Here is a 107,511-nt window from a genome sequence, read left to right as displayed (position 1 = left end):
TACCTAAGTGCTGCCAATGATGCTCGTATATTCTGTTTTTCTAATTCCATCTCAAGTGTTCTTACACTTGGATCATAATATGTGATTGCAAGTTTACGGTGAAATAATTACATTTCTTTAAGATCTTCTCAACTTTGTGAGATTTATCAAAAAAGTTATCTTTTCTGATCTAGTAATCTTGAAACCAAGAATTACTTCAATTTTTTTTTTTTTTTGTTTAGGTCTTTCTTATCAATGTTGTTGATAAACAATGATTTCACATAATTCATAACATGAATCTTTAAATCAAATATGAGCAAGTCGTCTTCATAGAGACATATGATCGTGCAAATATTATTTGTCACTTTCATTCACTTTATACTCATTCGATAACATTAGAATGTCAAATTTTTCATGCCATTCCTTAGGAGTTTATTTTAGACCATTCAAATAATTATCTAACTTACAGACCTTGTTTTCTTGTCCATGAATTGCAAAAATTTTCAGGTTGTTCCATATAGACTTGTTCTTCTAGTTCACCATAAAAAGGCAACTTTCACATCCATTTGGAGTACTATCGAGTTATAATTGGCGGCTAAAGGGACTAGTACTCTTATGGATATGATTTTCGTGACTGGTGAATGAATGTCGAAGAAGTCTATATTTTTCTCTTTGTCTAAAACCTTTGACTACAAGGAAAGCCTTGTATTCATCAACCGTACCATCAGGTTTTAGTTCCTTTTTTTCAAAAATCCAAATACAACCGATTGGTTTTGCAACTATGAGACAAGTCAACTAAGTTTCATGTTTTGTTAGACTCTAGAAAATCCATTTCATCGTTTATTGTTTCTTGCCATAATTCAGCATCCATTAAGGATATAGCTTTTTAAGGCTTAATGGATCTTCTTCCATTGTATAAACCAAGTTCATACTCTTTAGCAATTTTAGCTTTCTTACCTCCTTGAGGTTCTATAACATCTCGTACGATGTTTTCATAACTGTTTCATAACTATTTCTGATAACATGAATGTGATCAGATTTAGTGCCCCCACTAGTTCTTAATTTTTAAAAAGGGAAATTTAATTTGCCCCCACTAATGTCGTGCTCCCATTAGAGCCCCCACTAGTGCCCCCACTATTCTTTAGTTAAAGGGGTATATATTTACATAGAATTCGACATCTTTTAAATTCTATGATCACTTTAACATTTAGGTCATAAAACCTATATGTTTCGTTATTTATCGCATACCCGATGAATACATATTCATAGGCTCTACTAGTGAGTTCAACTCTCTTGGGGTCCAGGATCTAAATATAGTCCAGACAATCCCAAGTTCAAAAAATAAGACAAGTTGGATTGTCTTTTCTTCAAAAATTTCTTAATTAGAATTTTTGTTCTTAGACTTGGGTACTCTATAAATTTCAATTTTCGTTATAAAAATTGAACATTCAAGCTCATCAATTTTATTTTCCAAAATTCACAGTCATCAATAAATATGATAAAAATATCTTTTTATCATTTCTAATTTATGTGTCATCAAATTAACACATATCATTATGTTTAGAGATTCATATCCTCTAAATTCTAATTTATATGAACTTTTGATTCATATATCTTGACTGCAATAAATAAAATTGTCTAATTATATAACGTTGGAATTAAGTCCAAGTTACTCAAAAATTAAACTCTTGTTCATGATCAATTTTGATATGTCAAATATTAAAATCACACAACTAATAACATAGAAGGAGAATTTAATTTTTAACATACCATCAAAGTGCAATCTTTTTCCACAAGAGTGCATGGTACACAAGTCTCTCTTTAAGTCTGAGTCAACTCAGTCTTATTCAATAGAAATCTGAAATTCAGATTCTTTCTAATATTTAGAGCATCCAACATGTCTAGATATCCAGTATGCCATTAAATTTATGGCAATTCTTGTTATTGTTTTAAAATAACACGTAAGGGACATTAAGTTTTATATAAAAATAAAACTTTATCATTTTCCATTCTTTGTTACTATTTTTGTAACAAATGGAACTAAATTATTTTTTTCTTGTTTTTGTAACAAAAAATACGCGACGCTCGTATTATGAGCTCCAAACGTTTTTTTTCTCATGTTTTGTAACAATCAAAACTTGTTTGGTTCTGTAACTAATAATTTGTTTTGTAACAAATTATTGTTTTCATCAAATAAAATTTTAGTGTTGTTGATTGAAAACAACAATCACTTCATCGTTTCAGTCGAAAGATGTAAATCTATAGCTTGATTTATCCTTAATGTATTTAGGGACAACTTAACCTCAATATGTAACTTCTTCGGTAGACATAGCATATAGAAACGTCTTAAAATTGTTGTTTTTGGATTTCCAAACTGTTAAATTTGAATTTCCAAATTCTATCATCTACCGAAGTTGTTACTAGGTTGAGTCACGACCAGGTCGCTCTCTTTAAGACGTTTCGTGGCACTACCCAAAGTTGTGCAAGGTAGACTATCAACCACGCCGCCTCCAGGATAAAACAAGCCCAGCTACAACTGTTCGATTAACTACTGCACTGTAGAAAAATCGTTCGAGAATTACACCCTCAAAATATGGCTCAATCGTTTGATCGAAGCCACTCGATACGGTACGTAACCGCTCTATTCGAAACCGTTCAAATTAATATGGTATTATTACCATTCTATTATGGTGCTGAGACCACTCAAATATGGTGTTACCACCATTCTAACTTCTCCAAAACATGAATATGGCACTACGACCACTCATATATACTGTTAAGATCATTCTTTAATATGATCTTAATAGTACTCTATATCCCGAAGAATCATATATTATCGAAGGGACTATGAACTTAAGACCAAGGGACTATGGTCTTAAGAACACTCTTAATACCGAAGGGACAGAAAGGAGTAGAAGCAGAAGAAACTTGTTAAAAACAAGTCGGAGGGAGAAGAGAGGAAAAAACACAGGAAGCATCGACTGTGAATTTTCGGTGTAAAGAATCAAATGGGGCGAGCTCTCCTTTTATAGGGAGAGTTTGTAACAAAAAACGAGTGACTTGGGGATTAAGTCTGCTTAATCCTTAAGCAAACGCGTTTTGTTTCTTAATTGGATATATCCGAAAGTTTCTGGATATGCTTTTGGATCGGGTCAGATCGTAACAAATTTATTTGTTACGCGTAGCGCTTACGGATAATGATTAAATTAATTAATTAATTAATTTAACATTTTCAAGTGACAAAAAAATATATGTCAATTTTTTTTTAAGCGTTCACCCGTTCACAAAATTGGGTACCCCAAGGGCACACCCTTGGAGGTCACTTTTCCCATATATAAACACTTACTAGTTGGGGTGACCCTTCAATGTGGGACATTTTTAAGTCACACCCACACACTAGTTTTTTCATAGTGTTTTTCTTTCCAATTTTCTTCACTAGAATTAACTAGTGTTCCAACATTGAATAAGAATGAAATTAGATTAGAATAGGAACTCTAATAAAATAGAGTCTAGACTTGGGATTGTTTAGGGGTCCATCATTAGATAATTCCCAAAATCCAAAGAGTAGAGAAGTCTACTCACACATGACCATAGTAGACGAGGGAGTAAAAGGCGAAGACAATAAAAGTAAATGATATAATATTAAATGACGAAATGAAAACAAAGTGATAGAGAACCGAAATGTAAAGTACTGGAAATGTAAAGTACTGGAAATACAAAAGTACTACCTCCGTCCCGGTATAATTGACCTACTTTGGTTTTTCACACAGATTAAGAAAAGTGTATAAATAAAGGGGAAAGTGGAATATATTGTATTGGGAATGATAAAAGTAGTATTATTTAGTGTTATATTGTATTGGGAATGATGAAAGTTGTATTGAAAATTGAAATGGGTCAGTTATTTTGGGACACTTTTTTTTAGAAAATGGGTCAGTTATTCCGGGACGGAGGGAGTATGTAACAACTTTAGGAATTCAACTTTAGGAGCACGGGCCATGCGCTTCAGGAGCACGGATCGTGCTACTAGACTTTAGGAATTCTGGCATAATGCTGGGCACACAAACTGTGCTTATGGATGCACGGATCGTGCCAAAGTTACTAGAATTTTGGTTCCTTTTTTTTCTTTGTTTTTGCTCCTTTAGCCTTGCATTTTTTATCCTTTTGCTTAATTCATCCAAATTCTTATTTTTCTTCTTTATTTGATCCTGAAAATAAAAACTAACACTTTATAGTAAAATAACTCCAAAGTAAAATTAAAATTCCATAAATTTTATTTAATTCAAAAGCTAAAAACACACTAAATTAAGACTTATCAATTCTTGAACCCCATTAATATACCATAAAAAAAAATTCTCTCATATTGTTGGTGTGATGCGTAGAGGATTTGATTGATTATTTTGTCATCCACAATAATACTAAAGCACCTTATTTCTCAACTGAAGCACCACTACTATTTTTTTTAGAAGTAAAGCACCACAACACATGTTACTCTTTTAAAAACAAAATGATATCTCAATGAAGCCCTTTTTTTTTTTTTTTTTTTAAGTTCTCCTTACATGAGGCAATGACATCCTAGTTATCGTGAAATTTTTCTTCTCTCTTCAATAATGGGTGCAACTCAATATATGTGTTGGGGTTAAGAGATAAAAGTCTCTATTAGTGACCAAATATTTATATTGTGGGTAATAGGATCCATAAAATAATCATTAGTAGAGAGTTTATCATTAGAAATGGTGTAAATGTTTAGAATTTCCATGATAGCTCTACAGGCTCTACTAGTATGTGATAGCTTATTTATTTTTTTTAGACTAGTGATAAGCTATCATAATGAAAAAGGAGTAATTTGAAATGTTTATGTTTGTATACTCCTTGCAATATACTCCTTTCTATTAAAAGAAGTATATTGTAAGTCGAATTTAATGTCTTGTCTATGGTTTTAGGTTATAAATTGACCTTATTTTTTAGACAAAACGATAATCCTTTAGACTTGTAATATCACTCCAAAGTTGAATTCAAGTTTTTGCAATTTTCTTAAGCTTTTGTTCTTTATTTGCATTCATTTACTTACTTGTCTTTATTCTCTGTTCTTTGCATTTCCAATACTTTACTTTTCAGTTTTCTATCACTTTGTTTTCATTTCGTCATTTAATATTATATCATTTACTTTTATGGTCTTCGCCTTGTACTCACTCGTCTACTATGATCATGTGTGATCTAGACTCTATTTTATTAAAGTTCCTATTCTAATCTAATTTCATTCTTATTTAATCATGTTTCAAATATCAAACAAAGTACCGAGAGGTGGAGTTTGATATTGGACCAAACGAGGTTATACAAGTCAATCAAAATATGAGAATATTTTTGAGATTCTTGGAACAATAAGATTGTACTCAAAGGGTCTATACGATGATCGGCCATGAGAATAGGCTTGATCATTGTTTCGAGACACATTCATGTGTTCCGAGAGAAAATATGAATTACCAAATAAATATCTTGTCTTATGAACGAACTTAGTATAAAATAGAGGAAAGATAGGGGAACGAGAAGGATTTATCGTTATGATTAAAACAACAATCCTAAGACAATTTATTATTTCTGAATTTTAATCAAAAAAGCATTCCTTTTTACCAAATTATTCTCTTTCAGATAATAAAAAATTGAAAATTAGATTGGAGATCACTAAAGATCTTTGTGGGATTGATATTATTTATTACCCACTATAATCATATGCACTTGCGAGCCTATCAAGTTTTTGCCACTGTCGTTAGGGAGTTACTGATATTGATCGGCTTTTTGGTACCGGTTGGACTGAAAAAAATTTATTTTCTTTTGTTGCTTTTTGGATTCTCTTACTCTTTGAATGCGAAGAGTCTGAAGTTTCCGAGAATTTGTTCAACTAAATTTTGAGATTGAAAGATATTTTCATATAAGAAGAAGAGAATTGCGCAAGAACCAAATGATTGCAAATCGTACCCTCAAAGAGTATGTTACGCCTTATATGGTAGAGCCCCATGGTGTTATTGTGCATCGAAACATTGAATCTAATAATTTTAAAGTCAAACCATCTTTACATTCTATAGTCCAACAAAATCAATTTTCTGGATCAACCATTGATGATCCAAATCTTCATCTCTCAATTTTTCTTCAATACTGTGGCAATTTAAAATTGAATCGAGTAACACCTTAGGCCATAAGGCTAAAACTTTTTCCTTTCTCATTAAGGGATATAAGGCTTAGTTTCACTCACTACCTAATGAGTCTGTCTTAACTTGGGATCAACTAAGGCAAGCATTTCGTGCTCGATTCTTTCTCCCAAGCAAATCAGCTCAATTGAGGAATCAAATCACACGATTCACTTAATGATGTGAGGTCTCTTTATGAGGCATGTGAGTGTTTCAAGGAAATGCTAATTCTTTTCTCCCATCATGTACTAAAAATATGGTTAACCATCCACACTTTTTACAATGGTCTGTTATATACCACAAAAATGATTGTTGATGCAGTTGCAAGTGGAGCTCTAATGAATAAAAATATTGAAGAAGATTATGCTTTTATTTAAGATATGGCTCATAATCACTGCCAATGGACAAGTGAGAGAGCCACCACTACTCCACCCCAATCAAAGAAAGAGTCGAGTAAGTGCAAAGTTTCTGCTCTTGATCATTAAGCTTCTAAGGTGTATGCATTGTTCCAAAATTTGAAAAACTAAAAGTAAATGTCGTTTAACCTTCCTCTTCTCCTTATGTTCCACCTTGTGAAATTTGTGGTGTTGTAGGCCACACTGGTGTTTAATGCCAACTAGGGATGTATGTGAATGGTTCTAAGTAAGCTAGCTATTCTCAAAAAGGGGATCCTTTTTCAAACACTTATAATTCTGGATGGAGGAATCATCCAAATTTTTATTATAAAAATCCTCCATCCAATCCCTTTTTACAACCAACAGCAATAACACCAACCGATTTTCAAAATAATCAAAGAGCTCTTCAAAAATCCAATTTGGAAAATTTTGTGATAACTCAAACAAAGCAAAATGAATAGTTTAAAAAACAAATTGGATTTTTGAAAGACACACACTCATAAAGTTGACATAAAAAATGGACTCTATTTCTACTCACAACAGAATGTTGGAAATTCAAATTTCTCAAGTTACTTCTTCTTTTAGATCATCCAAAATATTTCTTGGGCAACCTAAACCAAATCCTTAAGCCAAAATGAATGTTGTAACCCTTATGAGTGGAAACCAACTAGAGGAACTAGAGGGAACTAATGAGAACAATGTGAGTGAGAAAGAGAAAAAAGAACCACAAAACGATAGGTTTGAGGTTGAGATAGAAAAGAAAAAGAAATGTCGTATCCACCACCACCATACAAACCTAAAATATTGTTCCCACAAAGGTTTTCCAAATCAAAGATGGATGAGCTTTTTAAAAAAGTTGTTGATTTGTTGAAAAATCTTTGGCTAAAATGCACTTTTGGTCCCCCAAGTTTTACAAACTTGCGATTTTGGCCCCCCAAATTTGAAAATAACACTTTTGCCCCCTTAAGTTTCACCCATTTGCAAAACCATGGTCTCCCTTAATTTTGACTCAGTCAAAACTGATGTGGATGGCATGTCACATGCTGACTAACTTTTTAATTTTAAAATAAAATAAAAGCCATATAATTAGAAATGAAATAAAATAATTGGAAAATGAAAAGAAAACCCAGAAATCATCATATTAGACTCATAAACACATATTCAAACTAGAAATACCAATTGCAAAACAAAATCCAAGCAACTTCAAATCTAAACCCATAAAAACAAATGTAAAATCTAATCCCTAATTAAATTCACACATCACACAAATTATTCTTGTTCCTCTTCCCTTTAGCTTTCATTTTTGATAAATTAGCAAAATCTAAACCCGGAAAAGAATATGAAAATTAACATCAGTACCAACAAGCTAAACCTAGAATTGGTTCATCTTCCCTTCCCTTTCCATTGTTCTGCATGCTCATCAAACATCAACACGATAAAGAAACTTTCAAATCTCTTTGCGTGAACAATAACTTCGATCTGCTTCTTTGCAACATTGCCGAAAATTAAGATTGTTGTTCACTTGTTGTTGTTGTTGTGTTTGACGGGAAAACCAAAAGCAACAATAATAATTGGATTGAGTTTGGATGAGTTATAAAGATTGAGTTTGATTTGGTTTGTTTAAATGATTTTGATTTTGAGAATGAAGATTAGGGTTGAAGATGAAGAAAAATTTTCCAATGTTTATTATTAGTTTTAATTTCATTTTTCTATTTTTTTTTTCTAATTTCTAATTTTAATTAATTTTCATGTGTGCACACAGTTGTCAATATTTTATATAAAAAAATATCCACATCAGTTTTGATTAAGTCAAAATCAAGGGGCGCAATGGTTTTGCAAAGGGGGTGAAACTTAAGAGGACAAAAGTGCTATTTTCAAACTTGGGGGGCCAAAATCGCAAGTTTGTGAAATTTGAGGGGTCAAAAGTGCATTTTAGCCTAAATCTTTATATTAACATTCCTTTCACAGATGCTCTGTCTCAAATGTTATCAGATGCAAAAAAAATTGAAGGAGAATTTATCAACAAAATAAAAGATAGAGGACAATGAGACAGTAGCTCTAAGTGAAGAATGTAGTGCCATAATTCAAAATAAGTTGCCTCCAAATCTTAAAGATCCTGACAGTTGTTTCATCCTTTGTATGACTGGAAGTGAGATTATTGAGGAGGTCGTGTGTGATTTAGGGGCTAGTGTAAGCTTAATGTCATTATCCCTTTGCGTGTGGTTAGGCGTAGGATAGTTGAAACCTGCCAATATGACTCTGCAGTTTGTTGACCACTCCACTAAACATCCGACTGGAACTCTTGAGGATATTCCTATCAAAATAGGAGAAATTTTTATCCCGACGGATTTTTTTTGTGATGAAGATGGAGGAGGACTCCTAAGTTCCAATTCTTTTAGGGAGACCCTTCCTCGTCACTTAACGTGCCATAATTGATATCACACATAGTAAGTGGGCATTCAATGTGGGTGAAGAAAAGATTGAGATTGAGTTTGCTAATCTCATAAAAGAGTCCTTCCATTCAGAACTCTTAATGTATGATTGATATTGTTGACCATTGTGTGAAAGAGTGTTATTTATCATCATCTTATGTGATGATTTGGAAGTATATTTAGTAAACAATGCAGGTACAAAATTAAGTAAAGATGCTCAAGTCTATGCACAATTATTGGATGAAAATTCTTCGATGAAAGACTTGGTTACTGAAGACTTGGTTGAGGAAAATTTTGATCCTCTTCCAAAGGGAACACCAAAAGTGGGATTGAAGCCTCTCCTGCACATCTCTAAGGTATGAATTTCTAGGCTTAGACTCTACTTTTCCTGTTATTGTCAATGCAAACTTAAATGAGGTGGAAACAAAAAAAATACTTAATATTCTCAAGAAATGTCCTAAAGTTATAGGTTATACTGTTGAGGATATTAAGGGAATAAATCCATCATTATGTATGCATAAGATATTACTTTAAGAGGATTATAAACCATCCATTGAGCATGTTATTCTGGCACGTTAGACTTACGATGTTCCAAACGATGTTCCAACACAGGACACAGATACACAGATGTTGTATATGATGTTTAGAACATTAAGCTAACAAATACAAACATAATAAAGCAAATAATGGACAAGAAAGAAAAGAGACATAGAGAATTGTTAACCCAGTTCGGTGCAACGTCACCTACATCTGGGGGCTACCAAGCCAGGAAGGAAATCCACTAGTGCAGTCTGTATTCAAAAGCTCTCAGCAAACCACGTTTGCACTTAAGACCTAGGACCTACCCCAACTAGACTTCAACCTAGGAACTCTTAGATTTGAGATCCCATCTCACTCCCTTACAACAGATCACAATCCCCTGTGATTTCCAAATTACAGACTCAATTCAAATGAGGTTACCCTCGAAAAAACAACAACTTGCAACCTTGCTTAAAAGCTTAGATGCAATCCACAATCTACCTAGCTCCTTGCTTAAAAGCTTCGGAGTAGTGCACAGTATTACAACTCAAAGCACAGTCCTAAACATGCATCAAGATGATACACGAAAGGCTCACAATATGTATGACTCAAAACCTAAACAAAAACTCTATTTGTTGCACAATGTCTTGAATGAATATCTTCAGGTCTTGCAGCCTTTTATATACTGAAGCAAGGCGTGTCATTCCTTCAATCATGCTTCAGATCGGATCAGTGACTTCTTCATTAAGCAATGGACGGATATAGAAACTCCTAAAAAATAGGCTTTATTAAAAGTCACATAAAAATACTTTCCTAAGTCATTTCATCAATTCCTTAAGAAATCACATATGTTCTGATCTCTTCATAATTGCACACGGTTCATACCAACACATGCTGGTGTGGATTCCTTCAATCAAGCAAGCGCGTGCGTAAACATAGATCAGGCCCAGAACGTACAGAACAACTCTTGATGTTGGAACATTGTGTTCCGCATCTGAAGTGAATATTTGTTTTAGGCAAAAGTGAAGCCAACATACAAATATCCAACAATCTCCCCCTTTGGCAAATTTTTGGCTAAAACAAATTCAGCCCACACCTGTTAAAAACAGAGAGATAGCACACGCAACCTTTCCTCCAATCTTCACAAATAAAATCTTCCTTGAAGAAAGGTTCACATTCTCAGACTTCCAAGAGATACCAAAATATAGTTCTTCAGTCTTCACACATATCTTCAGGACTAGAAGAATTATATTACATGTCTCAGATTCTGCTTCCACTATTTTCACACAACAATTAACATATGGAATTTTGCAGACAAGAGAAACTAAAAGGTATCAGAGAGAAGATCAGAGTTATGCAGCAAAGGACGTATAAGGAAAAATAAATTCCTGTACATCCTAAACAGACAGTCAACTGTCACAACACGCTACTTAGAGAAATAGGAATATAGTACTCAGTAGCTCAAACCATCAGGATGTTTTAACATCCACAGGAACATTCAGGGACACAGAAGCTTACTCCCCCTCAAGGAGTACAAACAGATATTCTTTACTCCCCCTGAATACATGCACACACACACACACACATATATATATATATATATATATATATATATATATATATATATATATTTAAAACCAACACAAATACAATTAAAATAACCAGAAGGCCAGAATCGGATGTCTCAACATCCTCGAGCACATAGTCAGGTAACATACAGCAAGGATATACCTACTGCCCCTTGTTAGCCATAAAATATGCCAAATTGAGATATGACAAAAGCATAAATTACAGCTAAAAGTACCTGACATTTTGGACAGTGGTTGCTATTCCTCATGGAGGCAAACACCCAGCTTGCTTCGTAGTTTCTCAAATTGCTTGATATCTAAGGCTTTTGTGAAGATGTCAGCCAGTTGTTCTTCAGTTGTTACATGCTCCAGAGTTACAATTTTGTCTTCAACAAGATCCCTAATGAAGTGATGCCGGATGTCAATGTGCTTTGTTCTACTATGTTGTATTGGAAATATTGATAGCACTTAGATTGTCACAGTACAATGTTAGAACATTTTGTTGAACATCATACTCTTCCAGCATTTGCTTCATCCAGACTAACTGAGAGCAGCTACTACCTGCAGCAATATATTCTGCCTCTGCGGACACTGAATTTTGTTTCTTGCTTAACCAAGACACCAAATTGTTTCCAAGGAAGAAACAGCCTCCAGAAGTACTTTTTATGTCATCTGCACTACCTGCCCAATCTGCATCACAATAGCCAATCAACCTGCAACTTCCACCGTGAGAATAGAGAATCCCATAGTCTGTGGTGCCATTTATGTACTTCAGAATCCTTTTAACTTGAACAAGATGACTCATTTTAGGATCTGCTTGATATCTAGCACAATCCCATACAGCAAAATTTATGTCAGGTCTGCTTGCTGTAAGATATAGGAGACTTCCAATCATGCTTCTGTACAGGTTTTGATCAACAGCTACACCATTTTCATCTTTGGATAGCTTTACATGAGTGGCTGCTGGTGTTCTTTTATGACTGGCATTATCTAGCCCGAACTTCTTCACAATATTCTTGGCATACTTGCTCTGAGAGATGAAGGTTGTGTCTTCCATCTGTCTGACTTGCAGACCAAGAAAATAAGTCAGTTCTCCCACAAGACTTATTTCAAATTCAGACTGCATCTGATGAACGAAATGTTGAACCATTTGATTCGACATTCCTCCAAACACAATATTATCAGGGTAAGTAAGGATAATCAGGAATCTTTCATGTTCTTTTTTTACAGACTTGTCTGCATCACTTTTCTTGAACTCTTGAATGTTACAGGACTCTGAGAATCTTTTGAGCCAAAGTCTGGAAGCTTGCTCGAGGTACGGACACGCTTTCTTGTACACAAGGACAGAAGGACATGAGTCATAAACTCTGTGTTCTTCTACACATACATCTTTTTGAAGATACCCATCATTATCCTTTCGAATAAAAGTTTCACATACCAGAAGACAAATGCATTTAAACTCAACTAAAGAGTCAAGGATTTCAACAATTTTGAACTTTTCTTCTAGAGCAGGACCTTGTATTGCTAGATTGGCCTTGTTCCCTGTCACATTATCAGAACTGATATTGGAAATAGTATTTTTAGTATCTGGCATAGACACCAAATCTCCTCCCATACTTCCTCCACCTTCAGTATTTTCAACTTGAGTAGTGGCAGACACCTTATGATGTTCAATCATTACTCGCAACATCTCAATGTGTTCCTCATACTCTGAGTCCCATTTGTAACAGTTGTCTCTAGATCTGACCCCTTTCATTATGGTTTCTCCTTCTTTGTTCACAACTCTGCATCCAATCTTCCTGAAGGTAATTTCCAGATCTTGATCACATAACTGGCTTATGCTAATCAGGTTTGAGTGGAGTCCTTCGACCAGAAACACATTAGTCAACTTAGGTAACTTGCTCTTCTTAAGGCTTCCTATTCCTATAACTCTGGCTTTAAAGTTATCAGCAAAGGTAACAGGGCCAACATCAACCTGTCTCAAGTCTTCAAAGTAATTGTATTCACCAGTCATATGTCTAGAACAACCACTATCAAAGAACCAACCCTTCTCATCAGATGTTGCTGGGGATGTATGAATCATCAGACCCACACATTTAGGTTTCCTTTCTTTATATGTTTCACTCTCTACAGATCTGGATTGATACAGTTCAGGTGTTTTGTACAGATTGAAACATAATAGATTTTTATGTCCTTGTAAGTTGTTAGGAGGACATTTCCAAGTGGAAGACTCTTTTTCAGGCTTAGTTAGGAGAGGTTTTGAAGGATGTTCTAACATTTTGCCAGGGTTATCCACTGTGCTGGAAGAAGTTACAAAATTTAACTTTTCAACTGAGTTCACACTTTTATCTATCTCATGCTGATCTAGAGACTGGACATAGTTACTAATCTTATGTTCATTTATCAAAGGTTCATGAGTATGTTCTATGTCATTAGGTTCTTCTATTGTTTGACCATCTAACGACTCAGTAAAAACATCAGTTCCAGCACTCATCATCATAACTTGTTGTGAGGCATTGTTAAGATGAGATTTGACAGATATTACCTTATGATTAAGATCAGCAACTTTGCTCGAATGATTAGATCTTTTATACTGGAGCTGGTTGATAATCTCATCATGCTCTGCTAGAAGCTTAGACATGTCTGTATCATCATAGTCAGGTACCACAATTTCCCTACCAGCAAGGTCTTTATCAGAAGAATTACACAGGGGTATCACTCTTCGAGTCAAAGCAGTGACAATTTTGGCAGCATCTCCTTCACCATCTCCATCTTCATCATCAGACCAAGAAACCAACATCCCTTTCTTTTGTTTCTTGAGCAAGGTTGCACATTGATAGACGTTTGGCAAGTGTACCAATAACTATCGAAGTAGTAAAAATATCGATCCCACGAGGACTGTTTTTAACTTCAATAATTCAATTACGTTATATAATTAGGATGTATAAAAGTTATTTTTGGTTTGCCACTAGGCAGTAGATATGGTTTGATTTTATGAAATCAAATAAAGGAAATAAAGTTGATTAAGAAAATATGGAGAGAGAGATGAGATCAGGTCTGTCGAATCCTCTATGTTTCCCCTAATTGGTTACTGCACCTATTATTACTAATGATTCTCTAGTTACACGATAGTTAACAAATTAGCCCTAATCAATCCCTTGAGTTAGGACCCTCTTTTTAAACTACAGCCCCTAATTCCTTAGGTGGTCTAGTAATCATCAAAGGTTTAAGCACGTTAACCTAATATCACTAACAAACGATTATCCATTCCTAGACTAACCATGTTTATTAGAACAATTCAATTAGGTCTAAGTCGAAAGCTATGGTCAGTAGTCATTCGTTCTCACAAAATCATGTTTATATTTGATCAGGATATAAAAAGCATTAAGAACAATTGAATTGAATGAAAACTAGAATATCATTAATAAGTAATAGAGTTTCACAGCAACATGTATCAATTAGGGTTACATAGATTCATCTCTGACCTAATCTCTGAGAGATTTAGCTACTCATAATCGAGTTTACAAATAGCATAATCAATGAAATAATTAAAACATACATGAATTGGTAAAAGGATGAAGAAATCGCCCTTCTAGCCGTCTCTGATGTCTCAAAATCGCACTTTGCTCTCCAAAATCGTAACCCTTGTTCTTCAGATTGAGTGCAGTATTTATAGAAGTCATGGGCCTGACCCATCAAAATCGCGCCGCGCCTTGTATAATGGCGTGCCGCGATTTCCTCTTTACAGGAAGTGTGTAATTTTGCTTCAAAAATCGCAGCACGGCTTGAAATTGGCGTGGCGCGATTTCCTTCGAACAGACTTCAAATTTTAAGCTTTTTGCACTCCAGAACAGTATAAATTGCATGAGAACTCTATCAAAATGTCACAATAAGTCCCTAATATTACGTAATGACAGGATGTCATCACAACCCCAAACTTAAACCATTCCTTGTCCTCAAGGAATTTGCTTGCAACAGTGACAAATGACAGTAAAATAACAGTTACTTGACAAAACGATAGTACCCAAAAGTTCATTCTCCTTCTAGCTAAAGATGAGCTAGTTTGACTTGTTCGCATCCACCAATTCACAACTCCTCGCATCAAATTGAAACAGGGTTCTACCAGTCGACATGCAGGTCTACATATTACCATACGCTTGAAAAGTTTCTAAATATCAATCAAAGTCAATATCCTTACACACTTTTGAGGTCTTCAGGGTTATAACGGGGCTTAGGTGAAAGGTGGGATATATTTGGATAAGTAGGCTACACAAAATTTGAGTTAGGCATTCCTACGGAAGTTAAGCACAAAATTCAATCCATCATTCATTCACCTTATGGAACAACAATTGTAAAGGTACTAGAGAATACTTGTAACTATTGGGACAATCGAGTTTGAAGTTACTCGGATTTTCAATGTTTTGTCCCTTTTTCATCATTCATTTTCATTTTTTTTTTCATACACCATTTTTGTGTATATTTTGCATGACAATTTTTCTTTTACTTTCATTTTTTGTTCTCTAATTCTCTAGTACCCCCACCCCAAACTTAGTTGGTTGCAAATTCCAATAGCAACCCCAAACTTAATCTTTAGCAACATACTACAATGCCTTAACTCAGAAAATACATTAAGGGACAAGTCCTAAAAGTCTCTAAGCTTGTAATGTAGTTTGTCACCGAACAAAAAGTTCTAATCCTACCGGCTCAAAATTGGTTAAGAAAGGATAAATTTAACAATTTAAAACAGGGTAGGCTTCAAAAAGGCTCACAGGACCAAGCACTTTTGCCTCAGTGTATAATTGACAAAGACCAATCAATAATAGAGAAACAATGCAAGTTCTAGAAATGTAGTTGCATGGAAAGCTAATCTAAATATAAGTAAATTGAAAAACAAATTTGGCAATGAACCTTATGGCTGAGATTTCTGGGAGTATGTGACTACCTAGCAACGCCGTACACTTCGCCTTTGAATCAAGTCACCCCTCCTTTAGAACTTTTGGAATACCGTTTCATCAAACAACTGTTACTAAACTGGAATAGGTCACATGAAACAAAACAAATTCATTAATAATAAACAAGTGCAGGAGCAATTACAATAGGGAAATAAGTTCAATGGACTTCGACATTAAAAAGAAAATAAAGAAAATACATCAAAAGAAAAATAACTGAAAATAAAATACAAAGCAGAAAATGCTAATCCATCAGTAGATCAGCCCATGTTCACGTCATCATCCGAGTGTCCAGCCCCCGGTGTCCTCAATCCTTCAAAGATGCCATCCCCTTGATCTTGCTCGGTGGTATTGAAATCATCAGTGATTTCCCTCCTCATGCGCAGCCCATACTCTTCTTGATGTGTAAAATATTGCTCCATGCGCTCACGGGAGCCTCCAAACCTCTCATAAGACCCACTAATCGGACCCATATGCAATTGAGCCTCCGCAGCAAACGCAGCTGAGAACCTAGGACGGTTCACCCATAGCTGGTCCGAAGTCTCATTCATCCAATTAGCTTGCACCTGCATGAATTCCTCAAGCTTTGGGTGAAGAGGAGCATAACCCCCTTGGCTACTACTCCCTCCTTGCTCCATTTGTTGTTGCCTTGCTGCCTCCCTCTCTCTCTCCTTCATATAGCCCTCATATTTCTTCACAAATCCATCCATTACCAAGTCGGTGATTGGCTTCATATTGCTTGTGTTGAGATCACTATCATAAGCCGGCACCAACTATTGCTCACACAACCAATTAATTAGACTCCCATGCCCCAATTGTGTGGTGTTTCCGGTTGCTAGATCATGAAGACTATTGGCCAAGAGGCGGCCAATATCTATAGGGCGCTCCTTGATGATGGCGTAGGCAGCAAGCACCCTCTTGAGAGGAATTTCAGAAGTGCAAGATGCACTCTCAAGAGTCTGAACCACATAAGACACCCATGCCTTGGGTACCGGCAGCATCTCCGCATAAGTAAGCATCCGGGACTTTTTCCAAGTCGACCCAGGCCTACACATGGTGGTGATGATCTCATCAAAGGTATCCTCCGTAATAGCAAATCTCTCCCTCCTCAATTTTTCAACCCAACACTCCTCCGGTGCTTGAACATTCAGCCATGCATTGAGAGCATCCGGGCTGAAATCAATGTATTTGCCTCGCACAAAAGATTGAAAGGGTGTATCGGACACCCTTGCATTTGCAAAGAATTCGACGATCACCGTTTTGTTGTTTGCTTCGTCGATCATCTCATTCAACCTCGTCCACCCCCTCCTTCGTAATTCAGACTCAAAGAAAGGATATTTCACAAGCTTTGTGAAATCAAACTTCCTCTCCCCTATGACTTCGAAACTCTTCATAGATTGATGAAACTCTTGGGCTTGGTCATTGATGAAATGGATGGCGTTTTCGGGTGGTTCGGATGCGGCACGAGGGCGTTTGGATTTGCTTGTGGATGGTTTGGGGTTGGTAGTTTTCTTTGAGCGGGTGTTTCTTTGGTTTGAGGCCATTTGTGGTTTAGGAAGATGGTGAAAGGGAAGTTTTGTGAAGTTTGGGAAAGTTGGGAATGATAGTGGTTTGATGGTGGTTTGGATTGATGAATTGATGATAGGATTGTGGGTAGATGATGTTTAGGAAGTGAAAAAGGAGATGAAGATGATAAAAATTCGTGAGTGGAAGTTGAGGGAAGTTTTGGTAGGAAGAGGTAGGAAGAATGGAATGAAAATGATGATGAACAGTGAAGGTTTTATAGTGCTGTTTGGGCAAAATCGCGGCACGCCAATATACAAGGCGCGGCGCGATTTTGCATTGTAACGGGCAATAACGGGCAAATTTGTAACGGCTAGTAACGGCTATAAGTCCAACGGCTATTTTTTTTTTTCATATAACAGCCAAAATCGCGCCGCGGTAATGACCAGGCGTGCCGCGATTTTGGTACAACAGGGAGTCATGCTTGGCTTTTGGAAAATCGCGCTGCGGCCATATATAGGCGCGGCGCGATTTTGAACAAACAGGGAGTTTTCTTTGCTTCCTCAGGCCAAAAATTTTGTTTTCTTGAAAAATTGCCTGAGTTCATTGAATCTTTGAAAAACTTTTGAGGAGAGAATCATGCAAGACGTCAGTACCTTGCATGATTTTCTTGGCAAGAGGTATCCTTGAACAAAATTTTTAAAACTTTCCTGCCTTGTATTAAAAGAAAAGAAAAATATTTTTGTGTTTTTGTTTTTGAAAGCAATAAAATCATACCTGAAAAATAAATAGTGGGTTGCCTCCCACTCAGCGCTTCTTTACCGTCACTAGCTTGACTGATGACCATCCCTAAGGATCAGTTGATGTCTCTCCCTCTTCATTGTTTGGGAGTCCTCCTTTACGGTACCGTTTCAGCTTTTGCTCCTTACCCTTGAAAGTTCCTTGTGCACAAGACTTCCTTAGATCCACAGCTTCATTAACAGGCTTGTCAAAGTACCTCCTAACTCTTTCTATTGTATCAGAGAAGATAGAAAGCATACACCATTGAAAAGTAGCCGGCCCATTATGCATTCCAAAGGGGATCTTCTTATAAGCAAACACACTACAAGGGTTAGTGAAAGTAGTCTTAGGCATGTTGTTCCAACTTCCAAATCCCCCATACTTATTGTCAAGGATGTCTCCTGATGATTGTTGTTGCATAAGTTCTGTGCTTACTTCAAGTTGCTTGACACACTCTGTCACCCCAACATCTTCAACCACTTCCTTACTTTCAATAGACTTAACAATTTCTCCTTCCATAGGTTGAATAGTTTGAGAGTCAAGGGAGTTTTCTTCGACTGTTTCTTCACTAACGTCAATCCGGTAACACTTGTGGTTATCATCTTGGTTCTTTATTGCCTCAAAGATATTGAAAACTACATGCTCCTTATGGAACCTCAACATTAACTCTCCACGTTCAACATCAATTAAAGCACGACCAGTTGCAAGGAAAGGTCTTCCTAGAATGAGTGGCATATCCTCATCTTCAGCCATATCTAGGACCACAAAATCTGCTGGGAACACCAAGTCATTAACCTTGACTAGTACATCTTCAAGTATACCGAAAGGATAAGAGATTGACCGATCAGCTAAAGTAATGGTCATTCTTGTTGGTTTTGGTTCCCCACACTTAAGCTTCTTCATCATTGAAAGAGGCATCAGGTTTATACTTGCTCCCAAGTCACATAAAGTTCTTCCAATGTCTACCGGTCCAATTGAACAAGGGATAGTAAAAGCACCAGGATCCTTCAGCTTAGGTGGCAGCTTCTTTTGAAGAATAGCACTACAATTTTCAGAAAGTGCAATATTCTCATCATCCTTAGGCTTCCTTCGTTTAGTCAACAAGTCTTTCATGAACTTAGCATATAACGGCATTTGATCAAGAGCTTCGCCGAAAGGAATATTCACCTGAAGTTGTGAGAAAAGTTGCATGAACTTCTTGAATTGGCCTTCATCCTTTTCTTTCTTCTTTGAAAGGTGAGGGTATGGAAGCTTCACATATGATGGAACACTCTGTGGTTTGTCTCCATCTTTCAAAATTTGACTCTTTGACTTCCTCAAGATTGAATCTTCATCAATTAACTTCTCACTTTTTTCTCCCTCTATTTTTTTCTTCCTTTCGTTTTCAACTACTCCATGATCATTTTCTTTTTCAACTACACCCTCATCATTTTTTTCAACTACATCATCCTCCTCCACCTCAATTACATCATCAACCTTCTTTGGAGCTTTTGGAACTAAAGGTGTCAAAACCTTTTTGCTCCTCAATTCAATAGCATTACAAGACTCATTCTTAGGGTTGTCTTTAGTGTTACCTGAGAATCCGCCTTTACTTTGTTCAGCCAATTGCTTAGCTAATTGCCCCAGTTGAGTTTCAAGCATCTTCCTAGAAGCTTCATTGTTCTTTCTTTCAGCTTCTTGACTTTTCTTCATCTCTTCAAAGTTGCCTTGAGTCATCTTCATGAAGTTCATCATAGTTTCCTCAAGAGCTGATGGCTTCCTTTGTTGTTGTTGAGGAGGAGTGAGCATCTGAGAGTTCAAAGCATTGTTATTTGAGTAGCTTAGATTTGGATGCTTATTAATGCCTGAATTGTAGTATTGATTCTGCCTTTGATAACCTCCCATGAAGTTAGCTTCTTCACTTGATCCTTCCAGAACACATTCACCGTTGGGATGTTCTTCACCACATAAGTCACATTTGATTGCAGCCACTTGTTGTTGCTTATGAGCCAAAGTGAAGCCTTGAAACTCCTTAGTTAGAGCTTTGATTTGTTTGTTCATAGCTGCTTGGTTAGCAAGGATAGCAGTTTGCTCACTTACCCCAAACACTCCTCTTTCTTTCTTCTTAGCTTGATCACGATACTCATTGCCAGCCATGTTTTCAATTAGAGCTTGAACTTCATGATCAGTTTTGCTCTTGAGACTACCTCCCGCGGAAGCATCTAAGAACATTCTAGTGTTTGGTGTTACCCCCTCAGTGAAGATTTGGAGGTATTGTTTCTCGGTGAACTCATGATTAGGGCACCTCTTAAGAAGCAAATTGAATCGCTCCCAAGCATCATACAATGATTCACCTTCTCCTTGCTTGAAGTTAGAGATCTCCATCTTCTTTTCCCAATATTTAGACATATGAAAATATTTCTCCAAGAACTTCAGCTCTAACTCTTCCCATGTTTGGACAGTCCCGTTTGGTATTGTTAGCAACCAATCTTTTGCTCTTCCCGTCAAAGTGAAAGGAAACAGCCTTAGCTTCTTTTGTGCTTCAGTCACGGTGGCTGGTTGCACACAAAACTCGTAGGTTTCAACAAAGCGGCTCAAGTGTTCATGAGGACTCATAGCTTCAGTCCCATCGAATTGCTTGTCCCTCAAACCGTTGAGGATAGTTGTCTTGATGTCGAAAGCTACGGGGTTAGCTGGTTGAAAAGTGTGGGTCAGTTGACCGCGATGAGTGGCTAACCCGTAGTCTCCTAGCTTAGGTCTCGGTGGAACAACTCCTTCTCCTTCCATAGTTGCAGATTTAGGAGAAGAGATTGTTTCAGATTCAGTTGAGAGTGGCTCCGGTATTTGTTCTCGAACACCCGGTGGAACGGACTGAGCTAACCTTTGCGATCGGACAGCTTTCCGAAGTTCTCTAGCAGTCCTTTCAATTTCCGGATCGTACTCTAAGTCGTCTGAGCTCTGTTTACCTCGCATAAACAGCAAAATACCTTAGTAGCACTGCACAACGCAAAGTAATCAAGTGAATATGAAAACAGAAAAATAAAAATTAAAAACAGAAAATTAAATTGCAAAAACCCTAAATTATAACGTAATTGCCTTGTTGAAATAATTCAACAGTCCCCGGCAACGGCGCCAAAAACTTGATAGACGTTTGGCAAGTGTACCAATAACTATCGAAGTAGTAAAAATATCGATCCCACGAGGACTGTTTTTAACTTCAATAATTCAATTACGTTATATAATTAGGATGTATAAAAGTTATTTTTGGTTTGCCACTAGGCAGTAGATATGGTTTGATTTTATGAAATCAAATAAAAGAAATAAAGTTGATTAAGAAAATATGGAGAGAGAGATGAGATCAGGTCTGTCGAATCCTCTATGTTTCCCCTAATTGGTTACTGCACCTATTATTACTAATGATTCTCTAGTTACACGATAGTTAACAAATTAGCCCTAATCAATCCCTTGAGTTAGGACCATCTTTTTAAACTACAGCCCCTAATTCCTTAGGTGGTCTAGTAATCATCAAAGGTTTAAGCACGTTAACCTAATATCACTAACAAACGATTATCCATTCCTAGACTAACCATGTTTATTAGAACAATTCAATTAGGTCTAAGTCGAAAGCTATGGTCAGTAGTCATTCGTTCTCACAAAATCATGTTTATATTTGATCAGGATATAAAAAGCATTAAGAACAATTGAATTGAATGAAAACTAGAATATCATTAATAAGTAATAGAGTTTCACAGCAACATGTATCAATTAGGGTTACATAGATTCATCTCTGACCTAATCTCTGAGAGATTTAGCTACTCATAATCGAGTTTACAAATAGCATAATCAATGAAATAATTAAAACATACATGAATTGGTAAAAGGATGAAGAAATCGCCCTTCTAGCCGTCTCTGATGTCTCAAAATCGCACTTTGCTCTCCAAAATCGTAACCCTTGTTCTTCAGATTGAGTGCAGTATTTATAGAAGTCATGGGCCTGACCCATCAAAATCGCGCCGCGCCTTGTATAATGGCGTGCCGCGATTTCCTCTTTACAGGAAGTGTGTAATTTTGCTTCAAAAATCGCAGCACGGCTTGAAATTGGCGTGGCGCGATTTCCTTCGAACAGACTTCAAATTTTAAGCTTTTTGCACTCCAGAACAGTATAAATTGCATGAGAACTCTATCAAAATGTCACAATAAGTCCCTAATATTACGTAATGACAGGATGTCATCACACATTCAGTTCTAATGTGACCATAACCTCCACATTCAAAGCATTGCACTCCTTTGTATTGAACATTTTTGTCATTATTTCTGTTATACCTTGGATTGCTTTGTTGCTTGTCAATGTTGAATCGGATGTTTTGCCCACTGCCTCTGATTCTGCTATTGACTTGTTTCAAAAGTCTGTTGAACTGTCTACCCAGCATAGCCATATCATCTGCGATTTTGTCATCTTCTGCATCTTCATACCATTCATCATTATCAGCTGCATTTGTTGTAAGAGCAATACCTTTTCCTTTCTTTTCACTTTTGTTGTCAACAACAAGCTCATAGTTCTGTAAAGAACCTATGAGTTCTTCCACTTGCATACTGGAGACATCCTGAGATTCTTCAATAGCTATCACCTTCATATCGAATTTCTTTGGAAGGGATCTGAGAATCTTTCTCACCAATTTCTCATCTGACAACTTTTCACCAAGAGAATCAAATGAATTTGCAATGTCTAAGACATTCATGTAGTAGTCTTGGATGGTCTCATCCTCCTGCATTTTCAGATTCTCAAATTTGGTTGTTAAGAGCTGAACTCTTGAGCTCTTTACTTTTGAGGTTCCTTCATGTGCTGTCTTGAGGATGTCCCAAGCATCTTTGGCAACATCACACTTTTTGATGAGTCTGAACATATTTTTGTCTACCCCATTGAAGAGAGCATTTAACGCCTTTGAATTTGCTAGTGACAATTCATCTTCAGGAGCAGTCCACTCCTCTTCCGGTTTCAGAATAGTTGTTTTGTTTCCATCTTTATCAAGGACAACTGGATGTTCCCAACCTCTTAACACTGCTTTCCAGGTTTTGATATCTATGGACTTTAGGTATGCACACATACGTGACTTCCAGTAGTCATAATTGGTTCCATCTAACAGAGGTGGTCTGTTAACGAATCCTCCTTCTTTCTCCATATTGCCAGAATAGATCTCCTCTGGATCTCACCCAATAACAGGCAGGGTGCCTGCTCTGATACCAATTGTTATTCTGGCACGTTAGACTTACGATGTTCCAACACAGGACACAGATACACAGATGTTGTATATGATGTTTAGAACATTAAGCTAACAAATACAAACATAATAAAGCAAATAATGGACAAGAAAGAAAAGAGACACAGAGAATTGTTAACCCAGTTCGGTGCAACGTCACCTACATCTGGGGGCTACCAAGCCAGGAAGGAAATCCACTAGTGCAGTCCGTATTCAAAAGCTCTCAGCAAACCACGTTTGCACTTAAGACCTAGGACCTACCCCAACTAGACTTCAACCTAGGAACTCCTAGATTTGAGATCCCATCTCACTCCCTTACAACAGATCACAATCCCCTGTGATTCCCAAATTACAGACTCAATTCAAATGAGGTTACCCTCGAAAAAACAACAACTTGCAACCTTGCTTAAAAGCTTAGATGCAGTCCACAATCTACCTAGCTCCTTGCTTAAAAGCTTCGGAGTAGTGCACAGTATTACAACTCAAAGCACAGTCCTAAACATGCATCAAGATGATACACGAAAGGCTCACAATATGTATGACTCAAAACCTAAACAAAAACTCTATTTGTTGCACAATGTCTTGAATGAATATCTTCAGGTCTTGCAGCCTTTTATATACTGAAGCAAGGCGTGTCATTCCTTCAATCATGCTTCAGATCGGATCAGTGACTTCTTCATTAAGCAATGGACGGATATAGAAACTCCTATAAAATAGGCTTTATTAAAAGTCACATAAAAATACTTTCCTAAGTCATTTCATCAATTCCTTAAGAAATCACATATGTTCTGATCTCTTCATAATTGCACACGGTTCATACCAACACATGCTGGTGTGGATTCCTTCAATCAAGCAAGCGCGTGCGTAAACATAGGTCAGGCCCAGAACGTACAGAACAACTCTTGATGTTGGAACATTGTGTTCCGCATCTGAAGTGAATATTTGTTTTAGGCAAAAGTGAAGCCAACATACAAATATCCAACAGAGCATCAAAGGAGATTAAATCCTAACATGAAGGAAGTTGTGAAAAAAAAAGTACTTAAACTCCTTGATGTTGGGATTATATATCCAATTTCAAATAGTAAATGGGTTAGTCTTATTCAAGTGGTAACTTAAAATGGAGGTCATACAATTATAAAAAAAATGAGAAAAATGAATCCAATGCTACAAGAATTGTAAAGGGATGGATAATGTGCACGATTATAGGAAACTTAACAAATCAATCTGTTAAGATCACTTTCCCCTCCCTTTTATTGATCAGATGCTAGAAAGGTTAGCAAAGCATTCACACTTTTGATATTCGGATGGGTATTCTAGATTCTTTCAAATCCCTATTCATCCTAGCGACCAAGAAAAAACTTTTACTTGTCCTTATGACACTTATGCCTATAGAAGGATGTTTTTTGGTCTATGTAATGCTCCTGCTACTATTCAAAGTTGTATGATGTAATTTTTTTCGGATATTATGGAAATTTTTATGGATAATTTCTCGAGACATGGATCAAGTTTTGATAACTGTTTGACTAACCTAGAAAAAAATTCTTGAAAGGTGTGAGAAAGTGAATCTTGTTTAGAATTGGGGAAAGTGTCACTTTATGGTCAGGGAGAGTATTGTACTTGGACACTTGGTTTCTGAGCGGGGTATTGAGGTTGACAAGGCTAAAATTGAAATTATTGAAAAAAAATTCACCTCATGCCTCGGTCAAAGAGGTAAAAAGTTTCTTGGGTCATGCAGGTTTCTACCGTCGATTTATAAATGATTTTTCCAAGATTACTAAGCCACTGAAAAGCTTACTCCATGATGATGAAACTTTTGGTTTTGATGATTTGTGTCATGAAACATTTTGCAGGTTAAAAGAAACTTTGATCACTGCCTCAATCATGCAACAATCAAATTTGAATCTTCCATTCGAGATAATGTGTAATGCAAGTGACTTTGCAGTTATGGCAATTCTGTGTCAAAAGAAGGATAAAAGGATACATGTTATCTACTATGCTAGTAGAACCTTCGATGAAGCCTAAGTGAATTATGCCACAACAGAAAAATAGTCATTGGTAGTAATCTTTGCCGATGATAAATTCAGGCAATACCTGGTGGGATCAAAAATCATCATCTACATTGATCACTCGGAAATAAAATATTTGTTGAACAAAAAAGATGAAAAGTCGATGTTGATTGGATTGAAGCTAGGATAGAAGCATTTGATCCATCCGTGAAAAGTAGGATTAAGAGCGCCATTAATACGATCCATCACGGTGAGAAAACAAGGAGGTATAACCGGTGCAACAAGAAAATCGTTGAGGTTATGAGCATTGATATCAGGTTCAACTTGTTGATGCCAAACCAGAACATTTTTATCATTCAATTTCTTAGAAATCTTCAGTGCGAATGATTCGAGTGTTCGTATTCAAGAAAAGAGTTGAGGGAAATTGAATTGATCGAAATCCCTTTGGTGATGCCCAGAGAAGGCATAGAACACCAGTCTCTAGCAGAGGAGGCAGCAGAGTGGGCTAAGATACCATGGATCAAGAGGCTAATCTGATACCATGTAAAATTTTAGAGAATTCATAGAATATTTTATAACTAACTTCAGATCTAAATTTCTGTTTTCATTGATTAATTAGAAATAGTAATAATCAGCTTTATATATAAAGTTGAAGGTTACCTGCTATAGCAAGTTAACTTGAATCAAACTGACATGTGTCAGTCACTTAATAGTTGTACATTGTTGTCAAGTTCCAATTGTTCATAATTATTGATAATCGACAAAAATGTCGGTTGTTACCTTGCATTTATCTCTCATTATGTGTGATCCTCAAGTGCAAACAAAGCATAGTTATCAATTATTTAGATTAATTAGCTTTTTTATTGTTTTAAGAACCTTTAATTTAGTTGTTTTATGATTATTTGAGTTTTATGAACCTTGTTGTCTAGTAATGGTTTGAATGACAGGTCATGTGAAGAATTTCAAAGATATAGCGTTGCGAAGCATACCATTGATGCCATTGAAGATGTAGTGCTGGAAAGGAGTCTGGAGCTATAACGTTGAAAATATCTCATCACGGGTCGTACAAGTGTACGAACTTGGGTCTCTTATTTGCATGTCTTAAGGACTAAGTTTACATGAACTTGCTCCAATAAGTGTAGTATGAGTAAGAAGGAATATGTTGATTCCCAAAGATAAGGCTGAAAGCTCAGAGGAGAAAGTACCAAATGACACATCCTGGCGATGTAGGAAGCTACAACATCGCGACGTATTAGACTTGGTTTATTGGATATGCACTAAAAGTGAGCCCAGAGCATATTGTGCTTGGAGAGGAAGATAAGGGAGTCTCACATAGTACACCAAAGGGGTAAGGTATATTCCTTTGTTTAATGGTTAAGAAAAATACCATCATGTGGGAAAAGACCAAAGGTATATTCCTTCGCTTAATGGTTAAACATCATAGCTATGTCTTATAGTTTTAGAGTCATTAGACTTAATTGCTAAATGAGTCGAAAGACTTGAAAGGCCACCAGGTTGCCAGAAAGTTTTGCAAAGCTATGGCTTTCTACATTTTTCCTCTGGAAGTTGTACGAAGCTATAACTTCCATATTATAGTTGTAGCTTTCTAAATCTTGCAAACCTATATCTTTACCAAGTTAATTTCTTAACCACACTTTTCACTTGAATCTTTAAATATTTTTTATATGCTTTATTGACTTCTGCATTTTACTTTAAAACTTAAAAATCTCATCTTTATTGTTTTTCATTTTCGATCTTAAATAAATAAACTTAGCATTTGGAAATACTTAAAACTTATCCACTCTAATCCTTATGAGATCGAAACTTTGCTTACTCTTTATTACTTGTTGCGACATTATATACATCCACTTTGCATCTATTGGAGAATAGACAACTATTTTTCAAGCATCAACGATAATACACTAATCTACTATTACAAAGGTATACTAACTACTTCTCTTTTATCCATCAACCTTGCCCTCCTTTCTTGACCAACACCAATTTCGTTGTTTTTAAAGTATCTTAGTTCTTTAGCTTCATCAATTCATACAAAAGAATCACAATTATATTCATCATCCTGCACAAAGGAAAATCAATTAAGACAAAAAAAGAATCATAACATTAAACAAGACAAACCCATTTCTTAACAAACAAGACATACCATTTTCACAAACCTTTGGTAAAGGGCATGTGTAAAGTGTGCTTGTGGGCTCTTCAGTGCATTGGCCTTTCTTATAACACATCTTCTAGGACAACAATCAAGCATTTTGACCTCACCAATAAACATGGAGGTTGAAGATGAAACTCGACTTTAAGAGCTGTTTTTAAACCTGCGAGCACCACTCATCATTTCGATATTAGTTTGAACAAGTTTTATGTAATAAATTTAGGGGATTTCATATTAAGGGGACATTGAAAAGTTAGGGTTTGGAATTTATAGAATTAGGAAAGAGATGTGCTAAACAGGCAAGTATAAAAGGAGTTCAAGTACAAATTGCGGGACGTATCGACGAAAAAGAAATTGCATGTGTTGAATGGATTAGAGAAGGTAGGGGTTTCTCTACAAACCATTCGAGCTCAAACTGATTATTGTTCCTATACAGTTCGAACTATTTATGGGGTATTAGGAATTAAAGTTTGAATATTTCTTAATAACGACTAATTTACTTATGCAAAGGTCATGAATAGTGGAAAAGATTCACTTTCGACCAATTTCGTTCTATGAGAAAGCTAACTTAAAACTCCACATCACAGGTTAACTTCGCATGTGAGGACCGTTAACGACTCAACTTGACAATAAATCAACTAAATTGATTAAATATTATAACATTTAGTGATGTTTTAACTATTTCAATTTGTCGGTCAAAATTCGAGGAGGAATAAGCCTATTCACTTGTTACCATAAGATAATGAGGAGTGTTATTTGAACAATCAATTTGGTTAACAACTTATGTGACAACCATAATTTACAAAGAAAAAGTAAGTATTTGCACGGAAACCAAAACAATAGAGAGATAAAGTAAAATATGTGAGTAGGAGAGAGAAAGTTGTCACAAAAGTTATCATTTCTATGAGATAAGAGAATTATGATGAATGTGAAGGGTCTACACCCTCCTGTCACTAATATAAGCAAAAATCTACCTTTTAGGTTCATTCATTTAATACACTAAAAATCAATATTTTTGGGTCTATAAAACAACACCCAAAAAACTCAACAACTGCAAAACATTTCACTGCTTGTGTGTTACAGTCTTCGTACAGACCGTGAACTGCCTCGTGTCTGAGCGAATCTAGTGAGAAAGAAATGGCGTCATGGTGTGCAGCAAGGACCTTCCACATTCCACCAATCAACACCGCCGTTCTCCACCGGCGCGCTTCATGGGCCGCCGGAATCGGCGGAGTCTCCGTTGCCGGCACTGCCATGTTGCGCTCATCTTCTTCTAAGCGCTCTATGCCCTTCCTTTGCTTAAGCCTTTCCACTGATACCCGTAAGTTCCCATCATTTCACTTTCTTCTCTCTCCACTTTCTCAGAATTTCATGTAAAAAAAAGTTTTATTTTTTATTTTATCCACTGATTAATATACCATTTGGTCTGTGAAAATGTTACTTGAACTAATCTAATTTTAGTGCATGTTTGGTTTCAATTTTGGACGATCCAAAATTGATTCCGTAGAATTGTTTTGACATGTTCAATTGCTTCGGAGTAGAATTGATTTTGACTTCAGAATTGATTTTAATTTGAAACTAGAAGTTAGAATTTTTTATTCTTGAATTGATTGATACACTCAAGTTTATAGTTGAATTCACTATTACATGATGTATCCAGACATAAATCACTTCACTTTATCTTCAACTCACTTTTAGTCACAATCAATCCACTTATAAGCATTTTTTTATCACTGTGTTTAAATTGACTGGATGTGCTATATGCTATGAAGCACGGACACTCCTCGGATTAGGCGTGTCCCGCGTGTCCGACACCGACACGACACCGACACTTGTAATTACACCAAGTTATGTGACTTTTTCCAATTATTAGCTGTGTCGGCGTGTCAGTGTCCGTGTCGTGTCCGGTGTCCGTGTCCGTATCCGTGCTTCATAGGATATGTGTTTAATGCTAATTTTTATATGAATTAGCTTTGGAAGTTTTTAACTAGGTTACATGATTATGCTGTTGAAGTTCTCAATTCTCCAACAAGTTCATACTTGAACAAAAAATTTGGGGAACAAATAAAAAAACACAAGCAGCATTTTTTGTAATGGAATTGTGTATTTTCTCATTGATGTACAATGCAGGGTTTTATGGACCTTTTTTGTTTGAAGGATTCTTTATTCCTATCTAGTTTTGCACTAGGAAATTTTGGTCAAAGTTTATATTTGTATGAAGTGGACCTTTAACTGCAGTGAAAATGTTGCTAATGTATAATGGTTATTGCGGACCTTCACAATTGTGATTTGTTTTGTCAATTTAGTATAGGATCAATAATTTAAGTGTGTAAACTCACCCTATGTTGCACCGATCAACACTTTAGGTTGAAAGCATGTCTGGTGTCTGACATTGATATGACGCTGACACACGTGGTAACATTCAACTATACCATTTTTTCAAATTATTACTGGCGTCGACGTATCATTGTCGTGTCTTTGGCTATGTCAATGCTCCATAGGACTCACCTTTTGCAGGTGTTCATGTGCACATTTTCAAAATATCGTAAACAATACTTTTTCAAATTGGTATAGAGCTACAAAGGAAGAGAGACATTGGTGTTTGCATTGCAAATTTTTTTTTCTTTCTCTTGTTTTTTATTTTCTATCAAAAATCTTGTGCTGTCAATCACTTTCTGATTGATTTTAGGGATCAACAAGGAAGCTGTTCAGACAGAAAAGGCCCCAGCAGCATTAGGACCGTATTCTCAAGCAATCAAAGCCAACAACCTTCTATTTGTCTCAGGTGTCCTTGGTCTTGTTCCCGAGGTTTGATAATTTAGTGTTCCAATCTATCAGCATATTTATATACATGTGCAATTGTGCATTTATGCTGGCTGCATGATGTTGTCCTAGTAATTAGTGTTTTGTTCTCTAATGCAGACAGGGAAGTTTGTCTCGGAAGATGTTGAAGATCAGACTGAGCAGGTAGAAGACTAAATATGAACTATAGCCTTTCATGTTGTATTTGGGAATTTTCTTAGCATCTGTACCTTGTCATCTTTCACTTTGGCTTTGTTCATACGAGCTTTGATTGTCCAAAATTATGGGCTTGAGATACTGTTTCATTGGATGACATGACTCCTAAATCTTTGAATGATTGTTATCATATTAAGTTTAATTTATCTTGCAGTGTGAAATTCTTGCTATACACTTATAAAAAAGTTGATATGATTTATAATGGCTGCTAAGAATGAAAACACTTAATAGTTAATAGTTTCATGTTTGTGAAAACTCTCAATAGAATGCCTGGTAACCGTCTTGGTGTTGTATTTCCATAATGGTGCACTTAATGATTTTTCACATGACATTTTAAACAATTACATATTGCAGGTTCTCAAAAACATGGGGGAGATCCTGAAATCTGGGGGTGCGAGCTATGCATCAGTTGTTAAGACAACAATTTTGTATGAATTATTTGTTCTTTCCTTAGTTTGGCTTTGTATTTGAGTGGTGACAAGTTGACTGTGTTAACATCGTTCATTTCTTTCAGGTTGGCTGACTTGAAGGACTTCAAGAAAGTTAATGAGATCTATGCTAAATGTAAGTTTTGTGGTAGTGAGTATGATGTTTCCTTGAAATTGTTTACATTCTTTCTTAAAGAATCCAATAGATTGTTTGAGTGTGTTAATGATAAGTGTGTATTACTGCTCTGAACTTTCACCCTTTATTGTTATTTATTTCAATCAAAATAATTGGCCATCCTTGTAAAATTACAGAATATGAAAAAACTATGTGCACAAAGTGCTAAATATGCAACATACCAATGAATTTCTTATATAGTTATATACATTATATTGCGCTGTAAAAGTTAATCCGGCTAAATTTGTAGGCATATATTATGTGCTGATTTCTTGTACTATAGCTGACTAGCCTTTAGATTGGAAATATTTTACTTTATATTGTGATTGAAGATTAATCTTTGAAGGCTATGTTCTCATATTATACTTTATTTATGTAAAATGATGAAACTTGATTCATGCAAGTTTTGTAAGAAAGACAAAAATTGATTCAAGAGACTTCACTAGTCACCAGCTTTCTGAATGTGCTTAGTACTAGTGTCAAGATTTTCATCTATTTATGTGGGTTTTATTTACTAATCATTTACTTGTGGTTTGAATGGTTTCAGACTTTCCTTCACCTGCCCCAGCTCGTGCGACGTATCAAGTAGCTGCCTTGCCATTGGATGCCAAGATTGAAATTGAGTGCATAGCCGCACTGTGAGCTTCACTTTTGGTTGAATTCATGGATAGTTCTTCTGTAAAATCAGGTCAAATAATCCAGTAAGGACATTAGTACACATCCAACTATTGGTGTTTACTTTGGTCTTTCCTTCTTGAATCATGATCCTCTTCTCAGATTCTCTCACACAAGAACAAGATGTTGTGCACATTGAAAATGAGAGAAATTGAAAGAGTTCTAGTTTTGTTGTGACATGAACAAGTGTTTGATGTTAACTGTCGTTATGTCAAATAATAAAGCGATTTGTCCCACAGATTTTTGTTGCAATTGCTCTTGTTTGTGTATTGCACAAGTAGTTTCTTTCCACAACTACAGTTTTTTGCACTCATTTTTACCAAGCTCTCTCACAACAATCATCAACCACCTTCCTCGAAAAAAAAAAATATCATCAACCACCTAGAATTTTCATATGAAAACACGGGCTAAGGAATTGTTGAATTGAAAAATATAACATTTTAATTACTTCTAATTTCATAAGTGACAATTTCAGATTAAAAACTTCTTAATGCCCATCTGGAGTTATTTTCTTGTGGATGGATTCACTTTTAAAAAAAATAAAAAAAAACTAAATCGTACTCATTTATTTATTTGATAATTGTCAAATTTAAATAAACTAAATTTAATTTACATAAACCGACGACAATATATTTGAATTGAACATGATTTGTTATATATCAATCACTTTAAATCTTGTAAAATTTGATATAAATTAATCAAAACCCAATTTTATCTCTAAATCTACTAAGTTATTCTGCAAGCAAAACTATTGTTTCACCCTCCAAATTTGATTGTTATTGATACTTGAGAGCACATATATTTTCAACCTCCAAATAATAATCTAAATCGTTTTATATTATTTTGGTAGCTTACTACATAAAAAAAGCCAACTTACATTTCGTGAAATTATGTTTTCCACCCCACAATAAAAGCAAATCCTCTTTCCTGAATTTAATCTTTATATATAGAGTTGTGCTAGCAAGACTCTCTTTTGAACACTCTCTCTAATACCCACTCTTCAAAAGTGAGTGTTGCTAGCATTCCTCTTATACCAATATTTTTACGAAAGATCTTCACATTCAAAGTGAGGTTGATCGTATAAATTCTCCTAGAGTTATTTTTCAAAGTTTGGCGTGATTTTTGAAGATTTGTATGTCCATTCTATCCGTTAGTCAAAATTCTAATGTCGGTTTAGCCAACACAAGTGAACCAAGTTGCTCACCAATTGGCGAGATCAACTCAATTCACATCTAGTCCAATATTTTATCATCATATTCAATACTGTATTGCTTCCTTTTATTTGAAATGTCTCAAGCTTTTTCCCATAAAAAACGTCTCAAGCTTTTTCCCATAAAAAAACCTTTATGTACCAATACACTTTCAACATACCAAAAAATGGGTTTATAATAAGCACTTAGGGTGCGTTTGATGGTCAGGATAGAGGGGCAAGATATGATTAATATTTCATATCCTGTTTTAATCTTCCGTTTGATGCACCAAAGAGATAGGATAAATTATTCCTTTTACTTATCCTATCATATCCTATCACTCCTTTGTAATTTCTATCCTAAGTTTAGGCTGGGTTAAAATTAACCTATCCGAATTGGTAAAGAAAATCTCTAGTTTGCCCTCACTCTTTTGTCCCTTGTATCCTCTCATCTTCTTCCTCTCGCTTACTAGTGTCATCATGTATGCTATTCAAAAAAAAAAATCGATTCCTCTTTTTTTTTCGATTCCAATTATCTTTTTTTATTGTTGATATGTATAACATGAAAACCTGATAAAATGAATTTGATTATAAGGATAATTTTGTCATTTAATCAGATAAAATAATGTTATCTTGATAATTATCATGTGCGTATCAAACACATGATAGAATGAGTGTTTATCCTATTCATATCATATCTTATCTCTATCCTGCTTTATATCTTATCATGTCTTTATCCTATCCTGACCATCAAACGGGCCCTTAGTTTCTTAGTAAACATTTTTCCCATTGAATTAAGGTAGATATCTCTACATCTAGAGGGGACAAACGAGCTGACTCTAATTTCTTTCCATCAAGCACATTTGCGACAATGACCAACAGATTTTGGCAAGCATGATATTCCTCCATATCTTGTGTACCAGTGAGCTCCAGTGAATGATCCTTCCTTGGCCGGTAAAATGACCTAAACAAAGTATAAATGTCAAATAAGATCCGTTTTAAATTACAGATATATACAAATGTCTAGTCCGATTTTATTTTTGTGGTAGCATAAAAATATACATTTTCTAGGTCATTCACTTTCTGATGTATAAATAAAGTATAAATGAATCAAGTTCACCAAACAGTAAGAAGGTACTGCTAACTTTATGCCAGTTAACTTTTTATGAAATAAATGTTGCTAATTTCACATGCTGATGATCAAAACTAAAATCCAATGGTTGATATTATGAGTAGAAATTCCACATTATAGGGATACTGTAAAAGAAGACAGTTTGAAAATTGAAAAACCGGCTAAATTTTAACCTGAGAAATTTGGTGTCACCCCATAGTATAGAAAAAATCAGACGTCACCCAAGAAATAGAAAAACTTAAGTGAATAATTACTTTTTCCTTATTTAACATTATGATTACAGACTACAGAGACAAGAAAGGTTGAGATATTTACCATCTCCAAGCCGGATTAGCTTCGGGAGGGCATCGTACCCTTGAAGAGTTTGATGATATGAAAGTATTGTAGTCTTGCAATAAATCAGTTCTTCCCACTACAGAATGAAGTAAAAAAACATAAATATATGGACAAAATACAAATATCTAATTGAATAGTCAACTCTGACCTATTATCACCACAACTGCACTTAGGAAACCATATTGAATGTATAGATATAAAGTAGGGTACCTGATAAATTAGAGGCACCAAAAGTAAGGAAACAGAGAGCAGATACAACTGATGGTAGCAGTTCCTGATTTATACCAGGAAGCAGTTGAAGATAGAAAATTGTAGAGGCAAGCAACTCCTCACAATCAATATTAATATCATGTCTTTGTCCCGACGTATTTTCTACATGCACCAATAAAGAATGCAGGGATTCTAGTGTATGTGTCTCAGAAAACACTGAATATATATCATTGGATTTCTGGTGAAGCTTCCCAATGATTACTGATGCTGTTAACCAACGCAAAAATTTTGACACTAATGAGTCATCATGAGACTCTTCCCCTAATTCTGTTTTAACAACTAAGCGAGACTCATTAGACCTCAGCCTTTGTGAAGACTCTGACGCTAAAGCAGTTGTAATTGCCCAGGTGATAAAATTCTGAAGCCTTTCCTCATCCTGTATACATACAAGAGTGGTTATTCATACGCAAGAACCACCAGAGACCACTGGTAGAAAACAAATATGTAGGGGAAAAAACAAAGAAAAAAAGAAATACATGCAAAATTGCACAAGCAGGCGTATCTTGTTGTGTCTTAGAATTGTGGGTGGGCCTATCACCACCTCACAAAAACGGCTTGTGAAGTGAGGATTGCCCCCACTTATAAACACATGTTCCGGCCATCTCTTATCCGGTGTGAGACTCTTTAACTCTAGCAATTAAACAGATATCTTGGTTTAATTGAAATTAAAGCTGTAAGCTGATATATATGATTTCACCAAGGAAACACATTACATATTCTAGCATGGGAAAAACCACCATAAACAAGTCAAATATAAGAACAACTACGAATGCTGGAAGCAATTACAAAAAATTGACTCTTTCACAATAGTATGATCTAAAATATTTATTATATATAGTGCAAGGTACTTAAAGTTTATAGCATATGCTCAACTTTATATGTTTTTATATGTTTCAGTGAATTTCATTTATTATTTTCATCTTCAGGTATCATTTTCATCATTGACACCAATAACATTTCTGCACAGCTAAAATCTAATAAAATATCAAATACTATCCAAAATTGATTGCTTCTATACCTTTGACAACCATATTTATAAATTATAGCACAATTTTGTACCAGAAATGAATAAAGAAAGGGGATGAATGAAAGTACCATTAAGAAAATGGAAGTAGGAGGTGCACTCATAAGTATGGCTTCAAGAGATAAATCCGGATTAATTCCCTTCGTAACCTGATTACACACACTGCCAGCCTGGTATATCTGATATAAACCCTGAATTGATAAGGTGAAATGTGGCTGACATATTTCCCTTTTTTGAGAGAACTTCAACACCGACACTATCATTTGTAGAAAAGGATTAACTAATCCCAGAGTTTCATCTGTCATTGGTACATCATGGAGTACAACACTGAATAGATTAGATGAAAGCTCCATGAGCTGCTCAAAGCCATGATTTTGCAACCACTTGGACATGCTTCCTGATGAAATAACATCATTGACAACCTAAATAATAAAAGCTATGAGCATTCTGTGTAAAAGAAGAAAAATGAAATAAAAATACATAGTAATAAATAAAAATAAAAAAAAGGTCACATAAATAAAAGCTACGACGACAATTTTAGGCGTGGCGATAATTTTTGTGACAGCAAAGGTACTTCAATACCATGCTTACAGAACAACAGCTAAACCTTCAGATAAGAGTTAAATGATTTGGACCACCATGGAAATCAAGATGAAGTTGCATGATCAGTCTTAGGTGTCTAATTTAGTTCAACGAGGCACAAGAGCAAAAGACAGGTAAACTTGCTTGAACTTCCTATTTGGAAAAAATTGGATTTAAAGAATCAAACTGCAAGTCTTACCCTAATCAGCATCTAGCTCAATGTACAAAACCAACAACAATGCCATTTTCTACTAGGTCGAAGTGTGTAGTGTAGAACTTCGCTACACCACCACTCGAAAATAATAAATTTTCAAGTAAGAGTAAACAAACCCCCCAACAATTTGAAAATGAAAATCAGGAAAACATTTACAAATAAAACCAGAAAAACAAATGGTGCAAGTCAGGAAATCAGAATGAGCACCTTGTTCCCTCCAACAGGAACTGTAAACTGATTAAAAAATTAAGCACTTACCTTCAATACTACCAATGCATGCTTCAAGAAAAATTTATTTTCATCTGCATTAAGCCCAACCCTTCTCGCAACTGAGATCAGAGATGATAACCATGGAAATAAAGAACAGCGTTTGACTAGATGACGAGCAATCTTTTGCACTTTAATAGATTTCTTTATCACCTACACAGGAAATAAGAAAGCCATACATTATATTGGTAGAAGATACTCAAAGGAGAACACAGCCAAAATAATAATCTCAGGTAAAATGCAGATTTCATCATACAGGATAGCATCCCAAACAATTTAAATTTGATGGAGTCCAACCAACAAGTTCATATGAACCATATGGCCCTTTAACTGCTCTTTCGAGTAGGCAAGTCACACTCGGACACATTGATCAAGTTAGAACAAAAACACATTGACACCATGGATGCCAGCATTTCTTAAAGGAGAAGGATGTTATCCTTGACACTAAGGAACACTCTGCTAATAGATACTAAAAATAATATTCCTTGTGCTTTGCCTAACTGGTGGTTTTAAAGTATAAAGATCAGGTTCAGCAACAGCAGAAACACATTATTTGGTTCTAGAAAGCAGCCAACCTCTTTGAAATAAGCAAACATTTAATAAGATCGCCACAATAACTTTGCAGAACCCTAATTCCCTAAATGAATACATTTAGGGTGTTGACATGTAAATTAGTGTGCTCCACTTTTGACCAGCTGTTCCACAAAATTTATCAAGTCCTTAAGCAATCTCATTATTACGCATCATACATAGGCATGTGATAGGGACTTGGTTTTTAAGTAATGACCGAAGTACCGCATCGAGTAGTATGGGAGGTTCAGTGGAGTATTTAAGTGGCTTGGTTCTTTCGAGTAGTATGGGAGGTTCAGTGGAGTATTTAAGTGGCTTGGTTCTTCCCCCTTGATAACTAGCTTTAAGGGAGGGCTCCCCAAGAGCTTAGATACTTACCAATATGCTCATTCTCAGCCAGAAAAAGTTTGGTAATAACTGCTGGCTGACTCAAAGTCAAACTATTTTTGGCAGGGTTGAATGGACCGCAAGAAGGGAAAAGGAATATTATATAGACTTTAGAGAGAAGCCAAAAGATTAGGAAAAACAAGAGGGATAGAATAAGATATCCTCCTAGGGAAAGATTGAAAGTAGTAACATAACATCATAAGGATTTCTATTCCCTTCAGTGTGCAACACATTCTGTTACTTGGTGCTGATAATTGGAAAAGGTTGCCAAACTCATCAAAATATTTTCTTATGATGCTGCTGTTTAGAAACTGCTATGGGATGAAGACAATACTTCTTTTATAAGATTAAAAAATTTACTGGATAACTTATTGTGTTTAGACCTGTTAATATTTAGTTTTACTTGTGAATCATAAAATCTGTAATTTGATTCAACAGTTTAAAAACATGGCACTCTGATTAACAATTCAATCCAAAATTTGACAATTAAGCTATATGATAAATTCATGAAGTTCGGTTTGGGCGGAAACACAGTTCTGACATTTTCTGCAACGCCAACCAGAACGTGACAACAATGCATGTTATATAATGCAATATAAAAATGGGAAAATTTAGGAATATGTATTTACTTCAATGATCAGGTCCTTTGACACAACATCCGAGAGAGGAGAGAGATAAAAGCTCATTAGATTTTCAAGAATAGAATTCCTGATATATATCATAGCATCATCATCTGAGTTCAGCCCTGCATATACTAGCCGAAGTATCCAAGATCTCTCTGCTTTGAAATTGACGGATGAACTCCAAATGAAGTTATCAAACAGAGGTACAACCTACAGATGGAAGCAAATGAAACTTACAAAATAATTATTCCTTACAAAGCATAAGTTTTATGTAAGTGAAAAGGAAAAAAAGCTTCATGAAAGAAAATTTCAAGACCACGGATATTTACCTTCATATTGAACTTAGAAGACTGTATCAAAAATGTACTTATAGCTGCATAATGATCATGTGATGAATCTAACAATACACATGATGCCTCTGCAGCAAACAGAGCAATAACCGATGGGATTCTTTGCCATGGCGCTTCTATACTGTTTTGAACAGAATTCATTAGAAGCCGAAGTCCCTTTACATCCTTCCTCTTTTGGCACTTCTGTAAAACATTTTGATTGTTGATCAATCATAATTTGTCAAAAATGAATAAATGTGTGACAAACACATGCATAAAATGATGAATCTGATGTAAGGATTGAATATCATTGAAGCCAATCAAATGTTTTTGCATGCTCTAATTGGCCTTTGCTTTGTACGAGTTTGGGCTTCTAGGCATCTTAAGATGCTTCCACTTGCTCCTAGCATACAATGTTCTAATTGAACTTTTTCGATAAGCTTATGTTCGGAAGAATAAATTTTGTTAAACAGACAAGATAAAGAAATATTTGGTGTTTTTATTTTTTTATCTTCACTGAAAATTATAAAAGGTAAACCTTGATTATACAGGAAATGCTGAAAATAGCATCTGTTGTTTTTAACATTTTTTATACAATTTTTTAAAAAAGAAAATCAAGTGAAACAAGGTGATCATTTGTAATTAGTGGTGAAACAGAAACAGGTCCTAAGATAGCTTTCTAATAGAAGTCGGTAAACCATGACCAATTTCTTTTTACGAATAAGAATTTATTTTCCTAAAACAACATGAGCAAACAGCCAAAGAGAAGTTATAAGCATGCATGATCCAATAGCAAAACAGATGAAATGGAAAAATAACCAATTAACCAAGTGCAGATATACTTCAAAAAACCCAAAAATATGCACTAGCGAAAAAATATTTGGCATTCATGTTCTTCCCAAAACATTTGAAATGCACCATTAGAAACTGCTCCTGGGAGTCAACACCAACTCAAACCAGATTAGTCCCTAAGAAAGTAGCTTTTCACACACATGGGTTAAAAAAAATTAATCAAATACAAATAAATAAATTACTAATTCAATATCAAAACATTTGAAAAAATAAATTGACATTCCCCAAAAAAAAAATTATAGGATGATAAGAAAACAATAAACATAAACTGATAACTTCATTACCAACCTCTAATGCATTCTTAAATTTATCAAGTGTCGCATAAGCTAATCTTCGTATTCCATGATCTGGAGATGACATGCTAACAAATGCAATTGCAAGCAACCCTGATCCAGCAAACTCTACAGGCTCTATGAATGCTTTAGACAGGCCATGAATTGAGAATTGCAAGATAAATACGGGATCATAACGCTCTCTAACTTCAACATGAGAAAAATGTATCTGCGTAGGATGTTGAGTAGTTAGTTAGAGTGATGGAACAAAACGAGAATAAGCACAAAAACTACAAGGAGGAAACACCGCTTCAAGTAGAAAACTTAAAACATATGTCACAACCTTTTTCCTGACATTGTCAGTTTCAATCTTGTTCACAGATGGCACTTCATCAGAAATACTTCTGTCATAAGGAAAATACAGCACTGTTGACACACATATGTCCGGGTCAATTGGAAAGTTGTCCCTTTGCCGACTTCTAGTCCATTCCTCAATTGCTTCGGAATTTACCTCTACATTCTGAGAGCATGATCCAGTCACAGACTCAATTTGTTTCATCACATTGTATATAGCCAAATCAATCTCACTGAGTGTTGCACCATAAGAATGATGCAGTAGTGCATGCAGTTCTTTTAAATTTATGCCAATATCATTTTGAGAATCTAAACCAGTTTGACGGGCCTTTGTCCATAAGAGTATCCAAAGCAATTTAACAATTTCGAGTGGTCCTTTAGAGAGCTTGGTTGTTGGCTCGTTGTGATTCTTATTATTTTCAGAGTGGTCAAGAGAAGGAATGGCAATACATTTCAGAATGCTAGATACAGGCTTCAAAAAGGAACCAGGTGGTCTGCGCACTGAATGGAGAGTGGGAGCAAACTGAGAGTGAGCAAGTAATAATTGAAGATATAAATCATAAGATAGCATCCCCTCATTAAGCCGAGTTACTAGAACCTGGAGGGTTTTCATTGTCAAAGGATCACTGAACCTATAGAGAAGAGCAGATCTGATTAATTGCTCAAGGAAGGGAATGGATTGTGATTGAATAAGATCATTTTGCATCACTACAGCCAACTCAAGAATGTTTGTTAATACAAAAACTTCCAAGTGATTATGTAGCAATGAAATGTTTATGATTTTCCCAGTTCCAAATTGATCAGATGTTAAAGAAAATTTCTGAACAATAAGCTGCCAAATGTCCACCAACACATTTATGAAATGCATCCTAGATGCTTCCAATTTTTTTTGCATTTCTACACCAACCTTTTTCGAATCCCCACCCACTTCTTCATGAAACAGTAACATTTTACAAAGTGATATCTTTGCAACAACATGATTAATTATGTTGAAAGACTGGCGAAGAGAATAACTATCAATAAGTTGAATATCACAATCCATCAGCTCATCATGTGAGGAAAATTTAGGGCAAATGGATTTGAAAAGCTTTAGTCGCTTCTTCAGTTTCAGCAAATCTCCATTAAGAGCAAAGTGATACTGCAACATATGAATTGATTTTCCAAGGAGACTACAATCAATAAGACAGAGAAGTTCTTGAACAGATGATGGGATGGATTCTCCATACTCTTCCTCAAATAGGTCTTTTGACAAAAAGCTCTTCCACTGACTAAAACCTTTTAAAAGGATTTTCGAATAGAAGTTAGGTATCTGTTTAAAATCTCCGTGATTCAGATCCCCAAATCTCTTAAAAATCAACTTCAAATATGATAAGGAGGTTGGAAGAAGCAGTATAAATTGATCTTCAGAAAGACTAACATCAATGGCTCCTGTAACCCCAACATCATGATGTAAACTTCTATTCACTATACCCAAAAATAATTGCCCAAATACTGATGAATGCAGAGAGCTGAGTTCAGTGAGAATATGTAAGAATTTAACTTTCTTTGCATTCATTTTGTACAGGCAAAGAGAAAGCATTTTCACAGGAGTACTCATTATAATTTTTCGCACAGCCAACAGCATAGGATGAAAAGTTTCTTGTTGCATATTTTTCTGCTTATACAAAGCATTGACAGCTTCATGCAAACATCTGTCCGCACAATCTATTTCATATTTTACAGAAAAGTCAATCACCTTGCTGTAGATATGCTCAAAAATATCAGCTTTCACATTGTTTTCACCCATTTCCCAAAACAACTCATACGGTACCCTGTTTCCACTGGACTGCTGAAAATAAAAGGACAAAGCGCTGAAAGCATCAGCAGCTAAGGAACATCCAACAGATGAAAATGACGACATAGTTGGCAAATCATCCATCTCAACTCTTTTGAACATCCAATCTACTAATTCAAGGAGCTGAAAAGGGGATAAAAACTTATGCAAAGTGTGTAAGGCATAGAGTGTTGGAAGAAGATGCGTTGTATCTTTAGTACCAATGCACAGCTCAAATCTTTCCTTGACATCCAGAAACAGCTTCAGTTGAAGGCTTTTAAAGATTTTGACAAAATTAATAGCAACATCTTGAGTTTTTGATCCATGAAAGTGGGAACCTAATAACGACCACATGTTGTTTAGCGTCATTGTCAATATGTTCAAAATTGGATTACCAAATTTTGTAAACCCCTCACTGGATAGTACATTTAGGATATCAAAGCCGGTTCCTGTATTTCCGTTTGAAATGTTTTGGCAATTTTCCAAAGAAAAGGATGATGACATCAGAACAGAAGGATGACAGAAAATGGTTTTAATCACTTTTTGAATGTAATGACTTGATGAAGAGAAAGACAAGTTTTTTACAGACAAGTCAGAACCACTTTCTGGAACAAATAATTGCGCTAATAAATTCTGTACAAGAATAACACAGAGATTCAAAAGTTGTTCTATTTCAGCTAATGGGATAACTTCATGACTTAACTGAATCTGATGAGTCCAGAACAGCACAAGCTGCAGATTGGGAAGGACTGAGCAGCCAGTAATGCATTCACATGATTTATGTAGCAGAAGCTCTTGCATGTTTTTTTTGAAATGAAGCTCTTGCATCTCAGAAAGCTTTGATGAGTAATGACCATTCATACACATCATTGCCGGAAATATCACATGGAAAGGTGTCTGTTTTAGAAGCATACTAAATGCATCAGCATCAGCATCAGCATCAGAAGCATCCAACAGTTGGCTACATGTTAGAGAGTCTGGACAAGATGTAAGATCAGATGTCTCAATAGGAGCAGCACTTCGACTATCACTACCCAGATCAGATATGGCCATATCCAAGCCAGCATAAAACATCACAGGCCACATCTTAGAAGCATGGACAAGAACACTATAATCCAGAAAAAATATTGATGATAAGATAGGGAAAGGAACACCAAGTAAATCACTTAGAATGACCACGCCCGACGGTAGATTTGTGGATGTTTTATCAGTATTTTCACATACAATGGTGGATATGAAAGCTAAAGCTGTTTCAGCCAACTGATGACCATCTCCGCCACCTAATATTCTATTTACATCACAAAGTGCACTTCCCAAAGAACCATCAGGAAGGACATATTCCTTTTTTCCAGAGAAAAGGCAACAATTTCGTTGGTGTGATATGCTCTCCACAAAGTTCAACAAGTTCTTTAGAGGCTTCCACTCAGGAAAGACTTCGTCGTATTCATAACTGCTGCCAAAGTTCTCAGTCAAGTCTGCACTAACTACAGAAGATAACAATTCAGCATTGACCTATCAAAAAAAAAAATTATAATATTAGACATGCACAAACTGCAAGAAGACTAAATAACTAAAAAAATTCAGTTATACCTGGGTTTGCAAGAGATATTTCACTGTATTGCAAGTGTATATTAATACCATCGATTTTTTTGGCAACGAGCAGGATCCTGACTTAGATCGGATCACCTTTAGAAACTTCTCCAGTACACATATGATAAAAGGACTAAAATCAGGTTGTAAATCTGCAATGAAATTGAAAACCACTAGTTCAGCATAGCGATAATGAGCCAAGTTTCTCCAAAATTTTGCCTACATATGTTAGCATTTTCCAAGAAATGCCAAAATACAAGACCATTACTGGGTACTGTGACTATGAAAAATGAGCTTATGAGTTATAATCCAACGGGGACACACTGATCAAATGAATTAAACAGGACGGATAAAAAATACAATAGAACCAATATTAGTGTTTTAGTGTCAATTACCTTTATCACCTTCAAAAGAATGTATATAATTCATAAGGATATTCCAATATTTTACTAAGTTATTCCCAAGTGTAGAAACAGCATCACATAAGAATGTTATGACAAACGAAGTCAAACTCTGTAAAACATCCACCTTCAAGATATTAACCGGGGATTGCTCCCTTTGATAACCTGGTATAAACAAAAACCATGCATGTATCTCATGAAGGTTCCCGTCAAAAGCACCGGTACTGAACATAGCTGCCACAGCCAACCTGTATGCTAAATTCCTTGTCTTGGTTATTGGTGAAAACATAAACAATTTAATGAATGGCTGTAGATATTTGTACAACATGGCTGGAGTTCTTATGGGAATTTCATTCTCTGGACACCATTGAATGTATTCTACAAGCAAAGACAGCAGTGAGACTTGCAGATGACTTGTTAACTCTAATGGGTTTTTAAGCAGACCTTTGAAAGAATCAAACGATTGATCCACAGTGGAAGGCAAAGTCCGCTGCACAAGAAAAACAAACCAAATATAAGATAGCTTCATACATATTTGCATTAGTTGCAAAAATAATGAGTTTCGATATATAAATAATAACTATGACACCAGACATTGTTTCCTTCACTAGTTAAGGAGACATTCTTAGGAAAGGAGCAAGTGCAACAACTGCATAAAAAGTAAAAACAACAACACAGATTTCACTTTAAATTTTATCGGATAGTCCACGGTTAATATTTAAAAGAATGCCCTCAGTGCTTATTAGAATTTACACTTTAAAGGCATACAGAGGCAATGAGGTAATTCTTTATTGCCATTTTGTAGTAAACAAAGAAAAAAACTAAATTTCAACTCATGTCTGGTTTAAATAGAAGGTTTACAGCATTGCAAAGTGCTACATAGGTGTATTAGCTTTAAGTGTCAATTAGAGAGTAAATTTAAACAAATGAAACATGCAGCAAGGCTAATTTACAAGGGGCAAATCACTAGAGTATAAAAAGGCATTTATGAGCACAAACCATGGTGGGATATTAAATAATTTTTAGTTTTAGATTATATTATTTAAAATAAAAAAAAAGGAAAACTATATGGCACACCAACTACCCATGGCATGTAGTAATGGTTTATTATGTTTTGAGAGAAATACCACTTAAACAAGTTAAATCAGAATCAGCACAAATAGATAAGTGAATGAGTATGTAAGGTAGTAGCCAAGACACTATAATTTTTAACAAAAGAAATGAGAGTACAGATATATAATATAATCTCTTTAAAGATCACAAGCTCCAATAGATAAAATCTTAGAGGTAAATTGAGGTCTACAAAATCAACAACTCGAAAGTGGCAGATTAATCAGCACTATAGTTTCTTTTGGGTAACATAAGGAGAAAAGAAAAAGAAACAAACAAACAGAAGACTCCTCTCTAGTAAAAGCTATTCTATGCCACATGGTCAACAATATATTGTTAAAGAAGAACCTAATAAATGTCAAGAACCAGTACAGTCTAAAAGCTTAAAGTAATAGGTGACTCGAAAGATAGGCGAAGGACAAAAAACTAGTCTCTAAAATCATTGAATGTGATAGATCACAAGCATTTAAGAAACTAAGTCATAGAGGTATATTTTTACAATTCTCTTTAAATAGACAGCACTCTTCTCCAATCACCACCTAAATACAGAAACCTAGCCTCCATCAAAACCTCAAATAATATAAGGTGACTTAGAAAAATACCCTTTATTTAGTACACACAACTACCTAATTTTACAGATACGAACCTATACTATACAAACAGAAAACAACCTAAAGGAAGAGATGTATATCATCGAAACAATCAAATAATTCATTTGCATTGTAGACTATTCCTATTACATTGTAGACTAACAGTGTTTTATCACAAGGTATATTCCTATTCCTATTACATTGTAGACTAACAGTGTTAGTGCTTCCAAAAGCTCAAATAAACAAACATGAAGAAAAAAATTGAACATACATGATAATATCTGAGAGCATCAAGCAGTTTAGACAGTAAGTATGATTCTGCATCCTTCAGGGTGCTAATATCCATGGAATGAAGGTCCAAACCCCACATTTCCCCAATGCTATTCATAAGATCCTCTACATCATCCAGTGCATCTTCTTTAAGTGCACTGTTAACTGTTCCACTGTTGCCAATCAAATCAATATTTGGAGCAGAATTTATCCCACCAACAACTATATCTATGTCAGTCTCAGAAGTATCCATTTTCAACTTCTTTCTACTATTCCCATCATGTTCATGATAGCATGCATTTCTCTTCAAACTTGAGTTATGGAATTCATAACAGCCATCTAAAGAGGAGAGTAAATTTAATAAAACCTGCAAATCAGGAAGATATGGTTGAACGTAATTCTGAATTTCTTGCTTGACAGACACCATATGTTGCATCAATGTATTGTCTGATGAACTAGAATTATGGTTCAAACCACCAAAAAGAGAGTCCAGCAGTTTCAATAACTCCAGAAGAAGCCTTAGAGTACCATGTTTCACAAAAGTGTCAGCATGAGGCAATCCCTTGTTAAACATTGACCTGCTGAATGGACGAGGAAACAAACATTTCACAACGTCAAGTAAATCCATGTTGTCAATCGAGGGAGGACCATTTGATCGGGAACTATCAAATTCCTTGGAAATGCCACTGCTGATTGAAGAAACCAAATCAGCTGCAACAGATATCGCAGCAATCCTGCAAACACATAAGTCACAATCAAACAAAGCCTAAGGAATGGAAACATATGCATGCAAGAGAAAATGCTAGCAAAACCAAAACCATGATAATTAGATAAAAAAATATCTTGTAGTTAGTCCCACTGATAGAGAATGAACCCTAGCTGTTTAGTGGGTTTAAACTATATGTTGCTAACATTAATCATACATATAGGGTCTGTTTGGATAAACAGCTTAATATTAATCCTACATATAGGGTCGGTTTGGATAAACAGCGTAATTAAGTGCTTACATGATAATATATTACCTATCTGTACACTCAAAAAAGAAAATATAGTCAAACTATTTAAAAGTAAGCTATAAGCCCGTTTTCATAAGCTATCCTAGAGAACTTGTCAAAATTAGCCGAAAACAGCACATGAACATCTCATAAACTGTTTCCATTAGCTCTCTCAAACACCATATCAAGTGCCTATGTCAGCAGATAAGTTTCATAAGCGAATCCAAATGCAGTCATACAATATAAAAATAAAAATAGATACAAGGACATATAAAAATGCATATAAGCAATACTAACCATGAAGAAGATTTATAGTTTTCAACATTGTAAGGAAACTCTTTCAAATACAACAAACCAAAAGTGGGTCTAGCATTAACAATAGCCAAAAGTAAATCCCTATGATACTGAACCTCGGTAGGCCACATCTTCTTCAACAAATCCATCATCCTCTTCAAATTACCCTTCAACGGATGCGGCCTCCTCTTCGAATCAGGCATCAACCCATTACTCGGATCCGTACAAACCAAAACAAGAACATCAAAAGCAATCTTAGCAGCATCACCACCACCTTCCCTCCCACAAATACCAACCAATTGCTCCAATGTCACACTCCCAAACAAAACACTCCTCAACCCCGGCGGCACCAAGGATTCCTCCACAAGTACACAATCCCTCAACGTCTCCAAAACAAAAATAACCGTCTCGTCATCATCATCCTCCAATCCACGCAACACACCGGAATACATCTCCCTCTGCTGCAAAATCCAACGCAACAACCCCGGTTTCCCTACCTCCAAAAACGACATTGCAAATCCAACAAACGATTTCCTCAATAAAAACTCCCCCTTCCCATCCCTCTCCGTTTTCCTCCTCTTCGCCAATGCCGCAAATCCCGAAACCTTAAAATCAAAACTCTTCGCAACCTCGTTAGCTAAACTATTCCCACGCCTCACAATCGAAGCTAAAAGCAACAAAACCGCTTTCTGCCTCTTTAATTCCTTACAATTCAACTCCTTATACAAATCATTCAAATAATCCGTAACAATTAACCGCGCAAATTTATCCAAATCCCTAACAACATCGTTTAAACCTGTTTTACCGTCGCGGTGACTGAATAATGTTGAAATTAACTCCAAAACGTAATGCAAACCTTGTTTACCTTGTCGTAACTTCCACGCTTCGATTAACTCGGAACATTTCGGCGAAGCGGTAACGTAACCGCGAAGAAGTATAGAACCGTTTTCGGTTTTTAAGAGGCTTTTGAACTCTTTTGTGGCGGATGAACAGAGTTTAATTTCAGGTGAAGTGATTCTGTGAAGAAGTTCTTTTAGTTTTGCTTCGTAACTGATTTTTGATTCGAAGTTTAGAGTAGCGCCGCCGTAACTGTAACTGATTTTTGATTCGAAGTTTAGAGTAGCGCTGACGTAACTAGCGGCGGAAGCTTCTTCCATTGTTGATTCGCGGCGGAAGGTTTGAACGGAGGGTTTTGGGGTTTTCGTAGAGAGGCGCGTTGGTGAAGGGGTTTTTGCAAAATTTATTAGGGTTTTGTTTCTAACCTGGAAGAATATGAGTCATTTGCCACGTAGGATGCCAACACAATTAAAAATGTTTCTTTTTTGAAGAAGAAAGTTAAAAATGTTTCTTCTTTTCTTTCTTTCCAATTATATTTCATTTTTCTTTTATCAAATGAATTTCAAGCAATCAATAAAATAGTGTGTTAAAGTTAGGGTCTAGTTAATTGGTGTCCTAAAATACTTTTTAAGGATTTTAAAAAAATAAATCATTTTATAAAATAGTTAAATATTTTAATTTTTTAATATATTAATTACACATGTTTTCATAAAAAATTATTATTTAGTGGTCTTAAAGAATTCTCAAGAGATACACATTAACATTTCCTTTGAAGTTATTATAATTATTGCAAAGCCCTACCATGGTTCTCAAAATTTTCATTGTTTTATGTATACACGATCATCGCTCATTATCAATGACGGTTATTAATATCATTAACCTTTTATGTATCAATCACCCAATCACCATCATTCATGACAGTTCTCAATATCCACGGCATTTTATGTTTCAACCACCACTACCACCAACCAACATCAATATAGCCAATATAGGCATTCGTTGGATACCAATGACATTGTGGAGTCTGATAACGTTGAACTAGAATCATCATTTGGGTCCATTCCTGATCCTCAATTCTCAAGTGCTATGGGTCTTTCACTCAATATGGTCTAAAAAATATTACTTTCATAAAGGAATAGCATTCTCCTTATACTCAGTTTTAATTTTTGTGTACATAAACATATTTTGTTTCTTTAGTCCCTATAAATAATTTACTTCTCCTTACACTTTCACAAAAGGGGGAGCATTCTCCTCCCACTCAATGTAGTTTACTTGATGATTGTATATGATATAGGGCTAAATAACGAATTTCGTTTTTAGTCTGCATAAAAAAAGTGACAGGATTTGATCTCTATAAAAAAAAAAATAGGATGTAGTTTTAGTCTCTCTTATATTAATATTTGTTTAGTTATGCTTAAACTTTTAAATTTTGAAATGATTTTTTAAAGACATCTTTTTTTTTTTTTTGAAGAGGTTTTTTACGGACATCTTGAGAACATCATAAGAAACCCTTTTATAAAAAATTAAATTTTTTTAACATGTAATAAATTAAATATGAATTTCTTTAAACACCAGAATTTTAAGATAAAACTAATACAAATTTAGAGCTAAAAATCAATTTTTGAGATAATTTTGGGGTGGAACTTTTTATGATGTTTTAAACAAGTATGTCAAAAACCATTCAAAAATTTAAAACTTTAATCATGGTTAAACAATTTTTAATTTAACAGGGATTGAAAGTGTGTACTGAAATTTTTTATAAATACTACGAGGATTAAAAACAAAATTGACTATATTTATAAAGATCAAAACATATTAAAAATCCTGTAATATATGTGCGTGTATTATCTTCGTTATCGACAACAGTTTGGGTAATTTGAGATTTTTAAAGGAACTTTAAAATTTGGAACCTTAAAATCATATCATATTTTTTTACCGAACAACAATTTACATTTTTTTTCCTTATGATCAAAAGTTAGGGCCCCAAACGAAAACCAAAAATCTAAGAAAAGAAATACGAGCAACATTCTTCCTTAAGACACTGGCAATGATCAAAGGATGAAACCAAAAAAAAATTAAGGATCCCATATAATTCTAGACCAAATCTAGCAAACCATGTGAAATTCCTCAACTCAACTTCAAGTCTTTTAAGTACAGAGCATTTTCCAAGCCACGCAGCATAATCAAAGATACATTGGCCTAGGTCATCTCTGAGATAATCCATTCCTGTATGTTGTAGACTAAAAAGGTACCTGAAATAGTTGAATGATCTTTATCTAAGCAAGATGATAGCATTGATGTCACTATATCTTAAAAGCCATAAAAGGGAGATAATCCATTTCTGTATGAAGTATATTGACACAAACATGAATATTGGACACGATACATACACGCCGACACCAATAGTAATTTAAGAATGGCATCAGGTTTGTCAGTGGCCTTCAACACTGAGTTCGGTTTGGTATTCAACTCAAATTGGTATTCACTCTTAGACTAGTAATAGAACAAACTCATTTATCTATTGAGTGAGAGATTTAAAAAATTATATAAGCCACACAACAATAAGATAAATTAGATGATCATGAATATTTTTATACAACTTTGAGTGCATATCCATTTACATTGGTGGATTTAAAAGCCTACCCCAATACAAATATTGCTCCCAGAACCAACAAACTATGGGAGTAAAAGAAAGGAAATGGAACAATAACTCCTCTACTAATTGAAACTAAAAGTAACAAAAAGAAAAGAATAATGAGATACACTAGACAAGTAAACTATTGAGCAGATACTATTGATCCCAGCCATTGCCTAATGACGCAGAACCGGAACTGCAAAACCACGAAAAACAAACAACACTGCGTCCAAAATTGATATAAATTTGTTCCTGTATGACTATCCCCTCTCCAAATTGTTAACAACTCTCACAATCTACCTGTAGCTAATTACTCCTAAGCAACTCAGTGGATTTAAAATCCATTGGTTGAGAGAGTAATTAAACCCAGGCAACTTGCTAGTTAACCATTTCCATGACTACAGTTTTATATTTTCTAGCCACGTTCAGCCGACCCGTTTTTGTTCCTGAAAGTTTTTTCATTTCGCCCTTTCCAAATTACCCATAGGCTAGCAAACCAAATAACTCTGAACCTTTCTTCTTGTACACTTCCGGCTCCTATCAAACCTTCAAACTGATGAAAATTCATACTTACTGTATTATGCAAAGTGGTAGAAAAATTTATCCATTTTAGAACCTCTTGCCACAACTCTGGTGCTATGTGACATTCGAAAAAAACATGTGAGACATTTTCTTCTTTTCCACAACCAAATGAACAAGAAATATCAGCTCCGTTCAAAACACCTCTTCTGGCCAAGTTATCTTTTGTCGGAATCCGATTTTGTAACATCCTCCACATTAGCACTGAAACTTTTAACAGAATTAAATGACTCCAAACATTTGCAAGTTCACCTTCAACAATTATAGATACACAATCCACTATCGAAGCATACGCTTCTTTTACCGAATATGAATTTCGAGACCATTCCCATTTGTCCTCGACCTCTTCTCTCAAAGTTAATCTCTGCACTTTGTCACTAAGTTCCTCCTCTGACAGGCTCCTTTTCCACCTAATTCTTAATTGCCTAGCCTCTCCCTCCATATCTGCCACTTCCCCAACCAATACCCTCACACCAAGTATCTAGTATTTAACCCTAAACTCCTAACAATTCCCCTTTATATACAAATAAAGAGAGCATTCTAGTATTAAACCCTAATGAGCCACTTACTAATAATCTACTTAAACCTAACTAATACCTACCAATTACTTAAAACACCCTCTCATACTAGGTCCTAACACCTCATCTAGAATTATTCCTCACCTCTTCAAGTTTCCACGGGTTGGCAGAATTTTCTTTAGACAATCTCCGCAAGAAGTTTCGAACTTTGTTGGGGACGGGAACCTTCCAAATGTTTTTCCATAATTTTCCTTGATAAGAGGAACTGGTTAAAGCAAGAATTTATTGTGAGTAAGCATATGATATGCGGACCTGACTGAATACGCGCCATCTTTCTCCGTGCCAAATTAACTTGTCATTTGGAAGCCTTAAAGTGAGAGGGATGCAGTAAGTTTTGATATACATCAGATCATTCCTTTTTACAGTGGAGTGAAGAGTATTTAACCAGAAAAAAGCTTGCCTTTTTAAACTGCTTCGAATGTTACTGCTTATCGAATGCGGCTCAAATGTGAAAATGGCTCAACTCTTGCTTTTGGTGCAGCTTTTGTTGCTACTTCGGGAGTGCCAAAAGCATTCCAAAACCTCAAGGTTTCATCCGCTGCAGCTGTTGCCACTGTCCAACCATCTGGGCTCTGCGCCATATGAAGAACTCTTGAAGTGTGACCATTGAGTTCTGCCATCTTCACCATTGAAGGATATTTCCAAAGTGTTATCTGATTCTGTGTAAAACCATGAGAGCTGAGTAGCTCCCTCTCATTCTTGTTCCACAACAGGGAACATACCTGAGACCCAGTGTCAACTGAGTTCAAGCATGCACCTGTGTGGGTATTCCAAAACTTGATGGTTTCATCGCCACTGCCTCCGCCAGTAGCTAGTAAATTCCCTTGGAAAGGACACCAAGCAAGAGCTTTTACTGCAGATGTATGATCTTCAAGCCTGTGAAGCCACCTTGTTGAAGTACTTCTATCCCAGATGTAAAGTTGATTATCATTCCCTCCACTGGCCAATTGTAGACCAGAAGCCGACCATTTCAATCCGCAAACTTCTCGGTCATGCCCTCTGTATGTTTCAACAATGTGTGCTCTAATTCTTACATCATTATTGATAATTCTACCATCCATCCCTCCGGTTGTGAGTATGTGGTTATTCCATGCCAAAGACCCTACTCGCTGCCTATGCCCACCTTTCAAAGTTCTCAACTGCAGAAACATAACATGAATAATATTAGAAAACTAGTAGTAGGAAATGGATACTGAATAGCTCATAATAATGTATCGATTGAAGGGTAAACCAGATAAGTATAAAACCTGTCTATCTGAAGCTGTATCCCATAGCTGCACTTCAGAGTTGTTCAAGCCAATGCCAATATGACGGCCATCAGGAGCCCAACTTACAGATGTGATAGGGCCATCTTCATCATCAACGGTAACAAGTTCTGAAGTGGAACCGTTTGATGCATCCCACAAATACAATGTGTTTCCTAATCCAATTGCAAGAACAGTGGCGCTTCCCCAATCCAGTAAATTGAGGTAATAGTCATCCACAATGTCTGGAGCATCCAATATCCTCTCAGAAGTCTGAAAAACATCATATCAGTCAATTAGCACAAAATAGCAAAATATTTTGGTTTACACCATACAACACTTTCAGATAAGAATTAAGAAAACCGAAGTTCAAAATTCTCAAATCAGATAACCAATAAATCAATTAGCACAAGATTGCAAACTATTGTGATTACACACACCATACAAACGATTACGAAAACAACTCAGACCCACTTGATTTTCAAAAACTAATCAAGTACAAAATTTTAAAATCGGACTTTTGCCGTTTAAACTAGAGTTCATTTAAACTAGAGTTCATGCAACCAAATCGATAATGATAAAATATATGAAATATGAATATATATCATTAAGAAATACACACACACCTGAGGAATAATTCGCCGGGGCTTGATGGTTTTATCTTGTCGAAGAGTTGATGAAGTAATGATCTCATGAGAGAAGAAATCAACTGGCGGCGTAGGTGGCTTGTTCTTGAAAGCTAGAATTCTGGTCCTGTTCATGTTTAAAGCTTCTGCAAGTAGCTTCCTGTAAGCTTCTCTGGAAGGAGAGCACACTTGTGGGTTTTCCTTACCTTTAGCTTTAGCCCCTTCAGTCACCATGTAGTGCGCATAATCGAAATCCATGGCTGATCTATTTGGTATGAATCTATCCAACTGGTCACAAACAAATCAAACATCAAATAATTAATAAACTACTTAATTTTTATAAAGAAATTCTCACAATAAAGTACCTAGTTAGTTATCATGACATAGTTTCAAAATTCATTCTTTTTCAAAACAGAATTACATTGAAAGTTTGAAACCCTAATAATGAAAAAATTTCTTACATTTTCATTTGAAGTCTTTCTCCGTAAGTGTTCCTGAAGAGGAAAACGTGTTTGAGTTTTGATGGCGGAAGAACTCAAAGAACCTGAAGCCATTGTTAGAGAGAAAAGAAACAAAATATAATAAAAAACAAATAGAATAACAAATTAAATTCCTGCAAAATTGAAGAGTTAGACAAATTGAACGAATCAAAACACAAAACCCTAAAAAACAATAGAATCAAACAAATTGAAAATCAAACAAATCGAAAGAATCAAAACACGAAACCCTGCAGAACACGAAACGTGATCAGTTATTGTGATAGCGTGCTTGTAGCAGAGGAATTTTATGAATTAGGGTTTGATTGCTGAGAGAGAGAGAGAGAGAGAGAGAGAGAGATTGAGAGAGATTTTAGTGATAAGAGAAAAGAGGGAGAGATTATATATAGAAGAGGAATTGTATCAATTAGGGTTTCAGTTTGAGAGCGAAGTTGATTTCTTCGGAAGCGCCAACGGCTATATATAGAACTAGAAGTAAGACTCATCTAGTCTAGTTGATTTATAAGCCCATGGGTTGGATTAATGTTTTTAATTTGAGCAATTAAAATTAACAACTCAAATAATGTTTTATAATATTTTATCAAAAACAAAAATCTAACAAAATTATATAATTTGTCAAAAAAGTGACATTTAATATTTTTTTACAATATTTGAAAACCTTACCATGAAAACTCAATTGGATAAAACATTGGTTAAGGAAAAAAGAGTGCATAATACATTTATGTCTCCATCTCATAAAGACAATCATATATGAGATGAAGAAAGTCAAATAATATTTTACACTAGTTACTTAAAAGTTTTACTTGGCGGTGACTTTGAAGAAAGATCTGATTTATCTTCACACCCTTCTCCAAATTAGCAGTGCTTGAAATATTATCTTCATATTGAGTTGTTGAAAGAACCTTATCCAATTCCTTGATTATGTTGTTTCTCTAAGATACAAAATGTATGCTTGACTTTGTCCGATATCTGTATTTACTAATATTGACAAAAAGAAAATACCACAATTCATATAATTAACAAGATACATTAATGGCCTCCTTTGAACTAAGGTATGATATTTCAGGACCAATTAAAGTTGTTCATCACTTTCTTGAGGACGTGTGATCATTCTAGTACACAATCAACTAGATTTGTTCATATCAAATATGTTTGCTATATAAATTTTTTTATGCATAAAATGTTATTTAAATAATAAATTTGCAATTTCTAGCAAATATTTTGCATCCAACATAATTCATTTCAAACTTCTCTATAATCAACATAATTTAGAATCTCTTCAGGAGTTATAATATAATGTTTATATCATCATCATAAAATTGATTATAACAAATTCATTTTCAAATTTTTAAAATTCATATGATGTCATTTCTTTAATATATCACAAGTTTCATATACTCATCGCTATCACGTGAGTCATGCAAATACATTGCAGCACATGTTTCATATGTTACTAAACTTAATAAAGCAAGAAAAAATTCTTGAATTCACTTTAAGTGAATATGTCTCATAAACGTAAATGATAGACATATATCATCTCACTTCCGGTGAACATATCAAACTTTATATGTATGCATTTTATCAATGTAATTCTCTTCCACGCGAAAAAATCATATATATCTAATTGATTTCACATCTTCAAGTGTGCGGACTACAAGTCCAAAAAGTTCGGCTTTACAAAGCAAGTTTGATTTCATATAATCTTTAATAGATTTTTATCCATGACCCTCATTCTCACTCGCCACATATAGCGTTATGTTATAAGCAAAAACATCGTCAATATTGACTTTCATTTTGGTTCCACCTCATTCCATTCATGACATAATTTATCGATATCTCTTTCTTTTTCATAAATTTTAGGTACATGATCAATTCTCTTGAAACTTAAGAATCAATTATGTCAAACAACCCTTTTAGAGTTTACACATCCTCATTTGGGTTATTTTTCCTTTTAGCCCCTTTCTTGTTTTAGGAGTTTTATATGTGGAACCGATTTGTCTACCACGCTTCATGCGCGGTTGGGACTCATTTGCAATAATCCGACAGGGACATCTATGTCGTTTGGAACATTAGCAGCGACTATTTTATTTGCCTAACTTTGCAAATGAGTTAGATCTTGAGGATCAATATGAGACAATAATATTTCCTTTTAAATGCTTCAATTGAACTTCTGGTTTATATTTGTAGCCGCTTATCCTCTCCCCCTAATATCTGGAAAACCAATTAATCAATTGATAATCAGCCTACTGGGTTGTAAACAAGTTGACTCAATACGATTTATAATAGATGGATATTCATATCAAATATATTTTCTCAATATTCTTCCAATATTTATCGTAGTGTATTACATTGAAGCAATTGTAATATACACAACACATTCAAAAATTCACTTAGAATGAAAATATTAGATTGTCAACCTATAATAATTTATAAATTGAGGGGAGGACTTACATATAATATCTTGTTGGTTTGGTGCGAATAAATATCTCACCGTAAATGTGGCTGGGTGTGGTCACGAGGAGGACGTCCAACATTTGTTCCTCTCGTGTAGCACATTTGGTACTTTGTGGTAGCTAGTGCGGTCATGGATCGGTTTTGATGGTGTGGATACTCAGGTGATTTCAAATAATTTTCAGCAGTTCATTTACTACACAGGTGGTCTAAAATCACGATGGTCATTTCTTCAGTTGATTTAGTTACTGTGCATAATAGCAGGTTATTTAAGCAAAAAGAAAATACTATGTTACAATTATTAGAAAAAGTTAAGTCGCATTCTTTATGGTGGCTTCAAGCTAAAAAAGTCCGTTTTGTTTTTGGGACTCATATGTGGTGGTAGAGCCCGCTTGTTTGTTTGGGTATCGACTGATTTGTATCTGTATTCAGGATCTGACTTTGTATATTTTTCATGGTCTCTTTGGTACACCTTGTGCTGAAGAGATTGTGTGTCAGTATTAATATATATCATTTTTGCTTATTCAAAATAAAAATGTCACCGTACATGATTGGTGATTCTCAAAGTAAAGTTTTGAAGGTATGGTGTCATAAGTATCAATCATACAATTAACTTTAGAAGTCTAAAGAACAGATCTTCAAGTCCATTTTATGAGTATATGTTACAAGTTGTTCAATATAAATTGGAACTGATAATTGGTACTTATAAAATATTTTCTTAAAAATTTAGAAAATAAACTCTTAATCAACTTAGTTTGAGTAAACAATCTCACAAACTTCTAGTTGTGAGTTGACAACAAACATACATTTGATCATATAGTTGATGCATCAATAAAGTCATATCTAAGCGATCCATATGATCGATGTATTGATTTACATTATAACCTTATATAAGTTCTATCAAATTGTCAACTTTCTTTGGGAACTAGTAACATACAAAAGTTACTAGATTGAAGAAACTTCCAACACTTCAATATATATCCATTTTTTTTCAACTAGTTTCCGCATCACAATAGATCCGAGATAACCCAACCGGTCTTGCCAACTATAAATTTAATAGGCTAAAATATGGTATTGGTCCCTGCAAAATGGGTCAGTTTTGGTTTTAGTTCCTGCAAATTTTTTTTATAGTTTTTGGTCCCTGCAAAAATAGGTCAGTTTTGGTTTTAGTCCCTGCAAATTTTTTTTATAGTTTTTGGTCCCTGCAAAAAATTTTGTTTTTGGAAATAGTCCCTGACCCCAGTTATGTGATGATTTGTCACTTTTATAAATTAAAAAATAATTATTGTATCTGTTTTATTATTATTTTTTAATTAAAAAATAATTATTGTTATATAAATTATAAAAAAATAATATTCTTTTTATTAAGTAAACACATATGCCACATATGAACAAAAGTGACAAATCATCACATAATTGGGGTCAGGGACTATTTCCAAAAACAAAATTTTTTGCAGGGACCAAAAACTATAAAAAAAAAATTGCAGGGACTAAAACCAAAACTGACCTATTTTTGCAGGGACCAAAAACTATAAAAAAAAAATTGTAAGGACTAAAACCAAAACTGGCATATTTTTGCAGGGACCAAAAACTATAAAAAAAATTTGCAGGGACTAAAACCAAAACTGACCCATTTTGCAGGGACCAATACCATATTTTAACCAATTTAATATAATATGTAAACTTCTGGTTTACAGTAATATGTTCTTGCATTGCACTAATATAAGTGTATTACATATCAGAGAGAAAAATATTTTTTCCACGACAGTTATATCTCATAATCTATATATATTTAACAACTCCCCTTTGGTTTCAATATGATATCCATTTAGATGAATATCTTAAAATTCAATAAAAAAATTATGAGACTTAGAGGAATATAATGCAATCTCAATTTGTAATTTTGTTTCTTCATGTAACAATACATCAACTCTTCAGGAGTCTTAAATAATTTTATAGATCTTCGGGAACTATATCACTATTGATCAATAAAATCACTATTTGAGCAATCCTTCAGATTTAATACAATCAAGAATTATCATTTGAAACATCATTTGTAAACTTCTGATTTACAATAATATATGTTTCATTTATTCTAATCCATTTGAATCAATAATGATAAAAAATAAAATCTATCCAAATGAAACTATATAATGAATATTCTAGAACTTGATTTATCTTTGACACGTACTTCCTCGAACAAGTAAGCCTTTATATATTATACATTTTTTTTTACTAAATTTACATATATCATACATTGTTTTTTCTTTCAAGATAGTATTTGGGTAACACAAATTATCAATACAATATCTTTCCAAAGTTTAACATCTTCAAAGTGTATATTATAAATAGGTTTAAATGTGTAATTGGTCCTTGCACTTTCAACAGATTTTGGCATTGGTCCCTGCACTTTTTTTTGTTTGGCATTGGTCCCTGCACTTTGTAAAAATATTGTCATTGGTCCCTGCACTTTTTTTTGTTTGACATTGGTCCCTGCACTTTGTAAAAATATTGGTATTGGTCCCTGCACTTTGTAAAAATTTTGGTATTGATCCCAATCATTTCATGCCACGTGGCACCAATACCAATATTTGTCCAAAGTGCAGGGACCAATACCAATATTTTTACAAAGTGCAGGGACCAATGCCAAACAAAAAAAAGTGCAGGGACCAATGCCAATATTTTTACAAAGTGCAAGGACCAATGTCAAACAAAAAAAAGTGCAGGGACCAATGCCAAAATCTGTTGAAAGTGCAGGGACCAATTACACATTTAAACCTTATAAATAAGATCATGATCAAATAAATTTATTTCATAAGAAAATATACATTTCTCACATGTAATATTTACGAGATAATAATCTTTACAAGATTTGAAGAAATAAAAGGAAATAAATGAAAATTAACTCATAAAAAGATATTATAAAGAACTATTATTAGAGAAAGATTTATGCTTGTCTTGTAACTCAAGCCTTCTAATAATCTTATGAAATAGGAAAGAAGAAAATCAAAATCAGATATTTACTCATAGAATAAATAAACAATCTTGCAAGATTTTAAAAGGAAACAAATAATAATATAAAATTTTAAAATGTTACCTCATTAATAAAAATTCTTTGACAAATAATGAAATAAAATAAATGTTTGATCAAATATTAATTTCATACTAACATAATTTTGTGACCTTGACGTAAGGATTTGGTCCATCCTTAATTGAGATTGAAGAGGGATGGATCATCCACTTATAGAGGGGTATGGGTAATATGATAGTCTCTATTTAATTAATTATCATAACCATAAAATTGATTATATAAAATAAATAGTATGATTTCTCAATTTTGTTAATTCAGGAGAATATTTGACTAGTTTCGTCTTCAAATTAATACAAAGATCAAATAGATTTTATATTTCTATATATTTTTATCATTGTCTAAATGTGTAGTTCTTCAAGAACTCAACATCAAATCTTCATATTTTTTTTTCTAGATAGATAGGAAGATCAATTGATCTTATAAATTGCTATCATGTTTTAAACATGTGGTTCTTCAGGAACTCCACATCAAATCATCGTAAACGATGATCAATAAAGATCACACCTTATGCAATGGTACCATAAATATAAATGGTGGGAATATTACTTAGAGCAATACTACAAGGATGCTCGGGTATAATTTCTTTTATTTACAAATTCATTCTTCAAGAAATACTTTTAATATTAAATATTTAGTTTCGTCAGGAACTATGTCACATATGTTCTTTATAAACAATGATTGAGAAAAAATAGCTCTATAGACTATATTCTATCCTTCAATAATAATTAATATGAATTAAATAATGACACATGTATCAAATTATCATTTTTAACATTTTGCATTTGAGTTTGATATCAAATCGCCTAGGAATAAAATTCTAAGGTCATGATAACATATGAGATACCATTTTCACACAGATTACTGATTAACAACTAATTTTTAAATATTAATTCATCATTAACAAATAGGAATCACCACCACACCAATTAATTTTTTACTCATAACCTATTCTCAATCATAACCTGTGCACACCAACACCCGTCCAGAAACACCATACTAAGGTTACTCTGACATTTTAACACCAATTTTTATACAATTTACCCATTAACAACAACTCCTCACACGGTTAATTCGTTATTCAAACCATAACCAATTATCTCACCAAACTTCCTCTCACAACCTATACACATCAACACCTCTCACCAACACCAATCAACATCAATTTACTCCATAAATTTCTATGATAACAACACAACATCATAGGGTTCATAATAACCCTAAAATTGAGAATAAAAAGACACAACAAGATTAGGGTTCAAGAACCCTCTTCTCCCCACAACAAAATTAATCCCAAGATGAATAGTTTCTACCCCTGACCTTGATATTTAGCAGCAACGATGAATTCGACGGTTTCATATCTCCCTAGCTTTCTCTTCATACCTCCTTTCCTCCGAAACACTAGTTTTTCCTTTGCTCCTCTCAAAATTAAATTTGTAACCCTAATTCTATAATGTTCTTCTCTATTTATTTTCTCTCATAATTCTTAAACAGACCTGCTATTTGCAACCCTATTCTGGTTACTATTCTTTCCGTAACAACACAACTTTGTTGTTTATACCTCTAATGACATGTCATCTGACGTTATTCTTAGCATATTTTTCAGTCAATTTCAGTAGGTTTTAGCAGCAAAAAGGAGGAGTATTAGAACGATTACCTATAATTTCAAGAACATCCAAAGATTTGTGAAAACTTTGGGAAGAACTTGAATGAAGATTCAAGAGGCCTCATGACACTTTACAGTGGAAGGAATTTTGTTGCCAAGTTCCGAGGCAAGTTATTTGAAGACGAAGACCTAAAACGATGGAAAATCAGAGAAACTGGGCCCAAGAAGGCACACCATGCGCCTAGAGCACATGGCATGCGCCTAGAGCATGGCAAAAACTTTCCATGCTCCTAGAGCACATTAAAATGAACCCAGAGCATGGATTTAGGTGCACACTCATGCGCCCTGAGCATCTGAAGTGCGAGGGGCGCAGGCGTAATTTTATGCTTTCTTGTGGGTAAAGCCCACAATTTTAGCCCAAACCTAGTTAGAAACTCTCACTATCAATACCAGCTTTCCTCATTCAGAATTTCTTGTTCAAATGGAAGGCAATTCTAGAGCTTCGGAGGAGTTTCTATCTTCTCCTTGATTTTCTACGGTATGTTTTTATCTTTAATACTTTGTTTTTAGTTACCATGTCTAACTAATTTTTTTTAGGTTAGAGTTCTAAGATGAACCTCTATTTATTTTTGTTGGATATTCATTTAATATAATGTCGTTTTATTTTATTTATTTTCTGTTCGCTATTTAGTTTTATTAGGAATTATTTATTTCAAAGGATCGTAACTCTAGATTAGATACTTAGGTTGTCCTCGTGAGCTTAGCTCGGTTGATATGGACAGTGCATAATATATGCAAGGTCCGGGGTTCAAACCCCGGCCACCACAAAAAAAAAGATACTTAGGTTGTGACATGGCCTAATATTGATATTACAATCTTGCTGCTTATATCTTTATATTTATAGCTCGTATATTAATATCTATCTGTCTAGGAAGTAATTAGTTAGTAATTAGTGAAAGATACCGAAAGAGAGTTGACCCTAGTAGTAAGTACTTAAGAGGTGACATTACTAATACTGAGTAAAATATGCTGAACCTAGGAGGTAACTAGTTAGTGATTTAGGAAACAAGCGACTCCGTGGAGTGAACCTAATAGAACCATTCTCTTCGATCTTTGGTAAGGTAGACGTTGATAGGGCTGCCCGTTTGTAGAACTACTGAGAGAGAGTGTGTTATGAGTGTCCTAAGATTCATAGATGAATATACCTAAGGAACCTTGGCCTTCATTGCCTTGAGAAATGGTGGAAAGACAACATAAAGTCTATGTTTTCAATTACCTTTGAGGTGGTAAGACCCCACACGTAAGGATCAGAATGTGACCAATAGGTGCATCCAAACATCGTAGGGATAAACCTCGTTAACTGAGAAGTATAAACCCCACATGTAAGGATCTCCGTGTGATCAACAGGTGCATCTTCCAACCTATTAGGTTGGTCACGTCCCAACGGTCTCATCACTTGTATAATCTACTTAAGATAAATAAACGACGACATTTACTGTTATTTAATATCCAACAATATAAATAGGAGGATTCGAAGAATCCTAACCACTGATTACTTTTCTGAAACCAAAACAGGTAAACTTGCTTTGTTGCAAATAGATAAAAATTGCAAACTTCTAACCCTTACTCTTTTATTATATCGTCAAACTTAAAAATAAGTAACACGAATTGTTTGGACGAAATGACAATCCCTGTGGATACGATACTCTACTTATCATTTTATTACTAGGTAAACAATTTAGTACACATGCCTAATCCGACCATCAACCTCCCTCTGTCTAAGCTACTAAAATGCTACACAACTTACTACTTACACCCCTTTTCCATCAAGTTTTACTAGTGCACCTCTGTTTGCACTATACTTTCTTATTCTCACTAAAAACGCTATTTTATTCCTTGAAATTATTTTCTTCCATTAATTCTTGAACCAACTCGTTAACTCTCCTCTACTTTCTTATTATATATAAGATTTATAACCACGAATAATTTAATTAATAATATCAAACAATCAATACTACTACTAATGATAATACTAATATTATCCAATAATAATACTAATATTGTCTAATAATAATACTAACATATTAATATTAAAAATTAGGGTGTTACAGTGTGCAACGCTGTTTTGCTGATTTTTGTCCTTAGTAGCATCTACATATTCTCCATCACATTTCCCAATAGAGTTTTAAGCATGCTAACACTTTTCATCATGACACTATTGTTAGAAACTAATGTGTTATTACCTTTGGATAAATATGTAGCCTATAAAGAGAATTGAGTCATAAGAACCATGATAATTTGACATTCATAAGTATTGAATAATAAGACAAAAATATTTCAATCAAAATACTATTTAAGTTCAACAAAATAAATATTGTTTCAGTACTGACAAAATTCTAATGACTCAAAGGTTAATCAACATTTAAGTCCAAAACTATAAATATTGGTTCAGCAGATATAAAATTCTCAACATTCAAAGCATCAACCTACATTTTGATGATGAACCTGCACCACAAACACCCATTTTAAAAATTATTATAAATGATTTATTTCATTGTTTATAGGAAAATTAGGAAAATAAAACTTAAGCAATATTTATGCTATAAATATGCAATTAAAATTGAGAAAACAATTCAATTTTTTAAGTATCAATTCAAGTAAGTGGAATGTTAAGATGTGTATTATTTACTCACTTGGACCGAATGGTAAACAAAACATTTGTTAAGTACTAAGCATGTTTTTAATTAATTGTTACTAAATAGAATTTAGAAAGAAGAAATATTAACTCAAATATGATGATATTTTCACTTAATATTGATTAACTAATAGAATTATTAGAAGACTGCTCTTTAGATGAGATTTTAGATACTTTTCAAGATATCACTATTTAAGGAAACGTCAGTGGCAAATATTAGCAAGAAAAGAGAGATGAATCTCCTTGTCATCTAAGACCCCTTTTAATGTTAATCTCCTGAGTAATATTATATTTATAAAAGGCAGACAATAATTGAGAAAAGGTAACCTTGAGTCCAAGTTCTACAATGGTGCATCAAAGCCAAAAATCCCAAACATATAATAATTACCATACAAAATATACCGGAGTCATGCATTTATTTAAATTCAATAATGAAAATTAACACACACACACACACACACACATTCTTCAACATTTTATATAGATCATTCCCTAAAAAAACATTTTATATAGATCATAGATTTCATTTACCATCACCTCATCATCTACTAGTTGCCTACGTACCTTTAATAAAGCAGTTTGCGTTTTGACATATGAGATAGATTATGCTCGTTTCTAACCTATCATCAAAGACCTTATCTATGAATTTATACAAGCACCCGATATGGGTCTAAAATGATAAAGGTTATGGAATTAGTCTTTTTTAGTTATAACAGTAAGAAAATAAGAGTAGAAAATTTGTGCAAGTTTAGCATTACTATCGAATTGATCAAATTTACCCTAACTTTGAATTGGTCAAATATAACCTCTCATCCTATAATAACCTTAGGAAGGTGATAACATGAACTTTTGGTCGGTCAGAAAATGGATATACGAAGAAAAGAAAGAAACGATTCTTTTTGTTGCATGTGGAGAGTCCTGAAGTAAATAGCTCACTGCTCATCTGAGATAGGTTCTTCTGAACAACGTATGATTGTTAGTTACTTCAATTTACCAAAACCAATTGGTTCTATATTGGGAAAGTTGGGGATTGAAGAAATACCCTGCACATAGGTCCCTCCATCTTATGGATAAGATACAAGTTCGAACAGCTTCTTTTGTAATATGAAAGTCTAAGATTTGTATAATAATGGAATTAGGCATGGTACTAATTATGTCCACTTCTATTTCATTGTGCATTACTGTTTTCGTCTTAGGATCTTTCTTCATAATGCATAATGAAATAGCCTTATAAGAAAAGAGTAATACATAATGAAATAGAAGTGGACATAATTAGTACCATGGTTGATTCCATTATTATACAAATCTTAGATTTTCATATTGCAAAAGAAGTTGTTCAAACTTGTATCTTATCCAAAAGATGGAAGGACCTTTAGAAATATCTTTCTACTTTGAACAAGAGTCATGTACATTTTCAAAGAACAAATTTTGTCAAGAAGTTCGTGAGTAAGGTTTTGCAACACCGTGAAGACTCTAGTGCCTAGTGTAATATTGAAGTTGATCACGAAGGATGTATTTCCCCAAAAAATTTGAGCAAGTTGATTCAATTTTGATGTATCACATAACGTGGAAAAATTCAAAGTTTGCACCTACCTTCATAACAAGGAAAATAATATGCTACTTTTTCAATCAATATTTTCCCTTCATTCTTTAAATTGTCTTGACCTTTCATTCGGTAGAGCTCGATCTCGATGAATAGTGAAGCTTCTAGAAACTATAGACCTTCTAGAGTTAGTAAGATGTCGTCTAAGAAATGTTATAATTACTTTAGATGATGACAATGGTTGTGCTAAGCCTTTCTTAAAATGTAAGATGTATATTACTTTATTCATTGACAATTTCAAATTAATCAGAGATGACAAAATTCTTTGTATATCTGGTGATAAACTTTCTAGTCTAGCTATTAGATATGACTTTGTTGATTGCAAACATTTAAAACTTTAGATATATGCTCCAAATCTAAAATCACTCCATTTTGAGGGTTATCTTCCATCCAATAATAATCATCAAGTCATTGAGCAGAAGTTGGATTTGATAGAACATGCAAGAATCGTTGTTTCGAATCAAGATCATCTAAAAGTTCTATAATCTTTAAAGAATTTGTTCAAAAGGATTAGTAATGTACACTCATTGATTCTCTCTTCGCCTAATCATCAGATACTTGAAATTGTGGCATGTCTTACTTATAAAACTATATAACCTTTCTTGTTTACCTCAAATAGTTACTAATGAATTTTGCACATTAACCTTTAATATGGGCACGAACTTTCTTCAATCCCCAATTTTTCCAATATAGAATCAATTGATTTTGGTAACTTGAAGTCATTAACAATCATATGTTGTTTAGAAGAACCTATCTCAGAACCTATCCACATGCAACAAAGAGAATCATTTCTTTATTCTCTTTGGGAGACCTTAGTTATAGTTTGTCCACATACCCATAATCGGATTGTGTCCCTTGAAACTTGTCTAAGTCTAATGGCACATAATTTGAAAAATTAAGAATGAAAATAAAAGTAGGTCAATAAGAGTTATGAAGTAACCTAGACTTGAAACCTTAATGATGTGAAATATCCTTTCCGGATTAGGCGAAGCTACGCCAAGCTTAAAAGGGGGAAATTACTAAGCAAAACACTTAGATGGTGAACATGGTATGACTTTGACAAAGGTCACAAAAATTCTACCCCACAGGAGATACATGATAAAACTCTAGTGATATTTTAAAATTATCATAATTTATCCAGTATATAATCTATTTTCCTTAGTAACATATCATATGAAATAAATTTCTAATAAAAACACAAAACTTTAAAGATACTAACCCTTGTCTTCTAGTAAAATACTTTGGGTATCTCATTTCCTTTTCAACAGACTTTCTTGCCAAGGCGAGTTCCATCCTTCTCAAATCTTTCAACTTCTTTCTCAGATCGGCAAGTAAGTCTAGGTATATCCCTATGAATATAGAACTACAAAACATCGATTTTGTAGTCATTGTTATACATTTATCACATTATTTCAATTGTAAGATATCAATGAAATTGAATAGGAATCAGAATTCTAAATAAATAAAAAAATAAAAAAAAATAAAAAAATAAGATGCACTTGATCATTATCTTATTTTACATTCAGAAAACTTTCGCCTAAGTTGCAATTGAAAAATACGAAATTGTGCAACATGTATCATTTATTTAAAATTAAATAAAATCCCAGCACAAGAAACTAGAAAGTAGAAGAAATAATGAAGATAATAAATTATCTTACAATATCTTTCCTTCCATTTTTCCTTATTTTAGTTCTTTGGATCCATCTTCCAATCCATGCAGGTCTGGGATCATTTTGTTTCTTAGAACGTTGATTAGATTGCTTCGATGGTCTTCCTCTCTTTCTTCCCTGTAACATTAATATAAGTAATAAAAATGTGATCAAGATGGGAACTTATATCTTGGTGAAAATATACAATTAATGTTTATTTTACCTATAGAAGATCTTGTAATTAACATTTTGTCAAAAAAAAAGATCTTGTAATTAACATGAAATTTATATTTTTTGAGTTGAAAATAACTTACCTTACCTTGTGGAACCTAGTCATAATGGAAAAAAAGATCATTGGTTGTTTAGGACCATTATTTCTTGTAGTCAAATTTTGATGCATCGACGTAGTTAGTACATACATTCTTGATCATTGATGAGATCATACAAAGAAAATTTCAAGTACGGTATTTTTTTATTTTTATAAAAAATTAAAATCTACACCAAAATCATAATGGTTTGATCTCAACCTAATGACCAAAGATGTATTGGCTACGCCAATCCGAAAAATATTGACATCAAGGATTTTGATTTTAATAAAATTGAAGTTGTATATTCAAGAGCAAATATTGTTGAAGCTAACAATGGAATTATTTGATTAAGAATTCAACTTCAATATATGAAAGTAATTTGTTAACATATTTTTTGAATTACATTTATTATCAGTAACAAGTGTTGAAATCCATAAATATTACAAAGTAGACTAACAATATTAAAACTAAAACATGCTAAATAATAAATATAAAGAATAAACATTGAAACTAGGGTTCCTAAAAATAAAGATATATACAAGCAACAATATAGAGAAAAGTCATAAGAAATATGTCTAAGAGGATTTCAATGTTGATTCACATGACTTTGTGGTTAGTGAAATATTTTAAGGGTTATCTTAATGTTCACATGCTAGAGGTTAGCATTGATGTTATGGAATTGGTTTCTATGTCATTGTTGCTATTTATTGTTAGGATATAGATCTAGGAATAGTTTATATTGATTGGACTCTACTTTGTTGAATGTTCTTTCCCCTACTTCCATATTTTCTAATTGTGTTGAAATATCCATGGTGTTCAAAATTTAATATATCATCAATTTCGAGAAATATGTAGATAATGATTTTTCTAAGATAGAGTTATCTTTAAGTTTAGTTACTTGGTTGGTCTTATAGGGAGTGTATACAATATAAAAGTATGGAGACTTTAATCCAAATAACAAACAACTAGGCATGTATTTGTTTACTAAATACATATTGTAGCATCATACGATAGGCTAAAAGTTATGTCTTAAAGGAGTAGCTTAATGCACATTCAAATTGTTTCACAATCAAAATATATATATACTCGAAGGTATCTCTCCATTTTGATCCAATCTTAGTATTGGCCTTCCAATTGGTACTAAATACAACCCTTTAAGGATGGTGATGGTTTTCAATATGCATGTATGATTGAAGATTCATTCTAGGAGCTGAATATTTGATCACACCCTAAATCTTACAAATGATTGATCCTGATATAAAATTTATTGTAACTTGAAAAAAAAATACACCACCTCAATTAAGTTATTATGAGTCTAAAATTCCTTTTATCTAATTGATTGTATAATAATTTTTATCAAATCATTAAAACTTGTTGATTTTTTTTTTTTTTGATATTAACTAGCTGGTTCTCAAAGGAAAGTGGCCTTGGTAATCAGGAGTTTGACCAAAAAGTAAGTAAATTCTAGACAATAATTGTTCCACCGAAGAATCCTACTCATATTCTCTTGAATATTATTCCTTGGTGGAGATCATTAAACACATAAGCCCAATTGCTTGATTAAAACTTGTTGATTTAATCCAAGCTTGGCATGTATAAGTTGAATTGAGTGACATCAAAATATGGGCAGTTAGATATTGATCCAAGCCTTTATCTATCAAAGATTTATTAAAAATATGACTTTGTATCACCTTTCCTGTTGAGATCCTTCATAAAATTAAAAGGATAAAAATTACATGGATAAAATTTGACATGCCTAATAAGAATGATGGCATTATTGCTAAGGCAAAATTTCATTTTTTTTTTCAATTAAAGTTGAGATGTTTGAAGACTATTCTACAATTTCAGCAAGATCTGAGTGTGTCAATCCAAATTATGAGTCACTGTGTTTTGTTAGAAAAGAAATAGTTTCAAGAGAAAAATTTAACATACAAAATGAAGAGAGAAATTGATGAGACAGGAAATAAAGTAATTAAGTTCAATTACCCTTCTTCTTTTTCTTTTCAAAGGAGACTTTGAAGAATGGGTGTTTTGTTCTTCCCCTTTGAATGAGACTTGGAGGCTTTCTTCTTCATTCTCTGATTCTGGAATAGTTGATATGCTGGAATCCGCATTCTTCATTTCATCCAAGATTTGATCGTGAAACTCTAGACTCTGAGTCACTGTGGACTTATCAAATGACTTATAAAGAGATTGAAGTTAGGTTATTTATTTTCTCTTTGTTACTTTTAGACAATTACAAAGATGCTTCAATTGTCAGTGAAAGAAAGGTGGTAGAAATTGTATACGCTATAGAGGAAATTGAGGGAGAAGGTTATTTTCATCATTTCCAATAACATTGATTAAAAAAGACAAAATATCATTTTAAAATAATAAAAAAAATTATTTGGTCAAAGTCTATTGAATATTTTAAAGTTTTTCTATCACTTTTAGAAAACATTTACTACTTATATTTTTTATTATTAATATTATGCTTTTTTTAGTGATTGTTTTTTATTATGCTATAAATTATAAATAAAATAAGAAACAATTTATATCACATTGAATAGAATAAAATATCTCATAATTTTTTTTGTTATTCAGTTTTGAACACAGTATTCTATTCTCTTTACAACAACAATATAATTATAATAATTAAACAAGCACATTTTAATTTTATTGTAGGATAGTTCTTAAATTTTCACAACATTTTAATTTTATAGTAGGATAATTCTTAAATTTTACAAATTTCTTAATCGATGGTCCTTCATATTCTTTTTCCTTGTTATATATATATATATATGAGTTAATAGGTCTTTACCCCCTGTAATATAGGTCATTTACGGTTTTCTCCCCTGTAATTTTTTTTATTTACCCCCTGTAAAAAAAATTGTTTTGATATACCCCCTAATAGGCCCAACAAAAACGAAAATTTCTTGAAAAAATAAAATAAAATTGGTTTTTGTTTGGCCTACTAGGGGGGTAAATCAAAAAAAAAAAATTTAAGGGGGTAAATAAAAAAAATTTATAGGGGGAAAAAACCGAAAATGACCTATATTACAGGGGGGTAAAGACCTATATATATATTGTTATATCCTGCTTAATTCTTAACAGACTGTAGTATCCATTAAGCATGTCCAAGGAAACTTTTGTTTGTGAAGGGCATAAAAGTAAATGTGTTACACATGTATATAAACATGACTAACTCCTACTATTCCTCATTGTTAGAACAAGAATATTTCATACAAGTTCTCTTGGGTTTGATGATAACAAAGTATTGAAGAACAATTGGTATACTAACATATGTTCAAGTGTGCATGATCTACTTATCATGAAGAAGGAACATATGAAGAGCATCAGAAAGGGAGTGGGAAGCTTAGAAGACTATGGTGGAATATCTACTAGAAGGTCAACCAAAAGTCAATGTTTTGAGAAGAAGGATGTCTCACAAAATCTGGGGAGTGATTTCCATAGATTTTGCGAAGGACATCAGACACAAAATCTGATAGGCTACTTGGATCTGAGGGACCCAGAATCCACGCAAGCTTTTGTCTTATTCTGTGAGCTATCACTATCATAGTATATGATAGAGAAGTTCTTTTGTCTTCTTCCGTCTACGTGTGAAACCAGACAAAGGACATCAGGAACGAAGAAAGCAACAAATAATTCTTCTTTCAGTAAAGGAAATTCAAAGGACTTTCCAACGAACTATCCATATCAGGAAAAGGGCCAACATTCGTGATGAAGCTTCTCAATGAATCTGTTTGTGTTGGAACTCTTCTCCAAAGTCTCGCAAATCACTTCCTATAAAAGGAGTTGAAGACCTAAAGAAGAAGCAACAAGACTCTGCTATTTTTCTATGCCAAAACTCTGTTAAATCAAATAACACAAAACACTGGGGATTTATTTTCAAGTTTATATCTTAGAAATCCTAAGGAGTGAGTCTGTTCATTTGTTCAGTTTACACTAACTTGTTAGATATAGTGTAAGAACAAATTAACTTGTTCAAAGTCGGGGCAATCATTTTAGAAAGTATCTCTCTTGCGAGCTTAAGCATATAATTCTCTTGGTGAAACCTTGAGCACCTAGGGAGTCTCAGTCAGTTGTGATTGAGCAAGGTAAAGTCTTAAGTAGTTGTGCTTAAGCAAGGGAAGTCTCTTGCAAGTGTGCTTGAGCAAAAAAGTCTTTAGGTAGATTTCTAGAGCATGGAAGTCTCTTGAAATTGTGCTTGAACATTGAGAAGTATCTTGGTGTGTCCATGAGAAAAATGTAATCGATAGTGATTATAGTGAAATCCCTCCGAAGTGCAAGTGGACTGGACTACTCTTGTATTGTAGGAGGAACCATTATAAATTGTTATGTGTCTGTCTTTTCTCTCTCTTTGACTCTTTACCTTTTATCTTTGTGTTATATATTCCGCTACATTTAGACTCTGAGTCAGAATCTGCAACATCAGATTTTGTCCATGTTGTGTTTAACGCTTTGAAAAGGAAATCGTCGAGAAGACCAACACAATTCATTGATAGATGATGGATGGATTGTAGCCATGCAAGAAGAACTGAATCAGTTCCAAAGAAATGATGTCTAGGATTTAGTTGCAAATCCCCTCGGAAGAACATCATTGGAACAAAGTGGGTCTTCAGAAACAAACTCAATGAGCAAGGCGAGGTTGTCAGAAATAAGGCCTGAGTTGTAGCTCAAGGGTATAATCAACATAAGGGTATTGACTATACAGAAACCTTTGCAATAAGATTAATTTTGTCCTATGTTGTCAATCATGGTATCATCCTATATCAAATGGATGTTAAGAGTGCCTTTCTAAATGATGTCATTTCTGAAGAAGTTTATCTGAAGCAACTTCATGGGTGTGAAGATCTAAAACACCCAGGTTATGTTTTCAAGCTTAAGAAGTCACTTTAGGGTCTGTTTGGTGCGCATGATATGATAGAGATATGATATGATAAAGAGCTGGATAATGATAGGATATGATAGTGATAGGATAAACATTTATCATATCCTATGTTTGGTTAACACATGATAAAAAAGGTGATAGCATTATTTAATCCTATCATGTGTTTGGTGCACACTTGATATTTACATGATATGATAAATATTATATTTAAGTGATAAAATTTCTCTAAAAAAAGTGATAAAATTATCTTTAGATTTTTTTTTTAAAAAAATAAATTTTAATATTTTATAATAATATTAAAATTAGAGGTTTTTTGTACCAAAAAAATAAAAAATAAAAATTAGGGGTTTGAATTATCTTCTTCTCCAAATACCAGCCGCATAGTAGCAATTATCCTTGAAAATTCATTCACCATGGTAGCAATCGTGAGAAGAGATTGAAGGAACACAATAATTAGTAGTAATTTAGAATGAACTACTAACATCTAGAGTAACATAAATTAAAAAACAAATAAATAAATAAATAACGAGAGGGCAGTAGCAACAATATTGATTTGGTTTTGAACATAATCCAAGCACAAAAAGCAGAGGGTGGGAAAGAAGAAACACGGAGGAAAAAATCAATTAAGTAAAATTAGCGTTTGTTGCAGAAGGTGAGAGTCGAAGAAGGGTTTTGGAGGAAACTGAAAACACGCTTTTGGATAAGAATTACAAAGGCTTAATAGGATGGGATTAAAAATAGGTTTAAATTATCATTTTCTGTTGGTGCACCAAACAACAGATTCAATCAGGATATGATAGTGTTATCATATCCTGTCTTCTTATCATGCGCACCAAACGGACCGTTATGGTCTGAAACAAGCTTCTAGAGCTTGGTATGCAAGACTGAGTAACTTCCTACTTGAAAAAGGGTTTCAAAGAGGATAAGTTGACGCTACTATTTTTAGAAAGACACTAAAGAAAGATACCTTGATTGTCCAAATATATGTTGATGATATCATTTTTGGATCTACCAATGCTGCTATTTGCAAAGAGTTTTCAAAAACCATGTAGGCTAAGTTTGAGATGAGTATGATGCGGAAATTAAAATTCTTTCTTGGTATTCAAATCAATCAATGGAAACATGAAGTCTATGTTCATCAATCTAAATATACAAGGGAACTTCTAAACATGTTTAAACTTGAAGATTGCAAACTAATGGCTACACTAATGCATCCAAACTGCAACATGAGCAAAGAAGAGTCCAGCAACAAGGTAGATCAGAATTTGTACAAATGTATGATTATTTAGCAGCTTCAAGGCCATATATTTTGTTAAGTGTTTGTCTGTGTGCAAGATTTCATTTAGATCCTAGAGAATCCAACTTAACATATGTTAAGAAAATCTGTAGGTATCTAAAAGGAACAACTAGTCTAGGAATTCTTTATAAGAAATTTCAAGATTATAAGGTGGTTGGATATTGTGATGTTGATTATTCTGGGGATACGATTGAGAGAAAATCCACGAGTGGAAATTTTCAGTTCCTTGGTGATAACTTAATATCTTGGGCAAATAAAAGACAGAGAACTATTACACTATCAACAGTAGAAGCAGAATACATCTCAGCTGCAAGTTGTTGAACACAGCTAATATGGATGAAGCATTAATTATAAGACTATCAAATTAGTGAAAGTAGTATCTAGTTTACTGTGATAATATTGCAGCCATATGTCTTTCTAAGAATCCAATTCTTCACTCAAGGGCCAAGCACATAGAGATCAAGTATCATTTCATAAGAGACTATGTTCAAAAAGGTGTTATATATACGCAATTCATTGATACTGATCATCAATGTGATGATATATTTACAAAACCCTTGTGCGTTGAAAGATCTGATTTTATTAAAAAGAACCTGAATATGCACTTTATCTCAGAATGATGATTGCCTCTGAGTGATAACACAAAATTTGGAGAAGATTGAAATTACTTTCTTAGAACCCCCGATGAGTATCTAAGACAAGTAGCATGACCTGAAACAAATTATGGAGTGATACAGAAGTTGGATAATCTAGACTCTGACAATGCATGGAAGTGGAAAAGTTCAATATTCTACCTATCCACCTATGTATTACTTCCCTGAGTAAGTTTATGACGTGGCTTGCGACTATTAGGTAATAAGATGTAGGCTATGATGACCAAACTCTATTTACGATATCATCGCTCTCCCAAATGTCATTAATGTTCTTGTCTTTTGTTTCCTTCTGAAGATGAAAAGTTTCCTTCTTTTGTTTATAAATAGTTTTTCTTATACAAACATTTCATTTTATCTTTCAAAAAGTTTTATGATAAACAACCTAATGTTCATAGAACTGATAGTGAAACTGAAGTCCAAAATGATGAACTCTTAAGTATCTGGGAAAGTATTTACAATCTCAACAGGACTGAGATTGAAAATCTTTGGACGTCCAGATGTAGAGTTCATAGTCTAGGATTTAGTTTTAGTATTAGGATCTTTGTTTGCTTGTTTTGTTTATTGTTTTCTAGTTTTGTTTTTCTTGTTTTTCAAATTGTAATTTCTCTGATTAATGAAGATTGTTTATCTTTGTCGGATTGCATCTTTGTTGATTTATAATTTTACATGTTTTTATTTTATTTTCTGTTTTTTTGTTGTAATATTTGTTGATCACAGAAAGGGGAGAAATGATAAAGTATTTGCACGTTGAGCCTAATAGAAGTTAAAGAACCTAATTTAAATTTTCATTATTTTTTAATTAAAAAAATGCACTTAATTGATTAATCTTATCAGGCTCTGATAAGGTATCCAATTGGTCTTAATCTGAGCTTGCAAACCTCTGTGGGATCAAAGATTCTGATATCTTATTTGTTCTGATGCACTTAAAAGTAACTAAGAATGAATTAATTAACTGGGAATATGACTTAGGAGGATCTTGCAAACCTCACCTTAATGGACTATCACAGATTCAGGGGGAGCTTGCAAACCTCAAAACCTGCGACTTTATGACTCAGGAGGAGCTTGCAAAGCTCAAACCCTGAAGTCTAACTGTTAATTAAATTAACAACAATTGTTCAAAATACTTATGTTTGTCATCATCAAAAAGAGGGAGATTGTTAGAACAAGAATGGTTTATACAAGTTCTCTTGGGTTTTTGTTGATAACAAACTATTGAAGAACAATTGGTATACTAATATATGTTCAAGTGTACATGATCTACTTATCATGATGAAGGAACATATGAAGAACATTAGAAAGGGATTGGGAAGCTTAGAAGATTATGGTGGAAGATCTACTGGAAGGTCAACCATAAGTCAACGTACTCAGAAGAATGATGTCCCACAACAACTACAACAAGATAATGAGGTCGAAGAGGATGTTGGTGGAGAGGTGGTTGATGATGTTTTCTCGGATTATCCGAGAGATTCTCATGGTCGATTCATCTTAAAGCCTAGTGGAAACTCGTAAGTATTATCATATTACCTACATACTTCAATTTCAATTATTTTATGTATATTTTAAGTTGTAGTAATGTTTAATTATGAGTTTTTATCATCTTTTTGCCTTGCAAACCGACTGCTGAAGCTATCAGAGCCATCATCCATAACTGCTATCATAAATTTTGGAAGACATATGGTGACGTGGATGACAATGAGAAAGAGCGCTGGTTTAGGCTCTTTGAGGTTACTTCAAATCTATATCATAATTTCTATTTTATTTCATATGCACAATTGTTATACTATACTAATTTTCTTTAATATGTTATAATGCAGGGTAAGTGTTCTTGGAAAGCCGAGTATCATGATATAATGCGGCGTAATTTTCATATTAAAGCTTCTGCGCGTTTTTCAGATTTGCTTAGAAGAGCCCGTATTCGGTTTGAGGAGACAAGAAAGCGACCACATTGGATTGGCCCGCCTATCTTTGATGACTTGGTTAAGTACTGGGCATCTCAGGAGTTCAAGGAAAAATCAGAGAAAGCAAAGAAAAACCGGGCGTCGGAAAATGGAGGATGCATTCACACTGGTGGTTGCTTAAGCAACGGAGAGCATGCTGAGCGTTTGGTAAAAATAATAAACTTTTAATTATTTTTTCATATCATATTTAAATTTGATTGTTTTAAATCAGCACTACTAAATTTATGCTTTCGACCATAAAATTTAATGTTTAATTAATTCATAATTTTATTTCTTGTGACAAATAGGCTAGGAGGTTATGTCGGGAACCGTTTATTAACGAGCTTCACGACAAAACGCACAAAAATAGGTCCGGCCAATACTGCGATGAGCGTGCTAGGAGAGTGCAGGTAATCTTTGATAATTATATGTCACATTTTATGCCTTAATGTTATTATTCTTTACATGAAATGTTTACGTGTCGCGAGTGCTGCGTTTTTGTCCTCTGTTGTTTCCTGTGTTGAGGCTGACTGTGTGTTTCCTACTGGCGTGCGTATCAGCTTCTGCTGTGCTGGTTTTAGCTGCTTTGCGGTTCTGTTTCCTGTGTTGGTTCTGTTTTAGCTGCTTTGCGGTTCTGTTTTAGCTGCTTCTGCTTTGCTGGTTTTAGGATGGGCATTACAGTTTTTTCAGCTGTTATTTTGTACGGTTCTGTTTCCTGTGTTGGTTCTGTTATTTCAGCTGTTATTTCTGTTATTTTCAGCTGTCATTCTGTTTTAGCTGCTACTGTTGTTTGTGAAACTGCTAGTTAGTGAAAACATGTGCTTAGGCCTTAATGAGCTAATTAGTTGGTAGCCCAAACCTAGGTGTACTTTTTAAGTGCAAAACCTATAAAATTATATGCTTTGATACGAGGAACCTATGCATTCTTTCTACTTTATGTGTCTATAAAATGTCATGACTGGAAAATTATAACTGCTTCAGATTTATATACTATAGTCCATTCATTTTCTGCAACTAAGTTTCCAAACAGATTTATATTGTTGATGATGATACTGCTAGTTATTGTTTAATGTTGGTTTACTAGACTATAAAGCATAAACTATTTTGTTATTATTTGAACAGGATGAGTATGACCGGCAACTGGCTGAGGCTATTCAAAATGGGTCAACTGTTGATCACACTTTATCCTTCCGTGGACAAAAGTTGCTGGTGAGAAAAAGAAAGGAAAGCTATATGGTCTTGGAAATTAGCCACTAACTACCGGAAGGGTAGTGTTGCGTCAACTCTAAGACTTAGCCTCAACCATGGTGAAGGATCCTCCCAGCAGCCTGAGCTGACGCCAGAGATGCGGGAGCTTATACATAGACTGATACAAGAGCAATTTGCGCAGCAGATGGCGAGTCAAGCAGCCGTTGTGCAAGACTTGCTTAACCGTCAAAGGTCATATGAGGAGCAGCTGGCTCAGCTTAGGCAAGCGCAGGCTCAAGATCCCTCTCACACTAGAGCACCGGTTTTAAGTCCCAATGTTGACCCTTATCCGGTTGATAGAGATGAGGAGGATAGAGATGAGGAGGATGATCAGGATGATGAGGAGGATTGAAGCCCCACTGTTATTTTTTTTTTTTTGAAGTCCCACTGTTATGTATGTCTCTTTATCTATTTAATTTCTTCGTCGGCAATATTTGGGGAAATTTCTTATACTTCCCGGTACAATTTCTACCTATTTGATACTTATGTATGTCATATTTTGCACAATTTTAATTTTAATGCTGCTGGACTTATTATTTTATGTGTTCTATTACTTTAATTTGCATTGTTAACTTCTTTTTCTAAACCAATTAAATTAAAATAACATTTTAAAAACGTTTTTTAAATAATTTTTATTATTAAATAAATTTTTAAAAAAGAAATAAAAAACAATTTAAAAACGTTTATTTTAAATATTTTCATAATTAAATTTAATTAATTTTCGAAAATAAAATTTAAATTCTTTTTTAAAATTATTTTAAATATTAAATTTTAATATTATTATTTTTTAAACGAATAAAAAATGTTTTTTAAAAATAAAACGAACACAATTTGTCAGGGGTTAACCCCTGGCAAAGTCCGTGTCATGTTTTGAAAAGACTGATGTGATGCTGACACATCTGCAAAAGCCTGCATTGAGTAGACAATGCGGCAGAGAAGCCTGCAATTATGCAGATACATTTTGCCAGGGGTTGTGCCAGGGGCTGTGCTAGGAGCGCATTTGCCAGGAGCTAAAGCCCTGGCAGGGTCATTTGCGATGAGCGGATTTGCTAGGTATTCTACCCCTGGCAAAACTCCTGGCAAACGTCCATTTGCCAGGGCTTTCTGCATTTTGCCAGGGCTTCCGCCCCTGGCAAAATGCAAGATTTCTTGTAGTGGGAATTCTATGCTATCTTTACATTCCAACTTCGAGGTGAAGTTTGTTAGGAGACAAGCGAACATGGTTGCTCATAGTTTAGCTAGGGCGTCCTGTTCTTGGGCTAGTCACCGTATTTTTGATTCTTATCCTTCTTGTATTAAATAGTGGTTGATTAATGATAATAGTTAACTTTGTTTCGGTCAAAAAAAAATTATATAATTTTGTTAGATTTTTGTTTTTGATAAAATATTATTAAACATTATTTGAGTTGTTAATTTTAATTACTCAAGTTAAATTTTATATGAGTCAAATTCTATTTTTTTATTTTTTTTTGCGTATTAATGAATAAAATTACGTTTTCAAAAAAAAAAAATACCTAATTAAAATTAGAATTTATGAAATTTGAAAATATAATTAAACTCAATTATTTAACTCAATAAACAAGATAAAATATAAAGATAAAAGTTACACCAAAATCTATCACTCACTTTATAGATAGATATATCATAGATATAGAAGAAAAAAGAATATATATTTATAGAAAGCATATATATTAAGTCTATTTTGAGTGATAGATTTTGGTCACCATATTTATATTCATAGATAGAGTCTATTTTGTATTTGTAGAAAGCATATATTTTAAGTTGAAAAAAAAGGCTGATCATTGAAAAACAATGGTAATGAATATTAAGCATCCTGCATTTTACGTGATTATTTCCACTTGAAGAAAGTGAATAATTCAAGGTTGTTACTTTGGCAAAAAAAGTGTATTTAGTGGGCTAATGAACAATGTGAAATCAATTAGTTAATTCACTTTATGCATTAGAATAAAATTTGGCAGCAAAACTATTTACATTTACAACTAAAATTCATGGCTGATTGTGGAAATTCACTTTATGATAAGTAATATTAGCTTTGCTGCACTTATACGTGTAATATGCAATAAAAAAATGTGAACTACCAAAATTTTTATTTTTCTATTTATTGTTTGAAAAAAATAGTGAATTAATTAGTTAATTGCACTTTATGCTTGGGAGTTGGGACTGTAATTTGGCGGTACAACTTTTTTTCATTTGCCTATTTGCTTCCCAATGTCATAATTAACGTGGTAACAAATAACAGAGTTTATTTCATATATCTGTTAGACTTCTCCACACTAATAATTCAAATATGCTTATTTTGGAAAACTTGGATGACATCACTTTTTTTTAAAGAAGCTAAATTACTTGGATGACATGACTTACTTTCAAAATAGAGCTATATTAACAACTAAAAACTCCATTGTTGAGAAGATCAACGAACACATGTTGGATATGATTCCAGGTGAAGAGAAGGTTGATTCCAGCAAGGCAACAGCGGAGATGCGATTGAAGACGTCCATACACCAGAATTTTTAAACACTATTGTTGCTTCAGGACTTCCAAATCACAAGTTAAGATTAAAAGTTGGCGTGCTGGTTATGCTATTAAGGAATTTAGACCAACAATATGGGTTATGTAACAGAACCAGATTGATTATAACTAGGATGGGTAAATTTGTGTTGGAGGGTAAGGTTATATCTGGAAGTAATGTTGTGGACAAAGTCTTTATACCCCGATTATCGATATCACCTTCAGATGTTCGTATTCCTTTCATGTTTCAAAGAAGGCAATTTCCTATAGCTGTCTCATTTGCGATGACTATCAACAAAAGTCAAGGGCAGTCACTGGCACACGTTGGTGTATATCTACCAAAGCCGGTCTTTTCACATGGACAATTATATGTGGCCGTGTCGAGAGTTACATCAAGAGAAGGGCTTAAAATACTTATAATCGACGAAGACGGTGAAGATACAGATGAGACATCTAACGTAGTCTATGAAGAAGTATTTCAAAATATTTGATATGGATGCATATCATTATTGTTGTTCTAAAATTCTCAAAAACCAATTAGTGTCGTATGTACGATTTTATTTCATAACTGATACACTGCATTGTCAACTATATTTATTTTTTCCACCTTCAATTTAACTCATGGGCATCAATGTATGAAATCTTATACTACCTCCGTCCCTAAATATAGGAGCCTTTTGCCAAAATTGTGGAGATTAAGAAAGTTGGTTGTAGTATTAAATTTGTATATAATTACTATTGTTTTTACAATTTTAACCTTTAGAGAGAGAGTTAATTTATGTTTTCAATATAATATTTATTGTTGATTGAAGAAAAAAATGCAAAATAAATAAGGGTATGTTGGTAAAGAAATAATTAATGTACTTGAAAATATCAAAGGGGTCTTATAAAAAGGGACAAATTATTTTTTCAAAAGGGTCTTATAATTAGGGACGGATGTAGTAGCTTATAAGACCCGTGCGGCGCACGGGTAGGCTATCTAGTAAATATTCTAAAAACATTAATCCAACCCATGGGCTTATAAATCAACTAGACTAGATGAGTCTTACTTCTAGTTCTATATATAGCCGTTGGCGCTTCCGAAGAAATCAACTTCGCTCTCAAACTGAAACCCTAATTGATACAATTCCTCTTCTATATATAATCTCTCCCTCTTTTCTCTTATCACTAAAATCTCTCTCAATCTCTCTCTCTCTCTCTCTCTCTCTCTCTCAGCAATCAAACCCTAATTCATAAAATTCCTCTGCTACAAGCACGCTATCACAATAACTGATCACGTTTCGTGTTCTGCAGGGTTTCGTGTTTTGATTCTTTCGATTTGTTTGATTTTCAATTTGTTTGATTCTATTGTTTTTTAGGGTTTTGTGTTTTGATTCGTTCAATTTGTCTAACTCTTCAATTTTGCAGGAATTTAATTTGTTATTCTATTTGTTTTTTATTATATTTTGTTTCTTTTCTCTCTAACAATGGCTTCAGGTTCTTTGAGTTCTTCCGCCATCAAAACTCAAACACGTTTTCCTCTTCAGGAACACTTACGGAGAAAGACTTCAAATGAAAATGTAAGAAATTTTTTCATTATTAGGGTTTCAAACTTTCAATGTAATTCTGTTTTGAAAAAGAATGAATTTTGAAACTATGTCATGATAACTAACTAGGTACTTTATTGTGAGAATTTCTTTATAAAAATTAAGTAGTTTATTAATTATTTGATGTTTGATTTGTTTGTGACCAGTTGGATAGATTCATACCAAATAGATCAGCCATGGATTTCGATTATGCGCACTACATGGTGACTGAAGGGGCTAAAGCTAAAGGTAAGGAAAACCCACATGTGTGCTCTCCTTCCAGAGAAGCTTACAGGAAGCTACTTGCAGAAGCTTTAAACATGAACAGGACCAGAATTCTAGCTTTCAAGAACAAGCCACCTACGCCGCCAGTTGATTTCTTCTCTCATGATATCATTACTTCATCAACTCTTCGACAAGATAAAACCATCAAGCCCCGGCGAATTATTCCTCAGGTGTGTGTGTATTTCTTAATGATATATATTCATATTTCATATATTTTATCATTATCGATTTGGTTGCATGAACTCTAGTTTAAATGAACTCTAGTTTAAACGGCAAAAGTCCGATTTTAAAATTTTGTACTTGATTAGTTTTTGAAAATCAAGTGGGTCTGAGTTGTTTTCGTAATCGTTTGTATGGTGTGTGTAATCACAATAGTTTGCAATCTTGTGCTAATTGATTTGTTGGTTATCTGATTTGAGAATTTTGAACTTTGGTTTTCTTAATTCTTATCTGAAAGTGTTGTATGGTGTAAACCAAAATATTTTGTATTTTGTGCTAATTGATTGATATGATGTTTTTCAGACTTCTGAGAGGATATTGGATGCTCCAGACATTGTGGATGACTATTACCTCAATTTACTGGATTGGGGAAGCGCCAATGTTCTTGCAATTGGATTAGGAAACACATTGTATTTGTGGGATGCATCAAACGGTTCCACTTCAGAACTTGTTACCGTTGATGATGAAGATGGCCCTATCACATCTGTAAGTTGGGCTCCTGATGGCCGTCATATTGGCATTGGCTTGAACAACTCTGAAGTGCAGCTATGGGATACAGCTTCAGATAGACAGGTTTTATACTTATCTGGTTTACCCTTCAATCGATACATTATTATGAGATATTCAGTATCCATTTCCTACTACTAGTTTTCTAATATTATTCATGTTATGTTTCTGCAGTTGAGAACTTTGAAAGGTGGGCATAGGCAGCGAGTAGGGTCTTTGGCATGGAATAACCACATACTCACAACCGGAGGGATGGATGGTAGAATTATCAATAATGATGTAAGAATTAGAGCACACATTGTTGAAACATACAGAGGGCATGACCGAGAAGTTTGCGGATTGAAATGGTCGGCTTCTGGTCTACAATTGGCCAGTGGAGGGAATGATAATCAACTTTACATCTGGGATAGAAGTACTTCAACAAGGTGGCTTCACAGGCTTGAAGATCATACATCTGCAGTAAAAGCTCTTGCTTGGTGTCCTTTCCAAGGGAATTTACTAGCTACTGGCGGAGGCAGTGGCGATGAAACCATCAAGTTTTGGAATACCCACACAGGTGCATGCTTGAACTCAGTTGACACTGGGTCTCAGGTATGTTCCCTGTTGTGGAACAAGAATGAGAGGGAGCTACTCAGCTCTCATGGTTTTACACAGAATCAGTTAACACTTTGGAAATATCCTTCAATGGTGAAGATGGCAGAGCTCAATGGTCACACTTCAAGAGTTCTTCATATGGCGCAGAGCCCAGATGGTTGGACAGTGGCAACAGCTGCAGCGGATGAAACCTTGAGGTTTTGGAATGCTTTTGGCACTCCAGAAGTAGCAACAAAAGCTGCACCAAAAGCAAGAGCTGAGCCGTTTTCACATTTGAGCCGCATTCGATAAGTAGTAACATTCGAAACTGTTTAAAAAGGCAAGTTTTTTTCTGGTTAAATACCCTTCACTCCACTTTAAAAAGGAATGGTCTGATGTATATCAAAACTTACCGCATCCCTCTCACTTTAAGGCTTCCAAATGACAAGTTAATTTGGCACGGAGAAAGATGGCTGTTATTCAGTCAGGTCCGAATATCATATGTTTACTTAATAAATTCTTGCATTAACCGGTTCCTCTGATAACAACATTGTGCATGCATAATTATTGGTAAGCTTAGGAAGCAGGTTAAAAATTGCTGCAATTCCTAGTAGTATGTTGTGACCTATGAAGCACGGATACCGGACACCGGACACAGACACTGATACACGGACAATGCTAATAATTTGAGAAAATCACATAATTCAGTGTAATTATGTGTCGGTGTCGTGTCAGTGTTGGACACGACACATGTCTGACACCAGGATACGCCTAATCCTAAGAGTGTCCATGCATCATAGGTTTTATGTTTAGGGTCAAAGTAGGATTCGTCTCTGAGTTATGTCGAAGCTGTGCTTTGGGAGTAGTTAGCACCCTATTTTCTTTAATTACCATCTGTATCATCTTCTTCCTTGGCTGTGTTACTATTGATTCATTGGTAGGATCTGTTGGTTCCTATCATGAGGTTTGTCCTTTATGCTTTCAAGAACAAGAAGTGGATGCCCATTTATTCATACACTGCCCTCTGGTTTTATAAGTATGGTTTGTATCCCCTTGGGGACCCGACCACCGAGTTTGTTGGATGTGAATCAATTGCTGATGGGTGGTTCAACTGTAAATAAATGAGTTTGTTCTCATTTTATTCTGCATAGTACAAAACATCAACCTCGAACAAGCTTGTTTAGTTGTTCAATTGGAACTATCCTAAGGGTGAAGACCAATTTGAGCTTGTTCTGTTACTAACTTAATAAACAAACCGAATTCAGTGTTATGCACTAGTAATTTGAGCTTGTTCTGTTACTAACTAACTAAATAAACAAACCTAATTCTGTGTCCCTCTTTTGAGCCATCTCCTACTGGTTAGCTGAAGCTGAATGTTGATGCCGGAATTATGCAAGGTAATGGAACTGTCTGGGGGCTGGTAGTGAGAAACAACTTGTCTGAAGTAATTTACGCCGCAACAAAGAAGTGTAATCTGGATGTCGAAGCACTAGTAGCTGAGACTCTTGGTTTGCGTTGGATTATGCAGGTAGCTCATGATCTCAATCTCTCTAAGGTACTTTTTGAAATGGCAAACTCATGCAACCGACTTAATTATGAATTAGGTCATATTCATAAGTAAGCGTAGATTACTTTAATGACAAACTTCTTTTGGCCCCCATTGAACCTTTTATTTTTGATTGTATGTTATGTGAACTATAGTAGTCGTATTTGTAATTCAGCAGCTCATGATTTAGCTTAAGCTGCAAAACATGTTGGAACCAATTCTTGGATGGGGAATGCCTTCAATTCCATGGACTGGCCAACTTTCTTTTCAGCTTTGTGCTTCTAATATAAGCATTTGCAATTCAAAAAAAAAAAATAAAAAATATTATTAAAAAATATTATTATAGTGGAAAACAACACTTGATTTGCCCGTGGACGTAGTCACACACCACCCATGACAAACCATGTATATCAGTCTTTGTTCTTCTTGCCCTTTGCTCTAAGCTATTTGTGATTCATGTGATCTTGTGGTAAAAATGTGTAACAAATATTTGTATCTCTCTTAAGGGTGAAGACCAATTTGAGCTTGTAAGTTTTATAAAAAAATGATCATTTTATTTTATCTTATTGCAGTTTCTTCTAATTCTTTTTTAAATCTCCATCTCAATAAATAAATGAGTTTGTTCTGTTTGTGTCTCTCATCTTCAATATGCAGATGACACGTTGATAGTGGGCAAGAAAAGTTGGAAAAACATTTGGGTAAGAGAAGCGTATACTTCGATTGTGGATGGTGTATCTATAAATGTTGAAGGTGAACTTGCGAATGTTTGGAGTCATTTAATTTCTGTTAAAAGCTTCAGTGCTAATGTGGAGGATGTTACAAAATCGGATTCCGGCAAAAGATAACTTGGCCAGAAGAGGTGTTTTGAGCGGAGCTGATATTTCTTGTTCATTTGGTTGCGGAAAAGAAGAAAATGTCTCACATGTTTTTTTCGAATGTCGCATAGCAGCAGAGTTGTGGCAAGAGGTTCTAAAATGGATAAATTTTTCTACCTCTGCATAATACAGTATGAATTTTCAATTCATCAGTTTGAAGGTTTAATAGGAGCCGGAAGGGTACAAGCAGAAAGGTTCAGACTTATTTGATTTGCTAGCATATGGATAATTTGGAAAGAGCGAAATGAAAAAACTTTTAGAAACAAAAACAGGTCGGCTGAAGCGTGGCTAGAAGATATAAAACTGTTGTCATTTAATTGGTTAACTAGCAAGTTGCCTGGGTTTAATTACTCTCTCAACCAATGGATTTTAAATCCACTGGGTTGCTTGGGAGTAATTAGCTGCAGGTAGATTGTGAGAGTTGTTAACAATTTGGAGAGGGGATAGTCATACAGGAACAAATTTATATTGATTTTTTGTGGTTTTGCAGGTCCGGTTCTGCGTCATTAGGCGATGGCTGGGATCAATAGTATCTGCTCAATAGTTTACTTGTCTGGTGTATCTCATTTTTCTTTTCTTTTTGTTACTTTTAGTTTCAATTAGTAGAGGAGTTATTGTTCCATTTCCTTTCTTTTACTCCCATAGTTTGTTGGTTCTGGGAGCAATATTGGCAGACTATTTGGCTTGTTTGTACTTTGGCATAGCTTCTGCCTTATGAATGATTTATTTAAGTTAATATATTTTGGCCTTTCAAAAATAAATGAGTTTGTTCTGTTACTTACTAGTGAAGACCAATTGCTGCTTGTTCTCATTTTATTCTTCATACTACAAAATGTCAGCTTCCAACAAGCTTGTTTGGTTGTTCAATTGGAACTATCGTAAGGGTGAATACCAACCAATCTGTGCTTAATATACAAACCCAACTCAGTGTTGAGTCCACCACTCAAAGTTGTACAAAAAAATTCATGACCATATCTAATTTTTCTTATTGTAGTGGCTTTCAATTTTTTAAATATCACAATCTGAATAAACATGCGTTTGTTTCATGTTGCGTCAATATAAAAACACATCACAACCAAATGATGTACATGCGTTTATCTTATAATTAGTCTACTTGGTTTTTTCTTTGGCTTTGTTATAGCTATTTTGTTCTAAACTCTCACGTATATAGCTAGCTTATAGCTTTTGAGGCTTATGAACAAAAAGCGTGTCCGGTGTCTGTCACATGTCAGGGTTCGACACACAAACCTGATGCCATTCTTAAATTACTAATGGTATCGGCATGTATGTATCGTGTTCAGTCCAGTATAGGTTTTTGCAAATTTATGATCTACATCGATTTGAAGATAGCTTGGAGTAGAGGTTTTTGCAAATTTATGATCTTACATCGATTTGTTGCTCTAGTACTCATTCCTTTCCTCTTTTGTTTTTGTGGATGTGATTCATTATAATATATATATCCACCAAAATGAGGGTAAATTTGGTGTAGAATTATATGGGATCCTTAATATTTGGAGTCTATTCTTGGTTAATTTTAATTTGGGATGTTAACACATTTTAGCTGATGTGTTGGTTCTATTCTCGGTGTTATTTGAGTGAATCTTATGTTGGTTCAGCTACTACCAAACTACCAGAGTATAGCATGCAATAATTTAGAAGTGAAATGATAACCCCTATTATGCTACATTATGATCTATACTATATTGTAAAGTAAAATTGTGGACTAGCATTATGATGATGTGGAAGCACTTCGATGATATGACAACTCAAGAAAAGCTTCTTAATATGTAAGTTAGTTGATAGCTGATGATTGATAGCTTATAGCGGATAACTGATGACTGATGACTTATAGCTGATAAGCTAGTTGAAGTGTTTGGTAAAATTAGCGGTTCAACTGATTTATAAATGTAAAATGACATAAAAGGACATTCTTATTTCATATTAAAATTTATATTCATTAATATGTAAGTATTTATAATTTATTAATTTAATATATTTTTTTATGCATTATTTTTAGAAAAATATAAAGAGTATCTACTGAAAAAACAAAATATAAAGACTAAAAGATTTCGACGTAAAAAAAAAAAAGTATGGCAATAAAATATAACGAGTTTAATGAATTTAAGTGTAGTAAAAGTATTAAAAAATGTGATTATTGTAACTGGTGTTTTAAATTATTTAGACAAAAAGAATATAGACGTTTTTTTTTTTTAAGAAACAAAAAGAATATAGACGTGAAATGATATATGAAAAACAATTTAAGGCTAACACCTTTAATAAAAATAATTTAAGCCTAACAAAAAGAATTTAAACGTCACCAAAAAAAAGAGTTAAACGTGCCCTTTTTATGAAAAATTATAACGTAGTTCATGAATTTTTTTATTTAAACGGAAGACAATGATCATTTTTATTTATGAAAAAAATATATATATTATGATGTAGGTATATTGCAGTTGCATAAAAACGTAATTTTATCTATTATTACAACAAAGGAAGGCAATGGATATTTATAAGGTAATTATATCTATTAGTTAAATTATAATAAATTATAAAGGATAAAAATGGATTTCAGATAAAATAATAAGGGTAAAAATGGAAGAAATTTTGATAAGCTATAAGCTATAAGCTCAAACGCTACTTGAAATAGCTTCTGAAAAATAGCTTATAAGCTCGTGAAATAAGCTATAAGCTGGTGGTAAAAGACCATTACCAAACAGAGTTTTTTTTGTCAAACGAGCTTATAAGCTAAAAGCTATAAGCTATAAGATCATTTAGTGGGCTTACCAAACAGACACATATATTCTCTCTGGTCACATTTATAAGCAACTTTTACCTTTTCAGATTCATTAAATAAGTAATCTATCTCAAACATAATATAGTCTAGATACGTCACTTATTTAATGAATCTGAAAAAGTAAAAGTTGCTTATAAATGTGACTGGAGGAAGTATCTCTTAAAACTTCTTACTGGACTAGCATTTTGATCATGTGGAAGCACTTCCACCCTCTCTCTTGAAAACTTTGCATTTTCAACTTATTTATCTTTCTAAATAATGTAAAATAAATTAAAAATATAATAAGTCATGTTGAATGTCTTTGCATGTCTTATTTCAACAGGGGAACAATGAATGTCAATATACGCAAGTGCTCTTAAACTTTGGTAATAAAAAAAAAATTCCTATTTTTAGTACAACAAATTGATCTTTCAATTTTTAAATTGTTACAAATTCATTATTTTTCAAAGATTTTTTATGTAATATTTTAATATAGGGCCTTTGCACTAACGTTTCTGCATCTTTAAACCTTTTGTTTAGATAACCTTAAATAAAAAAAGAAAAATACTTATCTTATCATTATGGTAGATGTAGTGTAGGCTCGAAGATAAAAAGATTTTAGCATTTATCTTTCTTACTTTATAAGCTTGTTAGGTCAAGCTATAATGTTGCCCTAATTTAACCCTATTAGGGTTTGCTTTTCCGGCCTAGGCAAATTGGTTATGGAGTGAGGTGCAAGCTTTGGACACTTTAATAAATGCTTCAAATTCAAATTCAAATTTCCTTCCTATATCTACATGACCTTTCATAACCCTTTACTTTGTTTGCCAACTTGACCACTTAATACCTTACTAAATACACCCTAGGCCCAAAGTTAAGCTTTTAGGCTTCCCAAACGCGAAACAACATTGGTTGTTGTTTCTGTCAGGCCGCACTTACCTCAAGGCCTAACACTGGCTCTCTGTAGCTGGGCGCCTAGCGCTTCAGTGCAGACGCCAGTGCTGCAAAAAGACCCGTTTAGTGTGTTTTCACCTCAGATTTTCGTCAAAAACGCCCCAAAAGTGCTTATTTTGGTTCCCCCTTTTCCCAAAATCATTAAAGTCATTTTCTAAGGCTCAAACACATCAAATAAGCTCTTATCACAACCCTCAAAATAGCTTATGAAAAAAATTCACTTAGTTTTCAAATAAAACACCAAGTTTCAACAACAACAACAACAACAACTCGAAATTATCATTACTCAATTCATGAATTATCATTACCAACAACAACCAACAACATTCATAGCATGTAATCATGAATTCACCAACAATCAACAGCAACAACAACTTCATTTACACCATTTTAAGCCAAAACTTCAAATAATTCATTTTAATACATAACAACCATGAAGTTCAAGCACAAACAACAAGTTTATAATCAATTGCACATACCAAAATTTACCAGATAAACATGAGCATGAAAATTGACATCAAAATTCATAAAAGTCTACTTCACAATAAGCACTTATGACCGATAATCAAAAGATGAAATTATAGCTTAATAGAGTGAATGAATCTATCCCCCTTACCTCTATGCCTGAATCCACTAGTTTAAGCTTCAATCTCCTCTCTAGCTCTCAAAACCTTAGCTTTCTCTAGCCTCCTCTTCTTTCCTCCTCTCCAAGTTTGTGATCCACTTTCTCTCTCTACCTCTCAAATTTGTGAAATAAAATAATGAATTGTTTTACCTAGTTTTCTCATAAGAGTTATGTTTATATACAATTCTCCAATTGGGCTAGGTTTCTAATTGTCATAATGGGCTTAACATTCTTACTAACTAATTCTCAAAAGTTACTACTCACTTAAAACACTAAAATACCGAATAATTACCTTCTCAAAATAATAAACTCAACTCACTAGTAACTTAGTAAAAATAATTATTCTTACTAACACTAAAAATAACCTTAATAAAATGACTAATTTACCCCTACTCGCCAAATGACCAACTTCCCCTAAGTCTAAAAATGACTAAAATACCTTATAGGCCAAAAATATACTAATCCTGAATTAAGTACACACAAAGGTAAACAATCACACATAAGCAAAAATGAACACATATAATAAATAATTAAAATAATTTTAGCGAAAAACGGGTTGTTACAGTAAGTACTTAGGAGGTGACATTACTAATACTGAGTAAAATCTATTAAACCTATGATGTAACTAGTTATTAATTAGGGAAACAAACACCAATGGGAGTGAACCGATCCTAGTAAGACCATTGTCCTCGACCTCTTGGTAAGGTACACGCTGATAAGGTTGCCCGTTTTTAGAACTACCAATGGGAGAAGGAGAGTGTGCTATGAGTGTTCTAAGATTTATAGACGGGAAAACCTTTAGGAACACTGGCCAGACCCCACACTAATAATCCTTTTGAAGGTAGCGGATCCTATAGGATTTATAATCCTATACCGGAGCGCGCGTATAACCTTAGTGTGACCATCTTGCCTTTGGAAATTTAGGAATGCCAATTTAAGTTTATGTTTCAATTACCTTTGATTTAGCAAGACCCCACACGTAAGGATCATGGTGCGATCAGCAGGTGCAGTTAGCCATCGGAGGGATAGACCTAGATCAGCCGAGATAGTATAGACCCCTCACGTAAGGATCACCATGCAATCAGCGAGTGCAGCTTGACAACTGACTAGGTTAAAATGTTCCAATGGCCTCATCACTTGTATAGTCTACTTCAGATAACTAAAAGCAACATGAATGTTATTTAATTCCAACAAAATAAATAAGGGGGATTCAAAGAGTTCTAACCCCTGCTTACTTTTCTGCAACCAAAACAAGTAACTTCCTCTGTTGCAACAGATAAAAATTGCAATCTCTAACCCATTACTCAATTATTTTATATCGTCAACTTAAAATAAATAACACAAATTGTTTGGCTGAAACGACAATCCTTGTGGATACGATACTATACGTATCACTTTATTACTTGGTAAATGATTTGATATGCTTGCCTAATCAGACCATCATCCAGCCCCCTTGCACTTACAAAGGATTTCACTATAATCACCATAGATTACAATTTGCTCAAGGACACACCAAGAGACTTCTCAATGCTCAAGCACAATTGCAAGATACTTCTATGCTCTAGGACTCTACCTAAAGACTTATTTGTTCAAGCACATCTACAAGATACTTCCCTTGCTTAAGCTCAACTGCTTAAGACTTTATCCTGCTCAATCACAACAAACTAAGACTTCCTAGATGCTCAAGGTTTCACCAAGAGACTTATATTCTCAAGTACGCATGCGAGAGACTTTCTAAAATGTTTGCCCCAACTGACTAAAAGTTAATTTGTTCTTACACTATTTCTTACAAGTTAGTGTTGTTGGTGTAAGCCCTAGAGGCCAATAGTTTATGTTAAAAACTTATATTATGTATCATGACTTTTATTATTAAATAATATAAATGGCACTCTTTATTATATTTGTTGTAATGCTAATAAAGTCCCTAGGATAGATAGTTCATATAATGGTATATTAAGTGTGACTTAATCATGAGATTACATTATCTTAAAGAACGTTATTCTTAAATGTATCAGTAGTCAAGCTTTAATATGAATTGGGATAATAATAAAGCGTTGAGACTATTATGTATGTAGACTGATGACCACATCTCATGAGTCATAGATATGAGAATTGATCATATTAAGTCTATACATGGGTATAAATATTAGGAGTAATATTTACACTAGATTGACCCACCGTGAGAATACTACATAGTATGTTATGGAAAAAGATTTTCTCACAGTAATAATAGTGTATATCACTCTTAGACCTGAAACCACTATGATCCCTAGATGTGGACTTAAGTGATTTATTGCCATTCTAACGTTGTCTGTAAAAGGATAACCATAACGTTGGCTAATGGGTACTTGATGAATCATGATGAGGGACATGAGTGTCCTAGATGGGATTTGTCCCTCCTCATAACAGGAGATATATCTTTAGACCTCTTGATGAAATATCACTCTAAAGTTGCATGGCCATGCCGAACTAAGTCAATATGAGATGTTGGACTTATTCGTTATTCAGTATATTTCGGGATTAAGAAATATAAATATTGATCTATACAAGGGTGACAATATCTATGTCTTGTGATCAACATAGATATGAGGACAAAGGAGTAATTGTACACATGAATATTGTCATGGAAAAGGCTTTGTCAAATCACTTGACATTCTTGTCACTTGGGTAGCAATGATGTGTTGCTAGATACCGCTCAATGTTTCTAGTATTAAATATTAGATTTAATATTATTGCCAACGTGACTAGAACCTATAGGGTCACACAAAAAAACGGACAAAAGAGAAATATAAGTAAGACTTTTATGATGGGTGCGTTTAGTAAATAACGCTAATTAGATAGCAAAAGACTAAACTCGTTATTGGGCTTACAGAAGCCCAATAGTGACTTCTGACTTGCAGAGCACACTAGGAGTTCTATAAATAGAACCCTTGTGTTGAAGTCTTGGTTACACGTTTTTGAGAAACCCTAAATCTCTGAAACTTCTTATCGCTGGGCTAGCACTTGGAATTGGAGGAGCATCGTTCGTGTGGACTAGTAGAGGCTTTGCTCCTTGCTTAGCTGTGATCGTGATTCACTTTTGCTGCACTTTGAGGTAACATTCATTCACTGATTCATGTCAAATTCATGATGATTCAAGGAAAGAAAATCGAAAATTTTATTCCACTGTTTATTCTATAATTCAATTTTCCTTCAAGTGTAAACTGAACAAATGAATAGACTCGCTCCTTAGGATTTCTGAAATATAAACTTGAAAATAAATCCCAAATGTTTTGTGCTATTTAATTTGACAGAGTTTTGGCACAAAAAAAATAGCAAAGTCTTGTTGCTTCTTATTTAGGTATTCAGCTCCTTTTATAGGCAGTGATCTGAGAGATGTTGGGGAAGAGTGCCAGCGCAAATAGAGTCGTTGAGAAGCTTCAATCACGAACGTTGGCCCTTTGCCTGATATGGATAGCTTCGTTGGAAAGTCCTTTGAATTCCCTTTTGCTGAAAGAAGAATTCATTTTTCTCTCTTCGTTCATGATGTCCTTTGTCTGGTTGTGCACGTAAAAGGTAGAGGACAAAAGAACTACTCTATCGGATACTATGATAGAGACAACTCACAGAATAAAACAAAAGTTTACGTGGATTCTGGAAAACTAGAATTACATACTCAAATATAGAAAACATTATAAAAGTCATGCAATCATAGGCAATCGTTCTAATACTCCTCCTTTTTGCTGCTAAAACCTACTGAAATTGACTGAAAAACATGGTAAGAATAACGTAAGATGATCTGTCATCACAACCCCGCACTTAAATTATTGTTTGTCCTCAAGTAATGAAAGAAAAACATATTTTATTCCTTGCATTTTTTCAGGAAAAACATACCTTTCTGGGAGTTGCGCTTAGGGCATCATTCATCACATTTATAGTGGAGCAGTAACTAACATACCATGTTACATTCAAGCGGGTCCGGCTAGGCGAAAGTAACCTATATTCTCATCCATATTCGTTTCCATGATACATGTGTGTATCTCTTAAAGTCAGTAGGGCTTGTCACGACATTTGCCAACACCAGTCGTCACATGAATGTACCTTGCTATAAATTCCTAAAGCCAGGAGCCCTCATATCCAAGTAGCTAGTCAGATTTTGTGTCTGATGTCCTTCATAGAATCGGCGGAGATCACTCCCAAGCTTTTGTGAGACATCATTCTTCTGAGGACGTTGACTTATGGTTGACCTTCCAGTAGATCTTCCACCATAGTCTTCTAAGCTTCCCAATCCCTTTCTAATGTTCTTCATATGTTCCTTCATCATGATAAGTAGATCATGTACACTTGAACATATGTTAGTATACTAATTGTTCTTCAATACTTTGTTATCATCAAAAACCCAAGAGAACTTGTATGAACCATTCTTGTTCTAACAATCTCCCCCTTTTTGATGATGACAAACATACCTATTTTGAACAATTATTGTTAATTTAATTAACAGTTAGACTTCAGGGTTTGAGGTTTGCAAGCTCCTCCTGAGTCTGACAGTCTCAGGTTTTGAGGTTTGCAAGTTCCCCCTGAGTTTGTGATAGTCCATTAAGGTGAGGTTTGCAAGCTCCCCCTAAGTCATATTTGTAATATCCCGCCTGTCGGTATCGGTATATTACCCGTTAATTGTGCCAGAGGAAATAATTCATGGAAAGTAAGTTAATGGTTAATATTTTATGAGATGTCAGCTTTTTACGGGATAAGTATCAGAGTCGTTTTAAACACGCTTAAGTCAAGGGCAATTTGGTAATTGCATGAGAAATAGATATTTAAGTGGGTTGGACCCAAAATATCTTATTATTCCTATCCTTTTCTCTCTCTAAGTTGGGAAAACAACTCTCTCTTCCTTCTCTCTAATCTCTCACGCCCTCTTCCTCTCTTCTCACCACCAAGCCTTCCAAATCTTCTTCCTCTCATGGCAAGCTTCTAATTATGTTTCCTCATGATCTTTTGAACTAAGGGAAGCTTGTGTTAAGTTTGATTTCTCTACTTCTCCTCTCAAGAAGTGATTCAAGAATCTAGGGTTTGGTTTTTGAATAAGGAGCTAGGGCTTATGTTTGTTGATTTAGAGCTTATGTTGATCCTATTTCATGGAGTTGGAGAGTGAAGCAAGAAAATAACCTTGAAGTTGAATTTATCTTGAAGTCAAGAGTTATGGTTTGGCTCATGGTATAATGGGAGAGGTTTCAAGTTAGGTTTTCTTCAAGGTCAAGAATCATGGTGATAGGGTTGCAAGAAAGAGCAATAAGATGGATTGGTCTAAGTCAAGGAAGCATGTGTTCAAGCTAGGGTTTTGGCTTGTTTGGGCTAGGAACTTTATGATGCTTCAAGAACTTGATTAGGTGAGTTCCATAGTTAGTTTTCCCACCCTTTGGGATTATGATTATGCCATGCTAGAATATTGTGAAAACTATGTAAAATTCTAGGGTTATGTAAGATGCTACTTGCCCCTTTTCTTGCCATGCATACTAAACATGTTAATACTTGCCATATGAATCTTTTATAAGTATCCCATGATCAAATATGTTCCAAAACACTTAGAGACACTTGGTTTGAGGTTTTTGGGTCAAAATACCATTTTTACATGTTCTGGACTGTCATAACTCGCCACAGCGAGCTATTACTCGCCACAGCGAGCTAGAAGGCAGAACAGGGGGGTCCTGCTCGCCCCCAACTCGCCATGGCGAGCAGCTGCTCGCCTCCCACATGATTTTACTCGCCATGGCGAGTAAGTGGTGCCTTCTGGTACTGCTTGCTCGTTCTGGCAGGTTCGGTGTTTTTCGTTCCGGATCTTCTCGTGCAGTCTTTTATAAAAGTAAACCCCTCAAACCAAGGTCCTAAATGATGATCATTGTAAGCAAGATTTCTATGATAAAGAAGCAAGTATTAAGCATGTTAGTAAGGCATGGCATACGAGAGAATCATGTCAAGAATCGGGTAGCAAGTTATTCTTTAAGCAAGGGAAAACTAGAGCCTCCACATAGTTGTCGAGAACTAGCTAGTTGGCAAGAATCCTTAGATTGATAAGACGCGAAGTATAAACTCTTCGCACATGATCAAGAGTGATATAGCAAGCATGTTAAGTTGTAGTTTGATTAGTTAATCTCTCCACCATGATTAGGAATGTACAAGCATGATCAAGTAAGACTTTACCATTAATCGGATCGATCAAGGTTCCGAGGTAAACATGTAAGCATGAATAGGTTAATCCTATATGAACGACAAGACCATGATTAATATATTGTAGGTGGCATGTCTCTTGCTATCCACGCCAGGGGGATACAAGGGGTTCTCATTCTAAGAACGATTCAAGCTGTAAGGGACCCGCATGTCACCGAGTAAACAAGACGTAGGTGTTCGTGTCTCTTGTTATCCACATCAGGGGGATACGGGAGGTTCTCGACTCAAGGGGAACGGTTCAAGCCGTAAGGGACCTGCACGACATCGAGGGAGTCTGATGTACGTACATCGGTCATGTATGGGATTGTTCTCGGGGTTACTTCACCCAGGGCTCTCCGTAAAATGAATCAAGATAATGATTGTTTGTTCAACGCTAACTTAATGAATAAACTTATGTACGTCCATGCATGTTATGTTTATGATTATGTAAGAATGATTCCATGCACGATTATGTTCAAGAACAAGAGCACTAGATGCTATAAGACAAGTTCAAGACATGGAATAGAACAAGTAAAGAATGATATACCGATGACGATCTTAGGTTTCCCCTGATCGTCCGGTTTAGAATCGTGCCATGATTATGATATGTTTAAGCCTTGATACGTAGAGCGTATTCTTGGCAATGCGGCTTTAGATTCCCCCTCGACCGCCATGACACGTATAGGAAGTGAAGCCTATAACAAGTAAGATGAACCTATGACGCGTCTAGCATGCACTACCGTCTAGGAAAGCATGACCACACACGTATAATCAACCGTCAGGTTGTACTGTAGACACGTGGTGACCGTAGGTTTCCCCTGAGGTTACCTATAGCCTAGGATTTAGGGGAACTCACTGAGACATTATGTCTCATCCCAATCCTTATTTGTTTCAGATATCAGGTTGGACGTCAAGGTAGTAGCCGGATGGATTTATTTTCAGCAAGAGCTCGTTCGTACCTGAAGCATGAAAAATATGGTTCTCAAGGATGTATTTATTTTAAACTAGACAAGATATGATGTAGTGATATTGTACAAATGCGTTTTGTTGTATATAAATTCATTCAAAGTTTTTATGTTGTATATTCTAATGTATCCAATACTAAATTCAACGCACGTGCTAGACTTTCTAGATACATCTGGTATGGGTGTTACATTTGGTATCAGAGCAGGTCGATTCAGACCGTACCTTGGGTCATTAAATTACAACTAAGGTAGTGGGACCATTGGGTTCGGGTAAATGTTCTATTTGTTGATGTTAGTTGAGCCTGATCAACTCAATTTAACATTCGACGATTAGGACGGATGTCTGAGAGCTGAATAGGACCCAAGAGGAATGAAGTATGTGATGAAGAAGTTTGATTGTGCCAAAAGGTGGCCGGTGAATTAATCAAGTAGAAGTGTGAATCCTCCGGGAATTAAGGGTCATGATAAGAAGGAACGTTCCGACAATGCCGGGTAAGATGTTAGTGATACTTCGTGTACCCATAAGTGAAGAAGTTGGATATATATATATATATATATATATATATATATATATATATATATATATCTAAGCATGACCGAAAGTTTTGGTAAGAGAGGTTGGAACGGATTTATGATATTCTGGAATGTCAGAACAAGGCTACAAGGTAGTAAGAGGTCGACATATGTTGATAGAGTCAGCAGGCTCTCAGGAATAACATTATATGTGAATGAATTTAAGGACATGTATGTTCGGAAAGTTGCGTAAGTGGCAACGTAATGAGGTAAGCTATTCGTAGTGGAGGAAGTTAAGGATTCAAGTGAAAGTTTTATGTTATTAGGACAAAGGCATTAGTTTCCGACGTGCCAAGAATTGTATCGGAAAAGGTTGATGTTGTCGTGCATATGTTATAGAATATTTCACGATGCTAGGAATGAATGATGTGCATTGTATACTTGAGAATAAAAAAAAAAATTCATGCAAAGAATGTTTTCTGAAAAATAGAGTTAGAGAAGCTCACCAATAGCGAACCTGGGACGACACTTTCCGTTTTTATGAAACCAACCAGTTCGTTCCTATGGTCTGCAATGACTATTGGGGAGATGTCTTCTCAATAAACTTTTATGTGACGAAAATCTTTTATGACATCAAGTAACGAATGCATATCACATCCTAAGATTTCCAAGGGAAAAGGCATGGGCAACAATCAACGAAATCGATACGGTTTAAGGTAGCTTTGGAAGTTAATGTGTCATGTGTCAAGAAAGAGCTCAGATCAAGAGTTTGGAAGTTCCGGTATTGATATGGAAGTCGTAGATGTGAAGGTATGAAGTAAGAAGTTAAAGCGGTGCAAAGTTATGGGAAATCACAAGGTTCTCGGATTTTGTGGAATTATTACGTATCTCTCGAACCTATGTTTTGCTTAATAGACTTGCTAAGGCTCGTTATGAAGTGGAATCATAAAGTTAAATAATTTTAGAAAGATTTACACGTATGGGTGATTGAAGTTGACATTTTGAAATTCACAAGAGATTTTTCTAGGAATCGGTTAGCTACGACACGCGTAGAGCGGGCTAGACTCATTAGAATCTAGATTTGATGACACGTATGTGTTGACAACTCGTTCTATGATTCTAGAGTAATGACCGAAGCCTAAACTCAGTATTTACGAATATAGTAGAAAATCATCAACGTCAATGACCCGTGCACTAGTTTACGAAGTTTTCTTTAAAAGAAAAGTCAACGAGCAAGCATTGGTATGATTAAGCGAAATATAGTATGCGAGAATACGAAAGTACAAGGTTAGATGATCAAGAAAGATATGTTCAAGTGCTAGATGAGTTATTATGAGTTTTGTTCTTACAAAGCAGAAGTGCGAAGTCTCAATCGCTCTAACGGATTAGAGTAATGGTTTAAGCCAACCGGTGGAAATCAGAGTAGCGCCATGGAAGCTAATCGTTAACCACGAAACATGGAATTTTAGTATGAAAGAATCTTCGTGGAGAATATTCGGTTGGTAATGCAAGTTTAATAAGAATGCATCATAAGACAAGCGAGGAGTTCTCGATGTGATAAGTAAGGATGGATGCTTATTCAATCAGTGTTGGTTAAGGTAAAAGTTTTAAGTATGTGTCTTCACCTAAGTAAGATGAGAAAGACAAGAGTTTTCAGATATGAATTGGTGAGGATGCATGATGATGATGATATTGGAAAACATGTAAGAAATCATAAGGTAGTAATGTTCAAGTAACACTTGAAAAGATTATTTGAAGATTCAAGTTTAGTGTTCCAAAGAAGAGGAACAAGTTAATGTCAAGAGGTCCAAGGATTTCCTACGGATATGTAAGCGGTATTGCGAGTATGTATATTGGTTAAAAAGGGAAGAAGCCATCTTCAAGTTAAGCATGTTATCATGAGAGAGAAGCAACTTTTGACTGATGTGTAATGAGATTCATACCCTTGTATGTAATACTTGTTGAGTGAGAACGATACTTGTTAAGACATGTCAAGCCATGATTTTATAACTTTTAAAGCTAAGATTGGTATTATGGAACTTGGGAACGATGCTTATTTTTTTTAACTCATGGATTTATACATTTTCAAAACTGATGAGATACGTCGTAAGTAAACTCACTTAAGACGTACAAACTTCAGGACCAACTTGTCGTGGACAAGTTTGGGGCTAGTTGTAAAATCTTTTTTCAAAATATAGAAACTCGTTCGGTGGTTCTGTGGTACCATTACAAATTCAGTTTTGGAAATGATAAAATCATTTTAGTCATGTATCTATTCGTTCCAAGAACCCGTATACCAAGGTTTAAGAAATTTCTTTAAAACAAGATAATGGAACACGTATCGTTAACATTTAACAAGAAGTGGCACTTGAAAGTATGCACATGTTAAGGAAACGAAAATGTTCGTATGAAGCCAATATCATACAGGATACACGGAATTGTGTTAAAAGTATTCGACATAAGTGCAAATGGACTTACTAGAAAGTTCAAGAGCATGTGTACCACAACGTTGGTTATTAAATTGCCAGATGAAGTGGCAAGTAAGATTTCACCCCTCTATGCCGAGTTATATGAGTTACCCATTAGTTCGGGTGCGATAAGATGCAATGAGATTGCAATGAGATCGGGAGATTTTTTAAGACTCAGAAAGAGATTCGTGGAATCATCTAAATGAGTAATGAAAGTAAGGGACATGTGTCTTAAGGTTCAGTAAGTTAAATGACGTATGAAATATATGTTTACCCGATAGGATGTATGTATGAAAGAGGTTTAATGTTGCAAGTAAGCACTGCAGGGCAAACCTGGTTTTCGGTAGGATTCCGGTTAAAAGGCAAATCTTGAGTGTTCAAGTTTAAGATAAGCTACATTTATGAATGGTTTATGTTAAGCGGGGAAGATACAAGTCCGAGGCAATAAGTCTATGGTAGCAAGGAAGGTTCCAAATCATGATGTACTAAGATAACTTCAAAGTTTAAGTGATATTAAGATCAAGGAAGCTATATGCTTATGTATGTGAATCAAGAAAAAAAGACGAAACACAAGCAATGATAAACTTTTTGAGAATCTGTGTTTCGAATATGTATGGCTTAGACCAAAGATGATAGGATTTTGTCATGATGATCGGTAGGTGATCTCTAAATTTCGAGGACGAAATTTCTTTAAGGGGGTAGGATGTAATATCCTGCCTGTCGGTATCGGTATATTACCCGTTAATTGTGCCAGAGGAAATAATTCATGGAAAGTAAGTTAATGGTTAATATTTTATGAGATGTCAGCTTTTTACCGGATAAGTATCAGAGTCGTTTTAAACACGCTTAAGTCAAGGGCAATTTGGTAATTGCATGAGAAATAGATATTTAAGTGGGTTGGACCCAAAATATCTTATTATTCCAATCCTTTTCTGTCTCTAAGTTGGGAAAACAACTCTCTCTTCCTTCTCTCTAATCTCTCACGCCCTCTTCCTCTCTTCTCACCACCAAGCCTTCCAAATCTTCTTCCTCTCATGGCAAGCTTCTAATTATGTTTCCTCATGATCTTTTGAACTAAGGGAAGCTTGTGTTAAGTTTGATTTCTCTACTTCTCCTCTTAAGAAGTGATTCAAGAATCTAGGGTTTGGTTTTTGAATAAGGAGCAAGGGCTTATGTTTGTTGATTTAGAGCTTATGTTGATCCTATTTCATGGAGTTGGAGAGTGAAGCAAGAAAATAACCTTGAAGTTGAATTTGTCTTGAAGTCAAGAGTTATGGTTTGGCTCATGGTATAATGGGAGAGGTTTCAAGTTAGGTTTTCTTCAAGATCAAGAATCATGGTGATAGGGTTGCAAGAAAGAGCAATAAGATGGATTGGTCTAAGTCAAGGAAGCATGTGTTCAAGCTAGGTTTTGGCTTGTTTGGGCTAGGAACTTTATGATGCTTCAAGAACTTGATTGGGTGAGTTCCATAGTTAGTTTTCCCACCTTTTGGGATTATGATTATTCCTATTTTTAGTGTCATTTTCATCACATTTTGGAGTTCACAAGGCAACTTAAGCAGCAAGAAAAGCAAGAAAAGCATGAAAAGTTGAAGATTTTGAAGAAAGTAATTTTCTGAAGAATATTGGAGTTCATAGTTATTTTGAGCATGATAAAGTGTGAAAAAGAGGAAAAATTGAAGATTCTGGAAAAATGCCAAAAATGTGTCACGATTTACCAAAACGTGATACGATTTTACCAGACCAGAAAAACATGTTCTCGGCGTTGGGGTAAAACGTGTCACGATTGCAAAAACGTGACACGATTTCTTCAGCTGTTTGTAAAAACGTGACACGATTTTAGGCGAATTTCTGTGCCTATTTAAGCTGAAGTCTATTCCAAAAACAAGGGTTACGAATTCAAGAGAGCCAAGTGCGATTTTGCAACTGCAAGGAAGACCAGGAGGACGATTTCTTCATCTTCCAACTATGTTTTATTACCTCTAATGATTATGTTATTTGTAAACACTATTATAAGTAGCTAAATCCATTAGAGGTTAGGTCTGAGATGATTCGTTGTAACCCTAATTGAGATATTATGTTGTGAAACTCTATTTATTGTGAATGATATTCTAGTCTTTATTCAATTCAATTGTTCTTAATGCTTTTTATATCCTGATCAAATATAAATATGATTTAGTGAGAATGAATGACTACTGACCATAGCTTTCTACTTAGACCTATTGAATTGTTCTAATAAACATGGTTAGTCTAGGAATGTATAATCGTTTATTAGTGATATTAGGTTAACGTGCTTTAAACCTTCAAAGATTATTAGAACACCTAAGGGATTAGGGGCTGTAGTTTAAGAAGAGGGACCTAACTCAAGGGATTAATTAGGACTATTTTGTTAACTATCATGGGATTAGAAGATCATTCATACGAATAGGTGCAACATAACAATTAGGGGAACATCGATGATTCGAAAGACCTAAACTCATCTCTCTCTTATTCTTGAAAACCAATTTATTTTCAGCAATTACTTTTATGCAATCAAACCAATCTACTGCCTAGTGGCAAATCAAAATAACCTTTATACATCCTAAAATACAACGTAGTTGAATTATTGAGATTAAAAACAGTCCTCGTGGGATCGATATTTTTACTACTTCGATAGTATTTGGTGCACTTGCTAAACGCCTATCACTAGAATATTGTGAAAACTATGTAAAATTCTAGGGTTATGTAAGATGCTAGTTGCCCCTTTTCTTGCCATGCATACTAAACATGTTAATACTTGCCATATGAATCTTTTATAAGTATCCCATGATCAAATATGTTCCAAAACACTTAGAGACACTTGGTTTGAGGTTTTTGGGTCAAAAATACCATTTTTACATGTTCTGGACTGTCATAACTCGCCACAGCGAGCTAGAAGGCAGAACAGGGGGTCCTGCTCGCCTCCAACTCACCATGGCGAGCAGCTGCTCGCCTCCCACATGATTTAACTCGCCATGGCGAGAAAGTGGTGCCCTCTGGTACTGCTTGCTCGTTCTGGCAGGTTCGGTGTTTTTCGTTCCGGATCTTCTCGTGCAGTCTTTTATAAAAGTAAACCCCTCAAACCAAGGTCCTAAATGATGATCATTGTAAGCAAGATTTCTATGATAAAGAAGCAAGTATTAAGCGTGTTAGTAAGGCATGGCATACGAGAGAATCATGTCATGAATCGGGTAGCAAGTTATTCTTTAAGCAAGGGAAAACTAGAGCATCGACATAGTTGTCGAGAACTAGCTAGTTAGCAAGAATCCTTAGATTGATAAGACGCGAAGTATAAACTCTTCGCACATGATCAAGAGTGATATAGCAAGCATGTTAAGTTGTGTTTTGATTAGTTAATCTCTCCACCATGATTAGGAATGTACAAGCATGATCAAGTAAGACTTTACCATTAATCGGATCGATCAAGGTTCCGAGGTAAACATGTAAGCATGAATAGGTTAATCCTATATGAACGACAATACCATGATTAATATATTATAGGTGGCATGTCTCTTGCTATCCACGCCAGGGGGATATAAGGGGTTCTCATTGTGGGAACGATTCAAGCCGTAAGGGACCCGCATGTCACTGAGACTATTTATAAACAAAAGAACGGAACTTTTCATCTTCAGCAGGTTTTTCGAAAAACGCAAAGATAAGAACATTAATGACATTTGGGAGCGCGATGATATCGTAAATAGAGTTTGGTCATCCTAGCCTACTTGTTATTTCCCAACAGTCGCAAGCCACGTCATAAACTTACTCATGGAAGTAATACATAGGTGGATAGGTAGAATAATGAACTTTTCCACTTTCGTGCATTGTTAGAGTCTAGATTATCCAACTTATGTATCACTCTAGAATTTGTTTCAGGTTATGCTACTTGTCTTAGATACTCATAGGGGTTCTAAGAAAGTAGTTTTTGAATCTTCAAATTTTGTGTTATCACTTAGAGGAAATCATCATTTTGAGATAAAGTGCATATTCAGGTTCTTTTTAATAAAATCAAACCTTTCAACACACAAGGGTTTTGTAAATATATCAGCCCATTGATGATCAGTATCAATGATATGCATATATATAACACCTTTTTGAACAGTATTATCACCTTTTTGAACATAGTCTCTTATGAAATGATGCTTGATCTCTATGTGCTTGGCCCTTGAGTGAAGAATTGGATTCTTAGAAAGACATATGTCTGCAGTATTATCACAGTAAACTGGGATACTACTTTCACTAATTTGATAGTCGTATAACTGATGCTTCATCCATATTAGTTGTGTGCAACAACTTGCAGCTGAGATGTATTTTGCTTCTACTGTTAATAGTGCAATAGTTCTTTGTCTTTTAGTTGCCCGAGATATCAAGTTATCACCAAGGAACTGAAAATTTCCACTCGTGGATTTTCTCTCAATCTTATCCCCAGCATAATCAGCATCACAAAATCCAAACACCTTATAATCTTGAAATTTCTTATAAAGAATTCCTAGATTAGTTGTTCTTTTTAAATACCTAAAGATTTTCTTAACAGATGTTAAGTTAGAATCTCTACGATCTAATTGAAATCTTGCACACAGACAAACACTAAACAAACTATCTTTCTTGAAAGTCGTTAAATAAAGTAAAGAACCTATCATACATTTGTACAACTTTTGATCTACCTTGTTGCTGGACTCTTCTTTGCTCATGTTGCAGTTTGGATGCATTAGTGTAGCCATTAGTTTGCAATCTTCAAGTTTAAACTTGTTCAGAAGTTCCCTTGTATATTTAGATTGATGAACATAGACTTTATCTTTGCATTGATTGATTTGAATACCAAGAAAGAATTTTAATTCCCGCATCATACTCATCTCAAATTTAGCCTGCATGGTTTTTGAAAACTCTTTGCAAATAGCAACATTGGTAGATCCAAAAATGATATCATCAACATATATTTGGACAAACAAGATATCTTTCTTTTGTGTCTTTCTGAAAATAGTAGTGTCAACTTGTCCTCTTTTAAACCCCTTTTCAAGTAGGAAGTTACTCAGTCTTGCATACCACGCTCTAGAAGCTTGTTTCAGACCATAAAGTGACTTCTTAAGCTTGAAAACATAATCTGGGTGTTTTAGATCTTCAAACCCATGTGGTTGCTTCAGATAAACTTCTTCAGAAATGACATCATTTAGAAAGGCACTCTTAACATCCATTTGATATAGGATGATACCATGATTGACAGCATATGATAAAAATAATCTTATTGCTTCCAACCTTGCAACAGATGCAAAGGTTTCTATATAGTCAATACGCTTATGTTGATTATACCCTTGAGCTACAAGTCTAGCCTTATTTCTGACCACCTCGCTTTGCTCATTGAGTTTGTTTCTGAAGACCCACTTTGTTCCAATGATGTTCTTCTGAGAGGGTTTGCAATTAAATCCTAAACATCATTTCTTTGAAACTGATTCAGTTCTTCTTGCATGGCTAAAATCCATCCATCATCTGTTAATGAATTGTGTTGGTCTTTTCAGAGATTTCTTTTTCAAAGCATTAAACACAACCTGGACAAAATCTGATGTTGCAGATTCTGACTCAAAGTCTGAATGTAGCGGAATATAGAACACAAATATAAAAGGTAAAGAATAAGAGAAAGAGAAAAGACAGACACAAAGCAATATATACTGGTTCCTCCTACAACACAGGAGTAGTCCATTCCACTTACATTTCGGAGGGATTTCACTATAATCACTATCGATTACAATTTTCTCACGGACACACCAAGAGACTTCTCAATGATCAAGCACAACTGCAAGAGACTTTTATGCTCTAGGACTCTACCTAATGAGTTTTTTGCTCAAGCACACTTGCAAGAGACTTCCCTTGCTTAATCAGAACTGCTTAAGACTTTACCCTGCTCAATCACAACTGACTGAGACTCCCTAGGTGCTCAAGGTTTCACCAAGAGACTTATATGCTTAACCACGCAAGAGAGAGACTCACTCCTTCTAAAATGTTTTCCCCAACTGCGAACAAGTTAATTTGTTCTTACATTATATCTATCAAGTTAGTGGAAATTGAACAAATGAACAAACTCACTCCTTAGGATGTCTAAGATATAAACTTGAAAATAAATCCCCAGTGTTTTGTGCTATTTGATTTGACAGGGTTTTGGCATAGAAAAATTGCAGAGTCTTTTTGCTTCTTCTTTAGGTCTTCAACTCCTTTTATAGGAAGTGATTTGAGAGACTTTGGAGAAGAGTTCCAGCACAAATAGAGCCATTGAGAAGCTTCATCACGAATGTTGGCCCTTTGCCTGATATGGATAGTTCCGTTGGAAAGTCCTTCGAATTTCCTTTACTGAAAGAAGAATTATTTGTTGCTCTCTTCGTTCTTGATGTCCTTTCTCTGGTTTCACACGTAGACGGAAGAAGACAAAAGAACTTCTCTATCAGATATTATGATAGAGATAGCTCATAGAATAAGACAAAAGCTTATGTGGATTCTGGGTCCCTCAGATCCAAGTAGCCTGTCAGATTTTGTGTCTGATGTCCTTCACAAAATCTGTGGAAATCACTCCCCAGCTTTTGTGAGACATCCTTCTTCTAAGTACATTGACTTTTGATTGACCTTCCAATAGATATTCCACAATAGTCTTCTAAGCTTCCCAATCTCTTTCTGATGCTCCTCATATGTTCCTTCTTCATGATAAGAAGATCATGCACCCTTGAACATATGTTAGTATACCAAGTGTTCTTCACTACTTTGTTATCATCAAACGCAAGAGAACTTGTATGAAATATTCTTGTTCTGACAATGAGGAATAGTAGGAGCTAGTCATGTTTATATACATGTGTAACACATTTACTTTTATGCCCTTCACAAACAAAAGTTTCCTTAGACATTCTTAATGGATAATGCAGTCTGTTAGGAATTAAGCAGGATATAACAATATATATATATATATATATATATATATATATATATATATATATATATATATATATATATATATATGACAAGGAAAAAGAATCT

General features: G+C 34.6%; 6 protein-coding genes, 3 long non-coding RNA genes and 1 pseudogene across 16 annotated transcripts; 5 read left to right on the top strand and 5 right to left on the bottom strand.

The window, feature by feature from the left end:
* Positions 1 to 11,514: 11,514 nt before the first annotated feature.
* LOC146938167 (uncharacterized) lies at positions 11,515 to 23,466 on the bottom strand. The gene is made up of 3 exons (XM_085749593.1): positions 22,524 to 23,466; positions 18,457 to 18,942; positions 11,515 to 13,847 (listed from the first exon to the last, which is right to left on the bottom strand). Exons 1-3 carry the CDS (start codon positions 23,464 to 23,466, stop codon positions 11,515 to 11,517), a joined length of 3,762 nt encoding a protein of 1,253 aa, XP_085605719.1.
* A 5,300-nt stretch (positions 23,467 to 28,766) lies between these two features.
* Positions 28,767 to 32,251, top strand: LOC146938166 (reactive Intermediate Deaminase A, chloroplastic-like). Its single transcript, XM_085752177.1, has 6 exons — positions 28,767 to 29,038; positions 30,407 to 30,525; positions 30,640 to 30,684; positions 31,090 to 31,163; positions 31,250 to 31,299; positions 31,886 to 32,251. The coding sequence occupies exons 1-6, from the start codon at positions 28,855 to 28,857 to the stop codon at positions 31,978 to 31,980; spliced, it is 567 nt and encodes a 188-aa protein (XP_085608303.1). The 5' UTR covers positions 28,767 to 28,854; the 3' UTR covers positions 31,981 to 32,251.
* A 1,005-nt stretch (positions 32,252 to 33,256) lies between these two features.
* Positions 33,257 to 48,721, bottom strand: EMB2788 (ribosome 60S biogenesis amino-terminal protein). Its single transcript, XM_085752178.1, has 13 exons — positions 47,481 to 48,721; positions 46,190 to 46,922; positions 44,213 to 44,708; positions 43,818 to 43,969; positions 40,404 to 43,739; positions 40,077 to 40,289; positions 38,937 to 39,140; positions 38,614 to 38,817; positions 37,019 to 37,180; positions 36,036 to 36,386; positions 34,881 to 35,316; positions 34,650 to 34,746; positions 33,257 to 34,166 (listed from the first exon to the last, which is right to left on the bottom strand). Exons 1-13 carry the CDS (start codon positions 48,632 to 48,634, stop codon positions 33,965 to 33,967), a joined length of 7,740 nt encoding a protein of 2,579 aa, XP_085608304.1. The 5' UTR covers positions 48,635 to 48,721; the 3' UTR covers positions 33,257 to 33,964.
* Positions 48,722 to 50,878: 2,157 nt separating this feature from the next.
* LOC146938164 (cell division cycle 20.1, cofactor of APC complex-like) lies at positions 50,879 to 54,906 on the bottom strand. The gene is made up of 4 exons (XM_085752175.1): positions 54,438 to 54,906; positions 53,977 to 54,264; positions 53,354 to 53,623; positions 50,879 to 53,245 (listed from the first exon to the last, which is right to left on the bottom strand). Exons 1-4 carry the CDS (start codon positions 54,528 to 54,530, stop codon positions 52,535 to 52,537), a joined length of 1,362 nt encoding a protein of 453 aa, XP_085608301.1. The 5' UTR covers positions 54,531 to 54,906; the 3' UTR covers positions 50,879 to 52,534.
* Positions 54,907 to 67,138: 12,232 nt separating this feature from the next.
* Positions 67,139 to 70,110, bottom strand: LOC146938163 (uncharacterized). The gene is made up of 3 exons (XR_015033354.1): positions 69,860 to 70,110; positions 67,575 to 67,703; positions 67,139 to 67,279 (listed from the first exon to the last, which is right to left on the bottom strand). It is a non-coding gene; the product is annotated as an uncharacterized LOC146938163 (long non-coding RNA).
* Positions 70,111 to 76,218: 6,108 nt separating this feature from the next.
* On the top strand, positions 76,219 to 77,245 carry LOC146938162 (uncharacterized). The gene is made up of 3 exons (XR_015033353.1): positions 76,219 to 76,438; positions 76,529 to 76,819; positions 76,960 to 77,245. It is a non-coding gene; the product is annotated as an uncharacterized LOC146938162 (long non-coding RNA).
* A 74-nt stretch (positions 77,246 to 77,319) lies between these two features.
* On the top strand, positions 77,320 to 78,440 carry LOC146938161 (uncharacterized; annotated as a pseudogene).
* Positions 78,441 to 80,562: 2,122 nt separating this feature from the next.
* On the top strand, positions 80,563 to 80,919 carry LOC146938160 (uncharacterized). The gene has a single exon (XM_085749592.1). It carries the CDS (start codon positions 80,563 to 80,565, stop codon positions 80,917 to 80,919), a length of 357 nt encoding a protein of 118 aa, XP_085605718.1.
* Positions 80,920 to 81,440: 521 nt separating this feature from the next.
* On the top strand, positions 81,441 to 86,775 carry LOC146938159 (cell division cycle 20.2, cofactor of APC complex-like). 8 transcript variants are annotated; one of them, XM_085752174.1, is made up of 7 exons: positions 81,482 to 81,987; positions 82,161 to 82,448; positions 82,801 to 83,070; positions 83,179 to 83,917; positions 84,975 to 85,105; positions 85,778 to 86,270; positions 86,489 to 86,775. In XM_085752174.1, exons 1-4 carry the CDS (start codon positions 81,895 to 81,897, stop codon positions 83,887 to 83,889), a joined length of 1,362 nt encoding a protein of 453 aa, XP_085608300.1. In that variant the 5' UTR covers positions 81,482 to 81,894; the 3' UTR covers positions 83,890 to 83,917; positions 84,975 to 85,105; positions 85,778 to 86,270; positions 86,489 to 86,775. The 8 variants fall into 8 exon arrangements, with proteins under 8 accessions (XP_085608296.1, XP_085608295.1, XP_085608297.1 ...); XM_085752170.1 differs by having other exon boundaries at positions 81,441 to 81,987; positions 83,179 to 85,105; XM_085752169.1 differs by having other exon boundaries at positions 81,441 to 81,987; positions 83,179 to 85,105; positions 85,778 to 86,405.
* Positions 86,776 to 89,206: 2,431 nt separating this feature from the next.
* Positions 89,207 to 90,476, bottom strand: LOC146938158 (uncharacterized). The gene is made up of 2 exons (XR_015031130.1): positions 90,342 to 90,476; positions 89,207 to 89,772 (listed from the first exon to the last, which is right to left on the bottom strand). It is a non-coding gene; the product is annotated as an uncharacterized LOC146938158 (long non-coding RNA).
* Between the last annotated feature and the right edge of the window lie 17,035 nt (positions 90,477 to 107,511).

The sequence above is a fragment of the Medicago sativa genome, chromosome 3, assembly GCF_051527215.1.
Source record: "Medicago sativa cultivar Bolivia chromosome 3, Bolivia_mono, whole genome shotgun sequence".
NCBI classification, from domain to species: domain Eukaryota; kingdom Viridiplantae; phylum Streptophyta; class Magnoliopsida; order Fabales; family Fabaceae; genus Medicago; species Medicago sativa.
This window is presented reverse-complemented; position numbering and strand designations above follow the sequence as displayed.

What these genes read in the sequence shown, in the direction of transcription:
- LOC146938167 (XM_085749593.1), bottom strand. Translation starts at nt 23,466, where the DNA reads ATGGAGAAAGAAGGAGGATTCGTTAACAGACCACCTCTGTTAGATGGA. An exon ending in TGGTCACATTAGAACTGAAT is followed by an intron (nt 18,943 to 22,523) that starts GTGTGATGACAT and finishes AGGAGCATGTAG; the next exon opens with TTTTCAATATCTTTGAGGCA. An exon ending in TGCACAAGGAACTTTCAAGG is followed by an intron (nt 13,848 to 18,456) that starts GTAAGGAGCAAA and finishes CTGATGATGAAG; the next exon opens with ATGGAGATGGTGAAGGAGAT.
- LOC146938166 (XM_085752177.1), top strand. Translation starts at nt 28,855, where the DNA reads ATGGCGTCATGGTGTGCAGCAAGGACCTTCCACATTCCACCAATCAAC. An exon ending in AAGCCTTTCCACTGATACCC is followed by an intron (nt 29,039 to 30,406) that starts GTAAGTTCCCAT and finishes GATTGATTTTAG; the next exon opens with GGATCAACAAGGAAGCTGTT. An exon ending in TCCTTGGTCTTGTTCCCGAG is followed by an intron (nt 30,526 to 30,639) that starts GTTTGATAATTT and finishes TCTCTAATGCAG; the next exon opens with ACAGGGAAGTTTGTCTCGGA.
- EMB2788 (XM_085752178.1), bottom strand. Translation starts at nt 48,634, where the DNA reads ATGGAAGAAGCTTCCGCCGCTAGTTACGTCAGCGCTACTCTAAACTTC. An exon ending in CAAAGGACCTGATCATTGAA is followed by an intron (nt 37,181 to 38,613) that starts GTAAATACATAT and finishes TTTCCTGTGTAG; the next exon opens with GTGATAAAGAAATCTATTAA. An exon ending in ATGCATTGGTAGTATTGAAG is followed by an intron (nt 36,387 to 37,018) that starts GTAAGTGCTTAA and finishes TTTATTATTTAG; the next exon opens with GTTGTCAATGATGTTATTTC.
- LOC146938164 (XM_085752175.1), bottom strand. Translation starts at nt 54,530, where the DNA reads ATGGCTTCAGGTTCTTTGAGTTCTTCCGCCATCAAAACTCAAACACGT. An exon ending in GAAAGACTTCAAATGAAAAT is followed by an intron (nt 54,265 to 54,437) that starts GTAAGAAATTTT and finishes GTTTGTGACCAG; the next exon opens with TTGGATAGATTCATACCAAA. An exon ending in ATACAGCTTCAGATAGACAG is followed by an intron (nt 53,246 to 53,353) that starts GTTTTATACTTA and finishes ATGTTTCTGCAG; the next exon opens with TTGAGAACTTTGAAAGGTGG.
- LOC146938160 (XM_085749592.1), top strand. Translation starts at nt 80,563, where the DNA reads ATGGGTAAATTTGTGTTGGAGGGTAAGGTTATATCTGGAAGTAATGTT.
- LOC146938159 (XM_085752170.1), top strand. Translation starts at nt 81,895, where the DNA reads ATGGCTTCAGGTTCTTTGAGTTCTTCCGCCATCAAAACTCAAACACGT. An exon ending in GAAAGACTTCAAATGAAAAT is followed by an intron (nt 81,988 to 82,160) that starts GTAAGAAATTTT and finishes GTTTGTGACCAG; the next exon opens with TTGGATAGATTCATACCAAA. An exon ending in ATACAGCTTCAGATAGACAG is followed by an intron (nt 83,071 to 83,178) that starts GTTTTATACTTA and finishes ATGTTTCTGCAG; the next exon opens with TTGAGAACTTTGAAAGGTGG.